At 40.5% G+C, this 144,179-nt stretch overlaps 2 protein-coding genes across 5 annotated transcripts; one reads left to right on the forward strand and one right to left on the reverse strand.

Moving 5' to 3' along the window:
- The first annotated feature begins 6,058 nt into the window (after positions 1–6,058).
- Positions 6,059–102,884, forward strand: Itga2 (integrin subunit alpha 2). 2 transcript variants are annotated; one of them, XM_034523542.2, is made up of 30 exons: positions 6,059–6,266; positions 35,204–35,321; positions 49,258–49,367; positions 52,071–52,162; positions 55,299–55,413; positions 56,236–56,363; positions 59,442–59,590; positions 61,633–61,783; positions 62,026–62,191; positions 63,974–64,050; positions 66,448–66,586; positions 67,900–68,045; positions 68,870–69,013; positions 70,867–71,070; positions 71,763–71,899; positions 74,639–74,778; positions 77,389–77,540; positions 79,689–79,799; positions 80,349–80,431; positions 80,827–80,968; positions 82,541–82,633; positions 83,122–83,198; positions 83,284–83,367; positions 87,070–87,172; positions 88,453–88,563; positions 90,331–90,435; positions 92,566–92,679; positions 95,894–95,983; positions 98,260–98,376; positions 98,892–102,884. In XM_034523542.2, the coding sequence occupies exons 1-30, from the start codon at positions 6,209–6,211 to the stop codon at positions 98,970–98,972; spliced, it is 3,537 nt and encodes a 1,178-aa protein (XP_034379433.1). In that variant the 5' UTR covers positions 6,059–6,208; the 3' UTR covers positions 98,973–102,884. The 2 variants fall into 2 exon arrangements, with proteins under 2 accessions (XP_034379433.1, XP_076772311.1); XM_076916196.1 differs by lacking the exon at positions 35,204–35,321 and having other exon boundaries at positions 6,062–6,266.
- A 4,978-nt stretch (positions 102,885–107,862) lies between these two features.
- On the reverse strand, positions 107,863–119,626 carry Mocs2 (molybdenum cofactor synthesis 2). 3 transcript variants are annotated; one of them, XM_034523629.2, is made up of 7 exons: positions 119,546–119,594; positions 118,362–118,483; positions 116,556–116,700; positions 112,506–112,633; positions 111,574–111,724; positions 110,648–110,771; positions 107,863–108,452 (listed from the first exon to the last, which is right to left on the reverse strand). In XM_034523629.2, the coding sequence occupies exons 3-7, from the start codon at positions 116,651–116,653 to the stop codon at positions 108,384–108,386; spliced, it is 570 nt and encodes a 189-aa protein (XP_034379520.1). In that variant the 5' UTR covers positions 116,654–116,700; positions 118,362–118,483; positions 119,546–119,594; the 3' UTR covers positions 107,863–108,383. The 3 variants fall into 3 exon arrangements, with proteins under 3 accessions (XP_034379520.1, XP_076772312.1, XP_076772313.1); XM_076916197.1 differs by lacking the exon at positions 119,546–119,594 and adding an exon at positions 118,795–118,922; XM_076916198.1 differs by lacking the exon at positions 118,362–118,483 and having other exon boundaries at positions 119,546–119,626.
- Positions 119,627–144,179: the final 24,553 nt, after the last annotated feature.

Raw genomic sequence — 144,179 nt, forward strand, 5'->3', positions numbered from 1 at the left:
AGGGTTTTTGTGCCGCGCTGTTCATTGATGAAATTCATAGGTACCATAGCTGGGTAGGACAGTTGGTTGCCCACCTCTTTTGGAAGCTTGCATGGTTCCATGAAGGTTAGTTCTTAGGGAGAGGACATTCAAGTTAGTTCCAACCAGTATAACTCCCTAACAACAATGTATAAACATTTGCCCTCATACCTATAGATAACTATAATCCTCATCCCTCAGGAAGAAAACTTCTCTTTGTCACAGTTGGAGACCATTACAGACAAACACAAAGAATCAAAATGCACAGTTGTGGAACCAAGTCCCAATGGTTACATCTATGAAACTCTCCCAAACCTAACTGTCAGAGAACACCACAGAAGAAGGAGCAGAAAGACAGGAAGAGTCAGAGGATCAAGGGATTTTCTCTGAGATTGTATCTCCGAGGAATGTCAAAAGCATCAACCATAAAATCTCAGCAACATGATTACTGAGTCATGGGCTGGACAACTGTGACACTAATGAACAACCCACAACGTATGATAAAAAACCCATAGGCCTCCACTTCACACACAGAATTGCAGGCAACTGAGGAGAGCTGGGAATAGGAGATGTTGCTTTCTCCAGAGAAGAGCACACCAGCTGCTTATCCAGTGCCAATGGTCAGTCCTGAAACATAACTACAGGTAGCATTATATAAAGGGATGTGTGTGTGTGTGTGTGTGTGTGTGTGTGCAATAACAATTATTGAAAAGACCATGAATTCAAGGAGAGCAACAATGGGTATATTTTGGAAGGAGGAAAGGAGAGAAAGAAATGTAATTAAATTCTAATCTTAAAGAATAATAAAAACAAAAGCTATCTCTTCCCCAATGCATGTTTTTGGCCACTTTGTCAAAAGTCAGGTGGGTGTAAGACTCTGGGCTTATGTGTGGGCCCTCAATTCTATTCCACCAATCACTGTGACTGTGTTTAAGTCTTGTGCTGTTTTTACTACAATAGCTCTGCAGTATTACTTGTAATCAGGGATAGGGGGACCATGAGCAGTGTTTTTATTCTTCGGGATAATTTTGGCTTTTCTCAGTCTTTTATATTTTCACATGATTTTTTTTTGAGGGTGTTATTTCAATTTCTGAGAATAATTTCTTTGAAATCCTGATGGGGATTGCATTAAATCTATACACTGCTTTTGGTGAGATGGTCAATTTTATGATATTAATTCTAACAATTCGTGAGTATAGTATGACTTTCCATTTTTTTGGTATCATTTTCAGTTTCTTTCTTGAGTATCTTAAAGTTTTCATTGTACAAGCCCCCCATTTTCTCTGTTACATTAATTACAAGACTTTCCCCCCAGAGACTATTTGAGTGGGATTGCTTCCGTGATTTATTTCTCGGTCTGTGTGTCACTTGTGTACAGGAAAGCTGTATTTTGTATTCTAATACTTTGCTCAGTATGTTTATCAGCTGTATGTGAATACCAATAGATCCCTTGTGGTCTTTTATCATATCATCTAGAGATAACAGTATTTTGATTTCTTCCTTTCTTATTTATATCCCCTTTATCTCTTTTTTCCCCCATGATTTCCTTAGGTAATAATTCAAGCATTGTGTTGAAAAGGAGTAGAGAGGATATTCCTGATTTTGGTGAAAATGCATTGAGTTTTCTTCATTTTTTGCATGTTTTTGGCTGTAGAGTTATTATATATTGCCTTTTCTGTGTTGAGTTATGTCCTCTGTATTCCTAGATTTTCCTGGACTTTTATCATTAGGGACTTTAGATTTTTTTCTAAGGTCTTTTATAAGATGATCACGTCATTTCTCTACTTGAGTCTATTTCTGTTCTGCCTTAGTTTTTGTGAAAGGGTTCCTCACTGAATTTGAAGCTCACCTTTTTTACTAGTCTGCCTAGCCACTGAGCCCTTCTGATTTGCCCGTCTCTACTTTCGAACACTAGACTTACAGATTCATGCTGCTGCACTCAATTTGTGTGTGTGTGCTAGAGATCCAACCTCATGTCCTTGACTTTGCCTATCGAGCTCATATCCAAAGATTTATAACAGTCAAACTCACATCTCAGAAAGAAAACTGTAATGGCAAGTCTAAAGTGCAGACAGAAGACAGGAAAGGAGGAAGTACAGAGAGATTATGAGGAAGACTCTTATCTTAGGTACTGACATATTCCTGTGAAGAAACACCATGGCCACAGCAACTTAGAAAAGAAAACATTTAATTGGGGCCTTGTTTACAGTTTAGCAGTTAAGTCCGTTGTTGCCATGGTGGGGATTATGATGGCAGAGAGACAGGCAGACATGGTGCTGGGGGAGTAGCCAAGAGCTACATCCTGATCAGGGAACAGACACAGAGAGAGACTTGACTTTTGAAACCTGAAAGCTCACTCAAGTGTGTACTGACTACACCAGCAAGGCAACACCTCCTAATCCTTCTAACCTCGGACAGTTTCCACTCCCTGGTGACTAAGCACTCAAATAATGGGCCTGGGGAGCCATTTTGATCCAAACCACCACAACTGTCATCTGATAAGAAATCTTACAAGCAACAGAAGGGCTCATGGCACAAGGTGTACAGAACTGGTTTGGTAACAAGGTGTTAGCCCTGAGGAAGAGAAGAGAGGTCCCTAAAATGATGGTTGTATAATATGAAATAAGCAAGGTGAATTAAAAGAGAAAAGAGGTCGGAAAGGAATTTGGGGAACTGCTTCTGGCTCCCTTCCCTCATCCAACAAAATTCTGGTCTAGCTTTGACAGAAGAGAAAACCTAGGAAAGCCAATCCTATCCACCATCAGTCTCAAGAGTATCCAAAGATCCTTTCAAGTGCTCAGTGATGGCAAAATTATTTTCACAATAATACCGAGGCATCAGTTGCCTTTGCCTCTGTTATTATTCACTCTGACTGCATAAGACAAACGTTGACTGATGGTGATGAGCGTGGAGGGAAGAGAGGAGACCAATAAACTTCAATGCTATAGAATAGGAAGAGTCCTTGATATGTGTTCAGATTTCTTAACTAGTTTAAGAAACTGTTTTGTTTTGTTTGTTTTTTTTTTTTTTCCCCATTCCTCCATCTGCAATGGAACCTCCCTTCCAAGATGAACCTTTTACTGGGCAGACCATCACTCTCAGGGCTGAACTCTCTGACACTACAGAATATGGACAGGGCAAGATCCAGGATGGGGAAGGGATTCCCCCTGATCAGCAAAGGATCGTCTTTGCTGGTAACCACCTGGGAGATAGGTGTACATCAGACTACACTCAAAAGGAATTCACCCTTTAGGTTGTGCTGGGATTTCCTAAGTCTTACACCAGTCCAATGGAGAATAAGAGGGAGATAAGAAGGGTAAACTGAGTAACCTGAAATGCTGGAGAGTGGATGAAAATGGCAGACGTGCTCACCTTGGTCAAGAACATCCCTTGATGAGTGTGGTGCTGGGATTTTTATGGCTGTCCACATTGACAGGCATTACTGTGGCGAGTGTTCTCTGTTTAACTGCTCTAGCAAACCAGTAAACAAGGAAAAGTGTACAAGTTAATAAAAAGACAAGAACTAAGAACCACCAGGAAAAAAATTAAAATACTGTTTATTAAATTATGATACAGTCTTAGAGGATTCTATAAAACTGTCACAGCTTTAGAGACTACAGGTCTGTGTTAGAACACACTAAGCCTTATGATTTAACTCAAAGGACATGCAACAGCAGGGTCACATGCTGAGCCACATATGAGAATTAACATGTTCTTTGTAAAGCCAGGTATTAGAATAATTAACAAAAATATAGAGCAATGCTATTCTTTTCATGGGTTGATTTCAATGGAAAAGTTATTTTTTTTAAAAAAAATATATGGTATTTCTATAAACATGTAATAGTGCCCGGTATTAAAAATTAATATATAAATATCTGAAAAATGTTCTGTTTTAATATTTTATATGGTAAATGTAATAAAAAAGTTCTTTAATAGTTTGAATGGCATTAAAGGATCCTGAGGCTACAGAGGGAAAGCCCGGCCCTTGTCTTATTTCCTGATAGGTAGGGATGTGGTTTTCAAACTAACCCAGGCAAGGCATGTGTTAGGTAAGACTGGCAAAATTATTTTCTCTCAGCTCCTTCATGCTGGTTAAATACTGTAAATCACGGTGTTCTTTGTTCCCAAACATTTTTGCCTGCTCTGAAAGAGAATCCACGGCTCCTTATCTGACCTTCCTCCAACAGCAGTGCCCTGGTAATTTATCCTGTTCTAAGAGCAACAGGCCCCCAAAAGATATATTGTCTTCTCCCCAACTCAGACAAAACACATTACGAAGAGCCACCCTGATTCCCAAACAAGAGTCTGCTCCAAAGAGAACTCACTCACATTTCAGTGAGTCAGAAGGGAACAGGCAGATAGTCATCTCCCTGAAACCTGGCAGGCTTCCCACCAGGAGTCTGAGCTGCCCAGCTGTGTGTCAGGGTTAGTGAGCAGACACCTAGAGCTCTCCCGTCTTACTAAGGTCAGAAGGGTCTGTTAGGATGTGTGAGTAAAGAAGTGGTGGGTGAGAGAGGCAGCCTGGGGCTATGAAATTCAAAGGTGCTGCACATAGGATATTAATCATATGTTCTAGCGGCAGGTGTGTGTCAACTTGGTACTGTCATGAGTCTAGCTGGTCATGCAGTCTAGCCTTTGGCAAGATCCAGCCCGGTGATTCAACACAAAAGGTAGATGGCTATGGGGGCACAACAGTTAGATTTGTCCCCTGACCCGCATACATATGCACCTACACAAGCACACACATCGGCACACATAAACCTGTACACACACACACACACACACACACACACACACACACACAAAGAAGCGGAGGTTCTAGTTCTACCTACCATTTTATAAGTAGATTTAAAGCGTTTGCTTTTACTAAGTGGTTACGTCTGGTCCACCTGGAAGTTTCTTGCTTGCTCTATGGATTGGGGGAGTCTTTTCCTGCTCAGAGGCCTGCTCGCAAAAGATTTTGAACGATGCGAGTAATAACAATTAGACAGACAATTCTTTATTTTATGGGACCTTTTGAGTGCTTCAAACAGAAAGCCATCACTGGAGTAATTCTAGCCCCGTCAATGGACAGGAATCCGCAGCTGAGCTTTTAGGGATATTGGGTATCGAGACAATTAAAAGTGGATGTTCTATTTCTTGGACTCAAAGTGAAAGACTCAGATGAATGTTGTCTTTCCAGAATCTGAAAGACTGGGAAACGGTGAGGTCCAAGCTCTGGAGGAGAGAGGTTCTCAACCTGTAGGTTGCGACCTCTTTCCATAGTTGTAGCCTAAGACCATTGGGTAACGCAGGTGTTCACATAACAATTCAGAAGCAATGAAGTAGCGACCAAAATAATTTTATGGTCGGGGGTCACCACAACATGAGGACTGTATTAAAGGGCCACAGCACTAGAAAGCTTGAGAACCACTGCTCTTCAGCCCTTGTCTCCTCGGCTCTTCTCACCTGTCCTGAAATAAATCAAGGAAACTTGGTGATCCAATGCCTCATCACCTCAGACCTCAGAAAGGAACAATCCCCTCCCCTCTCTCTCACACCCCTCTGTCGCGCAAAAATAGTACCTCAGGGATAATCATAGCTTGAGAGCAGCTCTTTCTGATGACTTAGTGTCGAACCTGGTCATTCCGAGCTTATTTCTGTCCCTTCCTCCACCCACTCAGGAAAAGCAGAGAAGGGCTCCCACTTAGCAGCCTAGGACCTGCAGTTCAGGTCTCCCGGCTCTCCTGCTGAACTACTGAGGGCAAACCTTGATACAATTGCACTGGGGGGCTGCCTAGAAGTTAGTTTCCTGTGGCTAGAGAACGGAAGCGGTGTTAGTTGGTGTTAGTTGGGAGTGGATCCTGCGCTCTTGGGTCTGGTACAGGATAGGAAAAGCCACCAGGCTGGCGTCGCATCCTCACTGTCTGTAAGATGCAGGGGACTGCGTGGGCAGAGCTCTGGAGGAACCACAGCGGCTGAGGGGCTGGGCTCAGTGGGGGCGTGGTAGGGCAGAGTTTGCCCAGGCTGGGGGGGGCGGGGCAGGGGCGGTTCCTAGCTCAGGATCTGCAAACAACTTTTCCTTGCTCTCATTCAGGCTGGAGAGAAGTTCTCCGTACAGTTTCTGGAGAAGTCTAGCCTCCGGGAACCCTGGGTCAAGTGTACTGTGTGCACCCCCAGAGTACTTTAGATTCCCCAGCGCAGACCCAAGATGGGACCGGGACAGACAGGGGGCGCGCTCCTGCTGCGGCTGCTAATGCTCTCTCAAGGTAAGTCTGAACTCCGCTGCGCGTCTGTCCGAGGCTGGAGGGACCTGCAGTGGTCCTAGGAGATCAGGGAGGGATCTAGTGCTGCTCCGGGGATGGCGATGTCTGCTCTGCATCTATGTGGACTTGGGATCCCGGCTTCCTGGAGCCACTTGAACAGACACGAGACGATTGTCTCGCGCGCGCGTGCACACACACACACACACACACACACACACACACCCTCATTAAGGCGTGTTTCAGCCGATCAAAGCATCCTTCAAAGTCATCTTTCAAAGAGCTTTAGGTTTAGATGTCCTCACACCCAGAGGTTTGGAGCATTTGTGGGTGGCCCGCGAACCGTGCGTCCAGCCTCCCAACTTCCCGCAGATCCCCAGCAGGTGCTGAGCTAGCTCTGAACAAGGAACCCGGGATCTAGCTCCGGGCTGCAGTGTGCAGCTCCCAAAGGGAGGCTCTGCAGGAAACACTGATACGTACTTTTTCATCCCACGTGGACAATGCCCCCTATTCTTATTTCAGGAAGGAGCACTGGTGTTTCTTTCCATAGGAGGAAGAAAAGGCAATCAACTCTTAAATACCAGGCAGAGGGGAACTCTTCCTTCCCTCCTGCCTTCCTTTCATTGTTGTAATGTCGCCATTCAAAGAAAGTAAACTTAGGCCGGTTCTCTCCATTCTCTTGATCATAGACATGGCAAGGGGATTAGCTGAGACTGGTGCCAGGCTGCTTGACCTGCCTTCCTTTGCCCTCAGTGAGGAAGGAGGGAGGGGAAGGCGGGCTGTTGGAAGGAGTTCTCCACTATTATCCACAGCCTGGTCATGGCTAAGATGAAGGATTTTAAGGTAGTTAAGGGGAGACAGGGAGGGGTTGGGGGGATTGTATCTGGACTCTAAACAGCTAACAAAACAGCAAAATGGTTACTGGTTGTCAGTTATTTTTATAAAGAAGGAAAGCGCTCCCTAAACTCTGCTTCTCTGCGAGTCATCTTTCTTTAAGGTTGAGGAAAACTAGTCCAGGTTAGCCTTGTGGAATTTTCTGCCAGAGAAGAGAGAACTGTGCCACTGTCCTGATTCTCTAGCAGACATAGAGTGCTTAATTGTTAGGATGCTAACCTGTGCCCCACAGTTCACACATGTCCTAGGGAAACCCAGTTGATCTGAGGGGCCATCAGATCTAATCTAGGGGTTTCCAGACAGTTGGATTGGGTTTTGAAGTTCAGACTCGGGAACTCCCCTAAAAGGGACTAGAAACCCAAACCCTGGCTTTTCATCTCTCTTTAATTGTTGGTATTATTAAAAGGAGCCACTGAAGCACAGCACCATTTTCTGATCTTTGAAATGTCGAGGCTTGTTCTGGGAGGAACCCTTGAGAAGGACCTGGGTGGAATGCATTGCCGGAAGGCATGGAGTCGGGTACTCTGTTTTCTTCTACAGCTAGTTAATTGGGATGATTCAATGTCCGCAAGCAGACAAGATTTATATGACACCTGTAAAAAAGATTCCAGGTATTTATTTCTGTCTTTCTGGTTCAGTATATTTGTATATCCAAGGAACAGATTTTCCTTGATTTGTAATCATCTAATTAAATAAAATCATTTAATCAAGTTTGGCCATTTGAGAAAGCAATAAAGATTCGAAGGAGGGCAGCATAAATCCAGATGCCTTGGGTATCTAAGGTTGACATTCAACTTTAAGTTCTAGGTCACTGGTACTTTAAACTTTTATTTTATTCTCCCTATATAAACACTCTGAACTTAGCACTAAACAGACACATTATTCTTTATAGATCATAGGCATGCACAATTGTGATGCAAATATATACAGAAGTTAAAATGTAAAGGCATGCATGCATAAATGTGTTTCTATGCCTTACATTCTCTAAAGCACAAAGACAGACAACAATAGATGCAAACTCATCTTGGATCTCACTTTAACACTTATATTCAAATTTATTTCCCATAATGCTTCTCACAAATGGATAAGAAGAACAAGAACTCAGTTTGTTCCATACTTATCCCTTTTCATTGTTCATGGCCAGGCAGAGGGTAGAGAACAGAGATCACATGACACCTAGAAAATCTGTAACTTAAGTGCGCATCCAAAGAAGAAACCAACTGTAACCCTAACAGGAATGAACTCACACACTCCCCAGTGGGCTCACAGGCCAAGGAATTCTCCATGTGGATTCTGAATCATAACACTTAACTACACTCTGAGAGGTCAGCCTTGTATTAGTCTCCTTCAAATGTAAACTATTCAGTAGGTTCCTTTGGTGGTAAGAAGTATTCCTTTTGAGGTTTTTTTTTTCCCCTCTAGAAGCCCCCTTTCCCCTGGCCTGTGTTCTCTCTCTCTTCTCCTCAACTTCAGCCCTCCACCTCAGAGGCTCATCTTCCACCTATTGACATATAGTGTTAGCAGAGCTGTCTGGGATCTTCGTCTTCATTCTAAACTTTAGAATCTAAAGGTTCTTCTGGGCCCAGCTCCTTCCCCAAGGCAGGATCCCTAGCCTCTCACCTCTTAATTTCAGACCCCCAAATTTCCACAGCTATGTGTTCTATTAATATGCCAGAGCCAACATTTTCTAAAGTGACTTCACCACCTGTCTTCCAGGACTTCTCCTTTACAGTCCACTGTGCCTTTAGGCCAATGTGCCATGCAAGTAGCAAGTGTTTCCCAAGGTTTCAGTGTCACTCTCACACTTAGGGTTCTGCCAGCTTTTCTACTCATCTATGCAATGTCTGCCACCACCCAGGCCAACCCCCCATCCTCTCGTATCAGAGGAACACTTGTAACTTTGGACCTGACTTTCCCATTTTGTTTCGTGTCTTTCTAGTTTATGGTTCTCATTGCTACCTTTCTAAGCAGTTACCCGCTTTATCAGTCTACACCCTTACTTCAAACACTTGCTGTTTCCCACCATATCCAATATAGGGTAAAGTCCACAGTTCTTGGCATTCATAAAAGTCCTCTACTGTCTGGCTGTGCTTTCCCTACCAACCATTCTCCTTACTATTCAATTCTACATATAAGTACACACCGGCACTCCATATATGTATGCAATGTACACATTTCAAACCTTATAAACATACCTACAGGCATCATCCTATGTCTAAGCACAATGCACAAGGTTTATATTAAACATTTCCCAGACTATATTCCCGTGAACTTCACTAGGTTGTTACTTTTCTTCTTTTCTCTCATCTCTCTGTGACCAAGGCAGTTTTTCCAATCCTAGAAGAGACAACCCAAAGCATAATTATAAAGTAGAACAGTTATTATTCTGTAGCACAAAAATAAAGCGTGGGGGTAATCTCTAAATTCTATGAACCAATCCAGACTCCTCTTTACTCCAGTGTCTCAATGGCTTTGGGTCACCCTCTGATGAATTAGCTTTCTTCCTCCATAGCTAAGTGATACCACCTGACCCATCTCAGCAGGGCTCTGCTGGCTCATGAGCCTGTTTGAAATGTGTGGATTTGGTCTTAGGACTCCATCCTTAAAAAGAAATCTTGTATTTCTGATGTTCATTCAGGTTTAGAAGTGAATGCATCAACACTATCATTGTCTCCTCCCATTCTCTAAATTAAAATTTCAGTGTTGCCTGTCTTATGAAATGACTGCCAAGATAGGCAGTCAATGATCACATCAGTTTCAATAAATTCCTTTTAAGTTGGTAAGTACTCTCCTCCTTCATGTACTAACATCCTGGGCAGATTAAGAGGGAGAAGCTTGTTTATGTACAGATGAGCTTCTAACGATGAGATTCTAGGCATTTAGAAAAAGGATAATACACCCCAAGATGCAAAACTGAAAACTTTCAGAGATAACGGGGAAGTATTTGAGGCTGAAAATATCTTAGCATCAGATAAATATAACCAATGTCATAAGCTTTAGTCTTTAGCACCAAGCCTGCTTAGCTTAGTACTTAGACAGTACTGACAGACACAGGACAATGCAAAGGAGGAGGAACCATGGGATATTTTCCTGTTAATTGCAAATCAAAGGAGTGAAGAGTTGCTGTCTGTTTCTTCCAGTTGCCATTGTGACCACAGTTTGTCTTCCCATGCAGACAGAGAAAAACATGGCACTGAATAGCAAAGAATTCTGACTGATGCCATAAGTCCAGAGATAATAGATTTTGTGGATGACAATGATTCCCAGTCCCTCTTTGATGACCCACAGAAGCTCTGCCAATCTGGCAGAATACAGTAAATTCCATGAGCCAACATGTTACCATAGATTCCTCTTCTAAAGGCATGTGGCAGACACGATGTCAAGTCAGAAAATACATGATACAAGGTACAGAGAGGTCAATTTGTATACGAACCCAAATATGGAGAAATTAAGTTTCCTTGGTCCAAAAGTATACATAACTGATGCAACCCATCATCCACCTTGTATTCATCAAGTTAGTGTCCTCTTCTGAACAAGTTGGAGATTGAGGGTATGAGGAGACTATGCACATGGGGTGATCTACTAGGAGGCTTGTGAAAAAAGAATCTTCATTTTTCAGACAATATGTTTTTGTCATGTTCAGACACTAGGTTCAGAGAGGCTGAGATGTCTTGCAAGCATGATGCAAACTATCCACTGAAAGATAAAAACAGGTATACCGTGGGTAACACGGGAGAAAGACAGAGAGAAAATTAGTGCCTGGAATTGTCTTTGAGTTTCTAAATTATCAAAAGGAAATAATAACCTTCCTCTCGATTTCTTTAAAAATGTTTATATAGTTTTAAACTTAGTTATGTTTTATATAGGTGAGAATTACAAAGTCTTCCCATGGCATAATATATATAATGTTTGCAGACAGTTCATGAATTGATACCAAACAAAATGTTGAATTTGGAGAAGGAAATATCATAGGAACAGTAAAAATCAAGCCTCCAGAGAAGACAGGAGTCATTAGAGTTTATTTCGTCCATGGAGGACTGTGTAGGTCATGGAGTCCAGTCCACCATTTTACCTGGATGGAAGCAATATTACAAGAACATAAGACATGCAGCAAGGTTACTAGACGTGCTGTTTCCAGAGGTTACAACATGGCTTCTGCCATAGGAGGACCTACATCTAATTCCTAGATCACAAAGGAACACTGACAGAAAATTCAAGCTCACCGTGTTGACAGAGAATGAAAGATAGGATGTAAGAGATCCTTTGGCCTCAAGGCTTTTCAACTATGGCGGATTCAGAGTTGGTGGGGAAGGCCCTGAAGCTACCCAAGCAAGGAAGTGATATGCTCAGAACTGCTCACTGCCATATCACCATAGGACAAGGCAGAGGACAGAGGGATGGAGACCAGGCAGAAGATACCATGCACATCTAGGAGAGAATCAGGCTTAGTGGTAGTTGACCATACCAGGAGAGAGATGAAATTTAAATGCTATAAAGGAAGAAGAAGAGACAGGATTTGACAATGGACTTAATTTTGTCACTGGGGGAAAAGATAAAGCGGATGTTTAGATTTCTGCTCCATAAAACGAAATCTATATCCATTCATTGAAGCAAGGACTGCTAAAAGAGGCAAATTGTGGGAAAGAGATGATAATTTTGAGGCTATTGAGTTGACGACACCTAGGGGTACCCTGTAGATAGTCCACAGTGTTGTGTAGTGGCCTCACGATCAGTCCAGTGAATGAGATGTGCAGAGAGATGGGAGGCATCACATCTGGAGACAACTGAGCATGCAGTGATGCTGAGCTAAGCAAGGAGAGGAGAATAGTCTCAAATAGCCACAAATTAGGAACTACCTTGGAGGGTTAGATGAAAAACAAGTAGTATGGAGGGAGAGAGTGGGGAGGGGGAGGGGGAGGGAGAGGAAGGAGGAGGGAGGGAGGGAGGAGAAGAGGAAGGGAGGAGGAGAGGGAGGGAGATGGGGGAGAGAAAGGGGGAGGGGGAGAGAGAGGAAGGAAGATGGAGGGGGAGGAGAAGGGAGAGGAAGGAAGAGGGAGGGAGGAGGAGAGGGAGGGAGAGGGAGTGGGAAGGGAGGGGTGAGGAAGAGAGGGAGAGAGAGAGAATGATGATGTCACTTGGAAACATAGCAAGAAATCTGTAGGAAGTGAGGCACCACAGAAGTACTTGGAGAAGGAGACTTTTCAGAAGTTTCATGTGTGTGACTGCTTGGGTAATGGCAGTCTCCAGTTTCTGCAGTGGATAAATAGGAGTGAGGAGAACTGTGGTGGAATCCTGTAGACAGTGAGGAACACTTGGCAGGAAAGGGGAGGAAGAACACAGAGAGGGTAAGGCAAGAGACGTTCCTTCAGCATCTACACCAGTGTTTCTCAACCATCCTAGTGCTGCGACCCTTTAGTACAGTCCCTCATGTTGCGGCAACCCCCAACCATAAGATCATTCTTATTGCTACTTCATAGCTGCAATTTTATTACCGTTGTGAATGGTAATGTAAGTAGTTTTAGACATATAGGTTTGCCAAAGGGGTCATGACCCGCAGGGTGAGAACTAATGATCTAAGCACAGAAGGAAACACTTGGATATAACTTAGGATAGTTAGATCTCAAATTTTCTATCCCTAATCCTGCATGATGCATATATAAGTCTTCCAAAATTGTGCTGTGGCATCTGGGTTTCAGACACCAAGAGCCAAGGAGTGAATAAAAAACAGCTTTAGTGCCTATAGAAAGGATTTTAAAGGGGAAAAAGGAGGAAGATAAGTGTGTGTATGAGTGTGCGTGTGTTTGTGCGTGCGTGCGTGTGCGTGTGCGTGTGCGTGTGTGTGTGATTTGTATATGTGTGTACATGTCAAGTATGTGTGCTCTTTCCCATGTGTGTGGAGGACAAATGTCTCTGTTGAGTGTCTTTTGCCATTGTCTTCCATCTTAAATCTTTTGAACAGGTTCTCTCCTGATCTGGAGCTTGCTGTTTCAACTAGACTAGCTAGCCAGCAACCTCCCAGGATCCACCTGTCTCTGTTTCCCATTTCCACCTAAATGATGGGCATACAGATGTCCACCACCATGCCCAGCTCTCTTTACATGGGTGATGGAAACCCAAAGTAAGGTCCTCATCTTATGAAGCAGGTATTTTATCCATGGAGCCATCTTCCCTGCCCTATTATTAATATTGTTAGACATAATTACTGCAGATTGCATGTATTCAAGGTTTTTATCCAGTCAATGCCTGCTGGTTCCTGTACTGAAATGTTATGGCCACTATGCTGTACGCACTTAAAGTGCAAACTTTGCCAGTCTTTTCAGTTCACAGAACACTATGGCCATCAATCATTTTAAACATATTGTAGGTTTCCCTGGAGATTGCTTTGTTTTCATGGCCCAAATAATTAAAAGAAGCTGTAGAACTGTGGGCAGTCTCCAGCCTTATCATTCTGTGTTCTAAAGTTACAACTGCAACTTTTGCTTCTGTTAGTTAAAAATGAATGGACGTGGTTTTTTACTACAGAAGCTTTGTATAAAAATGGGGTTAATGTTTAAACAGGGCAAGGCAAATAAAAGCACATGAGAGGCCGCATTGCCATCGTCTGAGATTATTTCATTGTTTGTTAAAAAGCAGGAAGAAAGCCACTGCCCCAGTGGCCACCTTGGACACTGGCAGTTGTCATTCATCGAAAGATGGCCTTTGTTTGTCTTTGTGCAGGCCTGAGCTCATTACCGTGAATACCATGTAGCCCTGCAGACTGAACTCAAGCTGGAGCCTAGCCAGAGCAGCCGGACAGCTCTATTCCGATGCTTTCCCAGTTGCATTCAGGTCCTTTAACCCCTAGCATCTTGGATGCTTGGTGGAATAAAGACTGTTTTGGATTTTGTAACCCTTTCTAAATCTCACTGTGAGGGCTCGGTGCATGACGCAGATATTTTGCATTAATTGATTTGGTCTTCTAGGTATTTGTTAGTGTTCCCTGGTGGGGGTGGGGGAGGGGAACGCAAAAGAAAAGCTTAGACTGGAAATTCTAAGACTGATGTGATTTTTTTTTTTTTATTCTTTTAGTCGCCAGACTTGGCACTAAGAGTCTTAATATGCTGACACCACTGCTAACCTTGTTGATATCCTGTTTGTGAAATACAAATAAATATAGGAATCACAGTAGAGCTGTCCATCTTTGTGTTGATTTATAGGATGTTATCAGCCAGTTACAGGTGCTCCAAAGACAGTCTCCCAATTGGTGGGTTTACTCCCAATGATGTGTACTGGTGACATTCTTGGTGTGGATATCATGGGACTGTGTGCTCAGTTGCTTTTATTTTATCTTAAATATAACTTCAAGGAAGGTTCCCTAATTCAAAGTCATAAAGATATTGTCCTGCACTGAATAAAACAATTTTTATTTTGTATTTTCATACAGACCGACATTTTCCTGTAGTGGATTTTTTTGTGAATGATATAAAATAGAAGTTAAAAAACAAGCAAACAAGCAAAAGTCTTATTAACATTTGTTCATTCTGTGAGCACACACAAATGCTCACACATTCACACACAGACACACACACACAGACACATATACAAACACATAGACACATACACTAAAATTATTGTCTATTTAATCCTTCATTCTAACACCCTTTAATTCTCTTTAGTTTTAATTATTTGTTATCATATCAAATATGCATCATTTCTTTCCCAGATGTTTCTGGTTGGTTGGTTGGTTGGTTGGGATCTTTTGCTTGTTTCAATTTTTGTTTTGTTTTTGTTTTCCTTTTTACCTTTTATAATTCTTTTCTTGTCATACTGAGCTAAGCAGGGCCTCTAATACAGTAACAAATACCAAGTAACAAATATTGTGTTGAATACTGAAAAGAAAAGGCAAGATGAGACTCTTTACCATGGGTACCCCTCAGAGTCCAGGGTGGTGTTTCCTGTGGGCTATTCACACATATTCTTTCGTCATCAAATTCTCCTTCCCTGTTACTTTGACAAGATATTTCTTTAAATTGACAAATGATTTGATTTTCATAAATCCATGTCTGCATCTTGGCGATAGTATAAATTTCCGTCTATAATCCATTAAGATGGCAATTTAGATTGGTTATTTTTGAACTATGATGAAAGCCTTGTATTAGTGAACTGTCTCCATCCTGATTAACATTTGTCGTGGGCTGTTGGATTACAGTTTTGTACTCATGTTCATGATTGAGATTAGCTTTTTATTAGATTTTTATGTACTCCTCTTTCTGATTTTCATGCCAAGGCTGAGCTATTGCCCTAAAAGGGAATCCATTTCCTCTGTTTTGAATCTCTCAAAAATAAAATTCTGTGAGCTTACAAGACGGCTCATGTACTACACAAGGATCTTGAGTTCCATCCCCAGCACCCATAGAAAACCAGATGTGGTGGCTTGCAGCTGTCATTTCAAGCACTCTACTGGGAAGTTGTAGGTGGGAAAGAGAATGTCCTGGAAGCTCTCAGGCTAGCCAGCATGGAGTAGAGAGAGCAAAAGTAACAACAAGGTAGATCCTACCTCTGCAGGGAGAAGGAGAAAACAAACTCCTGAATGTTGTCCTCCGACTCCCATATTTTACTGTGTCACGTGTGCACACAGATACACATGGACAAGCACATATATACCATAATTTTGTGTAAATTTTGCTTATTTTTTCTCATATTCTTTTTTAAATGTGTATTTGTGTGTGCCTGTGTACACATGCACGTGTGTGTGTGTGTCTGTGTGTGTGTGTGTGTGTGTGCTTATGTGTATACCCTTAAGGTCATAATAGAGTATTGTAACCCCTGGAGCTAGAATTGTGATCCACCCTATATACTGGGAACTGAATTCAGGTTCTCTGGTAGAGCAGCAAGTGTTCTTAACTGTGGAGCCATGCCACAAGCCCCCTTTTTAATGTTCTTGATAAGAAGCTCTGGAAAAATTGTTTCTCTTTACATTTTTAGTGTATAAATTTAAATGACAGCCCAGATATTAGAACTAGGTTTAGAATATTTGATATTTATCTACCTTTTTGCCCTATAAACTTTTGTCTTTCCATTATATCACAATCTATTAAGTAACAATAAAGTTACAAAGTATGTCAGTTTTCTTGGCTGTCATTTGACAAGCAGTCCGGATGATTGGCTATTAGCAAACAGAGGTATGTCTTTATTATTATTATTCCAACCCTAATTATTGACTCCAACTCTCAAATGTCCTAGTTACTTTTCTTTTACTGTGACTGAACTTCATGACTAAAGCAACTTATAGAAGAAAGAGTTTGTTGAGGGATTATGGTTTCAGATGGTGAGTCTATGGCCATCATGACAGGAAGCATGGCAATATGTAGGCAGGCATGGCACCAGAGCAATAGCTGAGAGCTTACATCTTTGTTCACAAGCACAAAGTAGAGAGAATGACAGAGATCACTGGGAATAACTGTGCTTTTGAAACCTCAAAGCCCATCACCAGTGACATGCCTCCTGCAACAAGGCCACACCTCCAAATCCTTCCCAAACAGTTCCACCAACTGAGGACCAAGCTTTCAAATATATGAACCTATGGGGGCCAGTCCCATTTAAACCAACACAACATCTCATACTACACAGGAAATTGTATCTATATATGTATAAGTGCAAGTTATAGAATATGGCTAAAGATGCTTCATCAGAATTCAAGATGCCTTACAGAAGTCAGAGACAAACATTGGCAGACACACATATAGGATCTTTGTGGGAGGTTAAGTAGTGAACCCTTTTGGAGAAGTGCTGGAGAGGTTGCTACAGGACCAAACTTCAGGGTCATAGCACTGAATTAACTGCTAGGGTTGAGTTGAGGTGAAGAAGGAAGGAACAGAATCATGGAGGGCACAGAGCTGAGTTATAAGAGCTAAATCCAACCAGATGAACATTTCATTTTTTTATATTTATAAGTTGCTCCTACTTATGAACCTGTTCACATAAAATTTTAAGTAAACAGTAAGTGATTTTCATCATCTCAGCTTTTAATAAGTGTAAGATCTGCCATATCTACTCACTGCCACTGTTGTTCTTAATCAGTCCCACCAAGAGTTTATAAAACTTATAATTATATCAAATTATGTCAAAGAAGTGTTCTGTTTCACACACATACATACACACATGCACACACATAAACACAAACACGCGCGCGCGTGTTTCAGTAACTTGAGGTCTTTATTTTCATAGTTTTTCTTATTTTCCTCATGAAATTAAAATATTTCTTCATCCCCATTTTCTTTCATCTCTCTTCAGTCACACATAAAATTGATGTTCTGTTTCTCACAATTTTTTATTTGCAAATTTGCCTGATGTTTGTTTAATGTGTCCTCTACCATCTGCAGGGATTAAGTTTCAATACCTTTAAGAGATGTCTGAAACTACAGATATTCCAAAACCTTTTGTGTACTATTTTCTCTTCTATACATATATATGGTGGGTTTTACTAATAAATTAAGCACCATTATAGTGTTATACACCTGAAATCCCCCAACACTCAGGAAGAAAGAGAGAGAGAGTTCTGAGTCACCCTCTACATGATGTATTGAGACAAAAAATCTTCTTGCAAACAAAGAAGAAAATGGGCACAGGAAACACTAATAATTTAAGAACAGTACTTGATAATAAAAAGGAACTAATATAACAGTGCTATAATAAAGTTGTGTGAATGTGGTCCCCTGCAAACCCATTTAGAATCTCTATACCTTCTCCTTTGAGATAAGGCAATGCCTGTGTGATAGGCAATGTGAGATGGCCAACAAACAGACTGTGATATGGCATCCGGCTACAGGACGACCTGAGCACAGTCTCTGCAAGGCTATGAAAGACACGAGATGGCAACTGAGTGGCTAACAGGCAAGTAGCTTGGATATGCTTGAGAGAGGGATAATTTATATTTCTGGAGCCCGGAGGAGATCCCATCGGGCTATGTAGACTAGCATGCAAGTTAAGAACTACAAGTTGTTTCTAAAAATTCCCATTTACTAGTTAGATCATGGCTCACTGTGGGAATGTGAAACTGTGAAAGAGAAACTACGGAAGTGGGAGAGCTGCTATATTTAGAGCCCCAAAATCAATAGTAGAGGAGGTTCTGTGGTGGGACAGGAACACGGTAGCAAAACATTGGGTTTCCCCATGCAATTTTCCCAACTGAGGTCAGCAGGGAGGCATGCTGCCTTTCTGTCTGTTTTCCTCACATACACAAATACACATATTCTAGTCACTGTTTCTTTCATATGGAATATACATATATGTGTGTATGTATATATGTGTACATATATACGTATATATATGTATCTTTGGCTTTCAGCTGACTTTGCTGTTTTAGAACTGCCCCCAGATGCAGCGCTGAAGTTTTATCGAATGCTGCTAAGAGTGAAAGAGTTAATGCTATGTCTTATGGAAAAAAATCTGTATGTTAAGCACTCTTCCTTCAGGCATGAATCAACGTACTCTGCCTTCTCCTGGTTAGCTATTGTCCCATTGTTGGATATTTAGGTTGCTTCCTGTGGGATTTCCTTCACCCCTGCTGTGTATAATGCAGCTATAAAATCATTATACGTATTTTTTCTCCTGTTTCCTTTTGGATGACTTCCCAAAACAGCATTACATTGCCAAAGATGGTGTGCATATGTGTGTGTGTTGTGCTTGTGTGCGTAGTGTGTGTGCTTGCGTGCATAGTGTGAGTATGTGTGCGTGTTTGAGTGTGTACGTGTGTTTGTGTGTGTGGTGTGTGTGTGTGGGTGTGCATATGTGTGTCTGTATGTGTGAGTTTGTGTATGTGGTGTGTCTGTGTGTTTGTGTGCATGTGGTGCTGTATGTGTGTATGAGGTGTGTGTGTATGTGTGTGTGTGTGTGTGTGTGTGTGTGTGTGATGTATGGGGGTGTCTGTGTCTCTGTCTATATCTCCATGTATGTGTGTTAGCTCTTGTCTCATTTTCAACAGCATAGCTGTCTGCTATGTAGAAATGTCCAACATTATCTTTTCCATCTTCTTTCGTAATTGGTTAGATATAAAGTGGTCCATTCATTCTCTTTACTCACAAAGAAACATTGTCTCCAAGTTAAGGTTTTGGAAGTGTATTTTGTGAAAGATATCTATAGATTCAGGTCAAAGAATTTAGAGCTAGGACCCTCTGATGTTGGCCCAAAAGAAGTCTCAAAAGCTTATCTAGTTCACACACACACACACACACACACACACACACACACACACAAACACACATACACATGCACCCACACATACACACAGACACACACACACATGCACATGCACACACATACACACTTTGACACCTGGGTTTTTTAATGACTAAAGCCCAGGAGTTCCAACCTTGCTGTGTTCTGTATGTGTTTTCAAGGTGCCTTGTGATTGCCCTCTGACCATTTCCTTGAAAGTAAAACTTCTATTTTGGCTCATACAGTCCCAACAGCTGCCACGCAAAGAGGATACTCAACACTTTTCTGCATTAGAAACCTTGAGCAGGGAGGGAAGACATTCTGTTTGCCACAGTGATTCACTACGACCAACAGTCTCTAGGCAGGCTGAACTGGCTTGCCATTCTTGTGCTCGGTCACCCAAAGCCAGGGTTTTAGCATCTTAACCATCATTTATTATCTCATAATTTCTTGGCTTGGGATTTTAAGGGGTGTCTTGGCTGGAGATTCTGGCCATTTGCTGCTGTCAGAGGGCAAGTAGCTTTCTCTTCCTGTGGGGCATCCATTCATCTCTACAGCGAGGAACCTACTAAGTAATCTGACTTTGTGTGTGGAGACTTGTCTCAGAAACATACTGGGAAGGAAGTTGGGAAGCATGGGTTGGTGGTGAAGAGTACATTCTGCTCATAGAGAGGGCCTGAGTTCAGCTCTCAGCCATCATGAAGGGTGGCTCACAGGCTCATAACCACATGTAACTCTGGAGGACCAATCCAAGAACTGATACCTCTGACCTCCAGGGACACCTGCACTGATGTGTATATACCTACACAGAGACACATGTATACACACAATTTAAAGTAATAGAGACTTTAAGGGATGCTGTGAGCAATTTGTGGCCTTCTCTGTCTTTGACTTGGAAACCACACCATTACAGCATCCTAGCAATGAGCAAGTGCCACTTCACATCAGGGGAAGGAGAATGAGACTCTGCCCCCTGATGAATGATTATCAAAATATTCCACCACAGAAACTTAAACAATTTAGCGTTGCTTACGAGACCTCGCTCACTGTTTAGACTACAGTTCGGACACCAGCGTTGCTGGCATTTGGGGCTTGATGATTCTTCTAGACTGGGTATGGGGGTGGACTGAGAAGTACAGGACACTGTGCAGTGTGCCTGGCCTCCACCCACTAGATAGAGCAGCCCCAGTGTGACAATCAAAAATATATCAGACATTACCAAATGTCCCCTGAGGGGAAATCACTGAAGAAAAGAAGCCTGTGGTGAGAGCATTTCCTGCTCATGGCCACACAGAACTGAGCTGTGACGAGTAAGTTACAGACCATCACTGTAGGTAGCTTTAGATAAATCATAAGCAACTTGTTTTCTACTTTGTTGTTTCACAAGGACGATCAAGTATAATTATTATAAAGGGGGGAACATTTTGCATATTGCAAATCCATAGCTGGGCATTTATTATTATTATTATTATTATTATTAATTTATTTACTTATTCATTCATTTTTATTATCAATCATTTACTTAAGGGAGCATTAAAATAATGGTAGGCTTATCATATTTCACTTGAGTGTCAGACACTGAGGAACTGGAAGAGCTGAGGTAGTAGCCTCTCCCTCTCAAATGCTGAGATCATTGGATGTGACACTCTCCCGATGCGAGCAGGTTATTCTGCTACATCCACAAGAAGTTGAAGGAATAATTTTCTGCCTGTAACCTGTGTACTTTTTTTGTGTGCATTGTACAAGCATTACACAGCTTAGCTGCACATGCTCATTTCCAATAGACTGTAACTTGGTTGCTTTTGTGAGAAGAAAGTACTATCTACCTGCTTTGTGATCCTTCTCATCCTGAAGACAATACAACTGAAAACCAGACTTCCTGCAGTTGTGTGTGTGCAGATCTTATGTGACCTATGACCTTTTCCCATAGCCATATGTATCCTTGGTAGTGATTAGCTGCACTTGAAATTGAAGTCTGTTTGCTTAATTCCATAGTAGGGTCTGCACCACCCACTTCCTGTCAGTGTGGCTTCCTGAGAAGGTCTACAGAATGACATTATTTCCTTGGGTTTTATGGTATGCGTTTTCTGTGTGTCAGCAAAATGCAGCCACATATCATCCGACTACTCATGATGCAGCAGTTTTAGAAAATTAAATGCAAATTTGTTCAGGATATGTTCTTCTGTCTGTGGTGAAAGTGGGTGTGTCTAATCAAGTAGTATGGTTTGTAAAATTTTCCACAAACCTAGCCTCAGTTGTGCTCAGTGATACCAAGAGTAAAAACAGTAAGAAAAAGATTTTCATTCCTATGGGTGTATCACATGTTAGGCACTTAGTTGAGAGTTTCTCATGCATTATCTGCTGTATGGGAAGCTCATGTATTGACCTATTTTACAGTGAGAAAGCAGCTGCTGTCACAGGCTGAGAGGCCGGATCAAAGGCTGTTCAAACCCCACAGGCAAAGCTCTTACATCCCATGGTGTAGTATCATCTTTGCTCTATTAGTGGCTTTTTTTTCACATTAAAAATCAACTAATTTTTATCTTTGGCACAATTTTACCATGCTACCACCATCAAATGTAAACAATGTTCCTTTTGGGGTTCTTCTGGAACTACGTAAGAAGAAAATAGATATTCTATAGCAATGGTTCTCAATCTGTGGGTCACTACCTCATTGTGGGTTGCAAATCAGATGTTCTGTATATCAGATATTTATGTCACAATTCGTATCAGTAGCACAGTTAAAGTTATGTAGTAACAATAAAATAATTTATGGTTGGGGGGGAGTCACCACAACAATGAGCAGCTGTATTGAAGGGTCACAGCTTTAGGAAGGTTGAGAACCTCTGTTCTATAGAATTCTAAATAGAAAACAAACTATGTATATTTGCATGGACACGTGGCTATGCAGTTTATACTTCTAATGCATGCATTTATAAATTTTATTTATACAGAGTAGGATGTGACACATATTCATTAATGTATCTACTAATCCATCTATCTATAAGTCAGCTAAGCTTCCTGCATTCTCGGCCCTTGTTTTGCACCAGCCAGAACTCTGAGTCATTTCTTAATTAAACAGGTCGTTCTTGTCCATCCACTATTATGTAAGCAATTTATTGTTTAGAGGAAAGGCAAAATAATTGAATTCTGTTCATTTGAAAATTGCTGCTGATAGAAGACTACTCTAAGTACTGGGCCATATGAGAGTTAATAAATTAAGCACAGTTTCTACTTTTATTGACAAGGATAAGTATATAGCATGCAGAGCTCCAGTTTTAGAGATACCTGTAACACCCTGTCCCACACATTCACACAGCCTGATATTTTTATTAAATATGAAAAATCTAAACTATAGTCTCTCTTCCAACATATTTCAACAACAAAATCATCAAACACAAGATGATGATCAAGTTTTATAATCCAGAATTATGAATTAATTCCTATAAAAGAAAACTTAAAATGTTTTGAAATGTCCTTAAATCTTATGCCATTGGAAAACAATTCCAGACCTTTACATGACATTAAAAAATGTACAGAGGGAAGGGACATACTTAAATGGTATAATTTCACCATGCTAAAAAAGAAATGAATCATGTTGCTGTCTTTAAACAATGATCATATAAAACTGTCATTTGAAGGCATACTAAAAAATGTGCAGCCACAAATTCTGGAAAAAGGTTACTGTAGACCTGGTCAAAAAAATCGTGATTTTGTTGTCAGTGTTAGAAAATATCCCCAGTGTTGCTTTTCTCATTCCAAATAAATATTTTATCTATAAATTTTTCTAGCAAAATCATTTTGTCTCCTTGAAGGATTTCCCTTCCTCAGATTTTAGAAGCTTCTATCCCTGCCAAACATCATGTGTCTCATTATACATTTCAGTGGGTTAGGCAGACAATAAAGGCATATGACACAGAAATTTTATTTGCTTATGAATAAATAAATAAAACATAATGAAGAAGACAGAGAATGCTTCCTAGAAATGGGACCATCTGTTGTGAATGGTTTCTGTATTACTTATTTTACCGAGATTCTGGGGGACCAGAGTCTGGACATGGCTTCGCCGGGACCTTTTCAAACTTTTGTAGAAGGGTGTAATCATGGTGTTGTGTAGAGATAGGTCTTATTTGATCACCTGCCTGAAGAAGAATTGCCTTTCTGCTCCTCACATTGATGGCAGGTATTAACCGTGACGCTGCTTCTATTTTTGCTATTAATCTTCGTGTGTGTGTGTGTGTGTGTGTGTGTGTGTATCTGAAGGTCCTACCTTGACCTAAAGGAGGCATGTATGTCAGGAGGTGGGGATCACTAGAGGAAACACTACAGTCTGTCTACCACAGGTGGTGGGGGAAGAATCTCCGCCAGGTTGATGTGTGAAAATAGTGGAGAGGCAGTGAGAGCAAATATTAGGCTCTGTGGAAAGAATCTCACAGAAAACAAGGGAGCAGATTGAGTTCAGATGTGTGACGGAGCCAGGATCTCAGCTGTGTGCGCTTTAGGTGGGTGCGAGGAGAGGTCCTAGAGCAACAGTCCTCAACCTGTGGGTTGCGCGACCCCCTTGAGGTTAAATGACCCTTTCACAGTGGTCACCCAAGACCATCAGGAAATATAGATATTTACTATTCTATTCCTGGCAGTAGCAAAATTACGGTTATGAAGTATCAATAAAAATAATCTTTTGGCTTGTGGTCACCGCAACAAGAGCAACTATTTAAAGAGTCATGGTATCAGGAAGGTTGAGAACCACTGTCCTAGAGGCATGACTGGGCATGCAGTCCTGAAACAAACTGCTTCACAAGATGCTATTGGAGAAAACTGAGGACTTATGAAGAACTTACTAAAATGGTGTGTGAAGGAAGGCTCAGATCGTCAGGAAAGACCGCATGCAAAATATGATCTCAACAAGCATGGTACCAATGGGCAGGTGAAGGTAGATGGAGAAAAGCCCACCAGGCCTCAAAACTACACCAAGAACCATAGGCAACTGAAGAAAGATGGGAGAGCAAGAGTTGTTTTCCCAGAGAAGAGCACACCAATTGGTTGATTGTTCAGTGCCAAAGAGTCAGCCCTGAAAACATACAAACACCACGCACGCACGCACACACACGCACGCACACACACATATGCTCGCACACTCACAATCATACACACATACCATAAACACACTCACACAAATATGCACACGCACTCACACACAGTCACACACACCACACATACCACATGCATACACCATAACACACCACATACTCACATACACACACCCTATACACATACACAATACACATACAGCATACACATACACACCACACACACACATTCACACACACACACAGTGTGTAACATTATACAGACAGAAGATATTTTTAGGAATATGTATGTGTATATATGTATAATATGTATTTATACATATATACACATATTCATATACATATATTTGTGCACATACACATATATACATATGCACATGCAATAACAGTGGAAAATAGATACCATGAACTTGAAAAAGAACAGAAAGGTTATATTGGAAGGTTTGCAGGAGAGAGGAGGAAGAAATGTAATTATAGTATAATCTTAATATAACTAAATAAAAAAGACCTTAGAGAAAGAAAGGGTGTGGAGTTAAGGAGGAGGGAAAGTGAGGAGGGTCTGGGAGGAGGTATGGAAGAGGAAAGTATGATCAGAATATATTGTATGAAAAATTATTTTTAAAAAGACCTTAGAGCAGTTCCCCGTGGGCAGCACCTTAACAAGCAGGGCTCATTTTAATTCTGACCTGTTCACCATGTACTGCCTGCAAATGCGTGAAGCACACTTTGCAATGAGCAAGTTCAGAAACAGGCCCTGGCTGGCCAACGGCATGAGGAAGGAGAGAGACCAGACCGGAAAGGGGTTTTTCTTCCACATAGAAAGCATTTAGGGAGAAGTTGAAAACGAACTTTGATGAACTTTTAAGGATTTCTCCCAGCAACTCTTGGGCCAATAAGACTGTTTCACCATCTCCAACTCAGGAGACAGCAAGTCTGCCAAATGCAACTCGCCCTCCTGCATCCCTTTTGAAAATAAAGAAAATCTATCAAATTTGCCAGATGCACCAAGTCACAGTAAATGGATGCACAAAACAATTACAGAATGACTTTTGAGATGGTTCTTGCCTTAGAAATTGAATTGTTGAAATGTTAAAAAGGCTTTGAAATCCCTTAGTGCATGCAGCCATTCTCCCGGAGTTGATGCAGTTTCTCCTCCCTTGCTACTCCTCTCTAAACCCCTAAATATTCTCTCTCTCTCTCTCTCTCTCTCTCTCTCTCTCTCTCTCTCTCTCTCTCTCTCTCTCTCACACACACACACACACACACACACACACACACACACACTTTCCTTTCTCTCATACACATACACACACACCACATCACTTTGAATATTTTACAAAAAATTATGAACATTTAAAACATCTGGGACATATTTATCTCTTTCTCCATATTTATATGTGTGGCTATATGGATAGAGTCTTTGAAACCTAGAGCAATAAACTGAAATTTTGTGATAGAATTAGACTTTCCCCTCACTAATCTGGGAGCACTGCATAACAAACACTGAAGACAAAGTGGCTTAAATAACAGAAATGCATTTTCTAATAGTTTCAGAGGCCAGCAGTCTAAATGCTTTGGGCACAAGTACTGTAGTGGGTGGGACTCTTGAAGACGTCCATCCTCTTCTCTTGTTATGTTGTGACCCTTCCTTTGTGTGTGGTGTGGTGTGGTGTGGTGTGGTGTGGTGTGGTGTGATGTGTGTGTGTGTGTGTGTGTGTGTGTGTATGTGGTGTGCATGGTATGGTGTGTTTGTATGGTATGTGTGGTTTGTATGGTGTATATAGGGTGCGTGTGTATATGTGTGTGGTGTACATGTGTGCATGGTGTGCATGGTATGTGGTGTGTTCGTTGTGTGTGTGTGTATTGTGTATATGAGTGTGGTGTGTGTATGTGTATGGTGTGTGTGCTGTGAGTGTATGTGTGGTGTGTGTGTGTATAGTGTGTGTATGTATACGGTGTATGTGGTATGTGAATGTGTGTGTATATGTGGTGTGTTTATGTATGCATTTGTGTGTCTGTGTGCATGTGCAGACGTGGGTATGTACATACAGAGGTGCTGAGAGAAATAACTTTGATATGTCTTCATCTTGGGAAGATGCTGGTCATGTTGGATTAGAGTTCCACTGTTATGGCCCCTTTCAGTTTAGTCACTTCCTCGCAGATCCTGTCAGTCTCTAATTGTACTCACATTGGGAGCTAAAGCTTCCCTGCAGGGCTTTTGAGTGAAGCCCACAGCGTTTACTGAGCTTGGATAATATGTTTAGATGTTTATTTCTGATTATGAGAGTGATGCTACTCCCTTACGTGAACATAGAGTAATTGTCCAATACATGATGCATTCACCGCAAACAAATAATTGTGAACCAGAGAAAAAAAGATGCTTCCACTCAGAGCCTAGCCTTGGCTCCCCTTGACCCACTACCACTAGTCTCATAGCAGTTGGGGGAAAACGTTAGATGAACATCTGCATGTATAGTGTATTGTCTACAGGAAAGAGGCAATGAACGTGTGAAGTTGCTTTTTTTTTCTGCGATGGTTTGCAAGCCTATTTTTTGTCATAAGGGGATATATTTATCTACCAATGAGTTCACTATAAGCCCAACCCTGTAAAAAAAAAAAAAAAAAAAAAAAAAAAAAAAAGACCAAAGGTGTTGTATTCTTACTGGACCAATTTTATTAAGTTGAATGGTAACTCCTCAAAAAATAAGTCTCCACTTAGCCCCTGCTTCCAGGTTCCTGTCTTGACTACCTTTACATATGAACTATGATATGAGAGTATAAGCAAATTAACCCTTTCCTCCCCAAGTTGCTTTTGTCTATCTCAGCAATAGAAACCCTAAGACAATTGTTTTGTTGCAACGATAGAAAACCTAAGACAATTGTCTTAACTGACAAGTGAGTCTTTATATTGTAACTTGAAAAAAATGTTGAATGTCTTTTCCTTGGTAACCATAGCAGCTGTGAAAAGAAGAGACAAGTTGAAAAAGAACTAAGAATCATCATCCTTGATCATCCAGGGAATTCTGAACCTAAGCAGACTGCAAAACAAAACCTTCAGAGTTGTGTATCCCTCTGTGTTTTCTGTATTGAAATTGTGTGTGTTTGTGTAATAGCATGTGTGTAGGCATGTGTGTGATAGCATGTGTGTGAGCATGTGTGTGTGTGTTTAGGTGTATGGTGTGTGGTGAGTGTTGTACATTGTGTGTATGGTGGAAGGTGGGCCTGTGGGAGGTATTTAGGTTGCTATACTAGAGGCCTCAGTGTCAAAGGACACTAGAGGAACTGGTGTCCTTACACAGAGACAAGACATCTAGCTTGTTCTCTTTCTGTAGTGAAACAGAAAGAACAAGAATTCAGCCATCTACAAGCTAGAAGAGGCTCTTGCTATAACCTAGCCATGTCAGCACCCCGCTGTCAGACTTCCAGCCTTCAGAACTATGAAAAAGAAACTCCCAGGCTTGGAAATAGGTGTCCAAGCAAAGCAATATTATGAATTTCACCATCCCGAAAGCATACCTAGCAAGAAGGCCAATGTTTGGCTAGACATAGTTTTGCTAAAACAGACTAAGATATAATTCATGAGCCCTCAACCATCTCTCCAGTCAGGTTATCCAACATAAAGGATGTTACCTAGGAAAGAACTCGTAATGATTGTTTACCTATTGGCACGTATCCCTGCAATGAGTATTATAGGCTTACAAGATTTGTAAGGATATTGTGCCAGTAGAAATGCTACCATTTTAAATGGGGTCCAAAGAGCATTGCTGTGGGTATCAAGGCCTGTAATGCCAATAGTTCATGTGGCAGAACCATGAGTAACAGAATTACTCTCAAACTCGAGATCTAATGAAAACTTCACTCCTAAAGTCAAACTTGTTTGAAACTAGTGACTCCTTTATTCTGATTTCTGCTTTCTGGAATCGATTTTCCTGGTTTTGCCCCACTGTTGTATCTTGGAAGTAGATAACTTGTTCTAAAACACAATATGGAAACATCACTCATATCTGATTTGGATGATAAATTTGGGACTGTGGGCTGATAATAGGTGAGATCTGGGGCCTAGCGTTAGTGTAGAATGGGTTAGAACTTTTCCAGAAGTATGAGGTGTTTTTCATGAAGCATGGGTGTGACTTGGCAGGGAGGCTGGTGAGAGAGCATAATAGACTTACTGGTCACTCCTGGGTGACATTAAAAAAGTGTTTATGTCCTAACCACTAGAACTGGTGAGTGCTACCTTATTTGGTAAAAGGCTTCTGCATATGCAATTAAGTGATGGCTCTTAAAACAAAGCATCCTTTCTTACTTGGAAGGACCCAAGCCCAGCACTAAGTGTCCATAGAAGAGTGATGCAAAGGCAGATGGGATAGAGATAAAGAGTTTCAACAACATCATGACAGATGAGAGCAATTCCGGCAACAGTTGAAGTGTACTGTTTGTTAGTCCCCAGAAGCTAAAAGAGGCAGGAAATAATAAATTCTTCACTGGAGCCCCAAGAAGGCTCACAGGCTGCTGACACCTGCCGATATTTTACAGAACACAATTCTGTTGTTTTAAGCCACTGGCTTTGTGTTAATCTTCTGCTGTGGCCACAGGAAATGAACATATCCATAGGCTATGCACATAAGGACTAGAGACCCAGAGAGGCTGTCTCCTCCAACACCAATCCTCTGCTAGTTGATTTATCTTGACTAAAATCAAAATCTTTGTGTGTAGCCACGTAAGGTAAAAGGCGGGCGAAGGTAAAGGTCCACGCTAAGCTCCAGTGTGCGACATCTGTCTTTCTATACAATTTCTCCCATCTCCCCCCATTGCTGCCCTCTCTTTCTCTTCCTTCTGCATCTCTCTCACCCACTCCACAGCCCTGTGTCTTGTCTCCTCACTAGCTCTGCTTCTGTAATCACTGTTCTACAACTTCTGTTTCCCCAGCAGTTAATCAGGAAGTCTCCTAAACAAAGATGCTGCTTCCATAAGCTATATAAATGTTCCTCCATTAAATAGCAATTAGTTGTAGCATTGATATGTTATAGTTTTTATTTGTGTCAATGTGTTTGCCCGTGTGAGTTTATGAACACCATGTGCAAGCAGGCATCCTCAGACACCGGAAACGGGCCTCAGATTTCCAGGAACTATCAACACAGGGATTTTGTGGATGCCGGGAACTGAACTTGGGTCTTCTGCAAGAATAGTAATTCCTAACCACAGAGAAATCCCTTCATCCCCAGCGTTGATATTTAAAAACACATAACACATGTGATATTGTTTAAAATAACTTTAAGATTGAAAACAGTGATGATGCATCCATAAAGGAGAGGTGAGAGAGGGATGGTAATGGAGGAAGGGTCGCTGACACCAGGAAAGCCAGGAGAAGGAAGAATCTTAGAACAAGACCTACTCAGATCTAGGTGTCAGGGTCTCCAAGGCTGAGAACACAGTCTCATGACTTTGGATGTAAAGTCGAAGAGCAGAATTTCCAAGTGTCATCACTGAATCCAGCAAAAATGTGACTGGAGTACAATCAAAATATAGTGGAATAATTTTTTAGAGTACAATAAAGAGTTTTTTATTAAAGTATTTGTATATTATATTATGTTATATTATTATAATTTATAATAATATATTATATTACATATAATATAGTTTATTTAAGATTCATATGATATATTCAATATATTTAATATGTAATTCTTTAATATATTTTATATAATTTATATATAACATATGTATAATTTATATATTATATATTATATACTATAAATATATAAATGTATAATTTATATGTAATGTTAAATATAATATAAATATACAAATATGTAAAATGTATATAATAAAAACATGATATAAATATATAAAATTACATATATATGAAGTCCTAAAGAAAAAACCATGAAACTATATTCAAAATTAACTCTATTCTTGAGGTATTTACTGCTTATTTTCTTTACCCACTACTGCAATAACATACCTTGAGAGAAACAACTCAAGAAAAACTTTATTTCAGGCTTCCAGTACAGATATACACTGTAAAATAAAATAATATGCTATATAATATTTTATATACTATAATGATTATATTATATATAATATATTGCTATATATTATTAGAACATGTACCTCTCTTGCAGAGGGCAGGAGTTCCATTACCAATATCTATGCCTGGTGGTTAATGACCACCTATCACTCCAACCCCAAGGGAACCATGGCCTCTTCTAATCTCCATGCATGTACATGCACACAATTAAAAAAAAAATCTTTAAAAAAATAAAACATGAAGCTGTATTTAAAATTGACTCTATTCATGAGGGATTAACTCCTTCCTGCCATAGCATACCCTGACAGAAACAACTCAAGAAAAGAAGACTTTGTTTCAGGTACCAGTTCGAGGGTGCAGTCAATCATGGCGGCAGGAGCTAAAAGCACATGGTCACATCAGATCTACATTCAGGAAACAGAAACTGATAAATGCTTGTGCCCAGCTCCCTGTCTCCTTTTTATACAGTCTGGGCCCCTTGCTCAGTGATCAGCCCCACCACCACAATTAAGATGAATCTTCCCACATTAACTAATCAACTCCCCATATTAATCTAATCATGACGGTCCCTCACAGGCATGCCTAGAGAATAAATAATCCCTCACCTTTCTTCTAGTTGACTCCAGAGCCTGTCAAGCTGACAATTAACACTAACCATGAAAATACCTGAAGTCGGTGAAGTGTTCTGTAAAAGCTTTCAAAAATTTGCTTTAAACAAATTCAGCTTGGAAATATAATTGATCATTTAAATAAGGAGGCAATTATCTAAGGGCCACAAAACATAAAATAAGAAATTCATATATATTAAGCATCCCCAAGTATTTTGTATTATGAGAAAGCATATTAATTAGTAGCATTCCTATACATGGAAGAAGACTTAAAGAATCCATGTTCAGAGATGAAAACTTTGAGCCTTTAAGAAGGTAAGAAACTTGCCACTACACACAGCACAGCAGATGTTAAATCTCTGTTTTTCTGACTCCCAATACTGTCATCCTTTACATCATGACTCGTCTCCAATTATCTAAGTTATGGAATATAACTCAGATCAACAAGCTGGGCTGAACACTGAGTTATCAGATTCACTTTAGTCCATTCCTGCAAAGAAGTATCAACAACATGTAGGATGAAAGGCCTCATTTCCAGATCTATGGGTGCAGAATACCACTGTTTTAGGAAGGCGAGCCTAGCTCTTCACTCCTGAGAGCTCTGATTGGCAGAAGCTGCAGCTGTTTTTCAGGAGCAGAGATATGTCACATGTGCATAGCATCACCTGTGATGTTATTTATGTCCAGCCCAGCCCTTCTGTGAGTAACTTAGAAAGGAGATAGAATTTCACTGTCCTCACCTGTGGTGTTTTAAATGAGAATAACTCATGTATTTGAATGCCTAGTAGGTAGAACTGTTTGAGGAAGGATTGAGAGGTGTAGACTTACTGGATCAGATATAAGCTCTTAGCTATTGCCCCAGCACCATGCCTGCCTGTCTGCCACCATGCTCCCCCATGTGATGGTTATGGACTCACCCTTTGAGAGTGTGTACAAGCCCCAAATCGAATGCTTCCTTTTATAAGCTGCTTTAGTCATAGTGTCTCTTCACTGCCATGGAAAAATAGCTAAGACACCATCTTATACTAAGAGTGCAACGACCTGTGTAGTAAGCATTTGAGAAGTGTTTATTGACTAAATAGAAAGCTTGTTCAAATGAGATAATGAAGTCTGCTTGTAAGCATGTATGTAAACAAGCCCCATCAGTTTTTTTGTTGTGGACAGCTGTGACTAGAGTAAGTCATGGGTCATATGGAAACAACTAAGTTTTCACAGAGCAATATCACATAGATTTCTAAAGAATTGTCATATAGACTTTTAAGATCTGAAAAGCATTTATAACTATTGTCTTTTAAATATAAAGACATTTATTGGAAGGAATCTGATTCTTCGATCCTACATAGGATGAAGAATTAATGTTATCCACTAGAATTGCCCTTTACATTTTATTCATGATATGTACGAGGGTGAGAAGATTGGATGAGGCACAGGAGGCTGAAGAAAACTCTTCGTGTGTGTCACTTTGCTGGGATAGGGTAGGAAGGAAAATAGTTGCCTTGTTTTAACCTTATCTTTACTTATGTCCAAAACATCACGATGCACTGCAAGAAACTTAGAAAATAGACAACTTAGTTTACAGTTCTATTATCTGCTATATTAATATTGTGTAGACTTTTAGGACATTTTTCACTGAACATTTTGCGCCGTATTTTTCATTGAACATTTCCATTCTAGCCTACAGTCTTCACAATTACTCTTTTTAAATAGCAGTGTCAAAGTCCATTACTTAATGTGCTAAAGTTTACATCCTCAAACCTTTTATTTTGGACATTTTGAACACTTTAGTTTTGATGATGATTTTAAAAAAATCTAATAGTGCGTGTACCTAAGCATGTGTGTGGGTGGGGAGAGGGGGTTTGGGTGGCTGTGTGTCCCTGAAGAGGACAGAAAAATAATGTCAGATCCCCTGGAACTGGAGTTATAGATGATTGTGAACCACACTATTTGAGTGTTGAAAACAATCCAGGTCCTTTGCAAGAATAGCAAGTGTTTATAATGTCTAAGCCATTTTAACTACATTTATTTAAAAGGAATCTTTAGATGGCTAGAAATCATTAAAGTGCTTACGATTCACACAGTATGTTTGCCTACATCACCTAAGAAATAATATAAAACACTAAACTATGATTACTACCACAGAACTTCTGTGGTTCAGTTATATAACACAAGGGAGTGTTGGTCCTTAGGCATTGGGTTTGTAGTCTGTGAGAACAGAATATCCCACTGGACCCTGAGCATTGTTCTCCTGGAAATAGAAATGTTTGCTGACCTCAGAGTGTCCCTGTGCCTTGGTCATTGCTGTACCATCCCCGGATATGAATATTGATGCATAGCTTGCTTCTACAGCTGCTGATGACCAGTGGCTTAAACTATAGAGAGAAAAATGTTGGGAGGAAATATTTAAACAGTATTGCACTTACATGTGAGGACTGGGACTCTAGATTTTATTATTTCTCCCTTTATTTTGTATTCAAAATTGTCACTTAGAAATGCATGTTACTTTAAATACACGATTTGCAAAAGCCTAATTTAGTAGAGTTGCATTATTTTATATCCACATACATTCTTTCCAGTGTTAGATATGTTGAAGTGACAGTAGTTTGACATCACCTTTTCGCACTTTAAATAATATATTTAAAAACTGACAAATATTCCATCAGTATTTGCTAAGTTCTGCACCACGGGGTGAAGACAAAGTATGAATTAGAAACATCAGCATTGTAAATGCCATGTTTAGTATTCTGTTTAATTTCTTTGGCATTGTGTTTCCTCAGTAAAGAGGAACAGTGGTGTCTATGAAGAGACAGAAGTTACATGTTAGATCTGCAAATGCTGAGCTGTGCAGATTATGTCACAGAGTATTTCAAAATTAATATTTGCCCTTTTCATCCTGGCAAGCTTATATTTCTAAGAAATAATGAGCTGGGCTTTTTCTGAGTGAGCAAACGCCCAGTGGAGTATTTTTGGCACTTGAAAAGGCACATTGACTACTTCAAGTTCCCAAAGCTTCATCGCTGACTTCATTTTTCCTTGGGAGCAGACTGTAGAGTCTCCTCCCATAAGTTCGGAAGCACAGTGGTAAAAAGAAGCCATTTCATCCGGGCCAGGCATCCTGTGCCTAGAACAACAGATTTTTAAAACACCATGCAGCCGCAGGGTGCCCACAAAGTAAAACCTTCCTTTGGGAAAGCACGGGGTACAGGTGCTGTGAAGTAAGTTTAATGAGTCCAGGCTCTATAAAGATAAATGCTAAAACCACACTGACTTCACAAAGCCCTGCTTCTGTAGCATGAAGGACCCAAGCATTAATGCTGTCAGTGCAGAGGGAGTTAACCCTACTCTTCTCCTCCTTGCCAATAGAAACAACAAACAAACAAACAAAGCCTATCCATTGTCTTCTTTGTACTTGTTCTATTTTTCATGACTGTCATTTATTGATCATTAAGGAAGACAAATCAAAAGACAAAAGTGTTTTTGGCAGTTTCCACTGAAATAAAAAAAAAAAAAAAGTAATGCACCATCCCCTTAACCTTTTATCCTACGCAGTATCATTTTCTGAAAGGAAAAATGATACTGATTTCCTGGACTATGATTTTCCTCCCTCCTCATCACAGTGTTTTTAACAGGCATTTCACATGAAAACCATGTCAAGAACAGGCAGGTCACCCTTCAGTCCCCGTGCATGAGTCGCTTAGAGTCTTGCTCTGTAAGGAAAAACAAATAAAATTTAAACTACTCTGTAAATCTTAGAAATAGTACATCGTTTAAAAGCTCAGTGTCTTGATCAAATCTCAAGTCTTCCCTTTCAACTCAACAAGAGAGACCCACCTGGAACCTCAAAAATCTCTGTGAAGTGAAGTTACCATTGGTGACTGTCCCCTGGGGCTTCTATGAGGAAGGTTAAGACAATGAATTATGCATACGGGTATCTAGATCAGTGCCAGAGCACACATAAGTACTTTAGATGAAGGACCTATTATTTTTTATCAACACTAACAAAAAGACTAGTTATCATGTCAAACGAGGTTGTTTTCTTTTTAAAAAAAAAAAAACATCATCTTTAACAAATATAATGTGCACTTACGTTAAAAATTATAAATATGGACTATGTTTTCAATTCTCGAATAGGTACTTTGAGTTGTCTGGCATACAATGTTGGCCTCCCAGGACTGAAAGTATTTTCTGGGCCTTCAAGTGAACAGTTTGGGTATTCAGTGCAGCAGCTTACAAACCCACAAGGCAACTGGTAAGACTATTCTCTTCTTCATTGTTTCAATTAAAATATTGTATAAATGAAATATTGGAATCGATTTGTTTATCCAAACAGAGGAATGAATATTCTGTTAATAGACAGTGCTTTAAAAATCATTCTTAGACAGTCTCACTGTGTAACGTTGACTGGCCCAGAACCCATAGATATAGATATGCCTCTGTCTCCAAGGTGAGTTGAGAGGACTTAAAGAGCACTTAGTTCTTTGGTTCTTATGTTTGCTTTTTAGAAAGATCATTTTCTTTAAGAGTTGATAACTGTAGACTGATAACTAATGTAATACTATAATGGTACTTTTCTGTAGGGAGAAAGCCCAGCTAGAAATTTTTCTCTAAAGTTTACTGATGATAAGAGTGTTGATTAGTGTGATAGATTAAAAAAAAAAAGATGAATGTTGCCTTCATTCCTTAACCTTCGAACTAATCTTCCTTGAGCTTTAAAATTAATCATCTAGCTGATGTTGTTTTGATGTCCTTTCTGGAGTGCAGAACAACTTCCTAAATAGCCTCCTCCATCGGGGCTTTGCCCACTGTGCTCGGAGTCAGCTTTCAGTGTCCTGGGTAGCAAGAGTCCTTAGATACATCCATAGAAAACATACAAAATTGCCTTCATTCACTGTGTTATGACATAAAGTACGTGTCTTGCTTATGATTACTATTGCTGTGATAAAACATCACGACTGAAAGCAAGTTGGGAAGGAAAGGCTTATTCAGCTTCTATTTTCACATCTCGGTTCATCATCAAAGGAAATCGGGGCAGGAATTTAAGCAGGGCAGGAACCTGAAGCAGGAGGTGATGTAGAGGCCATGGAGGGGTGCTGCTTACTGGCTTGCTCATGATGGTTTGCTTAGCCTGCTTTTTTATAGAACCCAGGACCACCAGCCCAGGGATAGCACCAACCACTAATTAAGAAAAAGCCCTGCAACTGGATCTTACAGGTAGATTTTTCTCAATTGAGGTTTCCTTCTTTCAGATAACTCTAGCTTGTGTCAAGTTGACATAAAACAGTACCTTACTGTTCTGTGCCAGAACAGTACTGAAGACTTTTAATACAAAGGATTACATTTACAAACCGGAGATTTATTCTATGGTGAAAAAATGACTACTTTTAACAAACTGGGAATGGATATATATATATATATATATATATATATATATATATATATTGCTGTAAAAGTAATAGGAAAAACTTGAGAAAATCAGATAGCTCTGAAAATAATGTTGATGAAAACAAGTTTCACCTCTGCCCAATTTAGCACCTATTTGCGGACAGACTTTTGGAATCTTACCTCTGTTGTGGCACAAAGACTTAACCTCAACCCACTCAGTCTGGAGCTTTAGGTCCTCATCCTTACCTTCTGGATGTTTTCAAACAATGACATGGACTTCTGGTGACTCTCTCACATACGAACCACTATGTCTACCCTTCATATGGTTAAACTTATGTTTAATTCTCTAATCCATTGAATTTTTTTTTTTAAAAAAAAACCATGTTAAGTCCATGTTGTTCCTACATTGGGGCCTTTTTATATTTGTCTGATGAAGAAACAAAATAGAGCTATCATTGTTCATATAGAAGGCACTTAGAGGAAGCAAAATTGAGCTAGGGTTAAAGTGATGGAGACAGGTGGGCGGGAGAAGATACTGGACAACTTAACTGTGAGAAGATCCAGAAAACAACTGCTTAAAACAGGAAGTAGTTTGTCAATCTGAGAGAGGAGAGTCAGGCTAGACGTACAAAGCCTAGCAGTTACTGCAATCATCTGCAATCATCTGGCATACCGGAGAGAACTGAAGTCCTACCCATTATCACTTTTTCTTTGATTACCATGGAGAGGAAAGCAAGCTATAAAGGTGATACTGGCTGGTTTTATACCTTAGGATATAGTTCATTACTTTGGTGATGGATACCAAGATTGGGTCTGCTCTCCAAAGAATCCATAATTATTTTGGAGGAATGGAGAGATGTCTCCAAAATTAAGAGCATATACTTCTCTTCAAAAGAAGAGTTTTGTTTCCAGTACCTATAGAAGATGATTGATTATCAATGGCATGTAAGTCCAACTCCAGGAGTATCTGACACCTTCATTCACATGCACCCATTTCCACACACATATAAACACATAACTAAAATATATCTTAAAAAATGTTAAAGAATAACCATTTATTAAGTGACTTAATGAAAGGCCAACTTTCAAGTGATTCACCACAGATTGCCTATGAAGTTAACTATTTGAGAGAAATTTAAGATGTATGAGCTACACAGCCAACCATCGGACTGAGCACAGGGACCTCAGTGGAGGAGTTAGAGGAAGACTGGAGGAACTGAAGGAACTTTATCCAGCATCAACAGAAGGAGCGGTCCTTGCTTCTCTGAAGGCTTATACCCCAGTGTAGAGGAACGCTAGGGTGGTGAGGCAGGAGTGGATAGGTGGGTGGGGGAGCACCCTCACAGAAGCAGGGTAAGGTGGGATGGGATAGGAGGTCTGCAGAGGGGAAACCTGGAAAGGGGATAACATTTGAAATGTAAATAAATAAAATATGCAATTTAAAAAATAACATACATGAACTAATGCAGAGCTCCACATGAATGCCTGTAGTCTACTGGCAAAGAACAGTCTGGCATTGAGTTTGAGGTGGGTGTTTTGTTTTCCGTATCAGCTTTTCTGGGGCAGAATAAGTCTAAGAGAAAAAGCCCCCATCTGTAATTGATGTTATTAGGGATGGTACGTCTGTTTGATTGGAGAGGAACTCACCCACTGACTGTGTGGCAGTCTAAACTTAAATAAGACTAAAATGACGAAGAGCTGACAGGGACAGAACAGATAGAATCCTGGGAAAGAGAGTCATCCCGGTGGCTTCTCTCAATAGATACAAATTCACATTGTTAAAAGGCTTTGGTGTCAGCAGATTACACTGATATTCTGGAGCTGATCGGATGATGTCAAAACCAGGAATATCAGATATTCAGTTATCTAAACCCTGCCTTGGCCTTCCCATAACATTTACTGTAAGAGTGAGACAATGGCTATTGAGAAGCAAGGCTCTGCTCTATAATTGGCCAGGTTAGGGCCTTGGATACCAATGTTGAACTTTCTGGTAAGGTGTAACTTTTAGCTAAGGATCATGCATTGCTTTCCTTTAATCCTTATCTAAAGCCATCAGCCTGCACAGACATACTACACTGCACAGAGGAAAAGGGAGGATTCATGTCTGTCTAAGGGGCCGAATCCTAGGAAGGTAAAAAGCAGAAAGGAAGAGAAAAGAGCTGGCTAGCCAGCCTGTCCGAATCCTCTCACTGTTTCATGCCTACCAAGAAAAGAAATAGAACAGACTAAGCCAAGAACAAAATTATCTAATCCACTGTGGACTGGCCACTGTGCCTACATGGGGTACAGAAAATACAGAGTTTGGGGCCTGCCTTCTGGAGTGTGGAACAGTCTAGGAGGAAGATTTATATGCAGATTAGGAATGCACGGATAAGAGAAGGTAATTCAGTGCCCAGCCTTTAATTGCTACTGCTTTAGTTGCTTTCCTGCTTTTACTACTGTTAACTCAACTGTAAGGGAACAACATTCCTTGTCCAAGGCCTGGGACAATAGTGGTAGAAGATTTCCTCATGGCCTGTGTCACTACCTTGACCTTGTCAGTGTTTCCTCCATCAGTGGCCTTCACACCAAGGAGGAGAAATAAAGCGAGACCGGGACTCCAAGAACTGCCTGTTTGTTTTGACAATTGGCGCTGTGCCCTTCTCCACTTGTAATTTATGACAACTGCCCAGACGTTATGAAAGTAGCAGATGTGGGGGAACCGTTTAAACATTAACTTTCCTTCTGATACTAATGAAGTTAACTTTTCCTAGGAATTCCTTCAATAAATTGTGAGTGCTTATTCTTAAGTCAGTACATCACACACACACACACACACACACACACACACACACACACACATTTTCACCTTTTCCCTCCTCTTATTTGAACTTTCTTTATGATCTGTTTTACACCTGACTCCACCTCTCAGCTCTTTTAAGGCACTCGAGGTTCTAGCCCGAGCTTTCGGGAACTGTTATTTCAGAGTACAGTTTGAATTGTCCAGTGTGTCCTGTGTTTCCAAGAATATAGGCATGTTTTACTTCCAGATCTACTAGATTTCAGTAAAGCAAACGGCTATTTTAGTAGTTTTATTAGATTTTTTTATCACACTCTAGACTTCTCTTTTAATGATCTCATGACATCTCTTTATTACTTCTTGAGCTTTTCCCACTGTCTTCTATGAGCTGCATAGTTTCAAAAGCAAGGTGACCTCCAAGCAGAGTTACAGTGCAGCTCTCTGGCTAAGAGTAAAGTCTCCTCCCTCCGCACAGCAGAGGCGGGCCAGCCTGCTCCAGCCTGAATTTCATACACCGGATGTTCAGTGTGGATGATGCAATCCTTATCACAAACAATCTACAAGGGCTGAAGACAGGTTTAAGATCATTTCCTGGAACTAGTTGTGATTTGCACTATTTCTTTGTGTAATCTGAAGGCTTGCCCCAAGAACAATCTGAGTTCATTCTATGACTCAAAATCACTGTAACTAAAGTCACTTGTTAGAAGAAGACTGACTAAGAATGAGGGGTATTTCCAGTTATGGAAATGTATTTTCTTATTTTTTTCAAGGACTGGTTCATTCTACTTCCTTATAAAGAGAGAAGAACTATGAATGACTATAGCATCAGAGAGAAAATCTGCTGTATCTATATATGGGCACATATTATTATTTTAATTTTTCAGTTAAGAAAATTTTTAGTAAAGTTTTTTATTTACTATGTGATAGTCCCCCAATAAATGTCTCTGTGGGAGAAATTTAAATAGATATTTCTATAGAAGCGAGATTCAATTTTGTAACAGACATTAAAAGTGTGCATGTCTTAAATTTCCTATGTTTTAATTTGCTTTTCCCATCATCCATTCTAGATATAAATTTGTGATGCACACACACACACACACACACACACATTGACACATTTTTGACTCATATTTGGAAGATACCTGCTGTTCTAGAGTGTTTAGAACACATCCTAGGAAATCTTCCATGCTCCCAAGACCTCATGTTAGACATTCCTCCATGGTAATATTGATTATTGGCGCCAGAACAAAGTTTATTTACAATAGTAAAGAATTTTTACACATATAACTTTCTGGTACCCAGCCATCCCAAATGTTTCCCTCCATCAGAACATAGATGTGGAAAGTGCCAAGTGGCATAGATAAGAGGTAGTTGTTCATATTTTTAGGTTTCCTATGATAAACAAGTATTGAGTTCTTGCCTAGAAGAGTTCTAAGTGGACCCAGAATGATAGAATTGGGGATTTGGAAGGAAGAGACAGTCACGGAAACTGGTTACTTCTCTGTTGCTGTGGTAAAATACCATGACCAAGGCAACCTGCGGAAAGGAGGGTTTCCTCTGTCTGTAGTTTCCTGAGGAATGAATTCATTATGAGAACTCATGGCAGCAAGCAACAGGGGCAGAATGCTAAGAGGTCATATCGCCATCAGAATCAGAGAGTAGAAAAAGCGAACGGGAAGCAGGGTGAAGATCTACACTCTCCAAGCCTGCCTTTGGTGACATACTTCCACCAATGAGGCCACACATCCCAAATTATCCCCAAAGAGTACCACCAACCGGGGACCTTGGGTTTAAATGCCTGAGTTGCATGTGAGAAGTTGCATATCACCCAAACCAGCACAGACACTTAGAGCCAGTGACTTTACACAGAAGCAGAAATAAATACAACACCTCACAGGCAATGATAAGGACCAAATGAAATAACACATATGAGTCCTTTGTGAACCATAATGTTTTATAATGCTGTTGCTATTTCAGTGTTTATCTCTGAATTTAAAAAAAGATGTTGCCAAGGCACCCAGGAGAGAGCTGGGGTTTAACATCTGAAATATAATTATCTTAAAAATCATATTGTTTCCATAGGGTGTGTAAAAATGAGGGGATCTATAGTGTTTTATGGTGAATATCTCGGCTTTTGATTTTAACTTCAGAAAAACTTCCCGGAGGATGAGTTGAAGCAATATTTAGTGTCTATTTGCTTTTTTACTTCCAGGAAAAAAATTAATTTTCAATGATTTTATGAAATAGAACAGGCATAAGATGCTTCAGCAATAGTGAGGTTACTGAACTATGTTGTGACATTGAAAGACCTTGCAAGCTTTTCCACCTAACCACTTCAGGAAACAGTCTGGAAGCTGGAGAGTCTGTGGTCACATAAAGAGACTGACATGATAACATTGCTTTAATTTAGGCCAAAGCATTTGACTATTGAGTTTGAAATGGCAATACTGTACCCTAAAAGGTGAAGTCTGCTTGCATCCCCCATTCTCTAAGGGGTAACATTTTATGGGTGACTTCCTTCATTCACAAACACCTTTCCCACTCACTAGCAAGAAGCACAGATCTACTTAGAACTTACCAGATGCCCTGTATTGTCAATAACCTAGGATGAGAGTGATATTCTTATTGGTACTGTGTGGGCTTTGACATGTCTAATGTTAATATAGATATTACATAGAGTAGGCTTCTGGTTACAGCCAAGGTATCCCCTTTGGGGTCTAAAGGACATCTCAAACTCAAGATATCTCACACAGCCATTGAGCTCTTCTTTATCATAAAATCTTCCTCTGCTGACAGCATCCTTTCTGATGTTTACTGTGCTTAACTTCTCAGTTCTTAGGGGTTTCCTTGATCTTGGGGTCATCCCTAGTCCCCCGCCTCCCTCCTGTCCCTCTGTCCCTCTTTTGTCTTTCTTCTGTTTAATTTGTCTTGGAACGACAACCTAAAGAAATTCTGCTGGCCCTACCTTGACTATATTAAATAAGATGAATACTCACCACCTGCCGTTCTCTGAGCCTTAATGAGCCTCCACTACCTTTTACCTAGGAGACTGCAAAGACCTTCCAAATGCTTGACCTAGTTCCGCGTGGCTCCAATGCAATCATTTCAATGAATTCTGTCACAGTACCCGAATTATATCACATTATGATTACTCTACTAAACACCCCCTGAAGCCTTTCTTACCTAAAGAAAAAAACAAAACAAACAAACACCCAAGGATTTTCTAATTGAACACAATTCTATACGCAATCTGGTCCCCTTGCTAAGATGATTCCACCCCTGCCATTTCCCTCAGTCCCTGGACTTGTGTGCACCTTACCTTCCCCAGGCTACTCTTTCACCAAAGTCGCCTGACTTTTTTTTCTTTTGGTGTTGAAAATCATTGTGTGTGTGAGTGAGTGTGTGTGTGTGTGTGTGTGTGTGTGTGTGTGTGTGTGTGTGCGCACGCGTGCTCGCGTGTGCAGGTGCACCCGTGTATGTATGTGTCCTTCTCTAACCATTCAAATAAAGATTTCACCACTCCACTTCACACCCCTATCTCTCTTTCACTCATCTTCTTTCCAAACCATTGATCACAGACACCTTTCGGTTCACTTACTAGATTTATTGTCCATCTTCTCCCTAGAATGCAAAACCTGAGGCTGGCTTTCTTTAGCGAGTTACTCACTAATGTATCTTTAGTACCTATGATTGAGTATGGTTCATAGCAGGTGTAATGGCTTGTTTTATGTCAACTTGACATAAGCTAGAGTTATCAGAGGAGGAAGCCTCAATTAAGAAAATGTGTCCTTAAGACCAGGCTCTAGGCAAATCTGTAGGGCATTCTCTTAATTAGTTATTGATGGGGGAAGACCCAGCCCATTATAGGAAGGGCCATCCCTGGGCTGGTGGTCCTGGGTTCTAGAAGAAAACAAACTAAGTAAGCCATGTTGAGCAAGCCAATAAGCAGCACCCCTCCATGGTCTCTGCATCAGCTCCTGCCTTTAGGTTCCTGCCCTGTTTGAGTTCCTGTCCTGACTTCTTCCAGTGATGAACATCAAAGTGGAAATGTAAGCCAAATAAACCCTTTCCTCCTCAACTTGCTTTTGGTCCTGGTATTGTATCACAGCAATAATACCCCTAACTAACAAAGTAGGAATTGTCACCAAACACAACCTCCCTGGTGGTCTACTGTACAAGGCCAGGGCACACAGTTTACATAAGAATGATGCCTCCTGGATTTGTGGAACATGTCCATCCCATAGGCACTCATTAAACACTTCTTGATGATACTATATTGTTTTAACTGCATGTCCATCTATAAAAATCCCTATTGTTTTTGAAGAAAGCCTGGAGAGCTTAGAGACCCAGAGACCAAAGGCAGGTATTTTTAGCAGCTCCTGGATTGTGGGTTTCAAATTGTCTGACCTACACCACCCTAAATATTGTTTACTAACTAAACAAAGCACTTTGAATTCCACTGGAGGTGGGCAAATTGGCTACGTTTTGGGAGCCCACATAATCACTATTTTCCCACAAGATAATTGAACAGTAGATGTTAATTAAGATAGTCTTGGAGGAATTCCCAGTTTCACTGGAGGGAAGGAGAAGTTATATCTTTGGCTTTTGTGGAGTTTAAAGAATCAAGACTTGTAGCTATTTTTCTTTTCTTGTTGAGAATGAATGAAATCTATAGCTAGAAAGAACTCCTGTCCGGTTTCAACATCGTTTTCCCACCTGAAGGCACTTCTCCCTTTGGAACATGTGTCCTAGTGGACCTCTCCCTGTTACAGTTATATGTCCATGAAATTTTACTGTTGACAGTGACAGCCTCCTTAACTTCCTGCCTCATTAATGTAAGTTCATGAGTCCCTAGGAGTGGCCTCTAGTGACTTCACAGCTTCCTCTCATGAGGGTGAGCTGTCAGGAACAGGATTCCATGAAAGCCCGTGGATGTGGGAAGGTGGCTGCTGCAGAGTGGGAAAATGTTACTAGTAAAGGCTGTGGCAGTGGTATAGAAGCTTCCTTGGAATTTTTAGCCTGGAGGTGGATACCTGATGTGCTATAATATTTATAGAATGAGTCTGAGTGAACTAGGGACTAGGAGTCCCTTGTTTGTCAAGTGCCCCTCAAATGGGAGGTTTCACATTGTCTTCTCCTGTCTTGTGTTAAGAATTTAAGAGAGCAGATGAAGCAAATAAGTTTATGGGGTTCTTTTTCCTGACATTTTAGTGCTTTTATGTACTCCTTATTGAGTGGGACCAAAAAGCACAAGTGTGCCACTCCTTCTTTGTGTCCCCTTACCTTAGGAGAGACACCTTTCCAGTAGCAATGGTGACAATGACATCTTAAGCCCTCTCTAATTTCAAGGGTAACTAGTTATGAATTCTTAGAAGAGAGAAGAGGAGGTGAGAGAACTGCACATCAAAGTGCCCAGTGGGACAGGAAGCAGCAAGTACTTCATGTTTCTCCTCGTGCTCATGAGCAGAGAGCTGGAGTCTCTGAGAAACAGAACACTTTAGTTCAGTAATGCTTAAATTATCTCTCATAGGCTTTGACAAGGAGGTGTAGAAACGTAAATTAATAGAAGTCACCTATGTGATTAAATCTGGTATTTACTGATCATACTCTGTCCTTGACAGTCATTGCAAACAGCCTTCCCCCAGCTATGTGTACATGTACTCCATAGAGACGACCATGTCAGGTATCTGAATCCTGGATCCCTTTAATACAACACAGTTATACACCTATTCCCAGTAAGTGTGAGCTGGCCCTCTGATTCCTGTTTCTACTCCATCCAATTTGTAAAATATACATCTATTAACATGGTTTTCCCAGCCTCATCCTAGACATGGGTTCTCATGTTCCCTTTCTCCATGTATGATGGACTATTGACTGCCTTGATCTTGTGCAGATCATGTGTCAATAGAACACAGATGCTGCAAGTTGATGTGTTCAATAACCATGCAGACCCAGACGTCATCATTTCCCAGCTGAACTCTTCATCCACTGACTATTGCATTACTTTGCATCCTGCATTGAAGAAGAAAGAAAACTGCCTGGAAGTTAGAGAAAAAAAAAAAACATGCCTTCAAAAAGGGCACATTTGACCCCGACTGGCCATTTGAGACGGAGTGAATTGCTCATTTCTCTGTTTTGGTGCTTCCAGTTGTAGGATGGCAATAGGGTAATCTCAGATTTGTTTTGCAGATTAAGTAAGATTACTTTTGGGAAACCTTACACCCATTCCAAAAGATAAGATTTGCTAGAATTAACAGGAGTTCCCAGAATACCAAGATCCAGAGCCACACATTCTATGACCCTTATCTTAAGGTATTTCTAGCAGTTACTGTTCGCAACACTGTGACCCTGCCAAGAGTGTCTTAAGGAATAATGATTCACTTTACCTCACAGTGGGAGGAGACAACCCACCGTGGTGAGGAAGGCATGGGGACAAGAGCACGAGGCAGCTGGTCCCATTTCATCTATGGTCAAGAAGCAGAGAGGAATGACTGCTAGAACTCACCTAGATTTCTCCTTTCTATGGGATCAAAGCCCCTAGCCATGGGTTAGGCTGCTCACATTTAGGGTGGGTCTTCCTTTCTCAAGCCAACCTTCTGGGAAATAATGTATGCAGACACAGCCAGGGGTGTGATTCCATGCTGATTCTAAATCCAATCCAGTATGACTCTGAAGATTAACCACAGTGATGTTTTCTTCCTAGACTCCACAGTCTACTTTCTTTTGTGTTTTAAACCTTGAGCAGGGAAGCTTCTTTTTGGACAGAGACTCATAACTTATCAAAGCACCAAGTGTAAGTCGCACTGAGTGATGAGGTTTGCGTGGGTCATCGATACCAACTTCTTACTATCTAAGGCTCAAGAAACCATGGAGAATGGAGGAGGCAAAGGAATGTAACAGTCAGTGGAGGGAGAGTTCAGCTGGGAAATGACGACTTTTTGGGTTGCATGGTTATTGAATGCATCGACTCCCGGCAGCTGTGTTCTGCCTTCACATTATCTGCACAAGATCAAGGCAGTGAACAGTCCATCAAGGATGGAGAAAGGGCACGTGGCAACCCATGTTGTCATGAGCTATTGGTAACTGACAGTGCTAGGGAAGGAAAAGTATTTTCTTCAGGGGTGTGGTTACTGGTAGATTTGTCAAATCTTAGTGAAGGACCCCACCCCCATGTGCTCATGGGGAGTACTAATTGGACTCAGTAGGTTATTTGAAAAAGGAGGTTGAGAGGGTGTGCTGGGGCATAAGAGAGTGAGTGGAGGGTGGTTAAGATCAAGACATATTTCAAAAAAAAACATATTATATACATGCATGAAGTTTTCAAAGACTAAATTTAAAACATTATTTATAATTTTTAAAAGTATAACTTTGATATACACTAGAATGTAGATGCTGAATCCGAAACAGCTGACAGAATAGTCACAATGTATTCCTTTCTCTTGGCTCTGTATATGTATATATACATATATGTGTGTATATACTATATGTGTGTATATTATATGCATATATATGCATATATATGTACTATATATATTATATACACATATATCAACACACACAAATATTTAAGATCTTTAATTTCATCTTTACTTAGACAAGAAAAATATGTTTGGGGCTAAAAGATAATTATAGACCATTAATTAACCTTTCCTTTACCAAAAAAAGTTCTTCTGATCAATAATTGTAATTTCTATTATTTTCATTCATTTGTTTAACAAATATTTAGACCTACAGGCGCAGAATCTTTGGCCCTCGTCAACCTTCATATCTACTGGAGGATCTAGTCCTCAGAGTTTGGAGAACCATGTGGCTTTCAGGGAGCAGGGTTATCCACCAGGATATGTAGCTGACTAGTAGAACCTGTCAAGAGTGGAATGGCATCACATGTATGAAGGTCTAGAAGCAGAAGAGACTTGGTCTAGAAAGCAGAGTTCCATAAGACTGGACTCTTCAATCCCAGGAAAATACAGGGATGAGACAGGGCTAGACAAGAAAGTAGGAGCTGTATTAACTGCTTCCTTAAGATGTGTCTGTGCACAAATATCAGAAGAATGCTGTGTGGTCTCCCTGTAAGGGAATACTAGAGGCTACTAAAGATGGAGAAGGCTGAACAATTGTGAGATGGTTTTCACAGCACAAAGGAGATTCTTAATTTTCTCTTAGTGGTCATGAGGAACACCAGATATGCTCAAACATGCATGCCAAATGCTCCCAGTAGCCCTTATTATTAAAGTGACTATGGTAACAACATTAGACCCATTTCTGACTGTTTCAGTACTTTAAACTATGTGTCTAATATGATTGAAACAATGAGTATAAGTAACATTTTAATAAGTGATGCTAAATTATCTGTGTATAAGAGGACAAAAATCTTTCAGTCATGATCTTAATAAGACTTAATTGAATTAAAATATTCAGAATGTTCTCTAAGAATAATTTTACACAATTAATAGAATAATTTTGCTGTTGAACTATAAACTGTGTTTTATCCTTCATGTCTATTTTCACATCCTTTGACCATTTTAACATTTGTTTCACAGAAGAGATTGATTCCTGTCCTTCATCTCTCTCATGTAATTGTTTTACTGGTTATGTATGTTAAGTAGTTATGCTGGATTTAGTAGACAGCATATCTACTGCCTTAGATTTTTATGTATCTACTTCATTACATTAGCATGGAGCACAAGGGTAACTGATAAGAGAAGATGCATAAAAAATTTCATAGAGAATCTTTCCAACTAATGGTAAAGCAAATGTACTTCCTTAGCAACTGGATCCTAGACAACAAATAACCTACTATGACCGCTGAAGATCAAACTGATAGGGTTGGGCAACAGCTCAGTTGGTAAAGTGTTTGTCTCATCATCTTGAGTCCCAGAACCCATGTAAAAATGCTGGGCATGGTGACCATTTGTTACCAGTGCTAGGGAGGCAGAGACAGGTGGATCCATAGGGCCTCCCTGGCCAGCCAGTGTAGCCTCACTAAGGAGGTCCAAGCCAATGAGAGACCTTGTCTCAAAACAGGTTAGTAGTGTTTCAGGTTATCTTCTGGTCTCCACAGCACACGTATGCACACTCACTTGCACACATGCATGCATACATATGAACACACACACATAGGCACACACCTGCATGAGAGAAAAATGATTGAACAGTACATGGTGTCTTTCTGTTCACTACCCGATGAGCATAAACATCTAATGAGTCTTTCTGTTGAGAGAAAGCAAAGTCTCTAGAAGGAAATGAAACCCATCAGAGGAAGGATGTGAACACCAGGCTCATCCTGTATCTGAGATATGCACCCAGTATTGACCTCAGTAAGGAGATCTGCAAGATGCATGTGTTCAGTGTTTCTGCTAAGTATCCTCTCTATAAAGCCACCTAGATAACTCAACTGCTGCCTAAGTGACACAGCCTGTGACAGCACTAAAGGCATAAAACGAACTCTAAAAATGTCAGTTGTCACTTTTGGGTCAGTGAATGTGCCGTCATTCTCCAGCACTACACCCACACATAGCCACACGAGCCCTGTGGGAACTTAAATGTTGCTTGCACATTGATATTGGTTCTCAATATAAAATAGACACTGAATTTTAAAGACTTTGGAGGGGGAAATTAAAGATAGTTTATTGAAACATTTTATGCTGACTACGTGTTAGCTTGTATCGTGTGAGGTGCAAAACACATTATTAAAATCAATTCTTCCTGTCACTTTTATTGTATTAATGTGACTGACTAGTAGAAAACCTGAAATTTCTTGTATGGCTCATACTGTGGCATGCATTATGCTTCTTTGACTGCTGTGGGGAGCCATCTGGGGTGTTCTGTAAAGTAGTCATACTACAGGCATTCATTAAGTGTCCTGGTCAGCTATGGGGACAGGGAACAAGTCAAATCATAAATGAATACATATGAACTGTGAATTTATATAAGATTAAAATTAAATTTTGCCAACTTTTGTCAGTTTTCTCTTTAATAAGCTGCCCCTACCATGCTGTGACTAACGAGAATACCCTGCTTCTAGGCTACTGGTTGGTTCGCCATGGAGTGGCTTCCCTGAGAACCGAATGGGAGATGTGTACAAGTGCCCGGTGGACCTACCCACTGCCACCTGCGAAAAGCTGAATCTGCAAAGTGAGTTGTACTGGGCAATGGGTTTCTTTACAAATTGCAAAATCTCATTTGTCATAAATTCAATTAAACAGTAACAACCGAGATAGATCCTGATTTTTTTGTCTTAGGAAATGCAGATAGCTTTATGCCTTTGTATAGTTAAGCCTAAGGACGTCAGATTGTATCCAAATTCTTAAATGAGTTTGAGCAAAGACACGTGCATGTGCACATGCATAGGCACGCCCATGTTAGAAAGAAAGAGCAGGAGTGCCCTTGTATATCTCTGAATGAGAAATTTGTAACATCATTTCTGGGTCACAGTAGGTGCTTATAAGCGTATTTGCAGTGAGTCACGTGGTCAGTGAGAGCAAATGCTGCAGAGATTCAAGTGTGAAGTAAAACTTTTCAGTTCACATAAAAGGAATGTGGGTGATCAGAGTCCTAAACACTCACTGTTTTCAATCATATGAAACTGATATTCAATTTTTTTATTGTAACAACTGGGGATATAGCTGAATGGTAGATCTAAGAATATGTGAGGGACTGAGTTTAATCTTCAGTACTACGGAAAAAAAAAGCCATAATTTATTTTGTATCACCTCAATCCATTGTAGGTAGCAGCTTTCTGGTAAAGTTTCTTTTCAGAATCTCATTTCTCTGAGATTCTGTGAGATTCTCATTTCTCTGAGAAATTGTGGTTGCTGTCTTTCTACCACTCCTCTTAGCAAGGAAACCTGGAGATTTAAACATTGGAGTTTGCTTTGGAATCAATTACATTGTTTAGATAACAGAGAAAAAGTAACAGTGTTGGTGTGTAGCTGGATATTCACCAAAACAGTCATAGAATATATTGAATAAATTGTGATAGTTAAGAAGACACATACACATATTTAATTTTAAGCTAACACGTATCGTGGCACATTGCCTTAGTAACAAGATGCTTACATAAAAATAAGAGCATAAACATAGGGGTTCCATTATTTTCTTTCGGTACTCTTACAAACCATATGTAACTAACAATTCTAAGTCCAATGGGGCTGTGAAGGAGTACAAAAAGAAGATTAAGAAAGACTTTAGAAAGAAGGTCCAGCCTCCATTTCTAGAAGTTAGGTAATACAGGATGTGGAAAGACAGCGCTATTGGACAGCAAGATTAAGAACTCTTTCCAGGAAAAGACAGAGTGTCAAGGGGTGGCAAGAAGGAAGTGGGTGTTGACCAATGACAATGTGGCATTAAGCTAGCCAGAGGAGCTCACTGGCACCTGGGAGAGCGAATCTCTCTCTCTCTCTTTCTCTCTCTCTCTCTCTCCTTTTTAAATATTTATTTATTTATTGCTTTTTTTTTATTGGATATTTTATTTACATTTCAGATGTTATCCCATTTCCCCCAACCCAGAAACCCCCTATCCCATCCCCCTCCCCCTGCTTCTATGTACCCCCAACCACCCACCCACTTTTACCTCCCCGTCCTCAAATTCTCCCACACTAGAGCATCCAGCCTTCACAGGACCAAGGACCTCCTCTCCCATCTATGCCTGACAAGGCCATCCTCCCCTACATATACATATGGAGCCATGGGTCCCTCCCTATGTGCTCTCAGGATGGTGGTTTAGACCCTGGGAGCTCTGGTTGGTTGGTATTGTTGCTCTCCCCATGGGGCCACAAACTCCTTCAGCTCCTTCAGTCTTCTCTCTAACTCCTCTATTGGGAACTCCATGATCAGTGCAATGATTAGCTGTGAGCATCCACCTCTGTATATGTCAGGCTCTGGCAGACCTCTAAGGAGACAGCTAGATCAGGCTCCTGTTAGCATGCACTTCCTGGCATCCACATCAGGCCTTTGGTGACTGCAAATGGGATGGATACCCAGGTGGAATGGTCTCCGGACTGCCCCTTCTTCAGTTTCTGTCTCACACTTCGGCTTCATATTTGTTCCCATGAGTATTTTCTTACTCCTTCTAAGAAGGACTGAAGCACCCACACTTTTGTCTTCTCAAAGACAGAAAGGAAGCAGGGAGGGAGGGGTTCCAGCAGTAACCTGCATCAGTGGAAGGTCAGGGAGAATGTGATTCCTCACCACAGTATGCAGCTTCTCAAGGAGACTGACAGGATGAAGGTTCAATGGAAGGTTTTAAGTCTTATAGCAGTTGTCCTGGGAAGTGAGGGCAGCAACCCAGCTAAGGAGTAAGGAAAGTGACAGTGATGGCTTGCCTGAGACTAGAGAACAAGAGTAAATCCCATTACCAAGGAGAAAGAAGAGGAAATGTCAGGTAGTAGTTGGTATCTTAGTTTGGAGGGGCAGATTCATTTATTCTTTTACCTGGATGGTCTCATTTTTTTTTTTTAATTCTCCTATTGAGCTTTGAACTGGCGTCTATCAAATGGAGATCATTAAGAATATAGTTTTTTTTTTTTTGAATCCTGATTTTTTAAAAAAAATGAGGAAAGGTGACAAACAGAAATGCCTGTGTCCTCAAGTGGGTTTTATTTAATCCGAACATTTTTCTTTTAAAAATACATATTTAAATGCACTGATGGCCTCTCACACCCGAGTGAGCTGTGAGTGACTGACCACTCCTCATCCCACTCATCATTATACAATGTTTGTTCCAGGATATGCTATGTATATCCTATGGAAAACTTTGGGTCTGCCTGGATGCTTTATTCTAGCCTTCAGTAAATGGTAAATATTTGACACTTTAAAACATCTCTTTCCCTCCAACAGATTCAGCAAGCATTTCAAATGTTACAGAGATAAAGACCAACATGAGCCTCGGTTTGACCCTCACCAGGAATCCGGGGACCGGCGGCTTTCTAGTGAGTGTTGTCCTCTCAGATCCTCACTCCTCTGGAGAGAATTTGTGGCCAGTGTCTTCCTGCCATCCCTCTTATCAAATACAATCGGGAAATTTAATCACTGAAGTTTGTCTTTGGATCAACTACGCTATTTGGACATCCAAGGAAAAACAACAGTGTTTGCATAGAATCTTCTTGAGTATTCACCAAGACAATGTAATGTTTTGAATGAAATGGAGGGAGTAAGAAGAAGTCGTCAGTCCTTGGAAAGTGTGCTGGGTGTGGGAACCATCAAAATCTCACGGCTTGTTTCCACTTCCTCAAGGAGAATGTGCAAGGACCTTCCTTTCCACAGGCAGGGCTCAAAGCCAAGCTGTGGGTAATCTGAGGCTATGTAAAGTGAGAAACTATCTCTCATGTCCTAGGTCCTCGGGTCCTCTCACTTATTTCCTAATGAGTTATGAAAGGAAATTTTCTAAAGGAAAGAATTTCTGAGCTAAGATTTAATATAGGAAATTGTTGAAAATATTTGACTATATAAACAGTGAAAAAAAATCACATACCACTGCCCCCACCCCAAAGTTAGAATACAAGTTAAAAACTAAATCGTATTTGAACATTCTTCTGGCTCATATAAGAACAGTCCAGTTCGGAGGTCCTCAAACTGTAGGTCGTAACCCCCTTAAAGGTTAAACGACCTTTTCTCATGGGTCACATGTCAGATAGCCTGCATATCCGATATTTACATTACAATTCATAACAGTAGCAAAATTACAGTTATGAAGTAGCAACAAAGATAGTTTTATGGTTGGGAGGAATTGTATTAAAGGGTCACAGAATTAGGAAGATTTGTCACCTCTGCAAAAAAAAATTGTCTGTTTTCAAACACCTAGTTTGTCTGTGCTATTGACATGCTAACCTAAAATCTTGCTTTTTAAAAATTGTATTTTAAAAATGTAGCTAATATCATTTCCATTTAGGATAACATATTTACATTCAGACAACCTTATTACCCCAAATTAATTAAATACTGATTATCATGCCTGTCGTATCAGGGCATATGTGACTATTAAAAGGTGTCTTTGTGCTTGATTATATTCTGCGATCTTTATAATAGGGTTGACTTCATGTTTTTTGTTTATTTTTTGCAGTTGCCTAGGTCATAAGAATATCTTGAGAATTATGGATTCTAGTTGTACTTCAGCTTTTTAAAAAAACTTTAATTCTAGATTTTTAAAAAGAAGTCTACAAGAGAATTAGTAGTCCCTGTAAGGGAGCTGTGAGGAAGGAGAGACCAAACTTTCTTTAAACACTCAAAAGGTCAGAGTCTCGAGCTCCTCTTAAGAATTATGTGGAAAAGACTGGCGATCACATATTTCTGAACCTTCTTAAGTTCTGGGCTTAAAACAAGAATGTTTTGGCATTTGCAATTGGCATATTGTAACCTCAGCTTCTTAAATGCTTTTTGCCATTGCTTATGAAAAAGAACCTGATTCTCACACACTTGATGAGCTATTTTCCACAGTGATAAAACAACTGAGATTGCAGACAGGGGTATCAACGATTGTAATCCTGAGGGGGGGGCACAGGGGGTATGTAGTAGCCAGAAGTAACAATGACTTCTTCCTGATTGGCAAAATGTTACAGTTTTATGGGAGGAAAACCATGCTTGCTCACTGAGCATGAAATATGAGCACAGCTGCTGAGATTAGGCCACTAACAGCTAAAATGGGTCAAACAAATTCCTTTTGTTTTTCCAATGGCTTCCTACAAGCCCACACATCTCTATTCAGATTTAATAGCCGGTCTGCCCATAAGTTGAATGCTCTATGCATGGATCACTGCTTTATGTGATGGGAAATTCTTCAGGTAACTTGAAGCATCCTTAAACTTGACCCCCACCCTCCCTCACCCTCCCTCTTTTCATCTAGAACATTTAATTTTAGAGAGTCTAATGTCACCTATGTGTTTGAATCATGATTGAACCAGCAGATCTTAGCATTCATCAAAGGGCTGCCAAGGAGAGAACTGGTGCTGTCTAAGAGTTAGAATAGGTACACTTTGTGCAAGGAAATAAATACCAGCAACCTTTGCTGGCTTAATACATAGAAAGTGGTCTTTGTTTACCATGCTGTCTATACATTGCTCAGGAATGCTTGAGAATTCCATTTGTCCTTAGAGGTTGTTGAGTTTTGGGTTCCTGATCAAAAGTACTGGATGGAAGGGACAAGTGGAAACTTGATGTTCAAACAATCGTGATGACATAAGAACATGGCACTTGCTCTTCTCCTGCCTCCTGAGTATTTTGTTTTTGGATCACAACGAGCTGACAAGCAAAAAGGCATGATTGTCTTTGTTTTATAAATGAGCCATGGAGACCTAAATATCTAAGAGACAAAAAGCCAACTCTGCATTCACTTTCCTTGGGAGGCTTTTCTAGAAGTTTGGTGAAGTTTGGTGAAGCACCCCATGGTCTCTCTGTCCATTGACAGTTACCCTCAATGGTCCCAGATCTCCTCCTGAAGGCCTGTCATGCAGAAGCACATCTGTTGTCCTCTCCTGTCTTCTCAACCTTCCCAGAGGATGGTTCTTCAAAAGCATTTTAAGACTTTTGAGAGTTTGTTTTTATTTCAACCACATTAATGTGTTGGTCTGTACACCAGGTGCATTCGAGTGCCCATGAAACCAAAAGAAAGTGTCAGATGTCCTAAGGCTGGATTTAAAGAAGGTTGTGAGCTGCAGCATAAGGAATGGGAATTGAATCTGGGTCCTCTGGAAAGGCAGCCAGTGCTCTGAACCACTGAGCTATCTCTCAGTCTTTGAAATGCGTTTTTGAGTCACTAGTTTTGACAGTTAGTAAATTGGCTGCAAGAGAGATGTCTCATCAATGAAAATCTCTGGCTGCCCTTCCAGAGGACCTGGGTCCAATTCCCAGAATCTGACATCCTCTTCATGTCTCCAAGAGCACTGGGCACAAAAGTAGCACACAAAAATGTATACAGGTCAAACACACACACACAAATACATACCTACACACACGAACACATATGCTTATATATTTGGTGAATCTTGGTCAAGAATGATGTCTTAATTCCATAAAAGGAGGGGTAGAAACTTACATTTCCTGTGTGTACATTATTTTCTCCTTTCTTTGAAGACCTGTGGTCCTCTGTGGGCACATCAGTGTGGAAATCAGTATTATGCAACTGGAATTTGTTCTGATGTTAGTCCAGACTTTCAGTCCTTGACCAGCTTTTCACCTGCAGTTCAAGGTAAGTCATAGATGTGAAAGAGGTATGAGTAGTAGTGCCTTACAGTCAAAGAAGGAGCGGTTACAGCTAAAGGTGGAGGGGTTACAGTCAAAGAAGGAGGGGTTACAGTTAAAGGTGGAGGGGTTACAAAGAAGGAGGGGTTACAGTTAAAGGTGGAGGGATTACAGTCAAAGGTGGAGGGGTTACAGTCAAAGAAGGAGGGGTTACAGTCAAAGAAGGAGGGGTTAGTCAAGGGTGGAGGGGTTACAGTCAAAGAAGGAGGGGTTACAGTTAAAGATGGAGGGGTTACAGTCAAAGGTGGAGGGGTTACAGTTAAAGGTGGAGGGGTTACAGTCAAAGAAGGAGGGGTTACAGTTGAAGGTGGAGGGGTTACAGTCAAAGAAGAAGGAGTTGCAGTTAAAGGTGGAGGGGTTACAGTCAAAGAAGGAGGGGTTACAGTTAAAGGTGGAGGGGTTACAGTCAAAGAAGGAGGGGTTACAGTTAAAGGTGGAGGGGTTACAGTCAAAGAAGGAGGGGTTACAGTCAAAGAAGGAGGGGTTACAGTCAAAGAAGGAGGGGTTACAGTCAAAGAAGGGGGGGTTACAGTCAAAGGTGGAGGGGTTACAGTCAAAGAAGGAGGGGGTTACAGTCAAAGAAGGAGGGGTTACAGTTAAAGGTGGAGGGGTTACAGTCAAAGAAGGAGGGGTTACAGTTAAAGGGGATGGGGTTAAAGTCAAAGAGGGAGGGGTATCAAGTCCCACCCAACCTCTCTGCAAGTCTGAAGTATGTGTGGCTATGAGGTTTGACTTATGTGGTTTTCTTTTTTCATCTCTCCCTGTGCAGCCTGCCCTTCCCTTGTAGATGTTGTAGTGGTTTGTGATGAATCAAACAGTATTTATCCCTGGGAAGCAGTAAAAAATTTTTTGGTAAAGTTTGTGCAAGGCCTGGATATAGGACCTAAAAAGACACAGGTAAGGACAAAAAAAAAAGAAAGAAAGAAAGAAAGAAAGAAAGAAAGAAAGAAAGAAAGAAAATATAAATAAATAATAAATAATCTCACAGCTTACTTTTGGAGAAAATAGTGTTGGATGTGAATTTTAAAAATTTAAAATTTAATTAATTTAATTTAATTTTAAATTTTCATTTGTCAAAATACTCATTTTAAATGAATTTAATGGTAACCTGCAAAATTAATTGAAATATATACTTCTAAGGTCAGTATTCTTGCCTATATGACTTTGTTCAATATTGTTAATTTTATAGTTTTTTTTTTACAGAGGCATCAAAATAGTGTATAGCCTATAAGTCTCTTTCAAATGCTGCTTATTTTATTTTTTTAACCCATGAGGTTATTAATAATACATTTTAATGGAATAGAGAGATGGCTCAGTGGTTAAGAATACATCCTGCTCTTTCAGAGGACCCACATTCAGTTCCCAGCCTATAGTTCCAGTTCCATGAGGTTCTTTGTCTTCCACAGACACCTGTGCACACATGGTGCACATAAACTCACATACACATATACACATAAATAAAAAATAAATTTTTAAAAATTGGACATACGTTTTTTCTTTATACTCATCTTGACCAATAGTGAATTCTTGTTTACACCATTCTGGTAAAAAAAATTATGTAAATTGTGTGAAATTTAACAATAATCCAGAAACCATAATTCTAACATTAGTTTACAGCCTTTTGTTTATTATCTAGTCTAATTTCCTTTGTATTTTTTACATAGGAGCAAGTACTTTCAATAATTTGAAAGTGTTTCCTATATTTTCAGAAGTCTCTAATTGGATGCTATTATATCTTCTTGATGTAGGTACCTAAAACTCAGGCATAAAGTTTCATAATTCCCTAAGACTAAGTAGTACACACTTAAAAGTGACAGCTACTCACCAGATAAAGATAGGAAAGATTCTGGAGCCCAGAATTCTGAAACTGGCCTAGATAACAGAGCAAGACCCTAGAAGAAAGGAGAATATAGGGGACAGAGGGAGAGAGAAAGGGGGGCAATTCCTAGATATTTTGACCTGCTTTCTTCTTCTTCTTCTTCTTCTTCTTCTTCTTCTTCTTCTTCTTCTTCTTCTTCTTCTTCTTCTTCTTCTTCTTCTTCTTCTTCTTCTTCTTCTTCTTCTCCTTCTCCTTCTCCTTCTCCTTCTCCTTCTCCTTCTCCTTCTCCTTCTCCTTCTCCTTCTCCTTCTCCTTCTCCTTCTCCTTCTCCTTTTCTCCTTCTCCTTCTCCTTCTCCTTCTCCTTCTCCTTCTCCTTCTCCTTCTCCTTCTCCTTCTCCTTCTCCTTCTCCTTCTCCTTCTCCTTCTCCTTCTCCTTCTCCTTCTCCTTCTCCTTCTTCTTCTTCTCCTCCTCCTCCTCCTCCTCCTCCTCCTCCTCCTCCTCCTCCTCCTCCTCCTTCTTCTCCTTCTTCTTCTGCACCATCACCACCAATATCATCCTCTTCTCTTTTTCCAATTTCTGATTGGATCTACTACTTATAGGTCCTTCTGGTTGGAGCAGCAGCCTCCCCAGGGATCAGTTCACTGATTTCCCAGCATGCATTTCTAGGTAGCTTCTGATAGTCCTGACATCCCACACCTAGTAACAACTATTGTATAGTTTCCCCTATTATTTGCAGCTATTTTTAGTGAAACTTCACTTTTCTGGTTCCCTTTAAGATATTATAAACATTTGGCATTGCTTTTCTATAGCACAGGAGTGAGCAAACTGCTCTATTAGTGGAAATCCCATAGTTTTACTAGAACGTTCTAGTTATGAAGACTGTATATCACATTGGTTTGTGGAGAAAAACACTTTTAAGTCTCCTTAAGAAGAAAGCTTTCACACTTGCCTATTTCTTTTCTGTCTCTGAATCAGTTCGCATACCTGTCATAGCTGATTTAACAGTCGCTGGGATTTGTGACTTTTCTCAGATGTGACTTCCTACCACACTCCAGTGTCTCCTTGTCTAGAAGAAGCTTAATTCAGTCTTTCTCTTTACATATATAACACACACCTTATCTCTAACCCCACCCCCCTGCTGGCACTCAGGCCTCAGCTGTGTCATGGGGATGACACGTGGCTGACATTGTCATTGAGTTGGTCGTAAATCTTCTCTTAAAGAAAGATGCACAGGATGCTCACCACAGTTTTCATGGCTTCCAGTGGCTGTCATACTGCCTTCCAGGCAACACTACAAACTGGACTCAGCAATCAAGGGCTGTCCTTCCACTCCCTGATATCCTTACCTCAGAGACTCTTGTGTCTCTCAGAGATCCTCTTATCCCTCATCCCTATACCCTGATCACACATCTCCTGGGCTGGGAGACTATTTTCAATGCTCAGGAACAGGCTTATTGATAGAAAGGTGTAAGTTTCCTAATCTAAAGGATTAGACTATGCCCCTCCCCGAGACACCTTGTTCAGAAGTTTATCTTTCTGTTAGCTCTCTCAAGTAAGTTTCTTTCTGATAGTGTGTCCTCTGAAGGTCAGGAGTTCCTTGTCCTATATGTACATCCAACAGCCTTGCTCCAACAATGCTCAAACCCACAATAGAGGAACTCCAACAGTCAAACAAACAGAGTGCATTGCGTAGGGGTACATGAGGTTCTCTTTAATTTAACTCCAACTCTGTTACAAGTAATGAGATGTTATCCTCCATCTCTGATCACTTATAGCTGTTTTCAAGGTACTACACACTGATAATTGGAAAGCTTAATTTATTTGTATCCATTTTAATATTTGTGTTAGAAACCTGAGCCTAATATTCATTTGCATTAAATACACTAAGGAAGTGCTTTAAGAATCTAGTTACTTTTGAACCTCGAGTGTAAACTGTAACAGGTTGTCTTGCTTGGCAGTCATGCTCCTGTTATACACTTGTGGCCTTGAACAAAGATCATTCCACAGAAAGAGGAAGAATTGTCAAGCACAGAATTGAAATTAGTTCCTTTACACTATTGGCCCACATCTAAACTTACCTGGAATTCTTATTATATTGGTAAAATATAAGATGTTTATAAGTAATAATAGTAATAGTTTTCTGCTCTTTTCAAGGTGGCATTAATTCAATATGCCAATGAGCCAAGAACTGTATTTAACTTGAACACTTACAACAACAAAGAGGATATGGTTATGGCAACATCTAAGACGCTCCAAGATGGTGGAGACCTCACAAACACCTTCAAAGCTATCCAATATGCAAGGTAAATTTTGCTGCTATCGGGTAAAATATTTGACAGTGTAGGAGAACAAAAAGCAAGAAAAGAAAATGGAAAAGCTGAAACAAGAGTGACAAGGGTGGAGACAAGCCTCAGCTTTCTGACATGCTTACGTTGACAGGGTCCAGAGGAAATAAAGTTACACACCACAGTCATGGGACTGCCAGACAAATGGAATGATTTTATATGATATTTTTCAATAGATTGCACAATTTTGCAAAGATCTTAGATTAAAATACTATAAGTGAGTCAATCTACCACTGTTCATGTTAACTTCAATCAAATTAAGCTAATATAGTATTTTATACGTATTAATGAAGCTAATGGGATAATATGCATAAGAATCTGAACGTTGAGATTATCATGTCTGCTATAACCTACAGGGAGAATGACTTTTGCAGCTGCATGGCTTCCACCCCTTCTTACCTCAATTTCTCTTTTTCAATTCCATAAGCTTTATCAGACACTTAACTAAATGTCCACCTGTCATTTTAAAAAAAAAAAAAATGAGAACGAATGTGCCTGCCCTTACACCTGCTCCCAGCCTTTTCCATCTCCTGGTTTTGCTCCTTCAAACACCATTAAAACAAGCTGTCTACAAGTCTTCTTGCCTCTTCTTCCTTGAAACGTGTATCTGTGCTGCTAGGTGAACATGGTCTCTCCATCACCCCTCCTAGAACTTCTCCCTCAAGCTCCACTGTCCTTAGCTCCTCTGAACATTTGAGAAGGACAGACATACATGCTGTCATGAACTCAGTCATCACTAAACACCACAAACTTCTGACATTCCCTACCAATGTTTTATCAACAGCTCTTGCCTCTTCACTGGCTCCATCTCCTGGTTTTACTTCACTGAAGAAAGTCCTCTCTCCTCTCCTCCACTGTCCTCTCTGTTAGGAATAATGTCCCTACCCTTGCCGTGAGTGCCAGCCCTGTGTGGGCCGCCCATTGCTTTATATCATCCTTAAATCTCTCCCCAAAGTCATCACTCACTGAATTGACTCATGTCAATTCTCACTGAAGTTGAGCATCTCCACTAGGAGAGTCCCATCTCACTTAGCACATTCAGTATGTCCTGAACCAGCCCCATTCTGTTCCCACACTGCTTATGATGCTGGTGTCTGTTTACATCAGGTAAACAAAACCCTCATGGTTATCTTCCCTCTTCCCACTCCTTCTCAGATACGTATCTGGCCATCATCACATTTGCCATGTCTGTCTCACCATTCCCTGTTTTATCTGTCCCCTCATTTTCTCTGTCTCTGTACTGAACTAGAAGCTTTCATCAACTGGTAAGATTTCCTTCACATGTCTTAAAAGAGACTGCCCATAAGAGAAGATGTGATTGGCTTCATCTTTCCTGTCTCTGTCTCTTTGGGGGTCGGACCATGTCATAAACTGAAGACCATAAACACGAGTCACCTGTCATTAAGTGGGAAGCCATTTCTAGTCCAGTAACCCAGACTGAAGAAAAGAATGTTGTCAAGATAACCTTGGAGGACTCCTGTCTTTGGCAAAGAATGTAGCTGGAGCCTATCCCCAAGGGAAAAAACCTGGGGTACTGGCAAGTGTCCCAAAATAGGGCATGGCCACTGTTTGTTTAGGTGTGGCTTGTCTGGATTTTATTACCTTTTTAAAGCCCTGGATTTTTCCTTTACCACTGTAATTTCCAAATGAACAGAAATTAGGACTCACTCAAATTCTAATCAGCATAACACAGAACACAGAGATACACAAACACAGACAGACAGACACACATGCATGTACAACACCACATACACAAACCATGAAATTATTGAAATTATTACTAAACATGAATTATGTTTTATATTTCTCTGAGGAAGCTAAAGATACAGGAATGTTCTTAAATGGCTCACTGACATTGACACAGAAGGAAACTGACATAAAAACAATAAAACATCGGTCATGTTTTGATGTGCTTAAAGATGCTAATTTCCCATTTTTATTTCAAAGCAGGGGTCCCCATGATAGCTTCTGTTAATGATGAGTAATTGTATCTCTCACAGAGACTTTGCTTACTTACTGGAGTCTGGTGGGCGCCCAGGTGCTACAAAAGTCATGGTGGTTGTGACTGATGGCGAATCCCATGATGGGTCGAAACTGAAAACCGTGATCCAGCAATGCAATGATGACGACATACTGAGGTTTGGCATAGCAGTAAGTGGATTCTATTAGGATATGTCTGGCAGTTGACAGGTACACATCCTGATATGCTGACACTTTCCAGGCCGGCAGTTTGTACTGTCTCTCTGCTTCCTGCTAGTTTTCAGTCATGCCAACTAAATAAATGGCGGTGGACGCGTTTGCCAGGGAGTTTCTGATGAAATTAACAGATAGGGAAATTTAAACTGACGCAGAATAAGAATGACCTTAGCCCCCTTGCTCTCTCTTCTTTCGAGGTTCTTGGGTATTTAAACAGAAACGATCTTGATACTAAGAATTTAATCAAAGAAATTAAAGCAATTGCTAGTACTCCAACAGAGAGATACTTTTTCAATGTGGCTGACGAAGCGGCTCTTCTGGAGAAAGCTGGGACTCTCGGGGATCACATATTCAGCATTGAAGGTAAGAAGGCAGAAGGTTCTTTCAAATGCTAGTTTTTGAAGAATTTGTATGTTTTCATAGAATATATTTGCCATATGTATATGAATTCACAGACCACACAGAGAAAAGCAAGCTCAGGTATGTCACCAGGAAAGATAGACAAAGCACATGAATACATAGCTTATAAAAGAAAATGTAAGGGATTAGCAAAAAGGAAAAAAATAGAAATCCAACTACTTTGTGCCTTGCCTAAAAGATACTCTTTAATTTTCCAGAAATCTCTGAGGTGCAGAGAAGCTCGTACATGGTTAATAAGATGATAATCTTTTATTCAGTTTTTAAGAGAGCAGTTAAGCACCATCTGTCATGATCATTGCTTTTTCTTTATAAATTACACAATGACAGAAATTCTCAAATTTGTTCATAATAACTGCATATACCATTAACATGATGAAAATACAGTGACGATAGCCAGCAGTTCAGCTGGAGGAAAGGTTTTCCTCATTACAGCTTTCGTGATACACTTCCATGGTCTTGGGATCCCCTTAGGGCAGACCTGTCATTCAAGCAGGCCCTAAAGACTGGAGTACTGGGACATTCTTAACAGCTGGTTAATAATAATAATAATAATAATAATAACAACAACAACAACAACATGAGACCCAATCCTGGTTCCAGGTACATAACCCAAGTAACTCTCAGCAATAAAGCTGGTGTTTAGTTGTTCGCCTAACATATCAGGCACTGTCTTAGAAGCTGTATTCAACAACCTTGAGTGGGTGTCTGCTGCTGTAGTCCAACTTCGACCTTCTGGAGATGCCGTAGCAATTTCTATTCTGCTGCAAATGTAACTGCTCAAGAGTAGTGTTTCTGAGTTATTCAAATCTCACCCCAAAGTAAAGCCTCCTGTGATAATTGGAAGCTACTACAGCATCTGTACTAGAAAATCTGCTTTTCTCATAGACTAGGAAGTCTATGAGTAAGAATAGTTGCAGTGCAATTTAAGGATTCCCGGAAATTATTTTGGACAGTTCCTGTTGTTGAAGACTTTCAAGAAGCATAACACTATTTCTTCCCCAAATTGTCTGTTTCCAGCCTGTGTGAGTTTTATCTCCTAAGGAAGAGTGTATGTCACAGTAGTACAGTCTGTTATTGTATTACAGTGTCTGTGCAGGAATTTGGCTTGCCTCCTCTGAACAGTGTTGAAAGCATTCTGACCATGCTGAAAATAACGTCCTTACCAATAAAATTCTGTGATGTTAGACAGATACTTAAGTTCGGTTAAAGCAACTTTTCAGCCTCTTTTACCTTGAGTCCTGGTTTCCAATGGCTAACACAGGTTCCCCTCTGTCCAGTCTATGGTGCAAAGTCATTGCATGCTCTTCCAGTGCATCCGAAGTTATTTGTGCATTAACAGCACCAATATTTAAAGGCAAAATCTAAATTGTTTCTTGGCTAGTAATGATGAATTTAAAAAAAAAATTTCTAATCTCAATTTCTACCTTAACTAATCCTCTCCTTTTGCTGAGGCTAATTTGGTATCAGGAACAGCCTAACTGTTTTATTAAATTAATTAATGTTTAGTAGGGATCAAAGGCAACTCTGAACACTACTTTAATGATTTGTTTTGTGGTTTCCTCTTCCTAGAATCCTCCAGGCTATAGTTTTACATTGATATAAGTGTGTGTGTGTGTGTGTGTGTGTGTGTGTGTGTGTGTGAATACCTGTACAGGTATGTATGTGTCCATATTTGAAATTTTGATTGCTAACAATAGTATTGTCTTTGAAAATGCTATTTTACAGGTACTGTTCAAGGAGGAGACAACTTCCAGATGGAAATGGCTCAAGTGGGATTCAGTGCAGATTACTCTCCTCAAAATGTATGTACATCAGATAAGTTGAAGCCAATACTGTCACTTGCCAGAACACACACAGACACAACAGCTTAGACATAAAGAAGGAAAAACAGCCATCCCTGAGCAATGATTCAGATTCCTGGGCTCAGTCCCTAAGGTTTTTTTTTTTTTTTTTTTTTTTTTTTTTTTTTTTTTTTAAACAATTAAAATTTTATTTTTCTGTATAACAGAAAAATATCATTTACAATAAAGATTTTAATTGGGTTTCCTATGGCAAAACACTATACTCATTCCAGGCATCACCTGTATAAAAATCTTATGGCAATCAATTAACTACCTGAAACATCTATCAGAGAAGCAAGACCCTCTTATCCTTGACAGAATTGAAGACTACATTGCCATAGCATCCTGTTCACTGCAGAGACAGAAAATTGTTGAATGGGAGATTCGTGAAATCTGAGCTGGATCTGTGGTCCCCAGTCCTTGTAAGCTCAGAGAACCAGTCCACCAGGCATTCTCAGGAACAACCTCTAGGTCTGGATTCTAACTCTCCCCCAGGACATGGAAAGGTGAGAGACAAAATGAAACCAGATTCTGGGAAATATTTAGGGATTAATTTGAAATCCGAGGGGCTGATAAGCAGAGCTAAGGATCAAGAAGTGGTCACCCTCTGTGTAGAACAGTGGCTCTCAGCCTTTTGAATGCTGTGAGTCTCTAACAGTTCCTCATGTTGTGGTGACCCCCAGCCACCAGCTTATTTTTGTTGCTACTTTATAACTGTGATTTTGCTACTGTTATGAATTGTAATGTAAATACCTTATCTACAGGCTATCTGATATAGGACCCCTGTGAACAAGTCACTTAACCTCCAAAGGGGTCTCGACCTACAGGTTGAGAACCATTGATCTAGACTAGAATAATGCTAACTTTATCGATTCAACAACCCTTAGAGATGTTGACAAAGGTTAGAAACTTTCCCACAGGAAAAGGTAAAAAAACACAATATTACAGAAATATTGTTGCACAATTCTATGAGTCTATTGCCATCCCCTGGAGCCCACTCCTATATCCTCAGCTTAAAGTCTGTGCTTACATTAATTATACTATTCTCAAATTTTGTATATTTTCCCCTCGCAATTGGATTTTTTTTCCTATTTATTATTTTAATCCCACATCACATCCTTGTTTTCTTATATATAAGGGGAAAAAAAACACTTAACAATAACATCTATCATTTTGACCAAGCCTGTGTGCCTAAGGACTTTCAGCCTTTGATATTTAGTTTGAGTTTGAGCCAATGCAGAAGATCCTGCACATCTTGGTCCTCCCCATCCACCTCTGAATTAGGCTGACTTTCTATCCCTTATGCTGACTGTCAAGACAACAGGTGAGTTTTATCATAGCTGTGCTATGATTTAACACAAGGGATAAGAGGATGCCAGAATATTTGAAAGGGATGGAAAAAAAAGAATAAAGAACTGTAAAGTCTAAAACAATGCCTCAAAGGCTAAGAGAGCTTGTTACAAGAGAACCTGAGTTCAGATCCCAACACCTACAGTGTGGGAAGGGATACATGGCTGCCCAAGTGCAGCCTCAGGAAGATCACTGGGGTTTTCCGGCTGCCATCTTTGCTTCAGATTCAGTGAGAAACCCCACATGGAAGAAATGAGGCAGAGTGTGACAGGGGAGAGCACCTAATGTCCTCTGGCCTCTGTGTGTGTGTGCAAGCCTGCTCATCCAAGCATACAGCACACACCACAAGTATACAAGGAAAACAGTTGGAAATACAGCCGCTCAGAAGGTCTCCCAAGGCATGCTAGGGAACGGCAGCACTCTCTCCTCTGGAGTCAGCACTTTCTGTTACTTTAGTGTGTCTCTCATTCATCATGAGCCTTTCCTATAAATATGTGGGAGGAGAAGCTCTCATCTGATTCATCTATAAGCTCTGAAAGGTTTTGCACTTGCAAAATCTTGCCTTTGAATTGAATATGACTACACATTCATCCCGTACTATGGTCCATTGCAAAGACTTCTACAAAATGAATTAAAATAAGTTCTTCCAAGACAGCGTAGCTCAAGTGTCGCTCAACCTTCCTAATACTGACACCTAATGCTGAGTAACTTTGCTACTGTTACAAATTGTAATGTAAATATCTGGTAAGCAGAATGATCTTAGGTGATCCCTGTGAAAGATTTGTTTGACCCTGAAAGTGTTCATGACCTACAGGTTGAGAACTGATGCCAAAGCTTATGGTAAGCTTGTTCCTCAGGACAATCAAAATAGTTCTAAGATGTATATTTAATTTACTTTACTATTCAAATTTACATAAATTTTGTTAGTTTATTTCAATATTTGATTCACCTGAATTCTTTTGCCTTAAAGGTGATTTTTCTGAATCTTCATTTCTTCAATTCTTTCAGGCTATTCTGATGCTAGGCGCAGTGGGAGCTTTTGACTGGAGTGGAACTGTTGTCCAGGAGACATCTCACGAGCACTTGATCTTTCCCAAGCAAGCCTTTGACCAGGTTCTGCAGGATAGAAACCACAGTTCGTTTCTAGGTGAGGCACAGCAATAGTTGGCTCGGAATACTCAGGGATTGTTCAGCTGGTTTTGGGTTTTGCTTTTCTTTTCCCTCTTTGAACTCTCAGTTCAGCTCAGGCCGTGAACTGTCCTCTCGTTAATGTGTTTGTGATTCACTTGTTACCTCTTAGCCAGTCAGGCCTCAGCCCATAAGTAAGGAAAGCTGAACCTTACACACATACATCTCTTGTAAATGTGTCTTAACCTCACATGATCTATGATGTTATTTAATGCCAATGTTTCTAAAACACACAAGTTCTGTTCAGGCAGATATTCCTGGAACATGGTTGTTTCTCCAAATCAGAAGTTTTTTCTAAAACATAATACACTGAGCAGTAGCCATCTATTGTTTTGAAGTTCTTAGAGTGTTCATTAATGTTGTTATCGTTGGTATTCATATGATGAGCATCAAGTGATGTTCAGTACCTACTGTGGATTACTTACCGCACAAATCCTTCCAAAAACCATTTCAGAGCCAGTGACCTTAATAATGTTTATCAACTCCAATAGCCTAGCAAATGACAAGTCCAGAATTGAAGCCCAGAACTCTAACTCCAGGGCCTGTATTCTTCCCATTAAATAGCAACACCATTTAATTTCATTTGTTCATTCATTAAACATTTATTAAAGGACAGTATCTTTGTCTTGTTTCCTGTTGCCATAATAAGATACAGAGACAATGGCAACTTAAAGGAGAAAGGGTTTATTTGGCTCACAATTCCAGGTCACAGTCCATCACTGTGGGAAAATTAAAGCAACAGGAACTTGAACTTAGCTATCCATATTATATACACAGGCAGGAGCTGAAAGAAAAAATTTAATGGATGCGTGCTTGCTCTTAGTTCACTTCCTCTTCTTATTCAGTTCAGGATCCCTGCCTAAGGAATGATGCCACCCACAGTGGGAAAGACTTCCCACCCCAATTACTCAATTAATGTAATCCACCTAATTCCTCACAGACATGCCCAGGGGCACACCTAATCTAGACAACCCTTCACTGAGACTATCTTCCTAGGTAATAATAGATTATGTCAAGTTGGCAATTAAAATGAACAATTAGCAAGGCTTATAAGTAAGTAGCTGAAGAGAATAACCCAGGAGCAAGGAACAGCTTTATAAGTTGTGGTCCTGTTTATGCTACCCAGAACTTTAAGTGAAAAGGCAGAAAAATTCATTTTGGGAGCATAAGTAGTTATCACATCTAACATCAAGACTTCTGAGCATCTTCTACCTTCGAAAGCCCTCTCTGGCTGAGACAGTGATGTTCAATCTAGAACTGCTTTTCTCCTAGGTTACTCTGTGGCTGCGATTTCTACTGAAAATGGTATCCACTTTGTCGCTGGGGCCCCTCGAGCAAATTACACCGGCCAGATAGTGCTGTACAGCGTTAACAAGCATGGCAATGTGACTGTGATTCAGTCTCACAGAGGTGACCAGGTAAATACCATTACTTAGCAAGTGAAATTAATTTTATGGATAACCAGGGCAGGTGAAGTACAAACTAGTGTTTACCGAGTAGCTCCTCCGTATTTGAGTATGTCATCTCAATTTACTTGTGTCTGTGTTAAACCCTAATGGTAGAAGGTTTACTGGGATTAAATCTGAACCCACTATTGCCATTAATTTTTCTAGGGGTAAGGAGACCACAAACTAACATTAATATCATAGTTTTGCCTTCTTTGAGTAGTATAAAGAATGGGGTGTCTATTTTGAAAGGAAAACAATGACAGTGTTACAGAAGAAATCGCTTACTAATTTTAAATTCTTAATAGATGTTATATCAACACTCACTGAGCATTGCAGGATGGGATGGCATTCAGAGCCTCAGCCCTTCTAATTGACTTCATCTCTACCTAGTTCTCTTATCTTTTCTACGCAGCAACACCACTTGTGCTGGACCATGACACTGTCATTAGTCATCCACATTTCTCTCCACCTTTGTCTCCTTTTGTTTTTAAGATGCTATTCAAATACTTCTCTCCCTGAGCCCTCCACCTGCTGCCTATCTTCTGATAAAGTGTCTCTGTTACAACATTTTGTTTTGTTTTGCTTTGCTTTGCTTTGTTTTCCATGGTAACATGGCTGTTCTCTGTCTTTAGCTGGCCCTATCCCTCTTGTCTTTGTATAAACAGCTAACATAGCTATTAAGGATTCCTCTGGTGAGCTCTGGCTCACTGGCATCAGAAATACCTTGAGTCATGTGGGCTAGAATACATATGTGTCTATATAATGCCTAAGATTAATTTGCTTTGCTACTCTAGATTGGCTCCTATTTTGGCAGTGTGCTGTGTTCAGTTGATGTGGATAAAGACACCATTACAGATGTGCTCTTGGTGGGTGCTCCCATGTACATGAATGACCTCAAGAAAGAAGAGGGAAAAGTCTACCTGTTTACAATCACAAAGGTAAAAATAAACATTAAGAAAACAGCTAAGTATTGTAAGTACTGATAAATAAGTTGAATCTAGTACTGATGAATAAAGGTAATCTGAAACTTGAAAGACTTATTCTGGAATAATAACTAATTTTCATGCATAGTATTGCATAAGTTTAATCAAATTCAAGGAGTCACCATCATGATAATTGTTTTAAAAATGCATTAAAAAGCATGGAGTTTAATATGCAGTATATCCCCATTTCCCATGAGAGATCTTTGGATATATGTTCCTATGCAAATAAAGCTGTCATAAGCACAAATAATGTATGGCATGCATATAACATACAAATATTAGTTATTTCCTAAGCATATCATTTCACATTCTGTCCCAGTAAAAGTAACCATCCCAGTTAACTCCCACAAGCCCCAGATGACCTAGAGTGCTTTCTGCATTAGTCTGTCAGAAAATTCCAGTTGTGAGTGTCACATTTAAGTGCACATCCAACTCATGGAATGTCAGATCCTTGCCATAAAACTGAGCTCACTCAAAAAGACAAGACACAGCTTTTCCAATACGTAGACGAAACTCTACATTCTTTTCCTTAGGAATCTGGAGCTCAATGCGGACAGGAAGAAAACCAAATGAAAATTAGTGGTTGACATAGAAAATCAGACAGGTGCAGGGGGAAGAGAAGTCAGTGTAGGGAAAGTTCTATTTAGTTGTTAGGATATTTTATATGCTTGATGCTTACTATATATAGTAATGTAAAAACTGACCAGCTAACACAAGTAGTTAAAATAATTTCAATTCTACATAAACAATGTATAAGCACATGCCAAGATAGGATATAGTCTCTTCTCGAGAGTTTTTTCTTAATCTCTACTTTCTTTTATGTTTCTTGTTTATAAAATATTCTGAACTATCATTAATTGTTGAGGATGAAAATAGCTGTTTAAAATTTGTTTTGTTTTATTTTCTTATGTGTATGACTGTTTTGCCCACATGATTATATGTTTACCACATGTGTATTTGGTGTGACCAAGGCAATCAGAAGAGAGTATTGGATCCCTAGAGCTGGAGGCAGTAATGTTTATGAGTATGTAGGTGCTTAGAAATGAACCCAGGTCCACTGCAAGAGCAAAAAGTGCTCTTAACCATGGAGCCAACTCTCCAACCCCAGTAACATTCTCTCTTAATTCTTTATCTAATTCAGTAAAAAACAAAGTCACTAATCTTCATTAAATTACTATAAACTAGAAAGAATCAACACTGACCTAGTTGCCTGGTTGGGACACTTTGCTTTCTTGCAAAGCCATTAGATATTTTCATTCTTGAGCACAAACTCAGAAGGAAAAGCTGCATTTTATAAGGAAACATCTTGTCCTTTGCAGAGAATCATTTAGTGTTTCCTGTTATGGAATGCTAGTGACTTCTTTTTCCACCCCTTACCCCAGTATAATTATTGTGTCACTGTGCAGCAATTTTTAAGTAAGATCTAGATTATCAGGTTTTGTTGAGTTTTGTATCAACCCCAATTTCATCCACATTATCACACTCCCACCAGAAAGCTTTTAAGTTAAAGATTTGAAAAAAGACGACGATCCTCATACTGAGAGAAAGTGGAGATAGGGTTGGATACTTTATGTATTTTTTTGTACAATAAAAAAATTATTACCTCCTTTAATTTTGGCTAGGAGCAGGTATCTTATGACCTTAATTAATAAAATCTTTATTTATCACTCTCATCACACATGGAGAATCATCAATACTGAGATTAAACCCCTATCCATAATTTGAAATCTTGTCTAGGCACAGTTGCTTTGAGTTTTAATGATGTACATTGAGGATTTTGCTGTAACAGTTTCTCTCCTCTGTGCCAGGGCATCTTGAATCAGCATCAGTTTCTTGAAGGACCTGAAGGCACTGGGAATGCTCGGTTTGGTTCAGCAATTGCAGCCCTTTCAGACGTCAACATGGATGGCTTTAATGATGTGATTGTTGGTTCACCTGTAGAGAATGAGAACTCTGGAGCTGTGTACATTTACAATGGCCACCAGGGTACCATTCGCACCAAGTACTCTCAGGTAAATGCACAGTGTGGTGATGTACTGTGCACATAAACGCTGGAGCTAGACAGCATCACTTAATCCACACCTCTTACATTATATCCACGTTCTTTCCATCAAAAAAAAATTAGTGAAGCTTTGCCATATGTCATATACTATTCTAGCTCTGAGAATACTGTACAGAACAAGACAGACAAAATTCTACCTTGTGTGGATCTGATATTCCAATAGAGGACATATGAAAAAAGAAATAAATTGCAGCGTTATAGATAGTAACAAATGTCAAGAATCAAACCTAAGAACATAAAACTCGACTAAGGTTAAATTTCAAGGGTGAAGGGTATCGGATGGCTGAAGAATGATGGACGATTTCTTACTAACAGGCAATTTTGTGCTCAACCTGAGGAAAGCTGGCTAGGACAGGAATCAAGGCCAGAACTTGTCTCAGCTCATTCCCTGCCCATTTTGTGCTGTTGTGTGATTCTGAACTAAAGATCCATGCTATTTCCTTGATGAAGGAATCATTGTAAAAAAATAATAATGATAATATAGAGATCAGATAAAATGTGTGGTAGAAGAAAAGGATGGAATTTCCTGGTCCAGACAACCTGAAAAAAATGACCACAGAGAATGTAAGGGGCAAGACAAAGGCTGTTGCTCTGTGATTCAGCTGTGTGGACTACAACTCCATGTTAATTCTGCTTTTTCAGAAAATCCTTGGATCCGACAGAGCCTTTGGGAACCATCTCCAGTTCTTTGGGAGGTCCCTAGATGGCTATGAAGATTTAAATGGGGACTCTATCACTGATGTATCCATTGGTGCTTTGGGGCAAGTGGTTCAACTCTGGTGAGTCAGTAATTGCAAGACTCAGACTGGCTATTGAAATGACTTTGGTTTTTTTTTTTTTTTTATCATGTAATATATATCATGCCCAATGTTTTATATAAAGTGGCAGGAATTGTATTCATTATGGTTTGCATAAAAAAGGGGATATTCATGGTTTTCATAGATATAGATATTGATAAGCACATATCTTTAAAACACACATACACACATATACAAATACACACAGAGAGACCCGAGAGTCAAGTTTTTCTTCTCCTTATGTGAAAAGATTCAGTGTGAAGAAAAAGCCCCTTAAATGATATCCTACATATTTCTGGATGTTATCTTCTTATGCATAACTTCATTTCAGCTTCCAGTCAGGAAACCTCATGAGAGCACACTTGTAAAACACAAAGTAAAAATTCCTATGTGCTTAAAAGGCATACATTAAAACCCTAAGTCATGAGCAAGAACCATTATTTTGGCTTAGCTGACCTCTTCACTGACCTCCATAGGCATCAAAGATGAGGGAACAAGAAAAGATTCAAAGGTAATCTGGTTCAGGGTTTTAAAAGCCAGGTATATATATGAAAAGCTTGAAAAGATAGCTCAGTTGTTTAGAAAGCCAGCTGTGTAAGGAGGAAGACTTGAGATTAGTCCCCAGAGCCCGTGTTAGAAAGGCAGACATAGCCAGGTAAGGTAGCTCATGTCTTTAATCCAAGAACTTGGGAGGCTGATAGATATGTGTGTCTGTGAGTTTGAGGCCAGCCTCCAGATCAGCCATAGCTATATATTGAGACCATTTAAAGACACACACACACACAAAAAAACCTAAGCATAGTGGCATGTGCATATAGTCCCAGTTATGGTGAGGCAGAGAAAATATCTATAGTCCACTAGCCAGCTTGACTAAAAATCAAGTTACAAGGCAGTAAACACCATGCCTCAAGCAACAGGGACCCTGAAGAATAACATTCAAGGTTGACCACTGGCATCCAGATGCACATGCATACCCACATATGCACCTACACACACATACACACACAAGCAGACAGAGACATACACACAAATAATAAACACTTACATGTATGATCTAGTGGGATACTGGAATCAAAGTGAAATTGATGATTCAGTCAGGAGTACTCATGCATTCATCTTTCCCTATTGAAAATATATGCTTTTACTATCCAGACCTACTGGGAACAGCAACACAATCCACTGACGTTTTATGATTTCTGAGTTCGATGCTACTCTATACATATCTGAAGTGTGCTTTTCAGGAGTAAGATGAGTTTTTTGACACGTGAAACTGTTATATGGAAACTCAAGGATAGCTTTAAGACTGAGAAACTGGAAAATACATTTATTGAGCAAAGCTAGTCAAAATAATTCAAGAATGGCATGCTTGGAGTGTTAACCTAGTTATGTGGCTTTATTTAAAATAATGTATGAAAACACAGACCTGGCAGTATAAAGCGCCCTGTAAGCCTCAGTAGGCTTCCCACGCAGTGCCTCTGCATTTACCACACTATGATATAATTTAGTCAGTGGCTTGACCAAGCGACTGTTTTTAAAGGTGGATTTCATTCTTCAGAAAAGTCAACACACATGGGACCGAACGAATGTGCTGAGATGACTTCTCCCACTAAGCTAATATTCTGTGGTCACATTCCTACGAAGCGCTGAACTGTTCTTTCTGGATAACTCTGAGAATAACATGTAATAAATTTACAAAATATGCAAATCAATGTCATTCGTATCAGAATGAATACTCAGTTTCTCAAAGAGTCGCCCTAAAATTCACTTAAGCCTTTTACATTGTAAACCTGAAGCCATGTTACATTTCTTATTAGATATGTCATGGTTGCTTATTATCAGGAATCATGGTTACATAGTAATTTTTAAAATTGTCTTCCCAGTGATGCCAGAAAATAAAAAGACTTATTTGTGGTACTTTTCAAAATGGTGAAATTGGTAATCATTGTTTGCTGCCATATAAATAGCAGAAGGTTACACAGGGATCATTGTAGTGAAGTTCAAATTCTTGTAATGGAGGGATTCAGACTATAGGTTGCATTTCCTCACTGACAAGTACCCAGTGAAGTAGTAATCCTCCAAGTACCTGTGTCTCAGATATTTTCATTAATAAAATGAAATTAGTATTTTTTACACCAACGTTTTAAAAAAGCAAATAAGACTGTGGCTCCGGTGTATAAAGCGCCACACCAGGGTACCTGGTACTCTGTGATAGATTCCTCAGCCATATTCTACCATCATGCTAGTTCACACCATTATGGACTGGTGATGCCAACCATGGAGATAGCAAGTCACAGGTCATGGCAATATTCATCAATTTTGCCACCTCCATCTTCTTCCCTTTTCTCTCCTGCCATTTCAAGGACTGAGAATAACATTGACCCCCATTGGGAAGGCATATATGACCTGCACAGAGGTTTCAGGCTTCTAGTCTGTGTAGGTTCAAGTGTTATGAAGACAGATACATGAATAGATAGATAGATAGATAGATAGATAGATAGATAGATAGATAGATAGATAGATAGATTCATTCTATGGGCTATACAGTTATCAACCAAAAATCCATTCACCCTACTGCCATATGTTGCTTTCAAATAGGAAATACTGCCCTCAAATTTTAAGACAATGGAGAGAAAAGTTCAACAGTATTGACCCCAGGTCTTCTACATAAAGTGTATATATATGCCAGGCTATAATGTGCATCTGTTTCCATTTGTCTTCCAGGTCACAAAGCATTGCTGATGTGGCCCTAGAAGCTTCGTTCACTCCAGACAAAATCACTTTGCTCAACAAGGAAGCTAAGATAATCCTCAAACTCTGCTTCAGAGCGAAGTTTAAACCTTCTGGGCAAAACAATCAAGTAGGTAGGTAGACATGGAATAACCTGTACATTGATGGGTTTGCCTCGAAAGCTTTAGCTAGAAGTTTTGGGTTGCAGCCCAGAAGAAATAAAGATCTTTACTGGACATTCTTAAATTGCCACACATTCAATACCTAAGAGTCATTCATTAGGCATGGGAGGTTGTTTAGAGCATCCTTGCTCAAGTCTAGATTCTGGCATTCTGCAGTAGAACACTGTAGTCACTGTGGTATAACCATGAGCTCTGCCGTTGAGTCTCTCTTCCCCACAGATCCTTTCTGTAGATCCTTAGCACACACAGATGTCATTGCACTGCAGTGAGTTCTAAATGAGTGTGCTGCCTACTGTCTAAACCATTCCCTATATAGGTGTCCTTGGTAAAGCACTGAATGTTATTCCTGTCCTCAAAGAAGAAGTGAGAAAGAGAGAAAAGAATATACAATCTGTAGGCATTGTTTTGTCATTTCTATGGTATGAGTCTGAGTGAGTACCATCAAATGGGAGAAAGCCCAGGTAGGACTGTTGACGAATGTTAGCAGAAACTGTCATCCTCTGTCCCCGAAGAGAGCAGATTATCTTGTGGGACCTGGCAAAGATGCTGCATCCTCTTTGATGCCATTTCTAACCAACCAACTAACTACCTATGTTATTTCAGCATCCTCTGCAGACAGCAAGCCAAGCAGCACTTCATTAAGACCTGCATAATTTCCCTTGTTCCTGGTCAATGGATACTAATCTCTCCTTCATAAGATGCTGGCTCTATATTTCAGAACTCTTAGCTCCTAGTGGTACTTCATTTAATTGCAAGAAAATTAGCTTAAAGGCTGAAAACAATTAGGTCAGTTGTTTGTATAATACCTGTGTGTGCCTTGGGGCACACACCCACCTGAGTAGCCATCACAATTAAGTCAAAAACCAGCACCATATAAACATTTTTTTTGTCTGCATAAAAGATTAAGATGGAAAATAATTCTCTGGCAGACATGGCTAGCTGCCCAGCTATCTTGGCCCTAAAGCATGAATATGCCCTGTGGATCCTGCATATTTTGAACGTTCTTCATATATTCTGTTGGCACACACTGAAAATCCTGTACTTTCACAGCATTCCATTCCCTATGATTGGCTGGTGAGGATTTGGGAACCTTTCTTGCCACTGGGAACTTTTCCCTTTGACTCTCTCCTGCTGTGTCCAGATCCACCCTGAAGAGCTGGTCATAATTTTTCATTTTGTTGCTTGGCAATAAAAGCACTTAAGAAACAAATCCCATCTTTAAAACCGGATAATCTCTGAAACTATACATCTACTTCATCAAGCTTCTTGAAAAAAAAAATGGGAGTCACTGACTTCATCCTTTTTACAGCTACCTAGTGCCTGTTATTACTTTTCCCTTTATGTGATTTTTATCAGTTACTTTTAGTCTGCCCATTCAATTTTTTTTTCATGTTTTTGACATGTTTATTGGTCTCGTTAAGTCACTAAAGCACGGAAATTCCAGTTTCTTTAATACATTTAAAGTAACAGACATATTGTCTTAGGAAGTATATTCAACTTTAAAATACTGAATAAATCTGATAAAGTAATCCCCCAATAAAGCAACTGCACTGAGCAGTAGAGAATGCTCTGAATTTCTGAGTGGCCAATGGATTCTTTAAAAGCCAGCTGGTCTGATTATTTGGACGTTAGTTCCTGTCATCATTTTTTTTTATCACACAGTAGTTTTTGAGTTCCACTGCCCTGAGTTGTTATTAGTACTTTCTGACTGCCAAAGAAACAGAGATCCAAACAAGGTAGGAAGAGTGGTCAGGTCAAGAAGGACATAAACTGTGAAATTATTGCCCCAGTCTAAGAATGTCTGACTCAAACCTTGATGCTGCCATGTTGCATGTCTTTCTCCACGTAAGCATCTAGACTATGTCAGGCAGAGTATATGTTCTTTTCAATGATTACACTTAATTCCTATAGTATGACACTTAGTCCTTGTAATGGCATGAAAATAGAAAGAACATGAACTTTCATTGCAAATTTACTTAAGCTTTATTTCTGATCTTTTCCAAGCTGGGTGAACTCATACCATCATTCGGCCTCAATTAATCTACTTTGTTATCTCAAAAGTAGCATCAAGAGTATCCAGTGTCCAGTTGTATTGTAGAGGTGGCAGCATATGAGGGTGTGGTCAACTGGAATTTCTCCATATAACAACTCGTCCTGTGTATACTCCCTGTGTGTGCCCTACATTATGGAAGATGAAACTAATACACAGGAAATGGATCAATTTGCCCAAGTTTATCCAATGATTTCCCAGGGCAAGCCCAAATAGCCCAATAGTTGTTGAGTTTCATTGCTACAAGACAGGTTTCTCTGGCTAGCTTGTGTATGTGTGTGTGTGTGTGTGTGTGTGTGTGTGTGTGTGTGTGTGTGTTCATAGTCAGACCAAATACCAATGAAATTCGAAATTCAAAATTCGACATGGTCTTCCTCTGTACATAAACCACCAATGTAAAGATAGTCTCTGCATCTTCTTGATATCAGGGGCTTCCTCCAATCAGAGCCAACGAAACAAGGCTGTTTTCTTCTTCAGAGCACACTTGACATGTTTGTTTGATTTTATCACAGCCATCCTGTTTAATATGACACTTGATGCAGACGCCTATTCATCCAGAGTAACCTCCAGGGGGATATTTAAAGAAAATAGTGAGCGATTCTTGCAGAAGAAAATGGTTGTAAATGAAGTGCAGAAGTGTTCTGAGTACCACATTAGCATACAGGTGAGGTCTCGGGTTCCCACCACTTTTCTTCTAAAGGACTAATGAATACAGGAAGTCTAAAATGGAAGTTATATGTTAGAAGACGCTTGCCTTTCTAATGACTTTATGTCTTGTCTAACTGTGAACAAAAAGCACATTTCTTCTATGCCAATACTTCAGGTCACATTCTGATTTTATATGTGTTATTGACATGACATTTTATTAGGAATTGCAACTAAAGAGCCTAAAAGATTGTTAAAGAGATGAAAGGCTTGGGGCCAGAGGGATGGCTGAGCAGATAGGCTGTAGCATAAGCAGTGGGATCTGAGTTCAAATCTCCAACACCTATGCAAAATAGCTGACTGTGGCTATATGTGTGCCTATAACCTCAGCGCTCTGAACAGCAAGGCAAGATGGCTTCTGGGGCTGGCCTGCCAGATGCCAGCCTTACTCTAGGATCACCTACATACTCTGTCTCAAGGGGGAAATGTTGAATATGATGAAGCAGAAGACCTGATTTTCTCCTCTGGCTTCCATACATATGTGCACATATAGCACACACATGTATGTGTGTAGGCAAACGCAAACACACACACACACACACACACACACACATGCGCACGCTAAATAAAGAAGATAAACAGATTAATTAAATATTTTTTTAAAAGTGAAAGGCAGGGTTTCTGAAATGACTAACAGGGTGAACTTACCACTGACAATTTTATTTTGACATCTTTTCCATCAGGTAAAACTTGCATTTATTTTAAACTCCTGAGACTGAAAAATCTCAATTGTAGTGTCTAGTATTGCTTTACACTAGCTCAGTGGTTCTCAACCTTCCTAATGTTGCAGCCCTTTAATACAGTTCCTCACATTGTGATGATCCCCCCCCAACTATGAAATTATTTCATTGCTACTTCATAACTATAATTTTGCTAATTATGAATATTAATGTAAATATCTGATATGTGACCCTCAGGGGTGGTGACACACACGTTGAGAACTGCTATGCTAGCTGAATGGAAGTAGATTGTGTAGCAAAGATTGCTTGTTCTAATGTTAGGCCATAACTCCTAGAGTTCACATAGACTTTGAAAATCTTTAATGTAGGAAAAATACTTCTTGGGAGAAATTTTCCAGGCAGAAAGTTATTTTAAGTTATATGAAACATCTCCCTCTGTAGCAACTGTGAATAAAAACTGATAGGAGAAGATACCTAGAGTAAAACTCTGGTCTCCACACAGGCACATATGTATATATACACACACCCACACATACACACACACACACATATACACATACACCATACACATACCATATACACACGTTTGTGTGCAAACACACACACAATACACACACAACACACATAATATATACCCATACTATACACACACATGTACACACATATACAACACATACAACACACAGACAACACACACACAACACTCACATACACACACGTCTACATACACACAACACACACACAATATAAAAAACAACATACACACGCATATGCACGCATGCATACACACACAACACAAACACAAAACACAACACTCACACACAACATACACACACATGCACACACATGTCCACACACACACAACATACACATACCACATGCAAGGAAGGAAAGAGAAGGGTCAAGGAGAGAAGGGGACAAGGGGATGAGGTGTAGAAGAGGAATGGAGGGAGGGAAGGAGGACAAGAGGAGACAGTGAGGAAACTTGGTTTTCCATTCTCCCCTGACCTTGTCTAGGAGGGGATCAGATTACCCATGGAATTACAGATTTCTGTGGAATCATCACTGGAATGACAATACTAGGGATGAGAAGCAAGGCCACCCACGTGCTGAGCACTGATAGAGGCATCTATTGACGATGAAAACTGGACATACCATCTAAGTATTTATAAATGCTTGTGTGTAAACAATGAGATGATTTACCATCCCAGTAGAAATTGCCGCCTCGGAGTTTTACTGTAATTGAGTCACTTTAGGTTTCTGAATTTTGAGGCTAAAGGCAGAATTAAGCCCAAAGAGGAGGTCTTCGTCATTCAGAAAGAGATGACTCTCTGTAACTGATGGTCCTCTTAATTATAAGCACATTGTGTTCTTTATTTACAAGTTACTATGACGAAGTAATCAATCAATCTCTCTCCTGTATTTAGAAGCCCTCTGATGTTGTCAACCCTTTGGATCTGCGTGTGGACATCAGTTTGGAAAACCCAGGCACTAGCCCTGCCCTTGAAGCTTATTCCGAAACTGTCCAAGTCTTCAGTGTGAGTGTGGCTTGCCCTTCCCAAATGGAGGCTGGCCAACAGCTTCCACAGTCAGTGTGGTGTGAAAGACAAGACGTGAAGGATGCAGCCTGAATGTAATGATGCACACAGTTCATTGGCATGTCGATTCCACAAAGCAGAGATTGCTGCTTCTCCACTCTGCTTCTGGCCCAAGAGTGGAGCCAAGTTACCAGGGGAGTTCACCAAATGCTTCTTCAAGAAATAAATAACAAAACAGGCCAAATTGTTTGTGCTCATCATCCACTTAAAAAAAAACAAAACAAAAACAAAAAACAGATGCCTGTAAAGTTTTCATCTCTCTCTATTATGCCTATTTTAATTTAACTCCCCATAAGTAAACTATTACCTTGAATTTTGTATTTTTCAGTATTTTTTCTGTATGATTGTGTAACCATGCACAAGCTCCTAAAACTTTGTCCAGCTTCCCATAGTTTTGGTCTTTATGTTAGTGGAATAATAGTATGTATAATCTCTCTGTGTTTACCCTAAGCACACCTAAGAGGATGATACATTTTTCCTTTGTTGCAGATCCCTTTCTACAAGGAGTGTGGCAGCGATGGAATTTGCATCTCTGATCTGATCCTAGATGTCCAACAGCTGCCAGCCCTTCAGTAAGTTCGACTTCACATATAGAATATGTGAAATAAATGTAGAATATAGAAATAAAAGGCACATTACATCTCTCCATTCAGAATAAAAATTTGGATTTCTTTTCTAAAGAGGAAGTACTCTGAATGTAATTAAGACATTGCAAAACTTAATTGCAGTTTCTGCCACTCCCCTAAGAGTAAAGCAATGAGAAATGCTAACTTGCTGGATGTGTGCAGGTCTCATCCCTGCAATGAAATAAGAAATTACAAAGAATGCGACCCTTTGCTTACGTGCCTCCTGGCTATTAAGTAATCTTCAAGTAAATGCAAAGAAGTTTTGAATGAACAAAGTTTTTGAATAGTTTTCACCTCCCTCGGTGCCTTTATCTTTCTCTCTTTTTTTCTTGTTTTCACAGAAATCAGCCCTTTATTGTCAGTAACCAAAACAAGAGGTTAGCATTTTCAGTCACACTGAAAAACAGAGGGGAAAGCGCATACAACACCGCAGTCCTGGTTGAGTTTTCTGAGAACTTGTTTTTTGCTTCTTTCTCCATGCCGGTATGTGAGGACAACCCCGCCCCCCAACACACACACACACCCTCACGCCCCACCCCCCAAGCCAGCACAGCGTTTCTTCCCTCCTTCCTCCCTGACAATTGTTGTCTCTGATACTCATCCCTCTATGTCCTCAAAGTTGTCTGGAAAAAAAAAAGAAAGAAAGAAAGAAAGAAAAAAAAAATCAGGGTTGACCCGGGGCATGCTCAGTCCTACCTCGTGGCTTCCAGTTAGTTAAGCCTCGGGAGAACGCAGCCTGGCTCCGAATCTAGAATCTAGGGCGTCTCTGATTCCAGTGAGGGTCACTTTTTCCTTTACCCCAGGCCTTGGCGGCAGCAGCTTATGACTTTTCCAGCCATCTGTGTGAGGAGAACGCCTGTCCTGGTGCTAGACAGATGTGGTGCACTTGCTCAGTGGCATTGCGAGTCCTGCAGCTTAGTCCTAGATTTGCAGATGCTGCTGCAGATGCTGCTGTCAGGATGGCACGTTCCTGCAAGTTGACCTGATCACTAAACCAGGAATAAGCTTCACCAAGAGAGTCCTAATTCCTCTGCTCTCAAGGCATGAAGAGAGAAGGGGAAAAAAGGAAAACCAGGAAAAGCTATTTTCCAAGTAGACTGTTTGATGTTATGAGAAAGTTTCTTCCTTTCTCACCTCAATGTGAACTTTTATAGATTTAGAAATCCAAACTTATACTGGCCGCATGTTTAAATGGTCTGGCCACATAGCATCTCTTACATTAAAGACAAAATGAATTAAGGAAAACTGGCAAAATATGTTAGATATCTATAATTCTTCACTGCCCACTGGGCACACATTTTAATCCGGGCACTCAGGAGGCAGAGGCAGGTGGATCTCTGAGTTGCAGGCCAGCCTAGTCTATAACATGAGTTGTGAGACAGCTGGGGCTACATAGAGAATCTCTGTCTTGAAAAAAAAAATATATATATATATATAATACAAACATGAACATGTATTTTTCTTTTTGAAAATATGCATTTCAAAAATATTAAGGAGAAGGTATTACTAAAGATAAGGCTTCTGAATATTATATTAAAGATATTTGTGCTCCTGAACTACAAAAGGTGACCTCCATCTTAGTGTACATTTTGCCAATTCTTTGACTTTTCCAGTATATCTTTGGAGTTGGTAATGCAAATGGATTCTAACCACTTGGATACTATAAGATATTCAAATCTTTGAGAACAATAAAATATTTAAATAAAAAACAGTATCACCATTAAGATGTCCTTGTATATGTTTCAGTGTGAGTATGCACATACACACACATACCACACATATATATATATACACATCACACATATATATGTACACATATACATGCATATATACATATACATACACACATACACATACCACACATATACACACACATATACACAATGCACATATATATGCACATACATACACACAAACATATACATACATATACATATACACATATACACAGCACACATATATATGTACAAACATCATACACACCAACACACTACACTCATACATACATATACACACATATACACACTTAATTGTTATTTCTTTTGTCCTGTTCAGGTTGATGGAACAGAAGTAACATGCCAGGTTGGCTCATCGCAGAAATCTGTTACCTGTGATGTGGGATACCCTGCCTTAAAGAGTGAACAGCAGGTACAGTTTGCATCCTTCAGTCCAAGTCTTTCCACAACTAAGAGCCCTGTCCTTCCTGGACATCACCATTTAACAGACATCACAAAGCAGCTACAGTCCCAGAATGGCTCCCTCACTGAGGTTACTTTGTTTACATGATTAATAAAGGTAGCATTTCCTCCATGTACCTTTTTCCAAGTGCACATACAACATAGAATGTTCTTTTGTGTGGCTATGTTGACCAACATTAGTCAAAGCGCTCTAAGTAAATTTCAGGTCAACCCAAAGATTGGCAGTTCTGACAAATGTAGCTCCACAGTGTGTGGATCTGAGAGAAGTAAAACTCTATTCTCAGATCAGCAAGCTAAAGCAGGTGGAGCAACATGGGCTACAAATGTAACATTTTAAAAGACAAAATTCAGAATCCCACGAGAATGGGTTCACCTTGCTAGAGAACACTCTCCTGGCACAGAGCATCGTGGACTGATGGATTTTAATGTTGTGTGTAGGTGACTTTTACCATTAACTTCGACTTTAATCTTCAAAACCTCCAGAATCAGGCGGCCATCAATTTCCAAGCCTTCAGGTAAGACACAGTGAAATCATAAACTCATGGTTGGTAGCTTTTATGAGATTTCTCTTTAAGTAATGTCTAATGTTTGTTTTAATAGTGAGAGCCAAGAAACAAACAAAGCAGACAATTCGGTCAGTCTCACAATTCCTCTCCTGTATGATGCTGAACTTCATTTAACCAGGTAGGTGATGCCTGCTACTTGGGTGGGTGGATTTTACCTCTCACAGCTCCTTGGTAATTAAGTCCTTGAGCTCATGACTACGGACAGTCCTCTATTTATTTAGTCTTAGATTATGAACTTATTTCCCACCAGTGAACTAGATTAGAAATATGCAGATAAACTGATGCCTAAGGACACTTTGACCTCTGAAGTTTTTTTGACTCAGAATAGTACCAGAATTGCAGAGGGAAAATGTTTTTGTCATGTATGTCAACATATGTTACATATGTCAAGCTACCATGATGTGACTCACCATTTCACTGGAACTTTTTCTAATGTACAGGATTCTGTATTCTCTTAAACACATAAAGTTTAAGTCTGTGTGTTTTCACCTATGTTAACATGAAATAGAGGATTGAAATAAGGCTTTCTTTTATTGGCATCTTAGCTACGTCTGCTTATGACTGCAACATATGTTAACACCCCCTAAAAGTGGTGAGATGCCTGAGCTCTATAAAAAAACAAACCAACCAACAAACAAACAAACAAAAAAACAAACAAAAAACCCACCACCACCACCAACAACAACAAAAACCCCTCGATCGTTAGAGACTGAATTATACTCTTGGGGGCCTTGACAATTGCCAGAATTTCTCACTGTCCCTTTTATAATAAGCATCCTGGGTGTCAAGCAATATACCTGTTCTTGGGCATGGAAGTCTCCAGCACCACATCTTAGACATTGAAAGGACACAAAAATTATAAAATGGAGTCCCGAGCCAAATAAGCTGATATGGAAACTGGACTAAGTCTAGCTCCTTAATGGAAAAACCCAGAGATGACTGATGATGGTTTTCTTCCAACCAGGAAGAAATGAGGGATTTTCCAAAAGAAGGCATCCATGAGGAAAGGCTTTCTTCCTTTTTCTTGTCTTCCAAACATAGGTCAACCTGAGGACAGTGGTTAAAATGTAACTAGTAAACACCAATTAGCTTCACCAGTCCCAAGAAGCAGATGTCTTGGGAAATGGGTAAGATACAAATCCTACAGGTGCTATAGGCAAATTCCATCTAAGTTCACTCTGAGAACTAAGGCCACTTCCTCTTGAAAACCAAAGACCCCTGAAAAAGTACAATACTGATTTCCCAATAAGTCTATGGGTAACTACGTTCTCTGACTCCGGCCTTACCAACCCAGCCCAGGAAAGCATGGAGCATACAGCTCAGGCAATAAGTCACAAAACAAAATTGAAAAGAAGTATATGCTATCCTGTTTGAAGTCAATACATTTGTATCAAGTGAGTCACAAAGGCACTAGTCGAAACAAAATATAGCCTATGCTATCTAGCAGTGCATACAGTTTCATCAGTAGCTACAGTTTCAAAAAGAAAAAAGAAAAAAAAATTCTCTTTGCTTAAAAAAGCAATGGATAACAAAGCCACCATGATATGAACCACCATTTCACTGGAACTTTTTCTAATGTATATGATTCTGTATTCTCTTAAATACATAAGGTTTAAGTCTATGTGTTTTCACCTATGTTAACATGAAATTAATAGAGGATTAAAATAAGACCTTCCTTTTATTGGCATCTTAGCTTCACATGTTTATGATTGCAATTTTATTCTACTGTAGTCTAGTACTAGAGTCTATACTGTGTGCTTAAAGTAAGGTACATAGTCATATTTTTCATGATGGAAAATTTTAAAGAAATGACTTCTGACCCTACACCCAGATGGTTTCAACACGATTCTTTTTTAAAAGCGTTATATGTGTGTATTTGGAAAATACAAACATTACAGTAAGATTCAAAATGGAAAATGAGGTTAGCATTCTCTACCACCTTGGTGACAGCCTCCACAAATGACTAACAAGGCTATTTTAGAATATCTTCCATACAAGCAGTTGATCTTCCTACAAGGTTATATACATTCATGTACACACATGTTCTCATTTTACGTACTCAAAGGCAATGCGAAAACATACTCTCCTATCTTTACATTGTTTTCATATCAGGCTACACATATCTAGTTTATTCTGTTTCTGGATGCATCATAATTCATGTAACCACTCCAATATTAATTAGATATTTGGTTGTTTTACATTTTTGTTTGTGTAACCATCAAAACCAATATTGCAAAAAAAAAAGTCTTAATATTTTGAAAACTTGTGAGAAAAGTACCACCCTTATCAGTTACTGTAATATCGTATAAATGCAGTTATAGTCTATGCATATAATAAATACAAATAGAATTATTTTGAACAGGACCCTCTTCAATTTAGATCAGTACTACTGTAACCCACAAGTAATGTAGAGAAACTTATGTAAAGTAGAAAAGTGTCAGATCTTCTTAAAATACAAAAAAGCAGACCATAGCCATCAATTTAGGAACTGGTTCAGTTTAGGGGCTTACATAAACATCTGGAAAGTGAAGAGAATATCATAGCTGGGTTTTCTGTTTTAAATCTTAGTTTTTCCATTTTCCACACAAGGCTAACACAGCAGTATTTCCTCTCATATGTACGAAACCTTAACAAATACCCACATATATTCAACTCTTATGTGACAGGTTTTCCTTCCAAAGATCAGGAAGAACCTTCTTAAATGATGGAGAGAGATGAGGGCAGTCAGAGAGAGGTAGAAAGGAGAAAGGGAAAGAAGGAGGTACCCAGAAGATTAAAAAAAAAATCTGTCTCAAAAAAACATCTAGGAAATGAACTGACCATCCTATAATTTAGATAAATTACAGATATCCCCTGGGAATATATGGAAGGAAATGCATAGTGCTTTTCAGAATCCTACACTGGCTATCAGCTCCTTCATGCTCCACGCGTTGCAAGAGTCTCCCGAGGAATCCTCTGGCCTGGGCATTTCAATGTTTGTTTGTTAGTCTGGAACCTTAAATTGTGTGGTCAATCATAATAAGTTTTGGATTTTTAAGAGTGTTCCTGCAACATTGGAAACAAATTTGGTCAACCCTCAACTTACTGTCAACTACTAGCGTGGTCTAAAATGAGAGAAGGGTTAATAAAGTAAACCCATGTCACATTTGAAAGGCATTTAGTAATGCACACTGCAGGGGCTAGTAGCTGGTTACCCATCATTGTACTAGAGCCACAACAAAAGAATAATCTGGGCAGATTGGACAGATCCAATCCAACCACCAAAGCTGGAGCGTCAACCTTTTTAACACCCTTGCCGGTGTAACAGCAGTCTGGAGACTAATGTAACTGTCAGTTCTAAGATAATACTTTTATACCTATGTTAGAAACTTGACTACCGATAAACATGGACTTTTCTCAGAAAGTCAGTGAAGGGGTCTGACTTGAAAGGAAGTAGTTTTAAGTAATTTTAGTATTTAAAAAAAAAACCTTTGTATTGATTATTTTTAATCTAGTAACTTTTGTATTAGTATAGCACTAACAATGATTCTACATATTTATGGGGCTCAAGGTATGTATGGTGTATACCACTAATATTGGGTATAGGTAGCTCTGCGATTTCCTTAGACACCAGTCAAGCAGAAAGATAGATTCCCATAGTCTCTCATGTGGAATCTTCAAATGCTGATGTGAAGGAAGAATACTCATTTGGTGTTTCTATAGTGAAAGTGGGCTGTTTTGGTGGTAATCCAAGCTAGAAGACACTTCAGTAAGATAAATATGATGCTTCAAGAGAAACAGAAAAACTAAAATAATTGGCTTCACTGCTATCACCCAACAGATCCACCAACATAAACTTTTATGAGATCTCTTCGGATGAGAATGCTCCTTCTGTCATCAACAGTGTTGAAGACATTGGTCCTAAATTCATCTTCTCCCTCAAGGTTGGTAAGCTTGTCATGAGGATGACAAACCAGAAAGAGGAGGAGAGAGAAAAAGGTGTCTAGGCTGAGGAAGAAGTGAAGCAAGGTCGCAATGCACCAGTGGCTTTCAGTCTTGAGCGTGCAGTAACACCGAGAGAGCTTGTTAACATGCACGCACAGCTGAGCCTCAGCGCAGAGTGTGTGACTCAGAAGGTCTGTGGTGAGCCTGCGAGTGAGCTTCTGAGGAGCCCACACAACGCTGCAGATGCTGTTGTACAGGCAACGCTACTGGTTGGGGTGTCACACTTTGAGAACTCTGAGGTTGATGACAGATAAGTTGAGGGGTTTGTGTTTAGTTGTGTATCCTAGGTAAGGGAGAAATAATATGTTTTCAAAGCGAATACTCAAGATTACCCACCAAGGCATTATTACAATGGTGTTACTGGGAGAGAGGGGAGGTCCGTTACACTACTTTATGCTTGGAGACCAGTCCCATTTGTACAGAACATCAATATGGTACAAATAAGGCTTTTGTGCAGTCATGCAAAGTAGTATCTAAAAAGCTCTGAGAGGATTCAAAAATAACGTAACTGTAAGTATAAGTAAGTAACTATCAATCTAAAGATTGGGATCAGTTATTTAGAGAAATTCACAGAAACACACTGTAATCCCAGAACTTCTGAAGCTGAGGTGAAATTGGTATAAGCTTAAAGCCAGTCTGGGCCATAGAGTATGACTAAGAAGAGAGAGAAAAAACTTAAGTTATAGAAGAACAGCTAATTTAGAAACGAATGCTATAGAACCTTTGCACTGTAAAAAAATATACCCACCTGCCTCCCTGAGTCAATAAGCGTTTCACCTCTGCCCTTCCACTAGTCCACGAACATCTTCAGCTCTGAAGTTTAGTTTCATGTCTTTGATGAGAAAAGAATCTTGATTAGTTATCCAGAATTTGTATTTCAGAGAGTAAGGAAGGCAACCGCATGCTTCACAGGGTTGTGAATCAATTTGCAGTAAAAGAAAAATAGCACTATCAACAGAGTAAGTGTGAGCCATTGTATGAAGTGTCAGCCACACTACCAACTTCATTCCCAGCAGTGGGAACAGCCAGCTTGGGAGCGCATGGCCACTGAATGTTTGATGGTCTTTAATCTTCGGGTGAAGACATGATCTTTAGTGAGGTTCAGTTCCTCGCCCAAGCCACGATGCTATTCTCCATCCTCCTCCTCATGAACAGCATCACCGATAGCATTGTGGGTATTTTTACTGACAGCATCTGTCTCGTGTTATTTTCTACATAGGTAACAGCAGGAAGTGCTCCATTGAGCATGGCACTGGTCACCATCCACATTCCTCAGTACACCAAGGAAAAGAACCCACTCCTGTACTTGACCGGAATACAAACAGACGAGGTAAGGACAATACAAACTGGCCACACAGATAGAAGTGACCCAAGACTTATGGGTGGTTGTGTCTGCACCTGAAAGTTGAGAAATAAGAGAGACCACATATGCATCCCAGATCCCAACAAACTAGCCTCAGGCTTCATATGTCCTAAGAAAATCAACAACCTGCTTTCAGTAGTCAGAGGTGGTTGAAATTATTTTATAATCTGTCTTGGGCAGGAGGTGATTTGACTTGGTCAGAGCCGTGCTAGGAGTGAAAACTGAGAAGTGAGAGGTTCAGGCTACTGTGGGCACATAGTAGGTCCTGAGAGCTGCAATTAATAGCTAGTCTTCAAGCAGCTGGCTCAGACTTTCAGGCAGTCGTGCTCAGACCTAGTTATTCATTTAAATCACCCCAATTACTTTTTAAAGAAAAGCATCATGGCAATGAAATCCGAATCTGAATGTAAAGCCAGAACACTAGTGTTTTTCTTTGAAAGTAACAGGGTTTCTTCCATGCAGCCTGGACCAAGATGTAGTGCCTGTCATAGCCAAACCTCCTAACATTGGCTTACCTTTTTGTTTGTTTGTTTGTTTGTTTGTTTGTAGTACAAATTGATATAATGTTATACCAGCAAAGTATTAGTTCATTTTGCATTGCTACAACAAAATGCCTGAGGTCAGGTAAACTTTACAGATAAAGAGGTTCACTTAACTCCTAGTTCCTGAGATTCAGAAATATGATGCCAGCATCATTTCAGCTCTGGTGAGCAAGCATCTCACGGTAGTTGGTATAAGAGAGAAAGAGGAAAATGGAAGTACATTGTCAAATAGGAAACTGAATTGGATTCTGTACTCCCTTTTATAGGACATCCTTCCAAATAATTAGCCGGTAGATGTTCTACTAGGACCCAACTCTTAAAGGTCTCATCCTCTCTCCATACTGCCACCGTGGGGACCACAGTTTTTCTTTTTATTCCTCTCTCATATATTACACCACAACTGCAGTTTCCCTTCCCTGCCTCCATCCACCCTCACCCTCCCATCTTCCCTCTCCCTCAGATCCATGCCCTCTATCTGCCTCCGCTCATAAAATAACAGACCTCCCAATGACATCAACCAAACATGGCATAACAAGCTACAATAAGACCAGGTACATTACAATCACATCAAGGTTGGACAGGGCAACCCAGTCGGAAGAGAAGGGTTCCAGAAATAGACAAATGAGTCACGGCCTCTGTTCTCACTATTAGAACACACATCTACTCAGCTATACCATCCATGCAGAGGACCTAGGTCAGACTCCTATAGGCTCTCTGATCTCTGCAACCCCCATGAGTCCCTGACAGTTGATTCTGTGGACCATATACCTGTGACGTCCTTGACCCCTCTGATTCCTCCAATCCTTCCTCCCCATCCTTAGCAGGACTCCCAGAATTCCTTAATGTTTGTCCATGGTACTCTGTATCTGTTTTCATCAGCTGATGGATGAAGACTCTCTGGTCTCTGATGATAATTTTGCTAGGCTCAGGAGGGAGTGTGAACAATGAGGTACAAACCACACTGAAATCATGACAGGCTGTGAGAAACAGGCCTGCCTTATCGGGTCGTATCAGCTCACCACAATAGTTGAGCGTTTACTGAAGAACAAAAGATTTGGTCACTAGGCCCCCCGAGAAAGGAGCCTAAGGGACCCTCCCACACCCCACATGTCAGCAGGATTTCCTGGCAGGCTGAAAAGAATGACAACAAGTACTTTGCTTTCCAAGTCTGATGTGGTGTTCTTCTCTGTAGGCTGGTGACATCAGCTGCGCAGCAGAAGTAAATCCACTAAAGCTACCACACACCGCCTCTCCTGTATCTTTCAAGGATGAAAACTTCCGGCATACGAAAGAATTGGTAAGGAGAGGTCAATGTTACACTAAGCTTGCCTTTAGTGATCTCGTGTTTGTTGGCTTTTGCTTTACCCCAGCAGCTGACACCCTAGAGCTGGAGTTCTCAACCTGTGTGTTGTGACCCATTTGGGAGTCAAATGATCCTTTCATGAGGGTCACCTAAGACCGTCAGAAATATCAGGTATTTAAATTATGATTCCTAGCAGTAAAACAAATGCAGTTACGAAGTAACAACAAAATCTAATTTTAGAGCTGGGGGTCACCACAGCATGAGGAACCGTATTAAAGGGTCACAGCATTAGGAAGGTTGAGAGCCGCTGCCCTGGAGTGAGTTCTTCCTCTGGCTTTAATGGCGAGTGCGAATTAGGATGCAGCAAATACATTTTAAAGCTTAGGTCGACAGTTCACAGCATCCACAGGACACGTGTGGTGTGAAATGAAGCCTAGGGGAAGTAGAGGATGCAGAAGGGTCAGGGGATAGTGAGCAGAGCAGAATCAACAGAACCAATGCTTGCTCTGCTAACCTTTAAAACAGAACTCCATGCGATTACTGTCCTTCCTGTTCCCCATCCCTGCCTGCCCTCTGGGGAAGAGTTAGTGTAGCACCTAGCATGGTTCTTGGCACAGACTCAGTCACTGAATAAGTAAACAATAAACTCTAAGCAAGCTCTGCCCCATCCCTGTATGTGACGTGGAGTGTGTGTGTGTGTGTGGTGTGTGCCTTGTGGCTGTGTGTGGCTGTATGGTATGGTACACAAACAGAAGTATGAGGACATGCTCTCACGTGAACGACACATAGGCTGGGACGCTACTCTATTGCTCTCCATCATGTTACCCTGAGACTGAGTCTCTTGCTGCACTGGATGCTCACCATTTTGCCTAGGCTAGATTGCAGAAGAACTCTCAGGATCCACTTATCCCTGCACTGTCTCCCCAACACTGGGGTTCCAGGCATACACATCCAGATGAAGCTTTTTATGTGGATGTTGAGGACCTAAACTCTGGTCCTAGTGCTTACAAGTATTCTTATTCACTGTGGTGTCTTTCTGGATCCCATAGCCTCTTTAAAGAAGCTTTATTTCTTAAAGCAATTCATAACAAAGTTGTGTGGAATGTAGAAGACTTTCCCATATACCTCCTATTAACACATACTCATGGCTTCGTCCACCACTGAAACCCATGATAGAGTGGTACATCTGTCACAAGTGTGACAAGTGACAGAGATGCACTAACATGTCCTTTCCTAAAACCATAGTTTATATTGGGGCTCATGGTTGGATTTTCCAATTTCACACTATGGGGTTTAAAAATGTATAATGACCTGTGTCTATTAATTATGGTGGCACATAATTAGAGGAGCCTCACAGCCCTAAACACCTGCCATGCTCTGTGTAGTCACATCTCTCTCTCTCTCCCCTAGCCCCTGAGAACTACTGATTCTCTTACTGACATATTTTTATCTAAGAAATGCATTATTATCATTAAGTTTAATGATTAAATTATACTACTTGTTCTTTGTGTTCAATAATCCACTTGCCTTTACACGTTACCAACACACTGCTGATAACATGAGTTAGTTACTGTGTTTTGCTTTTATGGTCCTAAATAGTAGAATGAACAGGTGAGCCCTTCTGTTTTACATATTTCTGTTATCTCCAAGTGTAACCATATGAACAGGAAATAGCTGGGGGAAACCTGTCAACTCTTTTTACATTCTGAAACATGATACCAAAATCTCTTGAAGAGTTATAATACTCTTTGGTATTGTATATCAATACATCGGTGGTTCCCAGCTGTGGGTCGTGACCCCTTTAGAGATGAATGACTCACAGGGGTCACCTAAGACCATTGGAGAACATAGATATTTACGTTATGACCCAAAATAGTAGCAGAATTAGTTATAAAGTAGCCATAAAATAATTTTATGGTTCAGGGTCAACACAACATGGGGAACTGTATTAAAAGGTCGAAGCATTAGAAAGCTTACAAACCACTGTACTAGAGCCTGGTAGTACCCATTTCCAGGGGTCCCTCCTAGCACTGAGATTTATCTTTTTAGCGTTAGTAACACCCGTTCTCTCCCCTCCTTCTCTCCTTCCCCCTCCCCGATCTCCTGTTGACTCTAATCTGAAAGGACTGCAGAACCACTTCCTGCAGTAACATCACCTGCTGGCTGAAAGACCTTCACATGAAAGCAGAGTACTTTATCAATGTGACTACAAGAGTTTGGAACAGGACCTTTGCTGCTGTGAGTATCAGCTTTATCTGCCAGGCGCTATCAAGGGAGCAAGGGAACACACAGCTTTGCTGCTAAATGTACTCTTCCTTGTTGATAAACTAGCACCCTACCTACAGTCAGCATTGCCCAAACCTACCAGAGCAACAAGTCGGTAACTAACCAGTAAGTACTAGCCAGGTAACAAGTTCACATCCCTTTCCTGTGCTCCGCCTTCCTGGCTTTGCCTCAGAATCATCTGGAGAGACCTCATCCAGAGGTCTGCCTCTTAGATGGCATTCCAATCAGGGCATCTCCATGAACAGTGCCAAAGATGCCTTTGCTGTCCTTGCCATAAACGGCATCTTCTGGGTCTCCCTCCCAATGTCCTCACAGTTCTTTATTTGCAGTCACAGCTGAATCAAAATGGTCATGCCCCTGTCTCTCTCCTTGGGTTCTCAGCTAATTGCGTTATCGATCTTAAATCATGAAGAAGATAAATCCAGAAGGAGGGTCTGTCTTCCTCTGTGAAAACAGGCAGGCACTCTGCTTTTCTGGTTTAGTTTTAATTTGATGACTAAGCCCAGAAAGTGTACAGCTCTTAGGCTACTTCAATCTCACAGAAAAAGAAAGCCCCAAAACAATTAGCATTGTTTCTCTGGACAGTGTGAGCTTACCATAGCACAATTTAGAGGGGATTGGGAAGACAGGATTTTAGTCTGGCTGGAACAATGTAAAGACAGGCAAAGTAAGAAGGGGCAGGCCTCAGCCTCTGTGATGCTGACTGCCTGAATGGCTACTCCTTCCTCCAATGCTGGCTCTGACTGCTGACAAAATATCTTAGTCTGAATCTCCTGAGCTCTGTATAGCTCTCAATGGATCTTTTTTAAAAATACTCTGCTCCTTCAATTTTTCACCATTTCACAATCGGCAATAATCCTCATTCTCTGTGTTGATTAGAGAGTGTCCTGGAGTCAAAACACAGTCAGATTGAGAAAAGATATAATATAAAAATAGAAAGACTAGGGAAAGATTTAAGAACTGGGGAGTTGGGGAGACTGAGGTGTTGGGGTTTTTTTTAATCTTCTTTTGTTTGCTGGTCAATTGCATTGGCTCTGAAGCCTCAGGGACAGCTCTGTATCCTAAGATGTGACACGTGGTGTTGGATACATCCTCCCCAGCTGACAAAGCTTAGAGCTCCATTTTACCAATTGGCTCCTGGCTCCTTAGATCTGAGGAGCAAATATTTTCGTTACAAACTTGTCCAAGTGGGAAGGAAAACTGACTTTTGCACATCAAAATATCATCGCTTCCAGCTCTGCGAAAAGTATCTGGGTTTTCTGGAGTTTTAATGAAGCTACAGTATTTTAACCATCAGGCTTTGTGGAAGCGCCCTCAGCATAGATTTTTTTTTTTCCTGGAAGCCAAGTTCTGAATGAAGCATTAGAGAATGTATCCTTTTTCACAATAGTTACAATTGATAAACCAAGAAAACACCACTCAAAGTTACTAGGTGTCAAGCCTAGCATGTTTCCCTGATCCCCAAGAAGCCTTACTTTCACCTATTTCTTAACAGCCAAATAGATGATCCAGTCTAAGATTCGGGTCTCATTTCCATTATGGGGCTCACTATGCGGTGCCTTCTGTTATTCCTTCTTGTGATGCAGTGCACTTCAGCCTGGTACTGCTCACATAATGACTGCGCCTTGGAGAATGCTAGCAAAATATCATCCCTCCTAGCTGCTTTGCTTCCTGGCTCTGTGAAATACACCTCCTTCTACTGGTTAACATTGTAGGAAATGGGGTATGTGTGAGACCAGCCAGCTCTGTATGGGCAGCCATATCAGCTTTGTAAAAACAATCATTTCATCACACAGTCTGCAGGGGATACAGCCTAGCATAGTAACGTGACTGCCACTTTCCATTATATTTCTACCTTATCAAAACTTTAAAAAGAGTTGTATTCATTTGTGTGGTGGTGCCTGCATGGATTTATATGTATGTAATGCATGTGTGTAGGTGCCCTTGGAGGTCAGGAAGGAAACTAGGTTTTCTATAATTGGAGATGCAGGTGGGAGTTGAGCTGAAGTCCCCTGCAAGAGCAGTAAGGACTCTAACTCACTCAGCCATCTCTCCAACACACAGTCCATGTAAATACTCTTAACATTGCACCTTTGATAATACTTAAAAGATCAGCATTTAGGGTAACAGATGACCCAATCTTCCATCTTGAGAAAATTAAGAAGAACCAGAGACTGGGCCAGCAGAAAGGAAACAAATCACTCACTTATTGGAAATATATCCTCTCTAGCTGGCTCCTGTCTATAGTCAGCAAATTACTTCATGAAGATGTTGGTACCCTAGCAACCAGAACAACAGAGTCCTAATAGCCAGAGCATACGAATGGCTCTAATATCTGAGTGCTGGGTTCTGTCTCACATAATCATGATGCTCACAATTTGTGTCACGTAACAAATGCCAGCAGCAAGACATTTACGTCAGTCACGTTCCCATTGAGCGGACTGCTTTTCCGTAAAGACATTGATGGTGACATATAAGCTTACTTTATATTCTTACTCATAGTAGCAGCAAACACATATGTCCTTCCTATACATCGTCCACACTGACAGTATCATCTGATAAGGACACTTAGATTAGGACGTATGGAATCACTCCTAATGTGATATAACATGTCAGAAGGCTCAAGGTTTCTGCTGCCAACATGTACTGTCAGGTTCAGAGTTGCTCTTAGAGAGCGATAGTTTGTGCATGTGCACCCAAGAGGAAACTCGAGTGCTGCTTTTCCATTTCGTTATGTGTCTTGATCAGACCCAGGTAAAAGTATTATGTGCAATTTTCCTTTATGTATCAAGCTTCATTTAATTTAAGGGAAAAAAAAAAAAGTCTTGCTGACCAGCTTTTTCATTTAAAAACAGGTCTTGTAAGCCTTCGGTTTGGATCATTTTCAAATTTGAAAAATGTAAAGGGGTGTTTTCAGGGCTCCTGTCTGAGTGTCACCCTAGATTTGGTTTAATGCACAGAGACAGGCTCCAATCTTTACGTATTTCAAAGGCAGCTCAGCAACTTCCGATGGCTCCATGAGGTGAGGTCAAGCATGCAAAAGACTAAATCTTCAGGCCTGGATTTTCTTCTTGTGACTTTCCACCAGGAACTAAATAATCTTAAACATGCCAGGTTTTCTGTGCTTGCTGCGTCGAGGGTAAAATGTTCTTTTTCTGTGTTCCAGTCAACTTTCCAGACTGTGCAGCTGACAGCAACAGCAGAGATCGATACGCATAACCCTCAGCTCTTCGTGATTGAGGAAAATGCTGTCACGGTGAGTGTGACACGTTCCTCCCTCTGACAGACATTCTGTTGTGTGAAACACGAACAGTCACTCTTCTCATTTGTGTGCATGTAGAAGACTCTTACCAAAATTCTCAAGGCCTAGGCTTTCTTAGCTCTAGATCTGGCAGGGGTATATGATACACAGAAAGGCCAGAGAGACTTGCCTTCCTCCCAGTCTCTCATGTTGCAAAGCTAGCTTTTTATAAGTAAGGATCCCCCAAAAAGGGAACAAACAGAGGGGCTCTCTTGTGTTCTGATACCATGGTGATGTTTCATGCCTAATGCTGTGAGAAACCACCAGGATCTGAGGCATAAGTCCTACGTTATCTTGACTAAAATTCTGAACTGGACCTAGAACACTGGAAATGTATATGTAAATAAGGCATTTTTTTAAACTTTTAAAAAAGTACTTCTTATAAGAAGACAGTGACATGTTCATTCACTGCCTTGCAGTCTAGAGAACTACAAATGTACCCTTCATTCAAAAGGGGGGACAGACAGACTATAGAGAAGTGTCCCTTTACAGAAGACAAAGGCTCTCTGTTCCACAGGCTGGCACAGGCACCCTTCCTTCGCAGTGAGCCTCTGGTTAGCATGTGCCATTTTTAGATACAACAGGATTTCCATACCCAGCTAATCTGCTGGCAAAGCCCTGAGCATTTTCCTCCCAAGGCTTTTGTTTAAGAACTGGAAGCCAGTTCACGACTCTGCCCCCAAGGCCAGCTGGACAGTTGGCCTCTGTCCAGTGCTCCATCTTACAGAATGGTTAGAAAGCTGAGGCCCCCTTGAACTCTGGGCCTCTCTCAATGCCTGCGTTGAGTTCACAACACTGATGTCCTGTTCTTGCCCTAGGAAAAATGATCCACACAATAGAGGCTGCTTTTCTGTCTCTGGTTTGGGAACCTTGGCAGGAGCCTACACCCTCTCTGCAGAGGTTGGGCATGGAAAGCCAGAAACGGGGCCAAAGAAAGTGCAGACTTTAAACTGGAACTGCCTCAAACCCCGTGGTGGGAAAAAGCAATATACCTGTTTTCAAAGCTCAGTTTAGGAAAACGCAGCATTCGAGTGATATGTGAACTCTGCTAAAGTCTTTCATGAAAGCAGCCCTTGAACATGTTCATTGAAAATCCAAAGTTATATTTTCATGAATCCATCAGAGTTTTCTTTTCTTGGTTTTGCTGTGGGCAATACTAATTAGTACCAGAGGCTGACTTCTATGTGTTTATGCAAAATTATTCTGTAATCCAAACAGTAATCTGGATAACCTTCTGAGGAATACTTGGAATCCAAATCATATATTGGCACACCCTTATATGAAGACATCCAGACTCACTTCGAAAATTTGACACATGAAGTATTGTGATCAAGGGTGCAGGGAGAACCAAGAGCCAGATCCATGAGCTCCGAAATATGGCCTTGGGACCGTGCTACTGCAGAGCAGTGAACTGTATGAATTTATAGTAATTTCACTCGGAACATTTTAGGTATTCAATACAAGCAAGGAGAAAGTCACCGAAGGTGGCTTTTTATTTGCTCCACGCCTCATTAAAAAGCAGCTCCTTTGTCACTGAAATTTAACATACTGTCAAGTAAATAAATTAACTATTGTCCCCTTTTGCTCTGCAATCCCTCGAGACTACATTGTGAAGACGCTTTTCTCAACTAAGAAAAAAAAATGTGAAGTGTCACTGTTCAAGTCCCTAGGGCTGCCACTGCATGCCACCGCCACAAAGATCACCAAGGGACATGCGCACAAAGTCTTAAATATGCTGGAGTATAATGTGACCACTGAAAATGCCAACCTCACCCCTGAAATATGCATTCTACTTTTCCGGTGTTTTATATCAAACTTGAATGAGACTGAAATCAGTATTTTAAAAGCCAATGCAAAGTTATTGAATGAGAGTTGGAAGACGCTATGCTTTGCCCCATGCCTAGGGTGCTTTAATCTCCTTTGGTCACAGAAACATGCACCAGAAACTGAAGTGCCTACTTTAAACAAAGCAGATGATGCCTTCAGCTCAGCATAACCCTAAGACACGATTATAGCTGATGAAGAGAAGGTAGAGAGGCCATGCTTACCTGAGTTTTCAGGTTGTCTCTACCATGTGTTCCGTGTGATGCTTGAGGAATGGATGCCATCAGGACAAGTTACGACTCCCCTCTGCAACTGTGGATCATATTTATAAATTCCTGAGTTGCACTAGGCCATTTCACTTTTCTGCGAAATAGATAACTCAGTTTGGAGCATGTCTTCCTTTGCAGATTCCCCTCATGATAATGAAACCCACGGAGAAAGCAGAAGTACCGACAGGGGTTATCATAGGAAGCGTAATAGCTGGAATCCTTTTGCTGCTGGCTATGGTTGCAGCTTTGTGGAAGGTAAGAAAACTTTATGGCAAACATGTGGCACTCCCAAAGGCTCCTGCTTTGAATACCTTACAAAATACCAATCTGAATATAGCATAGTACCTTGAGAAAAAAAATGCAAGATTGTATGTGCTTTCTTACTCAAGTCTTTGAAAATCAATAGGGGCACTGTTTTTCAGTACCCCGGACATTTTGTTCAGTTGCAAGTAAATAGGATGACAGAAAGTCAATTTCACACAAAATGAAACCTAACTCTCTGGACAGAAAGTTCACCAACACACGTGTGTGTAGACATTAGTCAGTACCTGTGCGTGTCCCCCAAACCTCCAGGCACTCCAGAGGGGCTGCAGGGAAGTAGGCAGCAAAGCAAGTCAGAGGTACCTGCTGAAAGAGCCATGGGTGGTAATGTCATTCCTTTCATTGCTGCTATTTTGTGGACATAGTGTGGTGTGGTTGCACCACGTGTCTCGTAGATAACCATCAAATCAAGGTAACTGTAAGTTACAGGTTGTGTCATCATCTTACAGCTCGGCTTCTTCAAAAGACAGTATAAGAAAATGGGCCAAAATCCAGATGAGATGGATGAGACCACAGAACTCAACAGCTAAACCATCGGCGGACACCACTGGGTGGGGGCTAGCAGCATCCCCTCGAGGGTTCACTGGTGTGGTGAATAGACTTCTTCTAAAGTCTACTTTTAAATAATTTAATAGGTAAACTAGCCTGATCATCTTAGAGTATCTGCTGGTCAGTTGGGGATGACAAAATTGTGGGTGGTGTGGTTAGGGGTAGAAAGACCAAAGACATCATATAGAAAGGGAAAAAGTTATCTCCAGACTGGCTAGTCCAGTGTTTACCTTCTATCAGGAAGATGGGATGCTTCTAGGCATGACAAACCTTCAAGAAAATAGAAATGTTTTTCATATTTGGGGGTGGAAAAGTGCATGGGGAATGATCTTTTTATTTTGATTAACAGTAACAATAAAAGTGGAAAGTACCTGGTGTGTATATTATACATAATATATATGTTATATATTATCAATATAGCATATATATTAAACATATATAATTGACATAAATCATATAACAGATTATATATTTATATGTATGTATATATGTATATGTATAAATATACTGAGTACTTTCTGCAGACATATAAGTATGTTAATATTATAATGAAAATGAATGTTTATTGACAAGAAAGACAACCAGCATAGATTGCCTTTCAACTTATGCTGCTCCTCCAAGGATGCCACAGAGGATATTTTTAAGTGGTAATTTTATTTATTAACTAAGCTTTTAAAAAACAAAGTCCTGCTATTGCAGGACAATAATCTCAGCTACTCCTCAGGAAGCTGAGACAGGACTTGGAGTCTGAGGTCTTCCTGAGCTGTAGAGTTCAAGGCTATCCTGGACAACTTAAAGAGACGCTGTCTAAAAGCAAAAAAAGAAATGACAGCTGAGGGTTAGCTTAATGGTAGAGTGCTTGTTTAGTAGCATCTGAAAAAAATTAAGTAGTAAAATGTGTGCTTTCTTTCAGCCCCTTTCTGCCTCTGAGTCCTATCTTACTATTAACATGCTTGAAATGCTTGAATAACCAAGAGAAACATATATATGTATGCATACACACACACACACATATATATATATATATATATATATATATATATATATATATATTAACACACACAGACACACACACACACTATATATATATATATATATATATATATATATATATATATGCAGATAAATATACCACCTACTAAAGAAACCTCCACAAACATTAAGCTGGGATAGGTTTAAAAACTGAGGCACAAAAATTTACTTGTAACCTAAAACAAATTTATAGTATAACTGTCTGCTCCTTGCCAAAGAAAAAAGAGGGGCTTTCTTTCCTTTTAGGAATCACAAGAGGTCTTTTTTAATTGGTTAGCTATCTTCGAAAGATCTAGTGTATTTGCCAGAGATAAACAATTTCTTTTGCAAGCTGCCTCCCTAACCACTCCCTGTTCCTGCTGCCTCTATGACAGAAGCCCCCTGCGGCCTGCCTTTCTCTCCAGAAGTTACCCACTTCCCTTTACCCACCATCCACATCTCCCACAGCATGTACACCAACCCATCCCCCACACACACTACCCCAAGGGTTAGGCTGAGACTGTCCTCTGTTTAGTTCACACACCTGTGTGATTATACACTCCTTAACTTAGGGACCTATTTTCATTTGTTGCTAAACAAGTAATTAAACTACACCTGAATTTGTAGCTGTTACCTTTATTTTTAAAAAATAAGTAAATGGAAAGGCTCGGGGGTTTGTAAGCTGGAGCAGCAGCACAATCACTAACTTAGCGGGAGCATCCTTTGTGCTTGATTGAGGCAGGGCACAACTGTCCAGCCCTAGCTCTTGAAACTCTGGGCAACTGAAGGCCCAACAGCCGGCATTTTGACAAGCTATCGTCCTTGTGATGTAAACAGACCGCACCCTAGAGAGGAGTGGTCCTTTCCTACCATTTGCTCCTCATTCTGAACCTACACATTCTCTAGGAGAAAGTGGGAAGAGGAGGGTCCAGGAACAGCTGGGCAACTCACTTGGTCACACACTATATGCAAAAAGCTTTGGCCTGGTCCCTAACCTCTAGGAACTTAATTGTTCTCCTTATGAAAGAGGAAGTCAGGCTTAGGGCTAGGCAGTGACTCAATCTTAAAAGCCACCCTTAAGGATTTCCTGCTCTATAGCCTCCAAGAATAAGACCTAGAGATGTCAGAGGAATACCAACTTGACCATGTGTGGATGGATGGCCCTGACTGCCCTCATGCCAGGCTCCTGGGTAGCAGTTCAGAGATACTTGGGCCACTTAATGGCTCACTTCAGCCTTGAGAAAGCCAAATAAACAAGGAAAAAAATATTAGCTGTAAATGTCAGGGAGGTACTGCAAAAACAGCTTGGTACTCTTTTGGTTACGTGATCCAGATTCTTTTAACAGCTGTATCATTCCAACCAAAATTTTAAAAGGTGTAGAAACCAGTCGTTAGGTTGCTAGAGAATATCCCACACAGCATGTTAATTTATTGCACACTAGTGTAGGTGTGCGTGTGTTAGCCTGAGTTACAACTAAGACTTAGATAGTCTGTAACCCATTTCTCGCCCCACCCACTGGGTTTTTGAGCTTAGCAGTATTGTTATTTTGAAGCAGACAGTTAGGGAGGAAGGGGCTGTCTCATGCCCTACAAGGTTTTAAGCAGCCAACCCTGGGCTCTACTGACTCCTCCCCCCATAATCTTGACTGACAATAACAAATGTCTCCAGGCTTTACCAAATGACTCCTGTATTTTTCAAGGAATTTTAAGCAAAGATGAATGTTCCTAAGAAATTATTGGGGGAGAGCAGGTAGGTGGTATTTGAGAGGAAATTATGTGGTCCATTGAGCCATACCTTTGCTTTAAGTGAACTATAGGACTCAAAGATGTCAGGGTAAAATATCCATTTCATCATGTACATTTTGTGATGGTAGATCACAAAATGTAATCTTAAAATCCTAAGTTGCTTCTTGCATGGCCATCTCACAACTCTATAAACAGCAGCATGGTGAAACAGTGTAATAAAGAAACAGGACTCACTCGAAATTACGTACCACTCATGGTAGCAGCAAACTATGAACGTCTAACTGGACAGATGATTTCATAGTTAGCAGTGTTATTTTCATATGACAGTGAAACTTGCTTTTTTAACTGTGAAGAATAAAGACAACTAAGGACAGTTGATGATAGTTACCTAAGTGATTATTCTAAACTATAAAGTATGATGTTATACCGTGTCTATCCTGATACATAGCTGAACCCGACATGTGAAAGTCTCATTAAGATTTCATTAAACAGAAGGCAGGATTCTCAGCTGAGCTTCCTCGTCTATCTGGCTGCACACAAAGAACAATTCTCCACACAATCTCCTAGGACATGCCTTTCATGGACTTTCAGGAAGCTCGTAGTCACCAGCAGGAAAGAGTAAATATCCAGAGGCAGAAGATAAACATGGGGGTGAGGGAAGTTGGAAGTTCAATATTTACTACTTTGAATTTTAAAGTATAAAGACGTAGTCGTTGTGTAAATATATAGATTGTATTGTTTGTACTTGATTTTGGCAAACGAAGCTGAAATGTAAATGTATATATTGCACAGCTGTATTAGAATTGTCTGTTTGTTTTTTTTGTTTTTTTTGTTTTTTTTTTTTTTTGGAAACTATCTTATTTCCTTCTCACGTGATGAGTAAGTTTGGTAAGATGTCATGTTTGCTGGTTTTAATTAAATGTTTTGTCATTTTTCTGTCCACCAAAAGTATATAAGTTGAATGTATTTGTTGTACACTAACTTGGTGAACTTATTTGACTTCTTAAAAACAATCAAATTTTAGTAAATGACATAAAGAAAAAGCACAAGAACCAGACGGAAACGTTTTATTTAACTGTAAATCGTCCCTTTCATACCCTGTTGTTAAATATCATTAAAATTGTTTTGACAGTAAACCGCTCTCTCCCTGGGTTTTCACTGCAACATTACACATCTCAGTATGTCTTAGGGATTCCTTTTGCTTCAGCACACATTCAAAATTCAATTATAGGCAACTGAGGCTACCAATAGCATAAGTTTCTGTTCTCACGGGAAATTAAAGCATCTGATGTGCTGCAACCTGCAAAGTACAATTAAAACATTTGAATATTAAGTGGTGGGAGGCTTAAATGTTTGAACACACTGAAGAATTAAAGCTCGACATAGTTACAGACTGCCGTCTCTGTGTGCGTGGCAGTCTGCTGTGGTGTTAAGTAGTGTTGCCGTCTCTATCGATGTTAAGGTAGCACCCATTTGGGTATCGGGCCATGTCTTCATGTGGACTTCTACCCAAACAAAACAAAACAAAACAAACAGAACAAAACAAAAAACTGGAACTGTGTTTAAGATTCAATGCTAGAGGAAAAAATATGTCGTTTTGTTTTTAGTTTTCTGGTTGGGGGGTTTGTTTTTATTTTTCCTTTACAGAAATACACTTTATTTTAATTCAAAAAGCTGCATACAAAGTATTTTCAAGATACTCTTTCCCCTCACTCCATTCTTCCCAGATCCTCGCCACTTCCCTACTTATCCGACTTTATGTTTTTCTCTTCAAAAAAAAGAAAAAGAAAAAGAAAAAGAAAAAGAAAAAGAAAAAGAAAAAGAAAAAGAAAAAGAAAAAGAAAAAAAAGACAAAGTAAAACAAACAGAAAAGCATGGAATCCATTTTGTTGGCCACCACCGGTCTTCCTTGGAGGGCGGTTGATACACTGAGTGGCACTCTATTCATTTCCCATTTCCCAACAGGTCAGGGTGGGACTTTATGTCCACCTCTTGACGCTGGCATTTAAAACCTTTATCAAAGCTATCATCTTGTCCCATGCACGCCACTGTATAATTTTATAGTTACTCACGTGTAAAAGGTAAATGATTCCTTTTACTAATTCTATATTAGTATTAAAAACTATAAACACTTTTTAATAGTCTGTCCCTCACCCTATTGTAACCTTTAATTTTTAAACAAGATAGCAATTAAAAATCAAACATTAGATCACACCTACAGACCACTCCAGCCTTATAGCATGGCTACATTAAACTGAACTTTTTGATTCAATACAGGATTTAAGTCAGTCACAATTATAACCCCGAATCTACTGCCCTCTGCTGGATGATTCAACTAATTACAACACACAGTAGTCTAGGATAGCTATGCTTGCCCAATGATGTTTAACCAGATGCTTTTTCACATCTGTATGTGGTACAACTTACATGTCAAGTGTGTTCATGTACTGGTTAGGCGCTTTGGTGACACAGCCCTTGAATCCCATGCAGTTGAAGCTAATGACAGTGATAAACTACTGGGTGCAGTCCCTCGGGTAGCATTAGGTACCATAACAAATACGAGACAGAGGAAATGGACCGGATCCTACTTTTATGCAGGGAAGTCTGTGAAGGCTCTCTGTAGAAATAATGTTCAGAGACTGGAACAAAGAGAAACAGCACAGTACATACATCAATCTAGAAAACGCAGGGGTAGCCTGTCCACACCAGCCGCAGCAAAGCAGCAAGCCTGGAGCAGAATGGGAGGTGGGGAGGAAGGTTATTCTGTTGGACCGCAGAGGTAGCCATGGGTGCTGGGGTCCCAGCACCTGTGAGAAGGCTCTTACTAGAAAGATGTGTTAGGCTGGAAGTGGCAGAGGCGGCGTGGCCATCAGGTGATGTCTGTAGTCCACAAGGCCTGGACCATGAAGAAAAAGTAAAGCAACAAGATTTAAGACCTACCCAGAAATCCTATCAGCCAAGACGCTCATACTCAAAAATGTCAAAACCAGGATTCAAAGGACTGCTTCTCAATCACTTCTCTCAAAACATTCTGAAGACATATTGTGGCCCTACAGATCATTCTCAAAATAAAACTCGAGGCTACAGCAATGACTGGACATCTGCTATTGTTTTCATGGGAAGACAAGACCCCGTCCATTCTCTACCCTCTCAAAAGCATCTGCAGCCCAAACACGAGCTCACGGTGATTGTGTTTCTTAAGGGAAGTCACCTCATAACCACAGCTACAGTCCAAAGCAAGCGATCTGTTAAAGATGCTGCTCGATTTTAAAACTATTCCTCTACCTGCTTTAATAACCAGCTGGCAATGGCTCCATGTCAGGATGACGTCAGCCCCTTAATCTCTCAGCAACCAATTAACTCTGCCACACCTGCTATGGTAAGGATTAATGGATCATCTGTTGAATTGCAGTGCTGTGCACTACAGACTTTCAAGGATGCTCCATTCTGGTTCTTCCAGCATGTCCCAAGTCACATCCTACAGCTTCATGCTGGAGACTTAAGAGCACAGTAGTCTGGGTCCCACGCTGCATAAAGCCAGCCTACTTAATGACAGCACAATTATTTAAAGCCATTTTTAACTGCTCTATGTTCTTTAAAAACATAATTACCTTCAATATTGTCCTTTTAAAGAACATTTGAACATCTTTTTGTTGTTGTTTTGTTTGTTTTAAAGAACATTTGAACATCTTTTTGTTGTTTTGTTTTTGGTTTTTCTGAGACAGGGTTTCTCTATGTAGCCCTGTTGTCCTGGGACTCCACTATGGAGACGAGGCTGGCTTCAAACTCTGGGATCATCTCTAATGCTAATATTAAAGGAATGGACTACCATTACCATTCTAGTAGAGATAGCTTAAAAAATGAAAGTAACTCACATTAACATTAAAAGCAACATATTAACACCACAGCTGTGAAATCCTAATGATATACACTGTTTTTCCGTATAGAGAAAGTGACGGCAACGCCCAGCCCTTGATCCTCCACAAACACAGACTATAGCTCAGAGGAAGGACAGGAAGGTTCTAGAGTGAGAGAAGGCTGACACAGACAGATGACCCCTGACCACTAAGGAAGGTGGACGGAGCGTTTTCTCTCTTCCTAGTGTCCTACCTACCCAATCCCCAGGAATGAACCAAGAACAGAGAGAGACCAAGTAACCAAGAGATTCCTGAAGATGCACAACTGTCCTGTCACTCACAGCCACTCAGGACAGGTAATCTTCCCATGATAGTTAAGGTGGAAGACAGGGTTTGTCATAGGACAGGCATTCTGAAAACATTCCTCGAATATATGAGCTAATTAGGTAAAATGTGTTTTTCCTGGATATAACAAGAATAACCTTTCAAAACAAGGGGAAATCCTTTCAATCTAAGTGCTTAAAAGTAGTTTTTCTTCTCATTGTGAGCAATGCTAATTCTATGATGATAATTACCCAACTGTGCTGATGTGTGTGTGTGATGATGTGTGTGTGTGTGTGTGTGTGTGTTTTGAGACAAGATTTCTCTGTGTAGTTCTGGCTGTCCTAGAACTCAATTTCTATTTCTAGGGTGTCCTTTAACTCACAAAGATCCTCCTGTTTCAGCCTCCTGAGTGTTGAGATTAAAGGTGTGTATCACCACTGCCCAACTTTATATTTTTACACACACACACACACACACACACATATATCTTATTTTCCTTTTATGTTCATTAGTGTTTTGACTACATGTATATCTGTGTGAGGGTGTCAGAAACCCTGGAACTGGAGTTATAGACAAGTGTGAGCTGTGAAGCAGGTGCTGGGAATTGAACCTGGGTCCTCTGGAAGAGCAGCCAGTACTCTACTGAGCCATCTCTCCAGCCCTGCTAGTATTTTAATTCTGAGCTTAGAATGCATCTTAAGTCTCCCCGGTGAACCTGTGTGAGGTGATGAATATGTTAATCATCTGGGTTGTGATGATCACACAATACAAGCATCACAGCACCACATTACAGAACCTAAGTATATTTTACTTGTTGAATACATGTCAATAAAACTGAAAAAAAAAAAAAACAAAAAACCAAAGTTTATGAGACTATTCAAATTTGCCATGATAGATTCACCAATCAAAAACTGGATGTTTGGTATAAATCTCGCAGAAAATTTGATTTGTTTAGTAATAACTTCACACAGGCTAGTGTTACATAAACATTACAAAAACTATCCAAACTACTTTAATAAATAATTACACAATCTCCTCAAATAGTTGTGGGCCAACTTTTTTTTTCTTTGAAATAGTTACTTTTCTTTTTGTGACTGTTTATTCACAAATATCAGTTGCACGTTTTAGTGAGGTGCAGTGTGATGGTGCTATCACAGCAGCACGCACAGATCAAATACAGTCTTTGCTCCCCCATCCTAATTTGTGTACCCTTCCCAACGTCTAGTAAACACTTTTTACTTTCAGGTGAAAATTTGTAAAGTTTCTGCCTCTGTGTATTTCATCTTACGTAACGTACCCGAGGTGGAGGTCCTTGACTGCCAGTCTGACTCCGTGATACGATCTAGTTACACTCTTTTTTTCTGATAATGACGGGAGCCTCTCTCATTCGTGTCCACAGATCAATACTGCTGTATTGGTTATCCACACCACATTTTAACTGCTTAGCTCCTGTTGAGTACCTGGGCTGAGTCTATCTACAAATAGACGTGAATCCTAAGAAAACTCTACTCACTCCAAGCATACAGTTTGATTCTTTGGAACACATGTACACTTGAATGAGACTACCTTCAAAACAAAGACAGTGGATATTCCGCTAAGGCACCCAAAGTTTCCCCATTCTTTATAATCTTCCCCTCACACCCACCCTCTCAGTTAAAACCTTTATTTGCTTCCCATTATTATAAACTTATTTGTTCTTCCTGGAATTTTATTTTAAAGGAATCATACCGTAGGTGCTGGTGGCGTGTGGGTTCTTTTGCTCAGCATACCTATTTTGAGATTAAATGCAGAGTGTGTTTTAATAATGCAATCCACTTGATGGTGGGCCAACTTTTAAACATCATACATCATTTTAACATAAACCACCTTGCTGCTGGCTAGGTTTATAACAATTTTATGCTAACTTGTACAGTGATGAGAATATGACAACTAATGAAATATAAAAAGCTTTATTGTATAGTTATAGATTCAGAAGTCATAGTGGTCTCTGTAATGGAAAATCTCTTAGGTATTATCATTGACTCAAAAAGAAACAGAATCTATTTTTAGACTGTTTAAATCATGATTTATTTAGGTTCACTTTTAAGTTATATAAAATATATAATATCAAAATTGAGAATGACTTTCTGATTCTGCCAATTTTTTTTTTTTTTTTTTTGTAATACATGCCTGATAATGAGGCTGTCAGTACACTCTGGACAGTGAGGTCTTCCTGAGATAGCTGGTGGCAAAAGAAAGGCTGCAGCTCACTGTGAGCTGGCTACAGCTAGGAGTTAGTCACAGAAGGACGAGTCTGTCGCAGACCTTATTGCAGACTTAAGTTACAGCCTTTCTCCCCGTCTTTCGGTCCTCGGCAGCCCCTCATCCCACACAGTCACACACTTTGCCATTTCTCCATTCATGTAACCTATGAGATGATTTACCAAATTTAAGGTTTAGTGCATCAAAAATTGACTAGTCACCAGCTGCCCAGAAGCATTCTTTGTTTCTTTTCCAAGATGATGTTGATTCTTCATATATTTCCTAAAAACAAGAACCAGAGCAGGTATTCAAAGTGCAAGTTAATGAGAACAAAATACTTCAGACAAGTAAACAGCACATCTACCCACTCTTTTAAACGTAAGGGGCATTTCATGAGGCACCAAGAACATAAACATAAATACATGTTCCTTATGCATGTTCGTCCAACTCCAACTAGGAAATGACAGGCCAGATGCTGTCACGAGACATGATGCAACTTCAGAAAAGCATAAGCAACTCCATGTGGGCTACCCCCTCTTTCATCTCTTCTGATAAAACTTTTATTGATCAAGGGTTAAATTGTGTATGAGAAAATGAAACACCTTTAGCTTCAAACTGTTCTTTGCAAGTGCATCTACTTGAACTCCAGTAACAGAGAAAATGGACTGGATTTCCACCAGCCGTGAAGTCACTGAGTAGAGGGAAGTATTTAAAGAGGCCTGCGCTTCAGTCTGGTGTGACCTCTGTCAGAGCCCTAACCTGCCGACAGCCCCTTTTCCTGTGTCTCAGATGATCTCCAAGTGTGGGCTAGGCAAAGACCCAGACTGAAACTGACAGCTCTGAACAGGAGGAAGAAAATCATCACCTCTTCACACACTGACCAGACCTCATTCTCACAGAGAGAGCCCAAGTTCAACTGCCCTTAAATGCAATCTTGTGCTTTTCACCTCTAGACTCATTTCTTCTCCTTTCCCCTCCCCTCCTCTTGCCCCGCCCCCTTCTCTTCTCTACTAAACTGCAGAATGTCTTTCTCAGTTTCCTCAGAGCAGCTATTTTAAATCCTCGGTGTGTAAGGCCTGCACTGCACCTCATGGGGGTAAGTCACCAGAGTCTCGTTTGTTCCTAGACAAGGTCCGGATTCCTGCTCTGTCTGACTGTCTCTGAGCACCTGCACTTCCCTGCCCTCTACAGAGGAAGAACAGCAAATACAATGTCCACTATTCCTTGAGGCATAAAGTGAGACTGTTTGCCCACTCACTTCCTGCTCTCACTTCAGGGCTGGACCTCCTCTGCAGTAAAGACAGCCATGGTTGCCATCTGGCTGGAACCTCTTTGGAGCGTTTTCAACTCCTCTCCCTTGTCTAGGCTTGCCTCACAGTCTCAGAATCACAAACTCCATACACATATCCTATCCTGTAATTCCAAAGTAGTTCCGAAACTCTTTAGCCCAGAGAGGATCAGGTTTTACTCAGAAAATATGTCCACTAAATTTCACAGACCGTGGTTCTGTGCCCCACTTGCTCATCCTTCCCACTGACTGAGGCCAGCCACTCCTTTGAGGACAGAACAGGCCCTGTGTGTAGTTCTTTTGATCCACTGAGCTGTCATTAGTTTCTCGGCTTTGGGAACAGCCACACTGCTGAGGGCAACTCGGGGACCCTGGACTCAGATGCAAAAGTACATAATTCCAAGTGCAGAACTGTCTGTCCAACGCTTCTACATTACTGTGGGGAGGGGAGGCTGTCCATGCAAAATGCCCATTTAGCCAGAGTGACTTGTTCTTGTCTGACTTGACTTACAGGCAGAAAACACGTCAGAATGTCCTATCGATGCGCGCGTGTGTGTGTGTGTGTGTGTGTGTGTGTGTGTGTGTGTGTGTGTGTGTGTGTTTTTGAGATGGGGTCTATGTAGCCTACGGCCAACTAAAACTTGTGATTCTCCCACAATGCCTGGAATGTGGATGCATGACACCATGTCTGGTACCTATTTGTTTTCTAATCCATCCATTAAATATTTTTTTCAAACACAGTCTCTACCCTGAAAAAAAAACCACTAGGCAAATGGGTTGGGTTTTTTTTTTTTTTTTTTTTTTTTTTGCCTTGAGGGATTGCTATTTTACCCAGGCACTAAGAGGCCAGCATTATTCTTACTTTCCAAAGAAAGACCTCTAGTTGAATAAAGTCCTAACTGAAGGGGCATTTAACTTAGAAACCACAGAAACAGTGTGGATTAGAAATTCTACCTGCCAGCCCTTGTGGAGGCCTATTCGACACCATGCATATATACATATGCTTATATATGGCTAAACTTTGAAAACAGCCTCTATATAAATGAGCTATTTCACAGGCGAGGAAAACAAGAGTCTATAGGCAAGCAAGGCATATAAAACCAAATTCGGAACAGGCTCTTAATTCCCATCTTTTCTCTAAGAATAAAATTATCTCCCAGTGGCAAAATGAGGTATTTTCCTCACCCACCTTTTTCCATATGGGCACCTTGGCTTTTAAAGAATCAATGGCATAGCTCACGGCTTCGAGGGACGCAGCTCTGTGAGCTGAGGACACAGCAATAACTGTGCTTGCTTCTGACACTGGAACCAAACTTTAACAAGATGATGAAAAAAAATCACCGTTATCTCCTGACTCACACATCAAAGAAACCACTAAAAATGTTAAAAAATTAACACACACACTATATTTATATATATTTATATGTATATATCTAATTACTATATAGATAGTAATTCTATTGTATTTAAATATCCAGTTTACCTCAAAAATGATAATTTATCTCAGTTATATTCAGTGGCATTAGCATCTATCCATAAAATCTCTCTGATGGGGACTAAGAAGAAAAGGTCTTCTCTCTAATTCAATAAACCTGATTCAAATAAGCTACAGTATGAGATGGTGTCTAAAACCGACTACAGAGTGACCACATAGACTTAATGTAGCATTAAACAAATAACTACCAATTAATCTTAAGCAACAGCAGTGGCAACACCCAGTAATATTAGCGCTTAGTAATAAAATTATAGCTAATAACAATGACAGATGTCTTAATAGATGGCTTCTTTTGAAATCTTGGAACGCCACTCTTTTTGGTGGTATGAGAAACCAACTGTCTTTCATGGCTTCAGATCTGGAGCCAACGTTTCCCACACCCTGAGCTGAGAGTCCAGAGCAACTGTCTAGGGTCAAGGATTTAGGCAGACACTCCCACGGGCACTGTGGTCCAGGACCTGAATGAAGGGCTTAGCACAGCTACATTTTGTTATAGCAGAGGAGGTGGCGAGGGCATCCGAAGCTGCAGCCCAGCTAGCAATCAGGTAGATGCCACATGCCCTTTCCACCGCCCTCTAGAGAAAACCAGATTCACCAGTCAAAGGAGAAAAGGATCCTACCCAAGCCGATGGAACACCGCTATGTGTCTCACTGGCCATCTCTGTCTAATGTCATGACAAATTTTTCTGATTTCATTTTCTGCCATTGGTACATATGCTTCATATTCTAAACTAATGACTTTCTTGCCTTCAAAGTTATTTCTTGTAGTCCCTAAAAAAAACAAAATTAAAAAAAAAATCACACAATGAAAATAAGATTTCCTCTATAACAGAAATACTTCATTTACATAATTCTTTTAAAAAGAATTAGTTCTAACTTACAAAGAAGTAGTGTGTATCTGTCTAAAACATACTTTACTTTTTTTTTTTTTTTGTTTTGTTTTTTTGTTTTTTTGTTTTTTTGTTTTTCGAGACAGGGTTTCTCTGTGTAGCCCTGGCTGTCCCGGAGCTCACTCTGTAGACCAGACTGGCCTCAAACTCAGAAATCTGCCTGCCTCTGCCTCCCAAGTGCTGGGATTAAAGGCGTGCGCCACCACTGCCCGGCACATACTTTACATTTTCAACAAGCGAAACTTGGTTAGAAGAACAAACAAGAATTTCTCCAAGATGATCAGAAATAATAATAGTTTAGTAATCTCTCTAAAAGCATCACAGGACAGACGAACTGTACTGCTCTTCTTACCAGCAGCACTTCATACTTAAAAGGAAAACATTGTGTTCCCAGGTTTCTCATAAATACATATTTTATCTCAACATTGGGAACATATGAAATTTCTCTCTTAGCATTGACTTTTATCATGCTTTATTATCCTTGTAATTTAAGATGGCTTGTTAATCAAAAAAATAATTAAGATAAAACTAAAACTGGGAAGTTTCTGTCCACGCCACAGGCAGTTTTGGCTTGTCACTCAGTATTGTACCTCTATTGACACCAACATGGAGAACATTCCCTGGATTGTACCCTGTAGAAGCACAGAAAATCACAAACTCACCTACAAAGAGAGACACCGCACCACACAGAGGGGACACCACCAACTGTGACACTTCACCCACTGAGAGCTTCTCGTCAGTGAACTGTATTATGTCTTTAGGTTTCTCCTGAACATCATCCACATTTTTCCTAGAAATAAGATGTCAACAACCCTTAGCAAGAGCAGCAGAAGGAAAACATTCGACTTACACATGTTTCCATGTCCATGTTTTCTATGTTACGTGGGAAGTGGAGGATTTGATTTGAGTGATAAAAATTAAGTCCAAAGTTTTAACAAACCAATACAATTATTACACTTCCTCATGAAACTACAGGAATTCTACATAAGCATCATAACTAACATGTATGTGTCCATGTCATATGCCAGTACACCCAAAGAACGTGATTGCTGTTCATCTCTCTCAGCACGATACATTCGAAGTATCACCACTTATATCTGTATGTGTGCCATTACCAATGACTGTGCAACCAAGCCCTATACCCAGAATACCACTAACCATCAAGTAACCAAGTCCCACACCCAGAACATCACTAACCATCAGGTAACCAAGTCCCACACCCAGAACATCACTGACCATCAAGTAACCAAGTCCCACACCCAGAACATCACTAACCATCAAGTAACCAAGTCCAACATCCAGAACATCACTAACCATCAGGTAACCAAGTCCAACATCCAGAACATCACTAACCATTAGGTAACCAAGTCCCACACCCAGAACATCACTAACCATCAGGTAACCAAGTCCCACACCCAGAACATCACTTAACCACTATGTAAGCAAGCTACACATGTAGAACAGCATAATCACTAGGTAAGTGACCCGCCCCACATCTAGAACATCACTAACCACTATGTAAGCCAGCTGCACACTTGGAATGGCCTTTTCCTTTACTCAAGCAAGAGACAGGGAAAGAGAAGAGATGATGACTCCACAGGAACAAGGAGCCTGTCATGACCTTGCTCAAGCCAAGTAAGTTCTAAAGGAAAAAAGATAACACCTTTGCACCTATCCTCCTAAAGTCTTTTGGAGTTTTTCATTTATTCATTAAACAGTATTATGCCATGGCATCTGTTTATACTATGGTGGATAGTTTTATGTCAACTTGACACAAGCTAGAGTTATCTGGAAAGAGGAAATCTCAGGTTGCCACCAGATTGGTCTGTAGGTAAGTAAGCCTATGGGGCATTTTCTTTATTGATGATTAAGGTGGGAGGACCCAACTCACTGTGGGGAGTGCCACCCCTAGGATAGTGGTCCTGGGTGCTATAAGAAAGCAGATGAAGCAAACCATAATGAACAAGCTATGAGGACCAAGCCAGTAAGCAGCATTCCAACATGGTCTCTGCTTCAGTTCCAGCTTTGAATTCCCTCAGTAATGGATTGTGGTCTGCAGTGGTAAACAGACATAAACTCCTTGGTTTCCAACTTGCTTTTGGGCAAAGTGTTTCATCATAGGAATAGAAACCTTAACTAAGACAAATGACTAAGAGCCAGAAGTACCCTGGGCACTGGTCTGCAGGGAACAAAAGCACAGGCTCTTGATCTCAGAGTGCTTGGATTTGAACAGGAGAAATAACCCAACGAAGAACCACAGGTCCAGGAAGATGGCTCAGCAGGTAAGGTAAGGGTCCTTGTCGCCAAGGCTAACTACCAAGTTTCATGCCCAGGACATACATGGAGGAAAAAGAGAATCAACTCCTACAAGTTGTCCTCTGACTTTCATATGCACCCCGTGGCATGTGTACACTTACACGCATACACATAAGCGCACGTGCACACACACTCATACACACAAGATATGCAAAAAAATGTAAGAGCAATCACAAATCTACCACATTGAGACAACCTAATGGAAATAAACAAATTTCTGAGACAAGTTTCAGGGACTATTGCAGATAAAGGGATCCCAAAGGTCTTTCTAGAAAGGTAATGTTCAAAGTTGAGACCTGAGAGATAAGTGACACAGAGAAATGAGGACAGGGTGTAGGTGATGAAAGGGAGTGGCAAATTTCAAGATTATGGGACAACAAAGAATATGATGCACTTAAAGGCACAGGAGTGAAGGGGAGAGGCTAGCCTGAGGCTGACCAGGTAAGAGGACCTTATATTAGACGCCATGAGAAGTATAATTAGAGATCCTGTGGAAGTTCATTTGAATAGGAAAAAATGAAAGAAGCCTCAGCAAAGTTATCAGAGACCTGGGCAAAGTGCTGAGAATTCAAGAAGTCTTAATCCATACCTCTAACAACAACAACAACAACAACAAAAACCACCAACAAAACAAACCAGCACTTGGCTCCCAGGATTTCTCACCTTCTCTGTGTGCCACCTGAGGTGCTTACACCCTTCACACTGGTTCTCAACCTTCCTAACACTTCAATACAGGTCTTCATGTTGTGGTGACCCCCAACCATAAAATTATTTTGTTGCTACTTTATAACTGTAATTTTACTGCTGTTAGGAATTGTAAATATCTGATATGCAGAATATTTGATATGTGACCCCACCCCCTGTGAGAGCACTGTTTGCCCCCCCCAAAAGGGGTCATAACCCACAGGTTAAGAACCATTGCTTTACACATAATTTTTTTCCTGATAACACCAAACCCAAATCACGATTCCAACCATACTAAGTTCCTGCACCTCTGACTGTACGAGACTACTCAAGTGTGGCTTGCGGGTTCTAACGCCAGCCAAGATAACTCAGGCGGAGCTATCCTATTAGCAATCGTTCTCACCTTCCTGAACAGCTGCAGTTACACACACGGGCTTTTAAAAGTAGCACACTGCTCTCTGAACTAATTCTGAAAATTAGCATCTTAGAATGCCCTGAGATTTTCATGGTGATATGCTAATCAGAATGTGATCATGAAACTGAGATATATCTTTCACAGGGAATTCTTACGTGTCCAGCAGCAGGCCTGAGAAAGTTCCCTGAAAAGTGTGAACATGCTGGCATCTGCTACATAACTTTCCAGGAAAGGGAGGCAGAGAAAACAGACATCTCTGGTGTGTTTTTAATGGGGCCAAACTGTTGCTTTGGGGTGGGGGGATTTTTTTTCTATCTCTTTTTTTTTATCTACAGCTTAAAGAGTTTTAAATCAAAAATAGTTTAGTTTACAGTTTATTTATTCTTCAGTTGACAATAAAACAAGCTGTTTGACTCGATCCTTAAGCTGGGTGCTCCCAAACTACCCTGAAGAATGTTTATAGGCATCCCACTCCACCATGAACTAAGTTGCCCAGGGAGCCCCATTGCCACACAGCTGATAAGCTTTTCCACTGTGCTGGACAATAGTTAACTGTCTCTTCGGGACACTGACTCCTTTAAACTTCCTTCTTGTACAATTTATGTGCAAGGAAGCTATTACCAGGTATAAGTAACCACATCTGTTAAAAAGTAAACAAGATCGAGCTACAAAGATGAATTCGAATTTTGGTCCTACCACTGTGACGAAAGGCCATGCGTGGCCATGCATGGCCAAGGCAAGATTTTGTTTCTCTGTATATGTATGTGTATGTATACGTGTGTATTCACGAACCTGAACACCATGTACATTTGAATGGAGGCAAAATGGCAACATTGATGCCTTCCTCAACTGCTTCACTGCCTGCACATCCTAGGGCCCATTTGTCTCTGCCTTTCAGGGCTGGGGCTAAAAGAATGTGTCGCCACATCTGGCTTCTGCAGAGGTTCTAGGTCTCTTTCTCAGGCAAGCACTTCACAGACTGAGCCACCTCCCCAGTGCCCAAAGACAAGGGTTTTTTTTGTTTGTTTGTTTTTAATTTCTCTGAATTTATTTTCCCACCATCAAAATGCATGCATAATAAGATCTCAAAGAGCAATATTAAGTGAATATAATGAACACATCCAACTGCTTACTCTAGGAGACACAGGAGACAGCAGACAGTATTCATTACTACCTACCATCAGTGCAGTCATCCCAGCTGCTGCCTCATAAAGGACTGGGGCAGACTGACTCAAAGAATAAACAGTAACAGCAAACCATCCATAAGGTAGCCTGTGGACGGTTCTTCACCACATACCCAGATGGCTCAGATGCACTATCCTCCACTGATTGGCGGGATGATGGCAACCTCGTCTCCGGGCTGAAGCAGGAGTTGCTGATCTCCAAGCTCGACATACTCTTGACGAACAGCAAATATCACCTGGTTTCTAACATCAGCCAGCCTGAAGGAGAAAGAGCCTGATTAGACACTGTGAACTGCTCCTCACAGCATCTCCTCAGCTGCACTAAGTAACACTTCATGCACAAAGGTACTGACCTAACTCCCACTCTGTAGAGAACATATCCCTCAAAGAACACACTTGATCACAAAAATATGTTAGATTACTCTTTGCTGAAAAGTCATGTGTTTGGGGGGAAAAATACAAATGCCCCAAAAGTAGGGCCAGTGAGAAATTCTCAAATATCATAAAACCCAAGTTCACCAGCTGATAGGGTTTATAGTACTTCACTTTTCTTTTAATCTCAGAAACTTTTGAGTGTTCTAAAGAAAATGGCAGAAAAGTTTACAGGCCTAATATTCAAAACTTTAGAGAAAACAAAAAAGCTTCCCAACCAGAACACAGCCTTTTCACACGACGCCGGCTGTGGGCCTACAGGTAGGCAAAATGGCACAAAGGTCTTGCCAACTTTTCACTAAAGGAAAAAATGATTTGAGTGATTCCTAGCCAGGGAGAAGTATTTCCTTCTGTGCACACAGTGTGGCACAACCTACTAATGCTGCGACCCTTTAATACAGTTGTCCTCACATTGTGTTGACCCTTAACCATGAAATTATTTCATTGCTACTTCATAACTGTCATTTTGCTGCTACTATGAATCATAATGTAAATAACTGATATGTTATTTGACGTGTGACCCTTGTGTAAAGGTCACTCGACCCACATATGGGTCACAACCCACAGGTTGGGAGCTGCGGGTATAGCACCTTCCACATGGAGCAGAGCTGAAGCAGCACCACTCGTATTCCTGGGACATTTTCGAGCCCTTCTATATTTTATCCCAGAAGGGCTTAAGGGGAAAATGGTAAGTTAAAATTTCAGATTTTCAAGGGCCAGTGGAAAATTTTCAAATATCATAAAACCCAAGCTCAGAAGCATGTAGGGTTTGTTATAATTCATTTTTCTTTTAATCTCAGAAATAAGAAAAGGGACAGACCTTCAACATAATTATAAGTCATATTTATTTTCATATTGTAAAATGCTAGTTAATCTGTTGAACATTTTAAAAAACTGGATTCCTTTTTGAGAATTTCATATATGAGCACTGTATTTACATAATTTTCCCCTTTCTCTCCTTCCTCCCACTCTTCCCAACCCCCATACTTTTCAAATACATCTTATTATTTAATTATTGTTCATATATGTATGTATATATGTATACATGCATAAGTATATATGTATATACAAATACTGATAAAGTGTTTTGAGTTAAAAAATTAAAATAATAAAATAATAAAACAAGCCACCAAAAAAAGATTAAAAAAAAAAAGAAGAGGGACAGAAAAGTTTACACTGTACATTTTTACAGCATCTTTAAATTTTTCATCTTAGGCTATAAAAGGCAGAACTTAAATTTTTCTGTCTTAGAAATTATAAAAATAGTTGTAAATTACATAAACATATCTAGGGGCATCCACTTGACTGTGTCTTTTTAGTAAATTATCTGTAATACTCCTTGTGGTAACTGAATGTTTCTAAACACCAGAGTTCAAGAAAAACAGAACTAGTACTCTTTTGTTAAACACATACACACACTCACACATAATTTACATATTTTAAAAACCTTTACATGTTCATCATATGCATTCTACAACTTTAGCTACCCAGGATGAAGAGTCTCTAGCTCCTTCCACAGCTGAGATGCTTTGATTTCCTGTGGCACAGAAATGGTCTCCGAGCGAACTCCAGCTATTTCAGCACTCTTTGCAAAATACAACACTTCAATCTGAAAGGAGAGGGTAGACTCTAAATAACTCACACCAAGAAGTCTCCTCCCTTCAAATGCAATGGCTCGTAAAACTTCAGTATTGCACAGTGGTGGTGACACATGCCTTTAATCCCAGCACTCAGGAGGCAGAAGCAGGCAGATCTCTGTGAGTTCAAGACCAGACTGATCTACAGAGTGTGGTCCTGGATAGCCAGGGCTACACAGAGAAACCTTGTCTCGAAAAACAAAAACAAACAAAACACTTCAAGATATCCACAGATTCATATTTGAGACAAAAAGCTTTAAACTCAGTTCTGATTTCTGCATACCTTTCAGACCTCTCACATTAAAATCCTGGTACATTCCCTTAGAAAACACGGTAAGTCTGACTTAAGTTGACACAGAATCGATTCTTCCATAAGCCGCGAGGCAGTAACAGAGGTCTGAGTCAGGAGGTGAATTAAACAAGTAAATTAAATGACCCAGTCAGCAAAGGCCTAGCTTTCATTTCTCCGTGGTCATACGACGACCTTTGATTCCGTCCTACATTACGATTAAGTTACGCAACACAGAACATTTGACATGCAGCAAAGCAAATGGGCTTGAATTACAGGATAAACTGGTAGCTTCTAGGCCAAACCTGTGTAATCAGCCTGGGAACTAAGTGACCTGACCGTGCACCAGGGTTCACCTGTCACTCAGTACAACTTAGTCAGTCTCTCCACAATAATCACGGCTGCTGCAAATTATCCAAGGCTTGTCAACCCATGAGCGATGCATATTTCCTCACAATAATTCCTAATTAAGATTGTTTTTTATTTTCAAAAGGGTCTGTCAAAATTAATCATCCCAAATGGCAGGGAAAAAAAAAAAGTCTAGGAGCCTCCAAAAGGGAATCAATCGGTCGTGCAGGCCATGACCTGGACACCAGAGTTCGGGGACAGAACTTGACTTTCAGCGAGCAGCAACCGCAAGGCCCAGAGACCGGGAGGAGTTGGAGAGGAAGGGGCACCCCAGCAGGGCCGGGCTGTGGTGGAGCCCCACACCCAGGTTAGCTCGTCCGCGCGTACCAACTCTTACCTGGCACCTAGGAACCATCCCGCTACGCACCACAGACCCAGTTTACCAACTCCAGGAGAGTCGGTGGCTCAAGACGCATGCGCAGCAGGATGCTCCACCTTCTGGGCGGTGCTCAACCCAGTTGTGTAAACACTGCGCATGTGTACACTTCTCTCTGCCCCGCCCCGCCTTCCGCACTCACAAAAGTTCCCTCTGCGTCTGGGTTCCAGTGCAGGGAGCCCACATGTGACCCGGCAGGGTGGCCTCGCCTTCCCCGGGTCCCTCCATCCAGTATGGGATTCGGGTTCTTATCCCAGCGTGGAGACGATATCCGACTGTCACTTCAGTGTTCTAGGCTCTCAGGAGTGTCTGAGCCGGTGACCCCTTCCAGACTTCCTAGGCACACGTCTCTGCCTTCCCTGTCGCATGGGTACGCGGATTTAAGTGGCCCTCGCTCGGCGCTCAGTCCTGAGCAGAAGGCTCATAGAGTTAGCCGTAACTGAGTTCCAAGTGTAATCTTAGTAAAAAACCATATCTTTTAATTAAGAGTGGCCAGGGGCGTGGCTGGGTCGCCTGCTGTAGGAAGTCTCACGAGGATGGTCTTGTGCCAAATACATTTGCCAAAATAGTAAGAAATACGGGAGGAAGGGGCATTTCACGTTCTGTGTCAAGCTATGGGAACGTAAAATTGCGTAATAAGTTCCCAGAAGAAAAATAGTGTGCAAGATAGGTGTGCCTAGTTCAAGGAAGAAATAGAAATACAGAAGGGGAGGGTGGGCTGAGGGGAGGAATAAGCCTGATCATGGTTTGCATCAGCATACAACAACATGATGAGGTTGCTAAACATTAAGGTTTATGTCCACATCCAGTTGGGTGAACAAGGAAATTATGACAGTCACTCTGGGCTCCTCAGTCGCGTCCAATGAGAGCAGTGAGCAGTATCTTCGAAAGGCTAAGACTAATGCATACATAGTTCAATGTGGTTTTGCAACTAAACTGATGCACCTAAAGGCTAGAGCCTATTGCTCCTGATCGGGGGAGGTGGGACCTCAAAAATTACCCAAGAACTTTTCCTAAAAACTTCCTTTGGTGGACTCAGAGATGAGACAGTGTTAGAGTACTGGCTGCTCTACCAGAGGATCCAGGTTCAACTCCCAGCATCCATTCAGGTGGTGCTCAGACATATATACTGGCAAAACAACCATACACATAAAAAATAAAATTTTAACAATAACAAAGACAAAGCTCAATAGAGTTTTATTCCGTTCAAATATTAAAAATCCCATTATGAGACCATGACATCAGGATAATGCCATTCGTTTTGAAAATATTAATGAAAATTGCCCAGAATTGAAGTATGTAATTACAAAACATCAAGTTTCTCCATAGTTTTCGTAATGATGCCTCTTTATTTTTAAAAGGTTCTAAGGGCTGGGGAAGTTGCTTAGTGTAAAGTTACAATCTACCGCACTGAACAGTAAAATTTTTGAAAATTCTTTTAGGAGCTAAAATAAACAATGCTTTCAAATGGCACACAGTTTCCTTCAGTTTTTCTGTTGATGAATTTAACTTAATGACTTAGTTTTTAAAAAATCTCTGTCTATTATGTTGGGAATGATGTTGTCTCTTTTCTGAGTTATTAGTGGGTTGAGTCTTTTCAAGGCTTTTGGCCTCTAATACTTCCAGTTTCTAGTCATTTGTTTTTCATTACCTAGTTAGTAAAAGCATACAGCCCTATCTATAAGTTCTGATTGCAACAGACTAAAACCAGGATATTTTCATGTTATGCTGAAGACTTTAATGTTATTTTAGTTACATCTCATTGATTACATAAGTGGGTAATTATGATGAACTGTAATAAATTACACTAGGAACAGCCTAACCTCTTTAGTAGCAAGATTATTATTTTGTATAAGTTACAATTTATTATAAAAAAATCTAGTCACTATTTTCTCAGTCTGAACTGTATGAAATTCCATTTAGTTAAAAAATAAGGCGGGCCGGGCGGTGGTGGCACACGCCTTTAATCCCAGCACTTGGAAGGCAGAGGCAGGCGGATTTCTGAGTTCGAGGCCAGCCTGGTCTACAGAGTGAGTTCCAGGACAGCCAGGGCTACACAGAGAAACCCTGTCTCGAAAAACCAAAAAAAAAAAAAATTAAGGACATGAATTCATAAAGACATTTCCATCTTATTTCTAGATTTAAAAATATCTAAACTCTGATATTAGAAATGTAGGAACATTCTTCACAAAGGGATCTATTAATTTCAGAAAGGTAACTTTATCTTAGGAATGGATTTCCAAAAATGTTCATTTCCTTTTCTAAATGTATTTCCAAGAAATGTCTGTTAGGATCAGTGTTCACTAGATTTTCTAACAAATTTTGAACGCACAGGTAACGTCATTTCCTGTCGAATTAATATTGTGTAAATACTTCCTCCCTTCCCACTGTTCCTATTACACATTGCTGCTATAATGTTAGTTTAAATGTCCACCTGCCACAGCCTTGAATTACCTGGAAAGGGAGTGCCAACTTAGAAATAACATAGATCAGGCTGGCTGCGGACATGTCTGTGGGAACACTGTGACTGATAATAGGTCATCTTGTCATGGTGATGTCCCCCTGATCTGGGCCTTGAATTTCGTAAGTATGGAGAAAGCCAGAAGCAAGCAAGCAGGCAGCATGATGCACCCATGTCTTTCTGCTTTTGACTGTGGATGTGAAGTGACCGGTTGTCAGCTTACTGCTACTGTGACTTTCTCTGTAACCTGGAACCACAAGCCAAATAAACCTTTTCTCCCCTAAGGAACTTTTGGTCAGCGTGTTTTTTTATCACAACAGAAAGGAAACAAGAATAACAGCTTAGTGTCTACTTGAACTGAGCCTCAAGTGGAAAACAATATTTTCTGTTTCTAAAACAAATAATGCAACTTATCTACCTACTTCAGGGATTTAAAACAAACAAACACATACCCTGAATGTCTTGTATACCCACTAAACATCTTAACCACAGCCTGTTTCTATTTCTGTCCAAACATTTCCTGTGACCCTTTTTAGTCATTAATTCAAATCTAAGAGCTCCTAGGCACCTACTGTTCATTGTCAAAGAACCCTCCCTCCAGGAATGCCACTTGGCTTCACAGATTGGAAAACATGAAGGCCTATGATCATATGCTATGTTAAAAAGATATAGAAAATAGAACCTGAAATTTCAGTCTCTATGCAATTCTTGAGTATGGCAGAATTTATACTCAGTAGAAATATTTCTGAAGATATTTAGGGGCTGGTATAAGATAAGGAGCCACTGGACTAACGTCTTTAAAATATTTCAGATGCCATTTAAAAAAATGATAACATGGAAATTATGTTTTGAAATGCTAGCTTTACATAAACCTACCTGAAATTATGCATTTTAACAAGTGAGCCAATCCACCAATCCACACCAATGACTTATGAGGACAGATTGATTATTAAGGCATGTTATAAAAGAATGCCTAGTACAAGGCGTGCTATTATTGAACACACTTCACAATGCCTTACACACCACACCTTGTAGGTGTACAGATATTATTGAGTCTGTTTTGTGATCAAATCAGAGTGTTTGAAATTATGCTATACTTCTCTTTCTATTCATTAGTGATTTGTAAAGAATAGGCCCATATAAACTCCAGATCCTTGTTCGTTTATTTAAGGAGTAAGGTCAAAAGAAGCATACACTGTGCTTTTATTATAAATCTTTCACCTCAAAAAGTAGGGAGCTAGCTCTTAAAGACACTGTAATCATTTTCAAAAACATTTTTGAAAACCAATAAGCAATCTTCCAGTTGGAGGTGGGAACAGAAAACCCGATCTCAAATTTTTGTTGGATAAAAAAAAAATCTAAGATGTGCACATAGAGATATGCAAGAGCACAAATAAGGAAGTGGGAGGAGAGAGGGAAGGAAGGAAGGAGGAAGGAGGAAGGGAGAGAGGGGAGGAGAGGGAGAAGGGGAGAGAGGAGGTTGGTCAAAGAGTTGTTAGCCAATGAAAACCAAATCTCCTTTAAGGACCACAGTATGGATTCTAGAAAGCTCCCAACACTGAATTTTCAGAAGCATTAGGAGGGAGACTTGAGGAAAAGAAAACCCTAAAAGCAATGAAGAGCAACTCTCTTAGAAAACAAGGAGTAGAAGATTGCGAGCCATTTCCGGGGAGGGTACAGGGTATGTCTGGTCTTGGTGAAGAGCCACGTCAAGTCCTAGTCTTAAAACAGCTCCATAAGGAAGCCAAGCTCACCCTTTGCCACCTTTCAGCCTTCATCAGTAGTGGAGGCTGATTCCGGAATACAGGACAAGAACACAAGCTGGATGCCTCTCCTTAAATGTGGGGGGAAGAAAACCAACCTCCAAAGATTGAGATAGGGCTAGAGTTTGGATATCATCTGAAGCCCAGGTTTCTCTCAGGACTAAAAGAACATAGGCCCAGCACTGGGCACTGCATGCCTGCATCCTCCCAAGATGCATTATATGAAAACCCTGCCCCTGGCCCCCAGCAAGATGATGGCATTTGGAGGTAGGTGTGTGGAAGATAAGTAGATCATACAAGAGTAGAACCTGTTAAAAGGCTTGGCACTTTTGTAAGCAGGAGCCTACAGAACCAGATGTCTCTGGTTCTATAATGTGAAGATACAGCAAGAACATGTCAGTCTACAACATGAACAGGTCCCTTGATAGAATCTAGACCTCACTTCTGGCCTCCAGAACTGTGAGCAATAGGTTTCCTTTATTCATAAAGCCAACCATGCTATACTATAGTCAGCTTTGTACACAGGCTGGTATAAATCGTATGCAAATACTATGCTATTTTATATAAAGGAATGGAACTTGTATAGCTTTGGGCAGCTTTGGAGGATTCTAGGCCCAGCTCCTCACCTCCATGGATACTAAGGGCAACTGCACATTGTATGGTAGCTGAACTAAATACTCTTTAAAAAACTGTGACAAACAGCATGAGGCCAATCAGCCTGGGGCAGTTTCTCCAATCCTACCCTCACCCTGCCTTGTGCTCTCAGACTACAGGTGGTTGTGTCTCCTTCCTGTACTTTAGGGGTCAGCAGACCTGTCTGCAAAGCATAAGATCATAACCTTCCCAAGGCATGTGATCTCTGTTTCCTCAACCCCAGTTCTACGATTACAGACTGAGAACAGCCAGTACTGATAAGAGTAGTGAACAGGCATTGCTTTTTCAGTACAGTTGCAAACAGAAGATGAGTTCATTTGTCCCACAGGCTAGTGTTGATAACCTTTTCAGTATAGCTCATAAAATAATAGGAAAAAGACAAGGAGCTACTTGGGCAGAACTTGAGATACACTGAAATTATAATAGGCGAGGGTAAATTTTTCAGCCAGTTCAAAGAACATAAGAAACATAAAATATGAATTAGTCGAACAAGGGAGAACTATATTACAACAAAAAATAAATAAAAATCATTTGTAAATTTTCAGCATGCCTTTAGTAGATGGGGGGGGGGGGGAATGATAGCAAGCCTCTCCTCAATTGAAAGTCCTCAGTGTGTTTACAATGAGAGGTCACCATAGTTACCTTTATTCGTGATCTCACTTTTTAATCTCAGTTACATGCAGTCCAAAGATATTACATAGGAGGTGGTTCCAGGGGGGTAGAAATCACACATTTTGGTTTATACACAATTTTGAATAGTTTGGTGAAACCTTTGTCATCTTTTCATTTTTCTGGAGCTATGAATCATAAACTGTCCCTCAACCAACATATCCACGTGCCCATTAGTATCATAGTAGCCTTCCTGGTTATCAGAGTGACTGTCAGGATATCACAGTGCTGAGTTCACATAACCCACATCACAGTGCTGCGTCATCACTTGCAGGTCACTCCAATACAGTTGTGACAGGGAGAGACTCTATTCCTGAAACTTTTATTACAACTTATGGTTAAAACTGTTTTGTTTTATTGTTGCTTGATATTATATATGCAAGGAAACACACACACACACATATGATATTATACATTTTGAGGCATTCATTGGAGGTCTTGAAATGTATCCACCATGGATAGTGGGGAATATGTACAAGAACTCATCAAAGAGGAGAAGCCACAGTAGAGGAATCTTCTAGATCATGTTCGTCTGTGGGTGGCACCATTCCTTGGGCTAGTGATCCTGGACTAAATGAGAAGCTACAGAAGCATGAGAGGCAGCGAACATGTTAGAAGGCAGCATTTCTTTGTGGTTTCTGCTGGAGTTCCTGCCCTGACGTCCCTCAGTGATGGACTGTGATCTAGGAGTATTAGCCAAGAAAGTCCTTCCTCCCAGAAGTTGCTTTTGATCATAGTGTTTCATCACAGCGACAAAGAGGAAGCTGGAACTGCAACCATTTAGTGGAGAGACAAAACCCAGTGGGCATGCAGGTCTGAATTAGCAACTTACTTGATGCAATTGACAAATACCATTTCCAGCAACTACATAGCTTCTGGTTAATGATTTCCACCCTCTGGGGTGCTTTAGAAATGGCGCTCCAGTGTGCTTTTTCATTAGTTCTTTTATGAACCACCTTCGCTCCACTTTACGTATCTGCATAGAATGCTTCATCTCCCTTCTTTAGACCTTTTTAAAGGTTTCCCCTATTGCTTGTTCAAGCAACTCAGTTATGACATGTTTTGGTGTGGTTTTCCTTTGTGTGGTTGAACCAACATAAACTTTTCCCTGTCTAGCTTATGAATGAATTAGACTCAGACTGCGGTTATTTTATTTTATTTTATTTTATTTTGGCTTTCACAATTACTGGGGAGGGGTGTAACCCCTAATCTACTTTTCTAACTGTTGGCTTGGCTACTTCCCCAGTGGTGTACCCCAAATCCTGTCTGTGCCCATGGTCCATCTCCTCTCCTGGTGTCCTCCTCCACCTCTGTGTTCTTTCTTCTCCTTTCTGTAGTCACAGTCTTCAGGAGGTCTTCCTCTATCAGATCTAATTCTTATTATTTTTGGATGAAACCCAAAGCCTTTTTTCCTTTTCTGTTGATCCAACAAGAAACCTTTCTCCCCACATAACTTATTTAATTTTTTTGTCCAGCAGTTTGAAGTTATTGTAAGTATAGATTGATCCTATTGGTTGGCTCCATTTTAACCTCTCTCAAAGAGAAGTACAATATCACCGTTACCAGAACATATAACCACTTTCATTTTGATATTCAAAACAAGATTGTATGGAGTCCAAATATCCTCTAAAATGAAATATATTTATTATAATTATTTATTGAGACAAGGTTTCTCTGTGTAGCCCAGGCTATCCTGGATTTGTTCTGTAGATCAGGTTGGCCTTGAACTAAGAAGGAATCTATTCATCTTTATCTTTGTTTCCCCAGAATTGGATTCAAGTCATGAGTTTATTTATTTAGTATCTATGTACCCTTGAAAACATTTATATCAATTTTATCTCTTTCTCCCTGTTTTGGAGATTTACTTTTTATGGATTTATTTATCCATCCTTTTCCCCTCTTAATTTAACATTCTTTCCCATATTAAACTTTATTTAAATTCCTTTCCATGTTAGTGCCAAACATACCCTCAAGCATATTGTAAAACAATATCACATTGTCTCTGTGACTTGTGTGTTTATTTGATTTATTTATTTCCTCTGGCAAAAGGCATTTGCATTCTGTGTTGCCAATCTGATGATTAACATGTCACACACTTAATAAACTTAACAGTATTAATTTTTAGATGTTTCTCTTGTCCAGTGGTCTCTGGATTCCTTAGTTGGATGTTTTTCTTTTCCTGGAAAGATAAAAAGCAAACAACCCTGCTTGAGCCCTGGCTCTGGGTCCTTACAGTGAGTCGAGCTTTTCTAGGTAAATATGCCTTTTGGCAACAGAAAAATCATTAGCTTTCAAATAGAAATTATACTGTATGTGGATAATATACCTATAATAACCTATATTCCCCCTTTCTTTTTATATAAATTTAAGCTTGATGTTTATTTTTTTTTAAATTAGTAGGGACATTCCTATTTATTTTTATTATTAAGCAAAAAGTTACATGGTATTTTTAAGGAAAAATGTGTCATTTTTAATTTTAGACTGTCATTTGTAAGTGGCATTATCTATCGGCAGAGGATTTTGCTCTAACTTTATTTTGTAGATCAGGTTGGTCTAGAATTCAGAGACCTGTCTGTCTCTTGTGTCTGCTATATTTTAGCTTAGAGGCTGTGGTTCTGAGCCTAGCCATACCCCTGTCTACTTGTTTATAGGGAGAGGCCTTCCACTGACTTTGGCCACAGCAGACAACCGAGGGCTGCATTTCTGTTCACCATGAGAACTGAGCATTAATTTCCACAGTACTGGACTGGGATAACCGGCAGGGAAAACCTGAAGTGGTTTATGCCGCATCTGTGGTCTGCAGGAAGTCTCCACGGGTTGGGTTCTGCAGTCTGCGGAGGGATCAGCTGCATTCAGCCCGTTGTAACCCAGAGTCTGGTTCCTTTCCCTCAGCTCCCCAGCCGCTGGTGTGTTCTGTCCTTGGGAGAAGCCTCAACTCCTGCGCTCTGTTTTTAAATCCAGTAGGAGCTTCTTTAAAAACCCACCTTCCATACTATCTCTCTATAGGTTCCTGCTCCTTGTCTAAGAAACCTCCTTCACAGCCGCTAGTCTTGTGTTGTTCTGGGTAGCTTTGGCTTTGGTCTGAGTTCATTCTTTTCTAAATAAACCAGGCCTCTTGACTGGCAAACCTGACAATACACCACCACCACTGCCACCGCCACCGCCACCGCCACCGCCACCGCCACCGCCACCGCCGTCACCTGCCTTTCACCTGGGTGTTTTTAGGCTGTAAGCGTGGTTCTAGTTGCCATAAGCTAAGCACCATTTGTAGAAGTTAGGTCTTATTCTACCTCCCAGGCCCATACCCCCAGAAATAAGATTCAGACTTGAAACATATTTACAAATATGTTTTTATATAGCTATAAAATATGGCTATATAGCTAGACTCTTTTTTGACTAGATCATAACTTAAAATAACCCATTTATTCTGATCTATATTCTGCCATGTAGCTGGTTATCTGTGCTCAGGTACCATGGGTCCAACTAGTGACATTTTCCCAGGTGATGTCCTGTGCCTGCCTCTCTCCCAGAATTCTTTCTGCCTCCCAGATTCTATTCTACCTTTTCCTATAAGCCATAGTGTTTGTTTGTTTTTAATGAAAATGTGATGCATCCGTACAATACACAGATGCTCTCTCTACACTTTTGGTTTTGACCCCGTGCTTCACTGGGCTATATTGAAACTGGATTTGAAGTTTTGGTCACAATTAGAAAATTTTAGACATCCTAGTATTTCTTTTAAAATAAAACATTTTCTCTCTTCCCTTCTCCTGTCCCCTTCTCCCGTGTGGACTATAATTAGATAAAAAGATTTATTTATACTTAAAGCTTCCCCTGTGCTCACTGTTACTCTGTTCACTGGCTAGTTTCCTCCCTTCCTTCCTTCCTTCCTCCCTTCCTTCCTCCCTTCCTTCCTTTCTTCCCTTCCTCCCTCCTTTCTCTTTTCCTTCCTTTTTTTCACCTTTAATTCCCACCCCCTTGGATAGTACCCATTATTAATTCTTCAAGTTCACTATCTTTTAAAAAAATGTTTAATACCTAATTTATGATGAATATAATCCAGTTTTTTTCATTTCAAATTTAAGTTTTCATCTTTAAAATTTTCCTTTGTCGAATTTGTCACATCAGTCATTCCTGCTAATTTGATAGGTTTACTTTTTCCTAACTATATTTCCCCTACCATATATTTCTTTCTTGGAAGCCTGCAGATATGGTTTAAATCTGGAATGTATTCCATAGGCTTGTGTTTGGGTTGGTGGAGCTGTTATGAGAGGCCATGGCACCTTGAGAAGGTGGGGCCTAGTTGGCTTATGGGTCACTGGAGCAAGCCCTGGAGGTGGTAGCTCAGATACAGGTTCCATATGCCTTATGCTTTCTGCCTTCTGCCTTCTGCCTTCTGCTCTCCATGTAAATAGTCACTATTGCATGCTCCCTCCTCTGGAGACAGAACTGTTCTTCACATGGACTAGGATCCACTGAATTATAAGCAAAAATGAATATTTCCTCCCTTAAGTAGTTTCTGTAAAGCATTTTAGTCATTCTAAAGTAAAAGTCACTAGTACATCCAAAAATTATTATTAGATGCCAGATAGATGGTGAATTTTACTTTTTTGGATGAGGTTGGTTTTTTGGTATTTCTACAAATAGTCCTTAATTTTTTTCCTGGAGCAAGGTAAGATTATAGGAAAGATGTTAACTTTGGGCTAGTTAAAGCATTGTTAGGAAAGAATATGCTCATATTTTGTTTGGGTTTCTCTATTTAATCAGTTTTAAATTTCCCAGTAGCCTAGGTATAACAGATCCCCTGGCTCTGAGCATCCTTTCTTTTAATCTTTTATAGTGATTCTCTATCTGGTTAGAGACTCACACACATATCAGGCACACACACACACACACACACACACACACACACACACACACACACACAGATCACTATCCAATGGAATGCTTAACAGAGAGCATCAGTAGCTCTGCAGACTCTAGCTGTGTCTGGGTTCAAAGCGATAGTATCCCTGTGTCTAGCCTACTTGGTTTCTCTAACCAAGAAGACCATTGATTTCTGCCTAGATTTCTCCTTCTTCACTTTCATATAGAAATGCTACTAAGGTTCTTAGTGACTCTGTTCTAGTGTCCTCCTTAATGGCTTCACGATAGACCAGTCCTGATTGTCTGATGTTTAATCCTAAGAAACAATGGTTCATAGGCTTTGACTAGCTTTCTAGTTGTTTCATTGGAAGGCTAGAGCTGGGCCATGTTACTCATCATTGGCCAGAAGGAGCCTTTTCCCATGACATTTAGATTGAAAGAGATACATTCTGTCCTGATTCTTAAGGCATGAAGCTATGTGGAACTCTGTGTATAAAAAGATGTGAGTAGCTGAGACAAGTGTCTCACTTATTCATTGCTGATTAGAATGAAACTAATGAAGCTAATTTGGAAATCAATATAGTGGTGCTTCTAAAAGACAGAAATAGATCTACCACATTATTCAGCTACACCACTCACAGGTAAATACCCAAAGGACTCTATTTTCTACTATAAAGATGCCTATTGGTCCATGTTCATTGCAGCTCTGTTCTGCCAGGAAATAGCAAAGTTCTAGATTCCTCAACTAATGGGTTGATAGTGAACCCATTAGTGGGATATTATTTAGCTGCTGAGTAAAATAAAATTATAAAATCCCAGGTAAATGGATGGTCCTGGAAATAATTACTCTCAGTGAAGTAAAAAAGATATCACACGAGTTTTTCATCATTAGATGTTATCTTTGAATCTTCATGTACGTGTCACCCATTTGAAATACTCGTAGGGGCCAAGAAAGTAAGGGTTCATGGAAGCGAGTCTCTGTGGAGGGTAGATAACAACACAGTGGTACAAAGAGTTAAAAGTGAATAATGGAATAGGAAGTGTCAAATGGGGTAAGAGATGGAAGAACAGTATAGGGGAAGAAATACAGAGAGAGAGATTAACACTAAAGATCTTTTGAAAAATTCATAAGCAAACCTACTACTTTAGATGCTTCCTAAATATATACATCCTATACATACATATATATGAGAAGAATTTAAATTTACCCTAGAATGAAGCAACAAGTTCCTAATAGATACCACACACTAATAAAACACCCAGTGCAAGGATGTTCTACCTCTTTTGGAGTTGCTGGTCCATGAGATCCTATGGATCCCTAAACATTACAGGTTATTGCCAATGCTCTTGGATACTCTCCAGAACTCTACAGAAAGACCCTATTGCTGAAGACACACCACATACTTGTGTCATAAAACATGGAGAAATCATGCTGACTTGGAAGCTTCAATCATACTGGCTAGCTTTCACAGTCCTTTAAGTGCTAAGTGTGCTTCCAGAGGCAACCATCTGTCTTAGCCAACTTTGAGCCCTGTGAGCTACAATAATGACCAACCTGCCAAGACATGAATGCTTATACAATAGTGGCAAACAGCATGATAGGAACCAACCAATTTCAGATTCAATTTAAAGCCTACTCCTTAAGTTGAGACCCAGAGGTGGTCTTTTAGTCAATGTTCTATTGCTTTGAAGAGACACAACGACCACAGCAACTCTTTTTAAAGGAAAGCATTTCATTGGGGCTTACCTACAGGTTCAGAAGTTTAGTCTGTTATCAGAAAGACAGATAGATTGATAGCACACAGGCAGACATGGAAACGTAGCCAAGAGTTCTGCATCTGGACCTGCAGGCAGCAGAAGAAAGAAAGAACCACTGGGCCTGGCTTGGGCTTTTGACACCTCAAAGCCCACCCCTAGTGACACATTTTCTCCAACAAGGGCACATCTATTCCAACAAGACCACACTTTCAAATAGTGCCATGTCTTGGAGACCCAGCATTCAAATCTATGAGCTTGTGGGGGCCATTCTTATTCAAACCACCACATTCCACTCCCTTGGCCCCCATAGTCTTGTAGCCATATCATAAAGCAAAAGTGTATTCAGTCCAACCTCATAAGTCTCGATAGTCTATTAGTCTCAACACTGTTTGAAAGTCTAAAGGTCAAAGTTTCTTCTGAGACTCATGGCAATCTCTTTTAATTATATCTCTATGTAAAATCAAAATAAAAAGCAGATCATATACATACAATGGGACGGGATACACATTGCCATTCTAAAAGTGATAAAGGGGAGCAAATGAGGAAATGGACCAAAACAAGACCAAAACCCACTCGGCAAACTCCAAACTCTGTATCTCTATGTGTAATGTCGAAAGTGTTCTTCAGATCTCAAATTCCTTTCAACTCTATTGACTGCAACACACTCCTCTCTCTTGGCCCTATTCCACACCCTGTTAGCAACTTTCCTTGCCAGGTCCCTCATAACTATAGCTTCTCCAACCTCTTGGGATCTCAAAGGCAACCCAGGATTCACCTTGATAGCTTTATGTAATTGCGTCCATATAGAGACACCCCTTACTCATACCTGACCTCAGTGGTTTTCCTTGGCAACAGAGGGAGGTTCCATAGTGCCTTTCTGGTATCCTTGAGTCTAAAGCTAAACCATGCACCAAAGCTACCCAGTTCTGCTGCTTGCTGGGGCTGGAACATGGCCACCTCATTCAAATACATTTTCACTAGTTTTCTGTTTTCAACAGTTTCCTTCACCATCCAAGCTTGGCTATCCTAGAACTTGGTCTGTAGACCAGGCTAGCCTTGAACACAGAGATCTGTCTGCCTCTCTCTCTCCAGAGTGCTGGGATTAAAGGTGTGTGGCACCATACTTAGCCCTAAAGTTTTCTTTAATTCTTTTTTTTAACAAGTTGAAAGCTTAGCTGAGTGGAGTCTGGGCCTCTGGTCACCTCTCCCTTTATTCCACTTAGTATCAGCCTTTTCTTTTTGTTTATCTATTTGAGCACAGGATGTAGCTCTGTGGTGTCCTTTTTCTCTTCAAACTGTACATTTTGTGTTTTCCCTTACTCACCTTGATTCTTTTTATTATAGATCTGCATAAGACTGGCTACTGATAACTAAGCAACACAGTCAATACTAAGCTGTTTTGAAATCTCTGCCAACACCATTAAGTCCAAAAACTCTTTGATTAAGTCTCAAGCAGATTTTCCAGACAAGATCAAAAAGCAGCCACAATCTTTGCCAAACTATCACAAGAATGGTCTCTAGGCTACTCACTAATATTCTTCTCTGAAACCTCAGGCCCCACAGTTGAAATCACTCTCAGCACCGTGCTTCTACTAGATGAATCATTAGGCTTTACCTAAAAGTTAACTGCTTTCCTAATCCAAAGTACCAAAGTCCACATTCCACCAACAGAAAAACATGGTCAGGCCTTTCACAGTAATACACCACTCCTGTCTTCGTCAATGTTCTATTGCTGTGAAGAGACAATAGGACCACAGCTACTCTTAGAAATGAGCACATTTAATTAGGGCTTTTTTTTTTTTTACAGGTTCAGGGCTTTATTCCTTTGTCAGCATGGTAGGTAGAATGGTAGAGCATAGGTACCACCTGCTGGAGAAGTAGTCCAAAGTTCTGCAAGTGGATCTGCAGGCACTAGAAGAGAGAGAGAGACACACACACAGAGAGACACAGACAGACAGACAGAGACTGAGATAGAACCATCTAGACCTGGCTTAAGCATTTGAAACCTCAAAGCCCATCAGTGACATACTTCCTCCAACAAGGCCACACCTATTCCAACAAAGCCACACCTCCTAATAGTGCCACTCCCTGGTGACCAGCATTCAAATACTTGGGCCTATAGGGGTCATTCTTACTCAAACCATCAAGAACCTGTGGCTAGACAAGTCATGTGCCTTCAGGAAAATCCTACTACTATTATTTTGCTAAATAGGTATAATATCAAGCAAGTCTCCTAATGACATCATATCCATATATTAGTGCATCTCTCAAAAAGAAGCTTCTTTTTGTAGTAAGTAGGGATTATCTGAGACCCATGGTTGGCCAACATGCAAAGAGCAGCAGCTTCAGAATGCTCAGCCCCAAATGGGACATCGCGTTCAAAACTCCTCCTCCCTCAATCCTCAGCCATCACCGTGGGAGAGGAGGAAGAAAGATCACAAAATCCAGAGGTACTCCCTAACTACAAGGAACCAGGGTTTTCCAGACACAGCAAGAGGGTTGCCCATCTGAACTAACAGCAGAAGTGGCAGCGTGCACAAGAGCTCTGCAAACTCACGCTGGACAAAAGTGGGATGTAGGCATAAAGTCCCAGCCACACCTAAGGCCCATTGTCAATTAATAGCTGCTTGGAGATGGAGAGCCAGAGGGTGTGGCCCCCTGGGAGATCAGCCAAGCTCCTGTGGAAGGCTACACACCCAATAGTACACAGGCCACAGAAAGTGTGCTTGATGGGGGAGGGGGAGATGCAAAACCAAGCAGTAGGAAGAGACTTGGATCCCAGAAGGATTAGAGAATGAGTGAATATGATCAGAACACTTTGTACAAGATTCTCAAAGAACTAATTCAGAAATGAGGGAGAGAGAGAGAGAGAGAGAGAGAGAGACAGAGAGAGAGAGCCAGAGAGAGAGAGAGAGAGAGAGAGCGAGAGAGAGAGACGCATATTCATGTGGGAAATAAAAAACACAAGAAGGATCTGAATTTCAGGTGAGATTGAACCCTGTGGGTGAAGCCAGGAGATTTGCTGCTCCTATAGCATCTCCACCAACAGAAAACCCTCCTATCTGATGATTCTATGTGGTGTACACAGGACTCCACCTGCACACATGTGTGGGCACACACACACACACCAAACAAAAATCTTTTTTTTTCCTTCTTAGTTTCACCTTGTAGATGTGGCTAGTCTGAGATTAAAGGCACATAACACTAAACTAAGCAAAACTTGTTTTTCACTACATTTCTTTTTAGAAGAAAGAGTTTATTGGAGCTTGGTTACTGTTTCAGAAGCTTAGAGTCATGCTCATCATCACGGTGAATATCACAGCAATGAATAGATGTTGGAATAGTAGCTGAGAACCTACAAAACAGAGAGACGGAGATAGATAGATAGATAGATAGATAGATAGATAGATAGATAGATAGATCTATGAATGGCATGGAATGTTGCAAATTCAAAGCTTACTAGCAGTGACACATCTCCTCTAATGAGGCTACACTTCCTAATCATTCCCAGTTTGACCAACTCGAGACTAAGTACTCAAACATATGAGCCTATGGGAGCCTCTCTCTTTCGAAACAAACAAACAACAAAAACCCTGCTCTTTCAGACAATGTACTTTGATCAAGGTTTTCCCTTCTCTACTTCCTCCATACCTACTCAACTTTATGTTCCTTCTTACTCTTTTTAAATACAAAACAAAAAGACAACCAAAAACAATAAACACACACAAAGAAAAACCAGAGAGAGGGGGGGGGGAGAATCAAAATAAACAAGGCAAAGACCAGCAAAACAAAAATACCCAAACAAAATAAAATGGAACCAAAGCTTCCAAATTACCACCGAGTTTGTGTTGTGTTGGCCATCTAATTCTGGGCTGAAATATGGTTATATACTCAGTAAGATTTTATTGGAGAAAACTGATTTTTCCTTTGCCATTGAGTACAAGTTGCATACAGCTTCTTGGTGGAACTAGCAACCACTTCGCCATCTTAGTGCAAAGACTCCATCTGCCTTGAACCTGTGCAGGCCTTGTGCATTCTGCCACAGTCTCTGTGAGTACACATGTGCATCAGTCCTGTTGGTCTGGAAGATACTGTTTCCTTGGCTATAAGCCATCATCTCTGGTCTTACAGTCTTTCCGCCGCCTCCTCCGTATGTATCTCCGAGTCTTGAGCAGATGACTTTGATGAAGACTGAGTGCCACAAAGTCTCACTATCTCTGTCTCTTTGTGGATCTCCGTGTTAGTTCTCAACTACTGCAGTAAGAAGCTTCTCCGATGGTGGCTGAGCAAGACATTGGTCTATGAGATAGCAGTACATAACCAGGAGTCATTTTATTGCTGTGTTATTTTAGCAGAATAGCAGAATCAAGGTTTTCCATGGGTGCATGACATATCTAGTCTCAGTTCTTTAGCAGTGTCAAGTATGGCTTCCATCTCATAGACTGTGTCTTAAGTCCAATGTGAAAGTGGTTGGTTACTCCTATAACACTTCTGCCACTGTTACACCAGCACACACGGGCAGGTCAGAGTGTGTAGCTGGGATATATGATGGCCCCTTTCCTCCGGTAGCGCCTTGAACCATGAATGCTAGCTGTTATTGGTAAAACTTCTAGTTAGACACTATCTAGCCTTTCTCCATGTTTGATGACACTACGCTCGTAACGTTACACAGCAGCACATTTATTTTTAGCTTCGTATTCCTGAGGCCTAATTAAAAGCTCATCACTTGTATCTGTCTCTTTAAATACTCAAGATTGTGCCATGGCATACTATAGCCTATTCCTTCAGTGTCCTATGTCCCATTAGCATTAATATTCTTATTCCTGTTTACTCTCTCCCCTACCTCCCTCTCTTCCTCGCTCCCTCCTCTCCCTCTCCCTCTGTCCCTCCCTCTCTCCATCCTTTCCTATCTCCCCTCTTTATTTTTGTAAACTTTTTATTCTTTATGGGTTTCACATCATGCATCCAACCCCCTGCTCATCTCCTTTCATATACATCCTTCGCCCTTACAACCTAATCCCCCAAAACAAAACGTACAAACAACTACAACAAGAAACAACAGCAAAGAAAAGTATAGAAAATATCTCATCACAGAAGCTGTAGTGTGTCACAATGTGTCCCACAGTCTATCCCTCTGTCATCACATCTTCACTTGCAAATGTTCGTTGCAATGAATCATTGGTCTGGTTCAAGGTCTCTGGCTTCTGTGACAATATCAATATTGGATCCTCACTGGGACTCCTCACAGTTATCCTGTTGTTGCCCTGTGTCATGGAGATCCTGCAGCTTTGGAACAGCAGGACTGGCCCTTTCACGAGTCCCAACCATTTGAAGATGATACAGATTTGGGAGTGGGCCAACTTAGAGCTTTGGATCTGGGCCTGCCTGGCAGCTGAGCTGGTCAGCACTCACACTTTTTCTTGTCTGTACCTCCAGGGTGAGCTCTCCAGCACTGATCCAGCTAGGCCACCCAGTGCCACTATCTGCAGGAGGCAGGGTCAGCTCTCCAGCTCTCATGGCCTAGGAGCCAGCTCACCTGCACCCACACCTCCAGAGCCAGCTCCATTTGGGTTGCCCAGGCAAGGCTCAGGATGCACTCTCCCAAGTGCTACAGTATGAAAGGGCCTGGAAGAACTCTTCCACTTTCACACCCTTAGGGCTGGCTCACTGTATTGTCCAGGCAAGATGCAGGGCCTGCTCTCCCAAGTGTTGTAGTGGGTGAGGGACAGGGATAACTCATCTGCTCTCATGACCTCAGGGCCAGCTCTCACAACTATCGCAGATGGTGAGGGGTGAGAGGACATCACTCTCCACACACACCCATGCTACCTCACAGCAGATGGGTAGCAGAGTCAGCTCTTCCATGCTCTCATCCTTGGGGTTGGCTCACACATGCCCCCTCAACCATGGTCAACCCTTCTTGCTACTCAAGTGAGGTTCAGAGCCTGCTTTCCCAAGTCCTGTACCTGGTGAAGGTCAGGGATAGCTCTTCCGAGGTCATGACCTTGTTAGCAGCTTTTCAGACTGCTAGAGATGGCAGGAGGTGGGGTATCACCTCTGGGCCTATGCTACTCCACAGTGGATGAGTAGTAGACTCTGCTTTTCCACACTCATGCCCTTGGAGCTAGCTCACCTCTACCCTCAGACCCCTATTCTCTCCCCACCTCACTCCTACCACCAGGACCAACACCTCTGGGTCAGGCTCAGGATCCACTCTCTGAGTTCTGCCACTGGTGAGAGATGGGACCAGCTCTCCAGAAAGCCACATACAGTAAGGGTGGGGCCAGTTTACACAGCTCCTGGACCTCGACATGGTCCTCCATGGCTGCCCCAACCAGGAACATCTCCATGTTCTTTAGTGGTAATATAATCCACAGACATCAACACTGACCCCTGCCACTCTATAGCCATAGACTCAGACATGGACCCCAAAAGCAACTTGGGCTGGGACCTCACCATGGCCCGAGGTGGCAGGGCTGGCCACTCACAACAGGCTACTCCTCTCCACCCTCAAGTCCCCACTTCCATCTCCCTTCATTAATGCTCAAGCTGCTGGCTAGCCAATTCAGAGGGCTTGTCCCTGAGGAAGACTAATTCTGCCTCTTTCCACCATTCTTAGTTTGCCATAGTTCTCTGTGAAAGCATTAGGTCACTTGACATCCCCACTTCCATGTTGGTACGTCTATTACTGATCTTATTGTTTGGGTCTTGTTTAGATAGCCATATTGTTGCAGGATTATGGGTGTAACTTCCTTGCCATTCCTAGGAGATACAATTTCACAGCAGACTTCCTGGTTCTCTGGCTCTCACCACCTTTCTGCCCCTTCTTCAGTGATGTTCCCTTAGCTTTAGGTCCAGGACTGGTGTACTAGATATATCTGTTGGAGCACCCCGTGGTCGATTGTTCTGTATTTGGACTAGCTGTCATTTTCTGCGATGGCCCTCTTCAAGAGCTGCACACGGACTCAGCAGATTTGTGTGTGTGTATATGGAACAGTAACAACCGGGGGTGGGGGGGAGGTGATGAATTTGAAAGGGAGTTGGAGACCAGTAGGAGGGATCTGAGGGAGAATATTATTATCTTTTGGTTTAAAATGTAAAACTATTAAAACAAACAGTGAATGGAGCTTGGGGACTTAGGAAAGGACAAGAGAAGGATTATGAGGTCTAAAGGGATAGGAATTCCACAGAAAGAACAACAGAGTCAACTAACCTGGACCTTCTGGGCTCTCAAGAGTCTGAACCACCATCCAAAGAACATACACAGGCTGGACCTAGGCTTCTCTGCACATATGTAGCAGATGTACAGCCTGGACTTCCTGTGGGTCCTGAACAACTGGAGCAGGGGCTATCCAAAAAGCTGTTGCCTGTACATGAGATATGTTCTTGTAGCTGGACTGCCTTGTCTGACCTCATGTGCCAGGGTGTGTGTGTGTGTGGGGGGGTGATACCCAGAGGGTCCCCCACCCACTCAGAGCAAAAGGGGAAGGGGGGAGTATTATGGGAGGTACTGACCGGAAGGAGGGGCGGTGAGTGGGATGTAAAGTGAATAAGTATAAATAAATAAATAAATAAATAAATAAATAAATAAATAAATACACTCAATAGAATATAAAAGGGAAAAAGGAAAAAATCAAGTTACTAAACAGTTCAAAGCAGCACACTGCTTTGTAAACATTGTCCAGTATTCTTTACAGTTAATCTCTTGGTTTTGGGGGTTCTTTTTGTCATTTGTTGTCCACATGAAATTAAATATATTAAAAGCTAAAAGGAACTTGCTATGTGCAGTACTGGCTTGCAGAATGCATGCTGTATCCGTTCACACCACATGATGGCACCATTTCGATGAACAATTATCGAAACTAGCCTCCAAATTTTGACTTTAACTGTGTATCTTGTGGATACAACCAGATCGTCATAGATAAATCACGAGCATAAACTGGAGTCCCTGACCAACTCCATAACTGAGTCTGAGCTGTTTACTAGCTAAGCCTTAACTATCAAGCTGAGGTTTCCTGAAAGATTTTACTACCATTTTTCGATGCTGTGCTCAGAGCAAGGGAAGGTAGGTAAAAAGCAGAGGATCCTGTTTGTACAGATGTAAATTTCAGGACAGTTAAGGAACTTCTACTGTGCCAAACCAAATCTGATAGATGAAAGAGTGTACCAAACAGTAAACCCAGATCAGAATATTACAGAATAGTGTGAAAGATTGAGGAAATTATCCTTTGATTCACAAGGTAATACTACCAGGGAAAATGAGTGGACACAATATAATCATATACAAGAAATTTTTGTTTAGTGTGTCATCTGCCATCCTTACTTACTGATGTCTTAAACAGCAAGGATTCCTGCCATGACCCCACTTTTTAAACTGTTCCTTCCTTTCTCTAAGAGAAGAAAGCGCCCTTAAAGACTCATTTTGTAAGTGCCAGGCTTCATGCTCTGTGCAGCCAATTTTCAGTAATATTTAAATTTTACAGAAGCCTGGTAAGACAATCATGCTTACATGTTATAAGCAAAAAGAAAATGAAAACACTCAAGACCTCTCATCTAACAAGAATCAGAACACAGGTCTGTTTGTGCTTCAAGTACAGCACTTACCCTGAGCCCCAGGATGCTCCCATGTGGCCCTCATATTGCCCATGTGTCATTCTGCATCAAAATGCCACCCTTATCCATACCTGGAAACTTGCTGCAAGGACTAGCCAAGATACTCCCCAGTTAAATACAACTGCTTAAAAATAATGGTGAAAGATCACTTTCATGATCCATTGGCCTTCAGTGTACACTGGAAATGTCCCTTTCAAGATTCCAAGGGTTTTCTTAGAAGGATCATTTCAGAGAAAGTTACAGATTTGAAATATCCTAAGCATGTTAGGACTTTAAAAAAATGTCAACAGAGGTAATAACGTCATTTAATTCCTAAATGCTAGCTTTGGGATCATTTGAAACAGGAAAGATTATCTAGTCCAAATCACTGACTTAAATATATTCTTCACAGTACCTATTGGGCATCTGACCACCCTCTCCTCAAGTATCTTGAATGCCTGACAACTCTACAGTCAAAGAATTACATTCAGTTTTGAGCAAGTAGGGCAGTTCTTTATATACCAAGAAGCTGGAGGTAGATGTGGCTCCTGGCATTCCCGGAGGATTGCCCAGTTGCTGAGAACACCTACAGACCTGAGTGAGAACTGTTCTCTGGGGGAAGGGGCATCAAGAGAATCTTTGATAGGTAAGATGCTATAGGAGAACAATATAGATGAAGACCCCATAGGATCTTTTCCACAGGATTTATAAAGCATTCCACTCATATTGCAATGAACTTAATCTAGTTTGACTTTGAGATGAAATATAAGTGTACTTAATTGAACAAGCTCTAATTTGAATTAGGACAGTCAAATAATGCCAGTTGAGAAGAAGTAAAAGCCTTAGAGTATAAATATGTGCAGACATTCTTCCTCCTATGGTAACTCCTTTTCTAGACTTTGTGAATTAAGAAACCTATAAAATTAATTCAAAGACATCAAAAGTATTCGAAGAAATGACAGCCTCAATACAGTTTTATGCATTTTTTTCTCCAACACTTTAAATAATCAGTGCCACTGCTCCCCTATGGAAGCTGAGTCTGGAGGCACCCTAGGGAGGTCATGGACCCCAGAGCAGCAGGTAGGAGAACCTGCACTCCTCCCTAGGCCTTAGAAGCACAACTAGCAGTAGGGATCCCCCAGAGGGCACCTGGCAGCCAGACCCTGCCCCTACAGAGAACCACTCCCCTTCCGCCCCTGGCCCAGATACCCTTGGCTGGAACAGTCTCCTAGCCAATCTGCTCCCCTCTGGAAACTGACTCTGGAGGCACCCTAGGGAGGTCACAGACTGCAGAGCTGCAGAGGTACCCAAGAGAGGTCAAGGACCACAGAGCTGCAGGCATCCTAGAGAGGACACGGCCCACAGAGCTGCAGAGCAGGGGACACCATATCCTGAAGCACCATAGAAAAGCAACTACATTCAAAGCAGCAATCACATAGCTGGTCTACTACTGTGGAGACGCCATATCCTGAAATATCCTAGAGGAGCCACTGTACCCAGAGCAGCTGGAGCTCAGGATCATAGAGTCATCCAGACCCCAAGAGTTCTGACACAACCAAGATAACTGGAAAGGCAGACTCCAGTCAGAACCAGTGAGTGAGGGTAGCACTACAGCTAACCAAATGGCAAAAGGCAAGCATAAGAATGTAAACAACAGAAAGCAAAGTTACTTGGCATCACCAGAACCCAGTTCCCCCATCATAGCAAGTCATGAACACCAAATCACACCAGAAAAACTGGACTCAGAATTAAAGTCACTTCTCATGATATTGATGGAGGACTTTAAAAAGGACATAAACAACACTCTCAAAGAATTTGAGGAGAATGCAGGTAAACAGGCAGAAGCCCTTAAAGAAATGCAAGAAAACACAACCAAACAGGTGGAGGAATTACACAAAACCATCCAGGATCTAAAAATGGAAGTAAAAACAATAAAGAAATCTCAAAGGGAAACTACCCTGGAGATAGAAAACCTAGGAAAACGATCAGGAGTCATAGACGCAAGCATCACCAACAGAATACAAGAGATAGAAGAGAGAATTTCATGTGCAGAAGATACCATAGAAAAAAAAGACACAACGGTCAAAGAAAATGTGAAATGTAAAAAGCTCCTAACACAAAACATCCAGGAAATCCAGGACACAATGAGAAGACCAAACCTAAGGATAAGAGGTATAGATGAAGGTGAAGACTCCCAACTTAAAGGGCCAGTAAATATCTTCAACAAAATTATAGAGGAAAACTTTCTTAACCTAAAGAAAGAGATGTCCTTAAATATACAAGAAGCCTACAGAACACCAAATAGACTAGACCAAAAAAGAAACACCTCCCGTCACACAATAATCAAAACATCAAATATACAAAACAAAGACAAGATACTAAAAGCAGTAAGGGAAAAAGGCAAAGTAACATATAAAGGCAGACCTATAAGAATTACACCAGATTTCTGACCAGAGACTATAAAAACCAGAAGCTCCTGGACTGATATCATACAGACCCTAAGAGAACACAAATGCCAGCCCAGACTACTATACCCAGCAAAACTCTCAATCAATATTGATGGAGAAACCAAAATATTCCATGAAAAATCCAAATTTACACAATATCTTTCCACAAATCCAGCACTTCAAAGGATAATTGGTGGAAAACTCCAATACAAGGAGGGAAACTACAACCTAGAAAAAGCAAGAAAGTAATCTTCCAACAACTGTAAAAGAAGGTAGCTATACAAACATAACTCCACTGCCAATAACAAAAATAACAGGAAACAACATTCATTTTTTCTTAATATCTCTTAATATCAATGGGAGCAATTCTCCAATAAAAAGACATAGACTATCAGACAGGATGCATAAACAGGACCCAACATTTTGCTGCATACAGGAACGCACCTTTGTGAAAAAGACAGACACTACCTCAGAGTAAAAGCTTGGAAAACAATCTTCCAAGCAAATGGCCCCAAGAAACAAGCTGGGGTAGCAATTCTAATATCAAATAAAATCGTTTTTCAACCAAAAGTAATCCAAAAAGATAAAGAAGGACACTTCATATTCATCAAAGGAAAAATGTACCAAGAGGAACTTGCGATTCTGAACATTTTTGCTCCAAATACAAGGGCACCCACATACATAAAAGAAACTTTACTAAAGCTTAAAGCATACATTGCACCTCACACAATAATAGTGGGAGATTTCAACACCCCAATCTCAGCTATGGACAGATCATGGAAACAGAAACTGAACCGAGACACAATGAAACTAACAGAAGTTATGAACCAATTGGACTTAACAGACATCTATAGAATATTTCATCCCCAAACAAAAGAATATACCTTTTTCTCAGCACCTCATGGTACCTTCTCCAAAATAGACCATATAATTGGTCACAAAACAGGCCTCAACAGATACAAAAAGATTGAAATAATCCCTTGTACCCTATCAGACCACCATGGAATAAGACTTGTCTTTGACTTGGACAAAAACAACAAAAAGCCCAAATACATGTGGAAACTGAACAATGCTCTACTCAATGATAACTTGGTCAAGGAAGAAATAAAGAAAAAAACAAAGACTTTTTAGATTTAAATGAAAATGAGGACACATCATATCAAAATTTGTGGGACTCCATGAAAGCAGTACTAAGAGGAAAAATCATAGCTCTAAGTGCCCACAAAAAGAAAATGGAAAGAACATACATTAATAACTTGACGGCACAACTGAAAGCATTAGAACAAAAAGAAGCTAATATACCCAAGAGGAGTAGACGGCAGGAAATAATCAAGCTTAGGGCTGAAATCAACCAAGTTGAAACAGAAAGAACTATACAAAATATC

Source organism: Arvicanthis niloticus, chromosome 19, assembly GCF_011762505.2.
Source record: "Arvicanthis niloticus isolate mArvNil1 chromosome 19, mArvNil1.pat.X, whole genome shotgun sequence".
Lineage (NCBI taxonomy): Eukaryota > Metazoa > Chordata > Mammalia > Rodentia > Muridae > Arvicanthis > Arvicanthis niloticus.

Excerpts from the sequence above, each read along its gene's own strand:
- Itga2 (XM_034523542.2), top strand. The coding sequence starts at position 6,209 with ATGGGACCGGGACAGACAGGGGGCGCGCTCCTGCTGCGGCTGCTAATG. Across the intron at positions 55,414-56,235 it reads CTTTTCACCTGCAGTTCAAG|CCTGCCCTTCCCTTGTAGAT; the intron begins GTAAGTCATAGA and ends CTCCCTGTGCAG. Across the intron at positions 71,071-71,762 it reads TTCGCACCAAGTACTCTCAG|AAAATCCTTGGATCCGACAG; the intron begins GTAAATGCACAG and ends CTGCTTTTTCAG.
- Mocs2 (XM_076916198.1), bottom strand. The coding sequence starts at position 116,653 with ATGTCGAGCTTGGAGATCAGCAACTCCTGCTTCAGCCCGGAGACGAGG. Across the intron at positions 110,772-111,573 it reads GCGGTGTTCCATCGGCTTGG|TTTGGTTCCAGTGTCAGAAG; the intron begins GTAGGATCCTTT and ends ATCTTGTTAAAG. Across the intron at positions 108,453-110,647 it reads AGGTGCCCATATGGAAAAAG|GAAATATATGAAGAATCAAC; the intron begins GTGGGTGAGGAA and ends TCTTGTTTTTAG.